This window comes from Malus sylvestris, chromosome 11 (assembly GCF_916048215.2).
Source record: "Malus sylvestris chromosome 11, drMalSylv7.2, whole genome shotgun sequence".
Lineage (NCBI taxonomy): Eukaryota > Viridiplantae > Streptophyta > Magnoliopsida > Rosales > Rosaceae > Malus > Malus sylvestris.
In genome coordinates this window covers 26,306,163-26,450,341 of record NC_062270.1, presented here as the reverse complement: position 1 = coordinate 26,450,341, position 144,179 = coordinate 26,306,163, and the positions used below count along the sequence as shown (strand labels likewise).

The following is a 144,179-nucleotide window of genomic DNA, read 5'->3' as shown; positions in this document are numbered from 1 at the left end:
CTCCCGCACCACATGCTCACCTTGGATCTAAGTTAGGTGTACAGGCTTGTCGTACAGACACTTTAGGTGGTTCTGACTCGTAGGTGACCCGCGATCATTCGCACAGCCTTTACGTGATCGTAGCACTAGAGCATATTTATTTTACACCTAGTCTTGTCATACAAACCACTTTAGGTGGTTTCAACTCGTGTGCAGGATTTGATATGATTGAGATTGGTTATGAGTTGTAGACTCAGCCATGCAGGTCATTGATGCGATAAAGGTTAAGCACTCAAATTAAACCCTCTTGTTGTCAAATTGTAGTATAAATGCAAGTAAGGATCGTTCTAAACCGGGGATTAGGAGGGCTTGCTAAAACCTCTAAACTTACTCAAAGACATAAAAACAAAGTTAAAAACGTTTGAATAGACTCAAATGACTCAAAACAGATTCTAAAGACGCAAAACAACTTAAAAACACTCAAAATTGCCTAAAAACACTTACTAAACTTTGATGCGATGAAAGTTAAGCACTCAAATTAAACCCTCTTGTTGTCAAATTGTTGTATAAATGCAAGTAGGGATCGTTCTAAACCGGGGATTAGGAGGGCTTGCTAAAACCTCTAAACTTACTCAAAGACATAAAAACAAAGTTAAAAATGTTTGAATAGACTCAAATGACTCAAAACAAATTCTAAAGACGCAAAACAACTTAAAAACACTCAAAATTGCCTAAAAACACTTACTGGGCAGATTTGACTCTAACACAACTTTGGACGAAATTTGGGTTTTGACTTGAATCAAAACACTCAAAAACACTAACGAAATAGAAATTTAACACTTTGAAACAACAAAGTAAAAGGGGGATTTTGGTTCTGACGAATTCGAAACAAACAAACAACTTATAAAATTAGACAGATTGTAAGACAAATTTGAGGAATACGATGATGGATGGATTAGTTAGAGGTATGTTCTTCACACATGACACACTTTTACATGAATCGATTTCCAATTGCTTTTCAATAAACTATGATGCTCAACACCCCAGATTAACCGTGATGCACAAATTAACCCTCAGATTTTCCTTTACTCATTGAATTGGATGAATGCATGCGACAACCCAAATCATTCTCTAAAAGTCCCCTATATGAATGCATAATAGAGATACAATCAGAGATCATTACGTTCAATGAAAATCATAAGTGTTGACGAGGCAATTATAACTATGAATGCATGATACAATTGCCAATAATTCAATTAACGCGATTGTGATAAACAACTTTCACTACTCATGAATATAAACTTGTAACGATTAGGTGAAACTCATTTATAATCTAGCATCTAATTCATGCATGAAAACTAAGTATGCATCCTTAATAAACATACAAGAATCAGTTATGAATAAAATAGATAATTGAATTGCAATCACAACTTATCAAATCCCAATTGGAAGATATCAATTCAAATCTCAAGCATGTTCATGGCTTCAAACTTCCCCCTAACTAAATAGGGGTTTAGCCACTCATAATTGCAACAAAATTAGAAAATAACAAAGTAGACATTGAAAGCAAGAATGAAGTACACCTAAAACGCTCCAAAGTTCCAAGCTTGAAACGCCAAGGACCTTTGTTTTCACCACCTTGTTGTAGCACAAGTGTCTAGGATGTGTATGGATATATGGATGGAATGGATTTGCACGGCTAAGAGATGAAAGTGTATGGATTGGTGAGATGTAGTATGGCTAGATGAATGGATGGAGGTCACGGCAAGGAAATTGTGTTTGTGAATGAAGCTCTTTTGATGGATCAAGATTGTTTTTTAGGAAGGGGAATGGTGGATGTATTTATAGGCTAAGGAGAGGACCACTTCAATTCCTTGCATGTGCAGTTTGTATGGGTGTGTGATGTCCATGTTTCCCTTTACATTTGCACACACATGACCTCCATCATTTCAGCCACAAATCAACCCATTTTCTGCCCATGTGTGTGTGTTTCCTTTGCCCATGTGTGTGTGTTTTTCCTTTGCATTTGCACACACATATTCTTCATTATTTCAGCCAACAATCCACCCATTTTATGCCCATGTCAAACTATCCATGCCATGCCTTTCTCTTTGTGTGTGTGTTGTCCATGTTTCTTCCATGTGCCTTGTTCATCTTCTAGCTGTGCATTTCCACTTGCTCCAAAGCCAAATGAGTGCAATCATAACCCCATTTGCTGCTGAGTGTTGATGACAAAGCAAAACACAAAACAAGTGCCTTTACTTTCTCACTTTATTAGCCAAATCTGCTTAGCCCTTTTCTGAACCTTTCAGTGTTACAATGCCCATAACTTCTTCTAGAAAAATGATATTAACAATCCGTAAATGATCCAGAAAATAGACATCCGTAGCTTTCCAAGCATATAAGGCTCATTCTCTCATTCATTCTGAGTTGTTCGTAACATGCTTCCAAAGTCAGCTAATCTGCACAGGCAGTTTTGACGAATTTGTTACTTAATAACTCACTTGTGCTATTGACCAAAAAAAACTCACTTGTGCTACTTTTCTTTTCTTTGCTTGATAAATCACACAAAACACAAAAACATAGTAAATAGCTCAAAAATATATGGAACTAACTAATAAAAGACAAGTGAATTTTATGTAAAATATATATAAATATGAGCTTATCAATCATGTTAGGTGGATCCGACTGATATGATATCTGGCATTGATATATTTGAATTGGATTACTTATATCATTTCATTGAGATACTTTGGCATGGTATATTTTTATGGATTTTCATCCTGAGCAAGATTTCTGATATAGCATATATTAATTTCTGGGAAATTATACAGGTTTTAAAGCGAGGGGTTAGAACTTTTGAGAAATGAAATGATTTTGAAAAGCTTTGTTTTTGCCCACTCACACTTTCTGTTTTGCGCCTTTCCAGGTTTTAGGTAGGAGTGCTTTGGTGGCTCACGGGGATTTCGACAGTGGTTCTGACAAAGCATCACAAATGTAGGATCACCTTTAAGTGTTATATATCTAGTACTTATCCAGTCGGATTGCACTTAGGCTATTTATGATCTGATGGTGTACTTCACACTTAATCTTGCACTAGCACCTTTTCTTAGCTAGTATTGATGGTAGCTTGGTTTTTAGTTATTCGTAATTCCTTATATCATTATTGCTTCCACACTATGCACATGGTTACGCCACTCTCACGTGACGGCCAGCACGCTTTGATTTAGGTCGGGGTGTGTCAATTTGGTATCAGAGCCTAGGTTTGCAGTCCTGCATATCTTGTGAATCTTCTAATTATTTTGATGTCTTCTGTCAGAACTATGCCACCTCGTAGAGATCCACGTCCTTCTGTTGAGCATAGTTTCCCTGATATCGCTCAGTTAGAGGAAGCTATTGCTAATGCTATTCAATCTTCTCTTCGTCCTCCCCAAAGGACACCTCTTGAGACTGTTCATAATTTAAAGTTGAATCATTTCATGGGTAATGAAAGGTCCGAAGGAGCAGAGAAATGGATTAATCATCTTGAGAAGACTTTATGTTTGATGAATAGACAGGGAAATCTTCCAGAGGATAGGTGGGTTGAGACGACTACCTGGTTTTTAGGGGATTAGCCTGCATCCTGGTAGAGATAGGAGTCTTATCAATTGTCACCCAAGGAAGCTGCTAATTGGGAAGTTTTTAAGCAGTTATTTCATAAGAGATTCATTCCTCTAGAGTATATAGATCGTAAGAAACAAGAGTTTACAAATCTGAAACAGGGGAAAATAACAGCTAATGAGTACTACAGGAGGTTTACTGATTTATCTTGCTATCATCCGGAGGTTGCTGCTAATCCAGTTGAGATGCTTCGTCGCTTCAGATTGGGTACTAAAAAGAAGCGGCGTTCTATGGCGACCACAGCTTCATGTGCTACTTATCAAGAGTTTTATGAGGTTCTACTACGAATTGAAGATTCAGAGAATATGCTTAGCAATAGTGAGGAGGAAGAAAATGACAAGAATCAGAGGTGAGATGATAAAGGTAAAGGTCAGTCTTCTTAAGGACCTCGTAAGACTCAGAGCTTTAAGAGGAATGGAACTAGTTCCAGTTCTTCTAGCGGAGGTTTTAGTACCATTGGTTAGAGGATAGGTGGTAGATTTTCAAGGGGTCCTAGATTCCAGAGGTAGGGAGATTCTGAAAAAGGAAATGCTCCGTTATGTCGCAGATGTAATAATAGGCATTTTGGAGAGTGTAGGCGGGGCAGCAGTGGATGTTTTACTTATGGGCAGATGTTTTACAAGTGCCACCACCAACACCGATCCAGCAAGTTCCAGGGTTTGGTGGTTATGGTCAGATGGGTCGAGGTGGTGCTTACCATTATCAGGGTGATGCCGCTCTTTATGCACCAAGATCTGTATTGCCAGAGTGGGTATTCTCAGCATCCTGGATGGTATACACTGTATCCTTCCATTCCAGCTGGTGGATCTCAGTAGTATCAGGGAAGACAGCCCTAGCAAGTAGAAATTACTTCCAATAGTGCTGGATCTTCAAGGCAATCTGATTAGCCAGGGATGAGGTGTGCAAGGGCAAGGTAATCAAGCTAATAGAGGTCGTGGGGGACAACAACAAACCAAGGGATGTATTAACAATATCTCTCTGTAAGATGCTCAGAATCATCCAGACTTAATCATGGGTACGTTAAACATTCTTGGTCACTTTACTAGAGTTTTAATTGATTGTAGTGCTATGCATTCTGTTATTTCTCATACATTTGCTCAAGTGACGCAACCTTATCCTACACCTCTAGGGTATGATTTAGAGTTTGCTATGCCTAGAGGGGAGAGATGTTATGTTGATTGTGTATATCCAGGCTGTCCAGTGGTGGTGGAGGAGGTGGTTATGCCAGCTAATCTTATCCCGTTAGATATTGTCGATTTTGATGTGATTTTAGGCACATATTGGTTGCATTATAATCGTGCCAATATTGATTGCTAAGGGAAAACAATTACTTTCCATCGTCCGGGATTACCTGAAGTTACTTTTATGGGTGATCGTAGTGGGGTGAGGCATGGTGTTATTTCTACTGTAAAAGCAAAAAGGTTGTTATCAAAAGGTTGCTAGGGATATTTAGCTCATGTAGTGTTGAATGATGTTGCTTCTAGTTGTGTGGAGGATGTTCGAGTAGTCAGGCATTTTCCTTACGTATTCCCTAATGATTTACCTGGATTGCTGCCAGATCGAGATGTGGAGTTCACTATTGATTTGCCTCCAGGTATGGATCCCATATCTTTGACTTCATATAGAATGGCTCATGCTGAATTGAGGGAATTCAAAGTCCAGTTGCAGGAATTAATCGATAAAGGTTTTATTCAGCCTAGTACTTCACCTTGGGGAGCTCCAGTTTTATTTGTAAGGAAGAAAGAAGGGACGTTGAGACTGTATTGATTATAGGCAATTGAATCAGGTAACGATTAAAAACCGTTATCCATTGCCGCGTATAGACAATTTGTTTGATCAGCTTCGAGGTGCCTGTGTGTTTTCTAATATTGATTTGAGGTCTGGTTATTACCAGTTGAAGATTAGCAGTGAGGATGTCCCTAAGACTACTTTCAGGACTCGCTATGGTCATTATGAGTTTCTTGTGATGCCATTTGGATTAATGAATGCACCAGCAACTTTCATGGATTTGATGAATCGAGTATTCCAGCCATATATAGACAAGTTTGTCATTAGAAAAATTATCCTACTCATGATCTGAAGTTAGCAGTTATCATCTTTGGTTTGAAGATTTGAAGATATTATCTTTATGGTGAAAAATGTAAGATCTTCACAGATCATAAGAGTCTGCAGTATCTTTTTATTCAGAAAGATCTTAATCTTCGACAATGAAGATGGATTGAGTTGCTTAGTGATTTGATTGCACAATTAAGTATCACCCTGGTCATGCTAATGTAGTGGCTAATGCACTTAGTAGGAAGACAAAAGTTAGACAGAATGCCATTTATGATCACGTTCCTCTTCTTGCGGATTTAAAGTTCATTGGAGTGAAGTTAGGAGTGGAAGTTCTAGAGGAAGCCTTACTTGCAAATTTTCAAGTCAGGCCAATTTTAATTGATCATGTACTTGAAGCCCAGATGGATGATGAAGAGACCCAAGAAATAATTTAAGCAAGGAATCAGGGGAAGAAGAAAGACTTCAAAATTCGAGAAGCTGATAGCATGCTTATACAGGAGAGTAGGATGTATGTGCCGAATAATATGGAATTAAAGAAAGCAATTTTTGATAAAGCACATATTTCAGCTTATGCAGTGCATCCAGGAGGTACTAATATGTATCATACCATTCGACCATTTTATTATTGGCCATGTATGAAAACAGAAATTGCTGAATATGTGAGTGGGTGTGTCATTTGTCAGCAAGTCAAAGCAGAAAGAAATAAGCCTTTTGGATTGATGCAACCACATCCCATTCCACAGTGGAAATGGGAAAATATTACTATGGATTTTGTGTACAAGCTTCTGAAGGGAAAAATTTGTTCTAGCTAAGAACAAGTATGAACATTTGAATACACATGCAAGCTATTAACACTTTAAAGTAGGCATGCATCCAAAAACAATTCATAAAACCCATGACTTTCAAAGCCTAGTATATGGTGAACCAAAATAAACTCTTTAACAACATTAAAGAGAAAGAAGAATTTAGTGATTCTTTACCCTTGAAGCTCATCCTTGATTACACAAGGGATTCACCCAAGTGGAGGGCCTTCAAGTCACCTCCAAGCTCCTTGAATCCTCCTTGTGTTTTCCTCCCTTTAGTGCTCCTTTGATGATTTGAGGAAAAAGGATTTGTTCTCCAAAACACCAAAAGCTTGATGTCTCTAAGTCTCTTCACCAAGGTTGTATCTTGTGAAGATGAATTGGATGACTAAGGGAAGAAGAGATTGCTAGATGTCCCTCCCCTTAGTGGCCGGCCTCCTTAGAAGAAAATGGAGAAAATGTTTCACCCAATTTCAACAAGAAAAACCCTAGTTAGAAAATAGCTATAAAGTTGCTTTTATAACCTTTTCTTTGGTGAGTGGCAAACTTGTAATAAAGCAAACTTTGCCCATTCACCCTAATGGCCGGCCCTCCTTGGTGTTATTGGGCTATTTGCCCATTTTGTTATAGTTGTCATACAACTTGAACATAATGGGCCTTTTGGACCAAAACGCTTTTGGGCCCCGAAACCCAAAACCAACATATAAGCCTAATACGAACCTTTCGTAAAATTAATTAACTAATTAATTAATCTTGACCATTCTTCAATTAAACCATTTAATTGCTTATCCATTTCATATAATTTCTTCACATACATCCTTACTCGGTGTACGATCCATTAGGTTCCAATTAGCGAGGCAGTGGGCGATGTTACTCTTAACTATCGATTTGTGAATTGAAACCACATTTCAATTCTCCCTTTAATGATTAGTGTTACCTAATCATTTTGGCTTCCACAAACCATGAGTGACACCTAGCAGTATGTCATGGTTACCCAAGCTAAGTAGAATTGGTTGGAGAACCTATCCAGTTACAACTACAATGCAATACGGTCCTTCTCTAATACAATACTCTTAATCACATTGTTTAAGTGATAGTTTGTTTCATGTCTACTATCCAATGTGATACTTTCCTATATGATTCCCTTGAATATGATTTGGAACAAACTTCCTAAGTCATATTCATTTTCTTTGGCCAAAGACTTTAGAATCATATCTTAGAGTATTCTCCCTCCACCATGGAAGGTTAGAGATCCCTTGTTGTGCATTCATATGCCTACATGACTAGATAGCTTGACCCCAACAATGCCGTGGACACTCCGATGGAATGCCGTTTGACATGATCAAAGATCAAGGACCTAACCATTAGACATCTATGATGCCTCAGGTCAAAGGACTACTTTGCATATTGTAACTTTAGAGTTCATACATGACATGTATGTTTGAACTCTCTTTTGATCGTAGTTCAGTGTACTCGATTACTCTTTCGAGCACCTATGTGTTTGTCTTAGTGTCCAACACCAAATGACTTGAGACTAGTCATACTCACGCTTGAGTCAACACAACACATACTAACCTTAGCGGATTGTCAATGCCCAATTGGCAATCCTATGGCTAGGAACGTTTTAGGAATGAACATAAGAGAAAGGTCTCGATAATCTAACTCACTTAGATCACTTATCTCTTAGAACAAATACATTCCTTGGATTCTCTTATTGCTTAAACACATGATACAATAAATAGTGATTAACAATAAGATTTGCCCTTAATTAAACATATAAAAGTTTAATACATTAAGTATTCCAAAAAGCTATTACATCAAATGAGTGGCTTTGTGGGCATACTTCCAACAATCTCCCACTTGTACTCAAAGCCATCATCCCATGTATCTAATACCCATCCTTTCCATATGACGGTCAAGCTGGATCTGAGACATTGGCTTTGTCAGTGGATCTGCTACGTTATCGGCTGAAGCAACTTTGAGGATGTTAACTTTCCCCTCGGCAGCATATCTTCTAATGATATTAAAGCGTCTGTCAAAATGCTTGTTCTTTTGATGTGCCCTGGGTTCCTTGGCTTGAGCTATCGCCTCACTATTATCACAGTACAAAGTTACTGGTGATGTAATGGTTGGAACCACCCCAAGTTCAGTGATGAACTTCTTCATCCAGAACGCTTCTTTGCCAGCTTCAGCTGCAGCGACATATTCAGCCTCTGTTGTGGAATCAGCAATTACACTTTGTTTCTTGCTCTTCCAACTGACAGCCCCACCATTCAGAGTGAATACATATCCGGAGTTGGAACTTCTATCATCGACGTCAGATTGGAAATCTGCGTCTGTATAGCCTTCCACTCGCAACTCTGCTGCTCCTCCATATATTAGGAACATGTCCTTAGTTCTTCTTAAGTACTTAAGGACCGTCTTGACAGCTGCCCAGTGTTCTGATCCTGGGTTAGATTGATATCGACTAGTAATGCTCACAGCATATACGATATCAGGCCTTGTGCATATCATGGCATACATGAGGCTTCCTATGGCGGAAGCATAAGGAATACAACTCATTTGCCGTATCTCTTCAGGAGTCTTAGGTTCCATGGCCTTAGAAAGGTGAATTCCATGTCTCACATGAAGAAAACTTTTCTTAGAATGTTCCATTTCGAACCTACTTAGCACCTTATCAATGTACATAGATTGGGATAATCCAATTAATCTTCTGGATCTATCACGATAGAGTTTTATCCCAAGTACATAAGATGCATCTCCTAAATCTTTCATGTGGAAGGTTTTGGACAACCACACTTTTACAGAAGAAAGTATTGCAGTGTTATTCCCGAATAGTAATATGTCATCTACATATAACACTAGGAATACTACTGCTTCCCCAACGACCTTTTGATAAACACAATTGTCGTCTTCGTTTTGAGTAAAACCAAACGTTTTGATTTCAGTGTTGAAACGAATGTTCCAGCTCCTGGAGGCTTGCTTAAGTCCATAAATGGACCTTTGAAGCTTGCATACCTTAGTCTTTTCAGACTTGGACATGAAACCTTCGGGTTGAGTCATATAGAGCTCTTCCTCTAGGTAGCCGTTCAGAAAGGCCGTCTTCATGTCCATTTGCCATATCTCATAATCATAGTACGCAGCTATAGCAAGCAAAATCCGAATGGACTTAATCATGGCTACAGGAGAGAAAGTTTCTTCATAGTCAATCCCTTCTCTTTGCCTGTAACCCTTGGCTACTAGTCTAGCCTTATAAGTCTCCACGTTCCCATCAACGCCTATCTTCCTCTTGAAGACCCATTTGTTTCCAACAGGTACAATACCTTCTGGAGGGTCTACAAGAGTCCAGACCTGATTTTGATACATGGAATCCATCTCGGATTTCATGGCCTCTTGCCATCTCTTTGAATCAATGTCGAACATTGCTTCAGTGTAGTCTCTAGGGTCCTCCTTTGTTTCATTGTCACCTAGAAGGTACAATTCATCAAAGTCATTGTCTAAGCCATACCTCTTAGGTGGCTTACTAACCCGTTCAGATCTACGTTGAGCTAGGGGTTCAGGAACAGGGTTGTCAACTTGTCGAGTGCTTGTTTGTGGTTCATCATTAATCTCATTAATTTCTTTCAATTCTATCTTGCTAGTTCCTTTAAGAACGAATTCATCTTCCATGAATATAGCAGTTCTGGCGACAAAGACTTTCTGGTCGTCAGGGTGATAGAATTCGTATCCATAAGTCTGTTTAGGATACCCCACAAAATAGCATTTAACGGATCTCGCTTCAAGCTTTCCAGCATCTTGTTTCTTAACATATGCTGGACAACCCCAAATCTTAAGATGTTTAAGACTTGGCTTCTTGCCATACCATATCTCATATGGTGTTTGTGGAACAGATTTAGAGGGCACTGCATTTAGCAAATAAGCTGCTGTGTGTAGTGCATATCCCCAGAATGATATTGGTAGATCAGCGGAACTCATCATAGAACGAACCATGTTCATCAAGGTTTGGTTTCTCCTCTCAGAAACTCCGTTATGTTGAGGAGTTCCTGGTGGAGTCCACTGTGATACAATTCCATACTCTTTGAGATAATCTAGGAACTCGTTACTCAGATATTCACCGCCTCGATCCGATCTTAGGGTCTTTATCTGTTTCCCAGTTTGCTTCTCAACTTCATTCTTGAATTCTTTGAACCTTTCAAAGGATTCTGACTTGTACTTCATAAGATACACATAGCCAAACCGAGAGTGATCGTCGGTGAATGTGATATAGTAGGAGAAGCCTCCTCTCGACGTAGTAGACATAGGTCCACAAACGTCAGTGTGGATTAACCCTAGAATTTCAGTGGCACGCTCTCCTTTTCCAGTAAGTGGAGATTTGGTCATCTTCCCTTTTAAGCAACATTCACAAGTACCCATCCGGTCATTACCTAATGGGCGGATATATCCGTCTTTCGACATCTTGCGAATCTTATCAAGGTTCACATGTCCAAGTTTAAGATGCCACATCTTTTCTTGGTTAACTTCTTCTCTAGCCCTTTTGGGTTTTGAGGTATTCCCGCTTTCAATACAGTGCGTCCCACTATTCGTCTCTAGGTGAAAAAGTCCCTCTATCATATTACCATGAGAGATAATACGACCGTTCAAGTATAAAGTGCGACTCATTTTGTCAAACAATACTGAGTGCCCATCTCGTAAAAGCTTAGAGATAGAAATCAAATTCTTTATACATGAAGGAAAATATAAACAATTTTTAAGTTCCAGGACTTCCCCAGAGGGTAGGTTAAGCATGTAGGTGCCTATTGCTTTTGCAGAGATTTTAGTGCCATTCCCAACTCGCACAACCATCTCCCCATTGCGCAGTGACCTGCTCCCTGCTAGTCCCTGCAACGTATTGCAAATATGTTGACTAGCGCCTGAATCAAATATCCAGGAATTGGAGCTCACTGTAAAAGCACTCTCTATAACAGAAATAGTCTCTTCAAAAGTTCGTGTCATAAGGCTCGCAATGCGCACCCTGTATTTCTTTTTCCAACGTTCATCCTTTCCACAATGAAAGCATTTTCCTTTGGATTTCTTTGCCTTCTTCTTATGCAACCTTTTCCTTGTGTTTGCATTCTTACTCCCACTGTCCCTTTTGAAACCTTTTTCAAATTTACAGCACATGTCAATCATCTCTTTCAAAGAATGATCGAATCTATTCACTTTATAGTTTACAATAAACTTAGTGAAATCATCCGAGAGAGATGCAAGGAAAAAGTCTTGGGCCATTTTCCCATCGATGGAAGTTCCTAAACTTTTAAGATCTCTAAATATCTTTTCCACCTTTTGTCCATGTTTATGAACCGATGCCCCCTTTGCCATCTTGGCATTCATTAGACTACAAACATTTGAGAATCGTACATTACTAGTCTCAATGTCATGCATCTTATGCAAACTTTCAACCATGGCACAAGAAGTGTCCATGTGCTTATGTAGCTTCATAAGCTCCTCACTAAGTGAAGTAAGGATTAAGCATTTGGCTTGTAAGTCATCCTCATAGTGTCTAACATAATTTTGACACTCCTCCTTTGAAGCTAGTTTCGTAGGAGGTACATGAGGAGGGGATTGCTTAAGCACATACAATATGTCTTTCACCTTTGAGACATTCTCAATATGGCGATACCAAGCAAGGAAACGTTGGCCCTTAAGGCCACTTTTGTCAAGTATAATGGTGGGTATAATTTTAGGCATGTCGTTCACTACATAACATAACAGAAATCGTATTAGATTGTTTGTTTAAAACTATTTGATTGGGTCTTTGAATCAAATAGTACCACCCACTATTTTTGGCAAATTCCACATCCCTCAATAGAATTCAAGAGTTATATTGAACTCTTAGCGGGTTATGGGAGACTCACCATTACCAAGCCCACCTTAGAATTATATCATGTTGGTTAGCAAAAATAATGATGAGAGAATAACGCATTATTCATTTACAACTCTTGTAATTACCCATCTTGTTTGGCCTCTAGAGAATGATTACCTCAGAATTATATCATGTTGGCACCATTGCACTTAGTTAAGTCATTCCCACCATGCTTAGTTTATGTAGAGGTTCAAGCACAACCTCAGAATTATATCATGTTGGTCATACTCGTTGTCTACACTCACCTCATCATATGTTTATGGGTTCCTCCTGGATGTAAGCACATACTTTGTACTTCCCCATTATAGGGTGAAGCCGGTGCATGAGTCACAAACGATTGGATCCCACCACGGTGGAAGGCCTACGAAGAGATGTTCAAAGCATCTCTCGCTTATCAACTTAATATTCGTTTTGAGGGAGTAGTTTTGGGCTACATCAAAACATTTTAATCATATTAAAAGAACTTGGGCCTATCACAACCATTGGTCCAAGTTAATATGATTTAGTAGTTTATAATACTCCCACTATTTCGAAGAAACTAGCGAGACTATATAGAACTACTAACGAATGCATTGCATCCTCATATGGACTATATAGTCATATTAGGTTTTAGGATGATTATGAACCGATTTATTTGATCCAACACGAGCCTTGTGTTGGACCTTGGGTTTAAGGTAGATAGTTGTTGATTTTAGTTACGCGTTTAATCCAATTAAACCGTTATTTCCTATTGGGCGTTGGCAACTATTCCATTTGCATACATTTAAACAAAAAGGAATACATTAAATAATAAGAAGGGCTTATGCCCTGTTACAACATAAATCAAATGATGGACTTATGTCCATTTACAACAAATTGAATTAATCAAATTACATTCAAATCTACACTACTAAAACCCAAACATTCATAATGTAAAGCGGCCAATCACATAGCTCAATTATCGTGGCCTTTGGTTCATAATCACCCTTTTCTTAATCAATCACATTAACTAAGAAAACAACCTTAAACAATTGGTTTTTGGATCCATAGAATTGATTTAAATGGAACTAAATGAAATGAAAATCCAATTCTCATTAAAGAGACAAAACAATTTTGTTCTCATTTTATTTGGGCCAAAAGGAAACTATGACCACAACAATTGGGCCATAATGCAAATACAAAAACTTTTGGGGTCACTTTGAAAAACACAAAAGTCCACAACTTCATGTAATTTCAACTAGAACCCAAAATTTCATTAATGTAAAAACATCATTAAAGGATCAAAACAATTTGTCCTTTAGAGTTTTTAAGCCTAAACGTAAAAACGTAAACTTTTGGGCCAAAATACAAAAACACAAAATTTTCACAACTTTATGTAATTGCACAAAAGGCCCCAAAAGTACCCCACTTGATGGGGTGGCCGGCCAAGGGGGGTGAGAACAAGTGTGAAAGGGTTTTAGTGCATGCATGTGCAATATGCAAGTTGATTTTGGTGGGTGAGGTAAAGGTGAAGTTGATGGTTTGTAAGAAAATGTTTTGTAAAACATTAATGAGTTTAGACAAACATTAAAGCCAATTTTAATGCTTCACCAATATCCATCACCCATCAAAATTAAACCAAAACTTTATGAAAAACATAAAACTTTTGAATCAAAACTTCAAACCCTTTTGTTCTTGGCAAGAACTTCAAGAACATTTGAAGAACACCATGAAAACTCATAATAGCTCCATGGATGTTTTCATTCACCAAAACTCAATTTTTCACCACTCAAAAGAGGGCTAATATCCTAGGGTACTTAGGGGTTCCAAAAGTCACCTTAAAACCATTTTAACAAGACAAACATGAACCCAAAAAATCACCCTAAGGATTTGGCCGAATTTCCCAAAACACATGGCACCAAATTTTAGTTCCAATATTCATGCTTGAATGAAATACATCTACAACATTTGAGATGCTAAATTTTCTAGCAAAATTCATATATTCAAAACCAAGAACAAAGCTTGTAACATTTACAACATTTAAATCACAAAATATGAACATCACAAAACCCAAAAGGATTCACCATACACTAGGCCTAGGCTCTGATACCACTTGAAGGGAAAAATTTGTCCTAGCTAAGAACAAGTATGAACATTTGAATACACATGCAAGCTATTAACACTTTAAAGTAGGCATGCATCCAAAAACAATTCATAAAACCCATGACTTTCAAAGCCTAGTATATGGTGAACCAAAATAAACTCTTTAACAACATTAAAGAGAAAGAAGAATTTAGTGATTCTTTACCCTTGAAGCTCATCCTTGATTACACAAGGGATTCACCCAAGTGGAGGGCCTTCAAGTCACCTCCAAGCTCCTTGAATCCTCCTTGTGTTTTCCTCCCTTTAGTGCTCCTTTGATGATTTGAGGAAAAAGGATTTGTTCTCCAAAACACCAAAAGCTTGATGTCTCTAAGTCTCTTCACCAAGGTTGTATCTTGTGAAGATGAATTGGATGACTAAGGGAAGAAGAGATTGCTAGATGTCCCTCCCCTTAGTGGCCGGCCTCCTTAGAAGAAAATGGAGAAAATGTTTCACCCAATTTCAACAAGAAAAACCCTAGTTAGAAAATAGCTATAAAGTTGCTTTTATAACCTTTTCTTTGGTGAGTGGCAAACTTGTAATAAAGCAAACTTTGCCCATTCACCCTAATGGCCGGCCCTCCTTGGTGTTATTGGGCTATTTGCCCATTTTGTTATAGTTGTCATACAACTTGAACATAATGGGCCTTTTGGACCAAAACGCTTTTGGGCCCCGAAACCCAAAACCAACATATAAGCCCAATACGAACCTTTCGTAAAATTAATTAACTAATTAATTAATCTTGACCATTCTTCAATTAAACCATTTAATTGCTTATCCATTTCATATAATTTCTTCACATACATCCTTACTCGGTGTACGATCCATTAGGTTCCAATTAGCGAGGCAGTGGGCGATGTTACTCTTAACTATCGATTTGTGAATTGAAACCACATTTCAATTCTCCCTTTAATGATTAGTGTTACCTAATCATTTTGGCTTCCACAAACCATGAGTGACACCTAGCAGTATGTCATGGTTACCCAAGCTAAGTAGAATTGGTTGGAGAACCTATCCAGTTACAACTACAATGCAATACGGTCCTTCTCTAATACAATACTCTTAATCACATTGTTTAAGTGATAGTTTGTTTCATGTCTACTATCCAATGTGATACTTTCCTATATGATTCCCTTGAATATGATTTAGAACAAACTTCCTAAGTCATATTCATTTGCTTTGGCCAAAGACTTTAGAATCATATCTTAGAGTATTCTCCCTCCACCATGGAAGGTTAGAGATCCCTTGTTGTGCATTCATATGCCTACATGACTAGATAGCTTGACCCCAACAATGCCGTGGACACTCCGATGGAATGCCGTTTGACATGATCAAAGATCAAGGACCTAACCATTAGACATCTATGATGCCTCAGGTCAAAGGACTACTTTGCATATTGTAACTTTAGAGTTCATACATGACATGTATGTTTGAACTCTCTTTTGATCGTAGTTCAGTGTACTCGATTACTCTTTCGAGCACCTATGTGTTTGTCTTAGTGTCCAACACCAAATGACTTGAGACTAGTCATACTCACGCTTGAGTCAACACAACACATACTAACCTTAGCGGATTGTCAATGCCCAATTGGCAATCCTATGGCTAGGAACGTTTTAGGAATGAACATAAGAGAAAGGTCTCGATAATCTAACTCACTTAGATCACTTATCTCTTAGAACAAATACATTCCTTGGATTCTCTTATTGCTTAAACACATGATACAATAAATAGTGATTAACAATAAGATTTGCCCTTAATTAAACATATAAAAGTTTAATACATTAAGAATTCCAAAAAGCTATTACATCAAATGAGTGGCTTTGTGGGCATACTTCCAACAGCTTCCTCGTTCACATAATGGCTATGATGAAATTTGGGTGATAGTTGATCGGCTTACTAAGTCAACACATTTTAGTCATGTGAGGGAGAAGTATCCCTTAAGCTGATTAACTGAATTGTTCATATTAAAGATTATGAAGTACCATGGAGTTCTAGTTAGTATTATCTCGGATCGCTGAAGGGAAAACTATGAGATTCTAGCATGGGATTTCATAATGACTATCATGCATATCCAAATCAAATTTAATATACGAAAGCAGCGGAAGCATTTATAACATATTATCAAAGCTATAGTCATGCAAATCCCCTTCAAGGTTCATAGGTTTATATATAATGCATCAAAACAATTTATAGAATCAAGAACAAAGTGAAGGTTAGTCTTATACCTCTTGATCTAGACTTGAGACCAAGGATGGACCACCTCCAAGCCCTTTGCTCCTTGAAATCCTTGAGCCTAGCTTCCCTCCTTGCCTCCTCCACTTTGAAAGAATGAGTGCTCCTAGGTTCTCTTCAAGTTTCCAAATTAGGAAACCTCTAAAGATCCTCACCCACTAGTGTAGTGAGAAGGATGAAGGAATAACCAAAAGGGTGAAAGATTGTTAGCTAAAACACCCTAATGGTGGCCGGCCCTTTGATGTGTTAGAGAGCTTTTTTCTTTTGCCTCTTAGTTGTTTAAACACTTCAAAAAACCCCCTATAACTTTATCACTATAAAGTTCCTTATATAGACAAAAGAAAACCTAGTCAACACTTGACCAAATATCTCTCCTTCCCCACATAATATGGCCGGCCCTATTTGTGTTGTTTGGGCTTTGGGCTTTCATTTATTTCAAGTCATCCAATGCTTGAATAAAAGCCCAATGGGTTTAGGCCCAATGGGCCCAATTAAACCCGAACGTTTCTTTAAGCCCAAAACGATCTTTATCGCTTTTATGATTTCTTTAGACTTTTCTAAATTAATCACAACACATAATTAATCCAATTAATTGTTTCCATCATCCATTAGTTACTCACCCCAATAGTGTTTTGGTGAACAATCTTTTAGGTTCTAATTAGCAAGGCAGTGAGGTGATTGGCATCAATCCAATTGCTTATATTTAATTCAATCACTTAGTAGAAGAACTCACAAGCTATGAGTGAGATCTAACCATATGTCATAGCTACCCAAGCTAATGTAGAAGTTTATTCGAAGAACCTAGTCAGTTGGAATTACAATGTAATTCAATCCTTCTCTAATACAATACTCTCAATCACATCATTAGGGTATGGATATATCGTGTCAAACCCCTAATGTGATTATTCCTTCATATATGATTCATTTGAGTCGTATAGGAACGCTTTCCAATCAATACGCTCGATACTTCGGCCGAAGATTCTCGAATCATATCTTAGAGTATTCTTCCTCTCTTACCGAGGATTAAAGATTCCTTGTTGCGCATACACTTGCCTTCATGACTAAGTGGCTTAACCCCAATTATGCCGTGGACACCCTCGAATGGGGAGACTTTGACATAATCAAAGATTAAGTACTTAACCACAAGACAACGACGATGCCTCAGGTCTAAGGATTACTTACATCTTTCCAACCATTAGAGTTACTTGCTTGACATGTGAGTAGACCTCCATGCAAGTACTCTCGTTCGATTGTGTTCAGTGAACTCATTCCCCTAATGAGCACCTACATACTTGTCTTAGTGTCACAACACGAATGGGATGAGACTTTCCATCCTTCCAATTGAAGCAGACATAGTATGTACCGGTCTACGCATTGTCAGTATCCCTCCGACAATCCAACGACCAGGAACCTTTTGGACATAATGGTTATGTGAAGAAGGTCTCTGTAGTCTAACATCATTAGATTACTTCTTCAATCGATCCATTGTCCATGGATACACTATTTAGGACATATTTCGTTGATTGAGATAGTCCTAATTCGTGTCTTTGCCATTTGATGTATAAGATTCATCCATACATCGATTCATTTGTCCTGAAAGATTTCTTCCAAAGATTGACTTTCAGGGCATATTTCCAACAATCTCCCACTTGCACTAAAGTCAATCACTAGTGTATCTTATACATCTTGTCGAGAGAGTTTATGCTCGTAGGTTAACTTGGTTATGTATTAATCTCTTTTATATTTAAAAGGGATTTACTTATCAAATGTTTCCAAGACATTTGATGATGTCTCTTTAATGTGTTCGAATAATTTGATGAGACCTTGATTCCATGGCTTGAGCTATCGCCCCATTACGTCGTAGTACTCTACTAACGACCTTATGGTTTGGATTCAATCATGGGTTCTAAAAGAACCCCTTTCATTCAAAACACCTTTTGAAGCAGTTTCTAAAACTATATATCTACATATATTTCGTTTGTATACTTTATACAAACTTTGCTCCAAGCTTGAGACCATTGTAGTACAATACTAACAATTCATTCATATGATTAGTACTTCATCCATTATGAAGTTCCATTTGTTAAAATGGCTTATTTTCACTTTGGTTAACAACCTAAGTGAATGCACGCTTCCAGAGTCCCACTCTGATGTTTCTTTCTCAAAGGCAATAATACTCTATCAGTTGCTTTGGTTCTGATCCTGGGATATAGTAATATCTTAAAGTGATAAACTCAGTGGTTTCTTCACCTTTGGATATCTACTTCACAAGTCAATACATGTGTCCCTTTTGTGATTTTATGACACATTCATTATAAGGGTTTTGAAAGTGATTTCCTATCACATAGGAAAATGCTTTCTTAAATCTTCAACATTTGAGATTTAATTCCCATATAACATTATTGAGATAGCCTTGCTATATCAGTAAGTCCAATTTCAAGTCTATACTTCAAAATTGACCGTGTCATGTTTTGTCATTTTCGAGTAACATCTATGTTTCATCAAGTCTATCAAATAGACTTTATTCACATCTTGTTGCTCAAATTATGACATCACTACCACTGGCCTTGTTGTAACTTTAGCATTCATTCAAAATTAACAATTATATTTTCTTGATTTGAATGCATATTGCTCCCACTTAATTTAAATGAATCATGCATAAAAGAATTCCTTCTCAAGCAATTCCATGAAATGTGTGACTTGCTTTATCAAATCTATTCATTTAAATTATATGGTGTCATACACCATATTTCAAGTTTTAGTCATACTAAGACCTTTAATGTAGTCATATAAGAATTATCTAAGTCTTTAGTGGAAGCATGGCTCCTACTAAGGATATAGAAACTCAACCATTCCTTCTAGGTGGTTGATATAATTCTTTATCAAAATTACATAGAGCAATATCGTTACATGAGATGTTGAATTTGGATTGTCTTGTTGTTAAATCATATATTGTGACTCATTTTGAAACTTATTCCCTTTTGTTTCATCAACTTGTCCATATGCTTTGTTATTTAGCATGTTCTCATAAAAGAGAATGATGGACAACTCCCAACATATAACCATTTTATGCTAGGTTGACGAAACCAACATTCAAAGACTATTCTTTAAATGTTACACAACATAGAATTTTAACGTTTAAAGAGCTTGAGTCCTTTTAACAATTAAAATTACAAACTCTTAATGATAGTCAAGTACTATTATTATTTAGACAACTATAAACCAATCACATTTAAGTTTATATCCATTTTCACACCTCCCACTATTTCTCATGACTTTAATGAGAAATCATTTCATACATTCAAAATATATAAAAGTGGATTATATTGGTAGAAGACATTGTGTAGTAGCTTTAAAAACATTTCAAGCTAATTTGTTTCATTCTTCACTAAGTTAATGTCTTGTTATTAAGTGACTAAAGTCTTTAAACCTTTTATAGATTTAGACACTTCTTTCTTGGTTTAATCACTAACACATTTGACATTTTTAAAACAATTTTAAGAATGCCCAATTAATTGTTCAAAACTACTAATTTAATCAAGAGTGATCTTGATCATTGTGTTTCAAGTGATAACCATATAAGAAACGTTTTCTTATTACTTATATCATTATAATGTGATCTTCCTTTTCTTCAAGAAAGGATTCTCTAGACTTTTGTCAATTCATATAGAACTCATAAGTAGACAAATGGAACCAAATCTAAAGATTCATTGTATCCTTTTATGTCCTACATGTGAGATCTATCCATGATTGATAAATCTAAAGTTTGGTTTATCACATTATAATTAAGTGATATAACTCTTGTATCTCATCTAGGATACAACAAGACAATTTTCAATTCATTACACTACTTTAAGGAAATAGTATATTAAAAAGGCATACTTCACATTACATTAATATGATAGTTCAAACATTCATAATGTTTAATACAAAAAGTATTAGCTCTATACATTTAGAGACTAATATAAATACCTTTATACATTTAGGCACTATATAGTGGTCTTCCATCACATGAAGCCACATAATAAGTTCTTATCAAAATAAGAAAGTTTAAAGACAATCTTTAATGCGTAACAAACTTCCTAAGTAGTGAGCAAAAATATAGTGGCTGAACCCTTCACCACGTTTTCCTTGCTTGTTCATCTTCTACTTGGCTTCTCCACCTATATACAATTATACAAGTGATTAGCTCTTTATATCAAATATAAATATTTAGAAGATCTAACATTTAGAATTGAAGATAAGAACATAAACCATACCTTGTGGCTTGTCCTTAAGACTTGCAAGGTATAACCTGCAATTCCTCCTCCAATGCCCCTCCTTTCCACAGTGGTGGCAAGTCCCTTTGGGCTCCTTTGCCTTCTTTTTCCTCACTCCTCCTTTCAGCTTAGGAGTGGGGGACTTATTCTCCTTCCCTTTGCCTTTGCCTTGCGGCACGGCCTTGGAAGAGGATGGCTTATTGTAGGCTACTGCAGCAGTCCCTACAACGTTCTCTTTCTTCATAGTCTTCTCGGCAGTTACTAACATATTTAGTAACTCAGAGAGAGAACTATCCATCTTATTCATATTGTAGTTCATTACGAACTGCGCAAATGAATCAGAAAGAGAAGCCAATACGAAGTCCTGGGCCAATTCCCCGTCAAGTGGAGTACCAAGGTTCTCCAATTGTTCAATGAATCCTATCATCTTCAGTACATGTTGGTGTACTGGAGCCCCCTTGACCATCTTGGTCTTTACAAGCTCACAGACAGTGCTAAAGCGACGGTTGCGCGTCCCTTCGCCATATAACTCCGTAAGATGGAGTATTATGGAAAATGCACTGTCCATGCCCTCGTGCTGTCTCTGTAGCTCCTCATTCATGGAAGCCAACAAATAGCACTTGGCTTGTATATCATCCTCAACGTGCTTGTCATACTTAGCACGTTCATCCTCAGTAGCCTCAGGGCTAAGAGGTATGTGAGGTGGAGCCTTGTCTAGTACGTAAACAATCTTCTCCAATGTTAAGAGAATCTTGACATTACGATACCACGATGGGAAATTGTGCCCCTCAAGGCAATGTTTGTCGAGTATTTTCGCGAGTGTGCTTCCAACCATATCTATATACATAAACAAATAAAATAATTAGATTGATTGTTGATTAAGTCAAACGATTCGGGTCTTTAAACCGAATGACACCACCCACCATTTTTGGCAAATTCCATATCCCTCATGATGGAATCCGGGAGATTTCAAAGAAAGCTCCTAGCGGGTTATGGGAGACTCACTATTACCAAGCCCACCTCACGATTATACGATGTTGGCTAGCAAAAATAATAATGAGAGGGTACGCTTACCCATTCACAACAACCTCTTGTGATTACCCATCCTTTTGGCCTCTAGAGAACAATGCCTCACGATTATACGATGTTGGCACCATTTCTCTTAGTTAAGTTCTTTCCCACCATGCCGGTTTAGATAGGGGTTCAAGCATGACCTCACGATTATACGATGTTGGCCACACTCGTTGCCTACCTTCACCTCATCAAATGTTTTAAATAAACTCCTCCTGAATATAAGCATGCACTTTGTCACTTCCCCATTATAGGGTGAAGGCGGTGTACAAGTCATAAACGCTTGGAGCCTACCACGGTGGAAGGCCACGAAAAAGTGTTCTAAGCATTCTTACGTTTACAACTTAATATGATTGTTGTTTGAGGGATTTTAAGGTCTCATCAATTTATTTATTTAATCACAATCAAATAAATTGTCCTATTATAACTACTAGTCCAAAGTTAATGAAATTAGTAGCATATGATATCCCCACTATTCGTTTTCATAAAACAAATCAATATCAAAACATTTTTCAAAAATATTGGAGATATATATATAACTACTAATTGTATTCATTATTGTTTAGTAGCGTATGATACTCCCACTATTTGTTTTGAGAAAAACAAATCAATATCAAAAACGAATTTTTCAAATATTGGAAGTAACTACTACTACTAAGGTTTTTTGCATTCCTTTGAAATTGGACTTTATAGTTATCTTAGGCTCTTGGATGACCATGGACTTATTAGGTTATTGCAACAACGAGCCATCATTGTTGAATATAAACTCGGGGAGGTTGTGTCGATTTAATTACGTGCTTATCAATCCAATTAAAACCATTTTCATTGAGCCATTAGAAATGAAAGACAATCATTCATTGCTAATTTGGGCATTGGACCCTTTTAATCTTTAATCTCATGTCAAAACCCTCTTTTAGTTATGTCTCCTTTACCAATAGTTAAAGAAACTCTAGTCTAGCACTAGAGGGAATCCACTAACGAATAGAGATTAAGAAGTAATAAGAATTACAAACCGATTTGTACAAATTCCTATAAATTACATATACTAAGAGGGGAGAGAAAGATTAACGTCAAACGTGACAAGGTCCAATTAAACAGTAATTAAAACACATTCCCAAGGTTCAAACAATTTGATTTTAGCGCCTTATCATATAGCTCAATTATCGTTTAAGGCATAAGTCCAAAGTCATCCATTTCATAACTACTTAAACACATTTAAATAATCATAAAGGAATGCAACATAAACATTTAGATTTAGTGCATATGGGCATAATAATATTATGAGTTTAAACAACTAACAAAATTAAAATCAAATATTTTAACTTTCTAGTTAGTAGGGGCCTAAATGTAAATATGAAAAGTTAGGGGTAAAACCGTAAATATTTCAAAGTAAATATCAACTTTTCAAAGATTACAAAATAGCCCCACAAGTGGATAAATCCACTAGGGAGGCCGGCCACTTAATGGGGGATGGGAAGTCTCACCCATCAAGCTTTAATTCAATGCAAAGAAGAAAAATCCAAATTTGCTTGTCACTTGGTTTTGGCATTAAATGGTTTGAATGAAAAAGTGATGGAAATATCCTAGACAAGTCTAGGGTTTTAAAAGGTTTTAATATGGTTATGGATGGTAAGAACATCATCCAAAACCATGAAACCATGCATGAAAACCAACTAAAAACATTTTCACCCAAAACCAAACTATGAACACCAAGAACAAAACCATGAACACTTTTTCAAGGTTTGTGTATTCTTGGTGATTTTTCAAACCCAAAAACAAAAGTGACAAGAACACTTCTTTCAAGCTTTAAAAAAGATGTGTGAGTGGTTTACAATAAAACACAAACACAACCCAAAACCACCCCCAAAACCGTGCCTACCCTTAGCAACAAAACCCCAAATTTTGTTCATGACTTATTCTTCATTCATGCATACAAAACAACTTTTACATGCATATCTTTTTCAACTCTTGATTTATATTTTTCAACCATTGAAAAAACAAAAGACAAACATACTTTTAAATGAAGAAATAATATGTCAAACTAGTTCTAAACTCATTTTTCATTCATGCATACAAAACATCTTTTGCATACATATCTTTCTCAACTTTTGACTAACATTTTTCAACTATTGAAAAACAAAAGATAAACATACTTTGAATGAAACAATAATATGTCATACATAACATTAATACCCATATGCATAAAATCCAAAAGGACACATTATACATAAACCTTTGGCTCTGATACCACTTGAAGGGAAAACTATGAGATTCTAGCATGGGATTTCATAATGACTATCATGCATATCCAAATCAAATTTAATATACGAAAGCAGCGGAAGCATTTATAACATATTATCAAAGCTATAGTCATGCAAATCCCCTTCAAGGTTCATAGGTTTATATATAATGCATCAAAACAATTTATAGAATCAAGAACAAAGTGAAGGTTAGTCTTATACCTCTTGATCTAGACTTGAGACCAAGGATGGACCACCTCCAAGCCCTTTGCTCCTTGAAATCCTTGAGCCTAGCTTCCCTCCTTGCCTCCTCCACTTTGAAAGAATGAGTGCTCCTAGGTTCTCTTCAAGTTTCCAAATTAGGAAACCTCTAAAGATCCTCACCCACTAGTGTAGTGAGAAGGATGAAGGAATAACCAAAAGGGTGAAAGATTGTTAGCTAAAACACCCCAATGGTGGCCGGCCCTTTGATGTGTTAGAGAGCTTTTTTCTTTTGCCTCTTAGTTGTTTAAACACTTCAAAAAACCCCCTATAACTTTATCACTATAAAGTTCCTTATATAGACAAAAGAAAACCTAGTCAACACTTGACCAAATATCTCTCCTTCCCCACATAATATGGCCGGCCCTATTTGTGTTGTTTGGGCTTTGGGCTTTCATTTATTTCAAGTCATCCAATGCTTGAATAAAAGCCCAATGGGTTTAGGCCCAATGGGCCCAATTAAACCCGAACGTTTCTTTAAGCCCAAAACGATCTTTATCGCTTTTATGATTTCTTTAGACTTTTCTAAATTAATCACAACACATAATTAATCCAATTAATTGTTTCCATCATCCATTAGTTACTCACCACAATAGTGTTTTGGTGAACAATCTTTTAGGTTCTAATTAGCAAGGCAGTGAGGTGATTGGCATCAATCCAATTGCTTATATTTAATTCAATCACTTAGTGAATTAAAACTTCATTTTAATTCACCTTTCTTCTTTGACGACTACATTTAATCATCTAGAAGAACTCACAAGCTATGAGTGACATCTAACCATATGTCATAGCTACCCAAGCTAATGTAGAAGTTTATTCGAAGAACCTAGTCAGTTGGAATTACAATGTAATTCAATCCTTCTCTAATACAATACTCTCAATCACATCATTAGGGTATGGATATATCGTGTCAAACCCCTAATGTGATTATTCCTTCATATATGATTCATTTGAGTCGTATAGGAACGCTTTCCAATCAATACGCTCGATACTTCGGCCGAAGATTCTCGAATCATATCTTAGAGTATTCTTCCTCTCTTACCGAGGATTAAAGATTCCATGTTGCGCATACACTTGCCTTCATGACTAAGTGGCTTAACCCCAATTATGTCGTGGACACCCTCGAATGGGGAGACTTTGACATAATCAAAGATTAAGTACTTAACCACAAGACAACGACGATGCCTCAGGTCTAAAGATTACTTACATCTTTCCAACCATTAGAGTTACTTGCTTGACATGTGAGTAGACCTCCATGCAAGTACTCTCGTTCGATTGTGTTCAGTGAACTCATTCCCCTAATGAGCACCTACATACTTGTCTTAGTGTCACAACACGAATGGGATGAGACTTTCCATCCTTCCAATTGAAGCAGACATAGTATGTACCGGTCTACGCATTGTCAGTATCCCTCCGACAATCCAACGACCAGGAACCTTTTGGACATAATGGTTATGTGAAGAAGGTCTCTGTAGTCTAACATCATTAGATTACTTCTTCAATCGATCCATTGTCCATGGATACACTATTTAGGATATATTTCGTTGATTGAGATAGTCCTAATTCGTGTCTTTGCCATTTGATGTATAAGATTCATCCATACATCGATTCATTTGTCCTGAAAGATTTCTTCCAAAGATTGACTTTCAGGGCATATTTCCAACAATCGCGATCCTAGATTTACTGCTAAGTTCTGAATAGCATTCTAGGAAGCTCTTGGTTTGAGATTACTTTATAGTACATCATATCATCCTCAAACAGATGGACAATCAGAGATGACCATTCCGATATTAGAAGATATGCTGAGATCTTCAGTATTGCAGTTTGGTGACGTTTGGCATAAGTGGTTGGATTTAATGGAATTTGCCTACAACAACAACTTTCATTCAAGTATTGGTATGTCACCATTTGAGGCACTCTATGGTAAATCTTGTCGTACACCCTTATATTGGTCGGAGGTTGGTGAAAGAATTTTGGTGGGCCCTGAGATCATGGATGAGACTACGCAGAATGTTCAGGTGATTAAGTCTAACCTGAAAGCGGTCCAGCATCGACAGAAGAGTCTAGCAGATAGACATGCCACTGACCTGGTGTATAATGTAGGTGATTGGGTATTTCTGAAGCTATCACCATGGACAAGTGTAGTACGGTTTGGGAAAAAAGGCAAGCTAAGTCCTAGGTACATCGGACCATACCTGATCACCGAGCGAGTCGGTGAAGTTGCTTACAGGCTTGAATTGCCTCCAAAGTTGTCTAAAGTGCACGATGTTTTTCATGTTTCCATGCTTCGTCATTATGTTTCTGATCAGTCACATGTGATACCTCCTTAACCTTTGGAAATTAATCCAAATTTGACTTATGATGAGGAGTCAGTGACGATATTAGATTGGAAAGATAAGGTGCTGAGGAACAAGACCGTACGTTTAGTGAAAGTTTTATGGAGGAATCGCTCGGTGGAGGAAGCAACTTGGGAGATAGATGACTAGATGAAAGATATGTATCCAAGGTTGTTTTATGATTATTAGTGGATTGTATTTATTGTGTGAATTTCGAGGGTAAAATTCTCTTAAGGGGGGTAGGTTGTGACAGCTCATCCCAAAAGATATTCCTTGATTATGTGAAATGTGTTGAGAGCTCATAAACCTGCACCCCGGTGTTAGTGCTCCCGCTTAGAGTTAAGGCACAGTCATTCATGTGATGTTCACCTCCCGCACCACATGCTCACCTTAGATCCAAGTTAGGTGCACAGGCTTGTCGTACATACCACTTTAAGTGGTTCCGACTCGTATGTGACGACCCGTCCCTAATTTTCCTATGTAATTTCTCTCCGAGTATGTGTTTTGACGACTATGCCTTACTGGCAAGTGACGTGGACTTATTCTTATCGCTTTCCATTTTATTTCTCGCTATCGCATTTAAATTGTACACACTAGTACGAGTAGACGTAGATTTTAAAGTGTAAAAATATCTACTTCGGATAGATTTCGATTTCCTTTTACTGTAGGAAATATAGAAATCTATCCCTTGGATTCCTTTTAAAACCCATCCCGTGCACTCTCTGCATCACTCCACTTTCAGCTATTCCATCCCATCTTTTCTGTATGTTTTGTCCCCCCTCTATCAGAAAAAGCAAAGAAAATTTGAAAACTTATCTCTTCTTTCTCTCTATCCCGTGAGCTCTCTCTCCCTCTGCAACTCCATGAGCAAGCTCCAAAACTCATAGATCGAACAAACAAACTACATCATCATGCTCATCTCAACCCCACGATCACGACCATACCCTTGGTTCGCGTGTTGACCGAGTTTTGAACGTCCAACTCGGAAGGTCCGACTCGGCGAGTTCGATACTACGGTTTTCAAGCCATGCATGGCTAAGGTAAGCCTTAAGAAACCCTTAGAACCTTCATTTCACTTCTATGGGTTGTTATTGATCCTTTGTTTGTGTTTTGAACGTGTGGTTTTACCTAGAAACTCGAGAAGAAGGAGAATCCGAAGTTTTTCGTACAAGAACCGTGGCCATTTAGTCATTTTCAAACCATTTTTCTGGTCAACCTCGACCACAACTGGACTTCTTCTAGGTACAAACTTGTTCTCTACATTCCTAACTTCAAAATGGCTTTTGAATCACTGAGTTTGGTTAAGTAACGAGTTAGAAATCAACTCTGGAAGTTGGGAAGAAAATTTTAGTTTTCTAGAAAATTTCAACCGTGGTCGTTTGGCCACTTTCAGACCAAATTTCTGATCAACATGGACTATATTCGAACTTTCTGTAAATTGGGATCGGTAGATCACATTCCTAGCTTTAATTTGGCTTTTGTAGAAGTGAATTTGATTGAGAATCGAGCTTGTTATGGGCTCTGGAAGTTGACCCAAAAATCTGCAAAACTGCAGATTTTCGCAAAGAAGGCGAGTACAGTGTACTCGCGAGGGCGCGTGGGTGCGCGTGGACCGCCACTTTGGGCGGCGCGTGGGGGCATGCCCGGCCTCCGACCGACGCGTGGTTGGTACGTACGCGTTCGTGTCGTCGAGTAGATCAATTTCATATATTTATACCCTAGCTTTGAGCAAAATATGGGCGTTTTATTTAGGTTTCCGTTATGTGCTTTAATTAATGTTATTTAGTTATTTCACATATAGGGGAAACTTATTCCGAGGATTTTCGAGGCCAAGCTAGACTCGGGGGCTACGACCCAGCGACGTACTTGTGAGTGGGCAGTTGCTTTATACCTATATATATATTTATAGTTTCCATAAATGCATATTTATGTCACTTTTACGCCTACATTGCCTAGTATCATTATTGTGATATAAATTGTGATAAATGCTGCTATATGGTTGTGATATTACTGTCATGGCATGCATACGTGCTTGTGTACATGCTCATCTTGCTGCACCAGGTGTTAGTACTCGCCCCAGGGCCAGGGCCAGTCCTTCACGTGTATGTTCACATCTGCACCGTTCGCTCACCTTGGATCCAAGTTTAGGTGCCATTCTAGTCAGGTAGATTGCATTAGGCGATCCGACTTGTATGTGATGTGCTTTTGCACCAGTTTCACGTGATCGTAGTACTAGGGCATATTGATTACACCCAGTCCTGTTCGTGTCAGAAACCATCTGTTCGAACTTGTGTGTCAGCTTAGATGGATGAGCACTTAGTTATATTGATTATCACATGATTATTATTGTGGCATATGATACATCATTTACTTGGCATATTTCTGGTTATATGACTGATATATTGGATTTTCTTATAAGCATTGTTTTACTGACCCACTCAACTTTGTTTTTCGCCCCTCCAGGACCTAGATAGCTGTACTCTCTGTGGCACTCGAGGAATCATGGCAGTTCTGACATTTCCTTCTGTTTAGACGTATGAACTTATCACTACTATGTAATAAGTGTACTTTGGTTGCCTTGACTACTCTTTCGTAGTCTCACTGTCTATTACGCTCTAAATAATTGCAATGGGTTCAACCCACGAATTGCGCACTCTTTCACTGTTTAGTCCTAATTAGTTTTAGTTTTATTCACTTTTTGCATCACTTACCCTTATGGTTACGTCACCTCACGGTGACAGCCAGCATGCTTCGACCTTTCCAGGTCGGGGTGTGTCACGTAAGTGACCCGCGATCATTCACATAACTTTCACGTGATCGTAGCACTAGAGCATATTTATTTTACACCTAGTCTTGTCATACAGACCACTTTAGGTGGGTCTAACTTGTGTGCAGGATTTGATATAATTGAGATTGGTTATGAGCTGTAGACTTAGCCGTGCAGGTCATGTTAGGTAGATCCGACTGATATGATATCTGGCATTGATATATTTGAATTGGATTACTTATAGCATTTCATTGAGATACTTTACTTTGGCATGATATATTTCTATGGATTTTCATCCTGAGCATGATTTCTGACATAGCATATATTAATTTCTGGGAAATTATACAAGTTTTAAGGCGAGGGGTTAGAACTTTTGAGAAATGAAATGATTTTGAAAAGTATTGTTTTTGCCCACTCACACTTTCTGTTTTACGCCCCTCCTGGCTTTAGGTAGGATTGCTTTGGTGGTTCGCAGGGATTTCGACGGTGGTTCTGACAGAGCATCACAAATGTAGGATCACCGTTGGGTGTTATATATCTTGTACTTGTCTAGTCAGACTGCACTTAGGCTATTTATGCTCTGATGGTGTATTGCACACTTAATCTCGCACTAGCACCTTTTCTTAGCTAGTATTGCTGGTAGCTTGGTTTTTAGTTATTCGTACTTCCTTATATCATTATTGCTTCCGCACTGTGCACATGGTTACGTCACTCTCACGTGATGGGCAACACGCTCTGATTTAGGTCGGGGTGTGTCATGCACAATGAAGTAATTTGTTGCTTTTAATATTATGTAATGAAGTAAATTGTTGTGCAAGGTTTAGAAAAAAAAATTTAGTTTATTTATTTTTAGGCTTAGTCTAAATGCCCCCTCAAACTACCATTGAGTCTCAGTTTGCCCTCTGAAACTAGTTTTGTCTACTTTGCCCCCTGAAAATGACATTTTCAACTTTTTTGTCTCACTTTACCCACTTATGTTAATGGACTGTTAAATTTAAGGCCTAATCGGATAAATGGTCCCTGTGGTGATATGGTATTCGGAAGATAGCCCATGTGGTAAAAAAATTCGGATTTAAACCCCTGTGGTCTAAGTCCGTTAGGATTTATGCCTTTCCGTTCCAATCCGTTAACCCCTTTTCTCACTCTCTCTCTCTCTTCCCTCCCCCAATGGATGCTACTCCATCTCCGTCGTCTACCTCCATCGGAATCGCTCTCAGACCTCTCGAATAAAAGAAATTCAGTCAGATACCTTAATCAAAGTGGCTTTCTTGCTTGATGCATTATCAACTGTAACCCTAAAATTCCCATATCAGCAAGAAAACATATCAGAAAATAGTAAAAAAATGGAGAATTTCAGCTCAAGAAACATTGATATTTCAAGAAAACAAGCAAAAGCCAATTTTTTACAGCAAACAATTCGACCCCGAAAAATCCCAGAAACGAATGGGGGAGTGAATTTACATCGGGGGGTTGATTCTCATGGCAAGCTTCTCGAACTCGTCGTCGACGGCGAGAGAAGGGGACCAACAATCCATTGGGGAGAAGGAACCCCGAACCCGTCACACCAGACCTGATAATACAAGCTAACTCGACGCGCGAAGGAGCCGCCAGATTCAAACAAGGCCTCGGCTTCTCTTCCGCAAACTTCGATTCCAAAAATGCCTCTGAGCGCAGCTCACCGCTGCTGTATTCCACCTCGTCCTCCTTACTCAGTAAGTTTGTTAAGGTGTCCAGATTGAATCCATACAGAACAAGCTCAAGAGGAAGAAGGCCGAATGAGCGGAGGAAAGAGAGAATAGGCAACCGGCTGGGGTTTCGGAGAGAGAGAATAAGCATTCGAGGAAGCAGAGCAGGAGCAGAGAGAGGCATTCGAGGCGGAGAAGTAGGAGCAGAGAGAGGTATAGAGAAAGAGATAGGGATAGGGATAGGGATAGGGATAGAGAGAGGAGGAGGAGCAGGTCTGAGAGCGATTCCGATGGAGGTAGTCGACGGAGATGGAGTAGCATCCATTGGGGGAGGGCAGAGAGAGAGAGTGAGATGAGGGGTTAACGGAACGGAACGGAACGGCATAAATCCTAATATACTTCGACCACAGGGGTTTAAATCCGAATTTTTTTACCATAGGGGTTATCTTCCGAATACCTTATGACCACGGGGACCATTTATCCGATTAGGCCTAAATTTAAAGGGTATTTAGACATTTTAGTTTTTTCACATTTATTTACCTCTAGCATACACACTAAACAAGTCTTAGTTTTATTTTTGACAACTCTAATTCAAACGCATAAAATTTGGGTATTTTGTTAAAATAAATGATTCAATCAATAGAAAAAATTTGAGCAACAAAATCATTGTATCAACCAAAATAATAGTTACATTTGTTTGTAGAGTCATTTCAATTGCAAGACATCTATGTATTGGCTTGAAACTTTGCAATTGAAAAATATTCATATAACAAAATCATTATACCATTAAGCTATCCTACCCAAAATACTTCCCAAACAAAAAAAATATTTGAAACAAATGTGCAGAGTTTGAATGAGCTCATCATGCCTAGTGGAATCAGTGCTCAACAATGTGAAATTTTTTGTTTCAAACTATGCACCTTTGCTGTAAATGATTTTTTAGGTTTGAGAAGTATTTTGGATAGGATTGCTTAATGGTATAATGATTTTGTTGTAACAAATATTTTTCAATTGCAAAGTTTCGACTCTACGAATAAATGTAAACCTTATTTTGGTTGATACAATAATTTTATTGCTAAGAATTTTTCTATTGATTGAATAATTTATTTTTAAAAATGCCCAAAATTTATGCGTTTGAATTAGAGTTGTCAAAAATAAAATTGAAACTTGTTTAATGTGTAGGCTAGAGGTAAATAAATGTGTAAAAACTAAAATGTCTAAAATACCCTTAAATTTAACAGTCCATTAACAGAAGTGTGTAAAGTGAGAAAAATGAATTGAAAATGTCAGTTTCAGGGGGCAAAGTGAGACAAAACCAATTTCTAGAGGTAAACTAAAACTCAATGACAGTTTCCAGGGGCATTTCGACTAATAAGCCTTTTTTTAAAGGGTGGTTTATGGTGGTGCAGAGAGCCAAAGAGTATGAAAATGTAACAAAATTTGGATCGGATTGAAGCACCTGGGCCTCAACCCTTCATCCTATAGCACTCCCTCACAAATCCTCAATGTAAAACCCTGGCTTCCCCAAAAAGGTAGAGTAATTTGGGAAAAACAGTACAAACCCACAACAATGGCGTCAACGCCATTGGATCTGAACAAATTGCGTCTAAGACGTCGATCAGGAGGTCCAGATCGAACACCCAAACCCACCAATGATGCCATATCCTCCCATTCTCACTCTTCCATTCTTTGTCGCTACTCTTTCTGACGTCGGAGCCGGAACCGCTCCTAACAGCGCTATTCTTCCGTCTTCGGTTTCGTTTGTGATGGGGTTTTGGGGTTCAGAGGATTTGATAAGGGTTGGTAAATTTAGTAGGAGGGTGAGGGTGAGGGTGAGGGTGAAGAGGACGAATTTGGAGGTGGGTCTAGACATGGTTTTGGGGGATTTTACAGAGGGAAGTGGTGTTCTTGTGGATCTTGAGTGAGTGAGATGAGATCTATGAGGAAGGAAGAGGAGGATGTGCGGGGGAAGAGGAAGGGAGAAGACAAAAGAATATATTTTTTTAATTGTTTAATATTCACATCGGCCTATATTGACTCGTGTCATCCAATCATTGTCCACATGGGCATCACGTCATAAGTTAACGGCTATTTTAACAGATAACTTAACAAATGTATTATCGCTAAGTGACTTACTTAATAACTTCTCTCACCTGTCACTAAGTATTATCGCTAAGGGTGGTTTGGGTCGGGAACTAGAACCAAAACCTCCAACCTGAGTCTCAAACCAAAATATTTCGGGTCGCGATTTTATATCCTGAAACCGAACCAAACACTTGGGTTCCTAAAATTCAGGATGCTCGAAATTTTTTCAGGATTTCAGGTCACTTCGAGATTGGGCCTTGACCTGCAACCTAAACCCTGAAACCCTCCCAAAGACCTGCAACCTTTAAAACCAACCTGCAACCCTAAACCTAATTCGAAACCCACCCAACCCGAAACCCTATCAAATCCAGAAATCAACATGCAATTTGACTGCAAACGAAAACAACAAAAACCCACCCAAAATCAGAAACCCTTACCTAGATTTTGGGACTCGATTCATGTTGGATTCATGACGGAGAAGGTGTGCTTCTTCTCTATGTTTGTCGGAGAAGGTGTGCTTGCTCTGGTCGGATTTGCGTTGAAGAAGGTGGATGGAGGAGCGGCATTGGGATTTGAGAGAGATAAGGTTAGGCACTTAGGTTTCAGTTTGAATGGAAGATGGATTCAAGAGTGAGAGAGGTATGAAGGAATAGGATTACAATGGACGATTGAGATTGAATCTTAACCATCAACCATCCAAGTAATTTGTAATTATAAAGTAAAAAAAATAAATAAATATATAATATTTGGTTCGGTTTGAGATTACTGAACGATTACATAGATGAGTCCGAATCCCAAACTGAAACTTTCGGGATCAGTTCGATTCTGCGTACATAGATGAGCCCGATTACATAGATGCTCATCCCTTTTAATAGGAGTTTAAATTTTGAAATTTGTGTCTTAAATGAATTAAAGCAAACTAATTCAAACGGAAATCAATGATCACCACCCACGGTTGAACAAAGTGCAAAAACGGAGTGTATTTAGTCGGGGTAACAGAACGCTGTCGTAACAGTTGTTATCCCTGAGTGTTGCTGGGTCCGTCTTTGTTCCCGTTGCCGGCAGAAAAGCAGTGGTTCCAAGTTAGCATAGTTTCAGAAACTAAGAAAAATGATGAGCGCTCAGCTCAGCCGCTGAGTAGTATGATGGCAGCGGCTCGTACGACGTTGTCTCAGGGGTACCAGCATCATAATCAGCCAACTTCAGTGGAAGAGGTCAGAACCCTCTGGATTGGCGATTTACAGTATTGGGTCGATGAAAACTACCTCAATACCTGCTTTGCTCACACCGGAGAGGTCTCTCTCTCTCTCTCTCTCTCTCTCTCTCTCTCTCTTCATTTGTATACTATCTGTTAGGGTTTTACGGGAAATTTTGAGTTTAGTAACAATAATCCACTTGGAATAAAAAGGGTATTTCCCTCTTGATTTTGATTTTTGCTTACTGCATTGTGTCGTTCTGGGTTGCCTGGAATTGCTTTCTTCTAGGGATGAATATTTACGTGTTACAATGAGTCAATGACAGACTGAACTGATGTAGGACAAATCTTTGATTGAAAAATTGTTTGCTTTGGTTATTGATAAAGCATGAATTTTGTGAATACGTATTTCGGGCTAATTTATAGGTATATGGTGGGTAGGGCATTGAGCAGCCTACAAGAAACGGAAATTTATCGTCTTTGGAGCTGAATATTGTTGTTTTGTTAGCCCAAGTGATGAGGGTGGGTGGGACATGGGTTTGGATTAGGCTGGGTGAAGGGTTTGATTCCCTTCCGTTGTAACTCAAACAAGGGGAAAAGAAACTACTGTGTAACTGGACATTTTTTTAGTGAGGATGACGATATGTTGGATGTTGTCACTTTGTAATTGGAGTCCTGTGACCTCTAGAGGATTAATAGTCCATTTTTTGTAAAGGCCAATTGAAATTGCCAGTATGATTTCCACTGTTCTATTCAGTTTACTAGATTATATTTGTGGTTATTTCTAGAAGAGTTAAGAAAGCAAGGCCGCTCTTCTGATATTTAACTTGTTGGCCCGTTGGTGGTTCATTAACTCTCTGGGATATGAAATGGAAGGTAGTCTTCTGCCATTCCATAATCCCTGGTGAATGTGAAATTATATTCCTAATTCATGATACCAAGAGAAATTGCCATCTATGCTAGCTGGCATCTTCTTTATTGTTTACTTTCTGGAACCTAGATCAATCTTTGCTCTGTGTTTGGACTCAATGATATAAGAAACTTTGATTTGAAATACTGTGTGAAATATGTCTTGGACTAGCGAGTGGGAGAAATGCCAATATTCAAATTCATAGACTTCATTTACGTTTACTTGCACTAAACTTCAGTTGGGAAGATATTTCGAATGTTGATTCATCTTTCCAATCTGTGGTTCTTTACTTTATCAGTTATGTATGAATTTTATAATAAAAAATGAGTAAAAATGAATAGGCAACTCATCTACGCCCTTTATCGAGCCCCTTCAAGCAATTTGAAAGGCCAAGGTACCTCCCAAGGTATGGCTGTTCACTTGTGATCTGGTTAAGAGGAATCAGCCTTACTAGTATCTCTTACCACACTGGTGTGTGATCTGCAAAAGTGCTGCTGAGAGCTCCGATCACTTCTTGATTTTTTGTCCTATTGCTTTGATCCTTTGATCTTGTGGATGTTTAGGGAAGCCGGAAGCCCATTCGAGCTGCTTCTTGTACTGTGAGAGGTATAATCTCTCTAGTGTTAGGAGATGCGGGGTCACAGTACTCTTTTGTGTGGTGGGGATGGAGAGGAGTAGAAGGATGTTTGAGTGAGCAAGGGAGGAGAAGGCTGGATCTTCATGGGATAGACTTTGTTGTTGAGCTTCCCCTCGACCGGCGGTCCTCAGGGTTCATAATCTACAGATAGTTATTTTCAGTGCTGTACACTAGTTTTTTTATGTTCGTCTGCTCCTATGCATCTCTATTGTGTAGCTAAGCTTTGCAATTTGACATAATTACTGATTACTGTTCTTGTTTCCTTTCACTTTCTCATTCATTTCTTGGAACATTCATTTAGGAGGAACTTGACATAGAGAGTTTCAAAATTGTCTGATCTACTTGTGGCTTAGTTAATATTTGAATGATCCCAGGATGGACTGAAAATTTTAGCTTATTCATGAATTCTTTCCTTGCACCCTTTTCATTCTTTGTTCCAGTTAATCCCATTCCAGAGCCATATAAATTGATTTTGAAATACTGATGTACCAACTAAAGTACATATTGTTGTGTGGTTTGTAGTCGCCAAATAGACGATGAACTTCTTTAATTTGCACGTTAGTAATGTAGAGAGTGCTGATCATATTTTTTGGCTTACTACCAAGTCTGGATTAGGTTACTGAAAGTACTTGAATGAAGTGGGTTTGGGCAAGAATATTTTTTTGCTGGTTGAGGTTTATTTGAGAGTTGGGACAAATAAGAGGGTGATACCCTTTTGCAGTGTTTCGTTTTTGGATTCTGCTTAAATTTGTTTGGATGAAATAATAGTCTTTGATGATAAGGTGATGGCAGTGGATATTGTTTTTGAAAGATTTAAGTTTTGCAGCTTCTACATTTCATCCATCTTTGGCTGTATTTCTTATTTATATGGTTTAATTTAAGTTTGTGTCCCTGACTCCCATCCACAAAAAAGAAAAAGCAAGCTTGATAGGTGGCTTAAGTAAACTAATTATGCAATTCTATAGCAGTCTGCTGAAAGGAGATGCTATTACTTACTTTTATATGATTACTTTATGCAGGTGATTTCAATAAAGATAATACGTAATAAAATTACTGGCCAGCCGGAGGGTTATGGGTTTGTAGAATTTGTTTCTCATGCCGCAGCGGAAAGGGTGCTGCATGCTTACAATGGGACACAAATGCCTGGAACTGAACAAACTTTTAGGTTAAACTGGGCTTCCTTTGGTATTGGGGAAAGACGTCCTGATGCTGCGCCTGAGCACTCTATTTTCGTAGGCGATTTAGCCCCTGATGTTACAGATTATACGTTGCAAGAAACCTTTCAAACTAATTATCCATCAGTTAGAGGTGCCAAGGTTGTGACTGATCCTAACACTGGACGCTCAAAGGGATATGGGTTTGTCAAGTTTGCTGATGAGACTGAAAGGAACCGAGCTATGTCAGAAATGAATGGTCAATATTGCTCAAGTAGACCAATGCGCATCAGTGCAGCAACACCGAAGAAAACCACCGGTTTTCAGCAACAATATGCTACTGCAAAAGGTAAGGGCATTTCATATATCGATATAGAAATAAATTCAAGTTGTGGACAGAAGGACGTGCTCCTACTTGGCTTCATGTATTAAGTTTATGTAGTATTATTTCTACTGTCTCCACAATGCTCTCTTGAAAATGTCAAGTTAACCTGATCCTATGCACTTACCTGTGGATTTTTCTGGCAGCATACACTACACCAGCAGTTCCAGTACTTCCAACAGCAGATTATGACATAAACAACACTACAGTATGTCTGATGTGCTTAACTGTATTACTTTATTTCGTTTTTGTGTCTAATTTATTATTCTTATGATCTACACGGTTATGTTCAATGCAGATTTTTGTTGGTAACTTGGATCCTAATGTGACGGAGGATGAACTCAAGCAAACTTTTATGCAGTTTGGAGAGATTTTCTATGTCAAGATTCCTGTGGGGAAAGGATGTGGTTTTGTACAGTTTGGGACAAGGTTCGTTTAGCATTTTAGCCTTCACTTGATTGTTCCATTTTCTTTATTTTATTTTTATCAAAAAAATGGTTCGCCATCCATCTTGGTCCCTCCTACCAATTTCCAAATAAATAGCTGATTAGAGTTAGAATGTTGGCTTATTTATGTTAGCCCCTGTCACGTGTCTCCTTTTGCTTGAACGAAGGGCGTTGCATGAAGGAAAGAGGCAAGAAAATGTTTGCAATGTTTTTCTCAGGCCTTTCAACTTCCCCAAGAAAGACAAAATGTTACTTTTGGTTGTTTATTGGTTTCACTTCTGTCCATACAGGGCATCGGCTGAAGAAGCTATCCAAAGGATGCAGGGAAAGATGATTGGTCAACAAGTAGTCCGTATTTCTTGGGGCAGAAGCCCAACAGCGAAACAGGTGATTACTTTTTTGGATGAGAGTGTTGTTCTCTATATATTTCTTCTTTCCTTGATGTACGATGCATGAAAGAGAACTCGAGTTTGTTACATCTTCTCACGGATGCATAAAAAACAATCTATAGTCAAGTATAGCCTGAAAAACTGTCATATCGTAGGATGTACCTGGTAGCTGGGGTCAGCAAGTAGATCCAAACCAATGGGCTGCATATTATGGTTACGGACAAGGCTACAATGCCTATGCTTACGGGGCTACTCCTGATCCATCATTATATGCATACGGTGCATATGCTGGCTATGGCCAATATCCTCAACAGGCAAGTCTATGATTTCAGTTTCACATGTATCCTGATTGTTGCTATTGTTGGGTCAAAGAAGTTTCAACTTTTAGTCTTCCATATTGTTCGGTTAGCTAGCTGGTACTAGAGTACTTCATCTACAACTTGACAAGGAATTGACGTGATAGTTTAACGATTGCAACTTCTTTGCTTTTCTTTGAGTATATTTTTGGATTTTTCTGTTTTCAGGTTGAAGGAGTTCAAGATGTTGCAACTGTGGGAGGTACTATCCTGTCTGTTGAACAGAGAGAAGAGTTGGATGATCCCTTGGTGACACCAGATGTTGATAAGTACATCTTCTCACCTTTTTTGTTAATGCAACATCTTTTAACTGAATTATATTTAGTAAAATTAAAGTTGAACGAGTTAATATATAAACTTATATCTTTTCGGTTTGTATCTTTTAACCATGCGATAAGGTCAATGTATCAACTATCAACCATTGCGGAAATATTCATAAACTGTTAAAAAATGGCCTCACATGACATACATAGTTATGGTTGAAAGCATTGGCATTTTTATTTTGTATTACATTACTCGCATTAATAGTTCTTCCAAGGCAAGATAGAACAGAACAAATACTCCCTATTTTCAAAGATCGTTGTTGTGAGTTGTAATATTAGATTCTCTCGACACCATTGGTGTACGGAGGAAATCATCATACTATGTAGTATAAATAACTGTGTATTGACTTGTTTGCTTCTCTTGGTTGATTGCTAGGTTAAATGCAGCTTACCTCGGCTACCACGAAAGGGCCATTTTGTGCCGGCCCTTGTGGTTGAGAACATCGTCATTTACGCAGCAAGCTTAGTCATGGTTAGCATAGTGTTTATACAGATCGCCCTTATAAACACCGGAGTGAAACTGAGGGCAGGAAGAGTACAGCGGTACACTGCACTTTGATCTAGTTCCGTAGGATCTAATCATAGGCTGTCGATATGAAATTGTGTTGAAGTTTGAGGCCCGGTGGCTATGTCAATACGGGACCCTTTTTTGAGTTAAGTTTGGGACCCTTATTTTTCGCATTAAGATTTTTGAGTTATCAAACATTATTTATTGCATCCATCCTCATGAGCTAGGATGGTTGCTAAGTTTAAAACATTATTAAGACAGTGTTGTTGTTGTTGTTTTTTTGTTTGTTTGTTTGTTTTTTCTTTTTTTTTTTATTTTTTTTATTTTTTTTTATTATTAATTTTTTTTATAGTTTGAGGAAAAGGGATTAGTTTTGAGTGGTTACTTTTTTTATACAAGTATGGAAAATTTGATCCCCAAAATAATAATATGGGGTGGAGGGTGGTTTGAACTCGGATGCAAAGGGCTGACACAACCGCTCTAGTCAACATAACCAGTTCCATGTGAATATAATGAACCTTATGTATCATAGTAAACTGTCGATTTTCCTATCTGAACTTTCATTAAACTTCTGATTCTACCTCTAACTTTTCAATTGGAAAATTAAGGACCTCAACTAAATTTTTTGGTCAATTTCCCCTGCTGCTAGTTTTTTATTCATTTCATCCAAATTTTTGTTAAATGGAAGCATATGTACAACGTCTTAGGGTAGTTTGGTTGCTTTGTTCTTTAAAATAATTGAAAACCCTAGATTTCTAGATTGTCAACCTATGACAATCTATGTGATTCTATAATTTTTTTGTGTCTGAAGTCTAGCGAAGTGACACTTTTGTCCTCAAAGGAGAGTCATAGTATGCACGTGATAAAAGTTAACGTTAATTTGGATGAAATCTATGGAAAATTAACACGCGCGTTTGGGGGGGGGGGGGGAATTGGCCAAAAAAGTTAGATTAAGTCCTTGATTTTCCAATTAAAAAGTTTAGAGGGAAATCAAAGGGGAAAATCGGTAGTTTACTCATTATCAAATAAAAGACCTTTCAAAATTTGAAAGAAAAAACCACTGCCAACACTATTAAAAAATGTTTTATGATATTTGGTCGATGTTGTTTTTAATATTTGATTGCTATATGGCGACACTTAATTAATATATCGTTGATAGTTGGCCAATATGTTGTTGATATTTAATTATGATCTATTAAATAATTTTGATTTTTGATAAATCGATATATTGTCGATATTTGATCATGACCGGCTAAACAATTGAGAATTGATTTTGATCATTTTAGTCGATATATAGCATTGATATTTGATTATGACCAGTTAAACAATTGAGATTTAATTTCTGATCGCGGAGGAGCCACTCAGTACGACGGTCTAGTGATATTCCTCCTCATATTGAAGTAAGAGCTAAAAAAAAACTCTATCACGGAGGAAATGGGCCAAGTAGAAGTAGAGGTAGTTGGGCCATCTGTGAGCAGTCCTATTATCGTATCAGATTTCCCTCCATAGCAATTTTCCCGCCATTTCCCCCCCTAAATTCACTATCTCTGTCCGTCTCGAATGTTTTCTTCACTAATTACATTGCCATCGTTTCTGCACGCTCGGAGTCGGAGCAGCCATGGCAGAGACTCCGAAGAGGGTCCTGCAGTCCCCCCAAGAAATCCAAGCGTTCTAACGCTAAGCCACTGCCGTCTCTCACTCCCGTAACTCCTCTAACCCCGACTCCTCGTCGGTCAGGTCACCAAGCCTCGCTGCAGGCCGGTTCCGCCACTCCCCAGAAACTTTTTGAAGATTCACCGAGGAAAGACGCGACAACTCAACACGAATTGCAAAATGATTCAGGCAAAACACGAACAAAGGGGGGAAATGTGGGAATTTCAAAAACCCCAAAATCTGCTGAGAAGGGCAAGAAGTTGAACGCTAAAGAGGAGGGAGATTTGACTGAGATTAAAAATGCAATCTCTCTGGTGACTCCAGGGCAGTCGAAGACTAAGAAGAGGAAAATGGAGTAGAAAACCACGGTGACTACGCGATCTAGGGCCTCGAAAAATGTCACTTTTGAGGAGAACAAGAGCGTTAAGTCAGTGCCAAAACAACGGGTTAATTACAAGAAGGTTGTGTATGATGGGAGTGAGTTTGAGATGGGCGATAATTATAGAAACTGAAGGCTATACTTTCATTCAATGTAATGAATAATTACAGCAGAGTTTGTTATATATAGTTTTGGGTATTCTAACATATTACACTTGTACCCTTAACCAAACTAACCATTTACAAAACAGTATAACAAATTATAAGCAATTGTTATCAACACTTTGATGACTCAATTTTAGCTTCTTTACACCCTTCAAGCTGAACTTGGAAGCATCAAAAGGATTAAGAGGAAGCTTGGATTGAAAATTTAAGAATCTCTCCCGAGACAGGGACTTTGTATGAATATCGGCCAATTGATCTTGACTACAAACATATTGAATCTTGATAAGTTGAGCAAGAACCAGTTCACGGATGTAATGGTAGTCAATTTCAACATGTTTAGTTCGGGAATGGAATATGAGGTAGGAGGGTTTAGGGTTTAAGGGAAGGTACACCAGAGATGAGGAATCTGAGGTAGGGGAAGTCCAATATCTCGGAAAACTTTACAAATCCATGTTATTTCTACAGAGGTATGAGCTAACGATCGATACTCGGCTTCAGTAGAGAATCGTGCAACCGTGGACTGTTTCTTGGCACTCCAATTAATCAAATTAGAACCAAGGAAGACACAATAGCCACTGGTGGACCTTCTGTCAAAGGTACACCCTGCCCAATCAGCATCAGAATAAGCAGTAAGAGTCAGAGGTCCTGGTTTGAACCATAAGCCATGTGTGAGAGTACCTTTCAAAAATCTGACGATACTTTTTGAAAATGGGAGTCCCGTGGAGCATGCATAAATTGACATACTTGATTAACGGCAAACAATATGTCTGGTCGTGTCCAGGTAAGATATTGCAATGCACCAACTAAGGATCGATACTCTATAGGGTTGGACAAAAGATAACCTATATGATCAAGCTTTGACGTGCCTAAAGGAGTGGAACATGGTTTGGCTCCATCCATCTTAGTTTTCTTAAGAAGATCAAGTATTTACCTTGATGTAAAAAGATACCTTCAGACGACCTGTGCACCTCAAGGCCCAAAAAATAGTGCAAAGAACCTAAATCTTTGACTGGAAATACATTGCTCAGTTTATTGATGAAATGTTGACAGAGAGTAGCATTAGGTCCTGTAACTAGAATACCATCAACATATACAAATGATGATAACCATGGTTGGAGTGTGTAAGACAAAGAGAGAGGCATCTGAAGATGATTGCTGAAAGCCAAAGGATCGCAACACTTGAAATAATTTGTCAAACCAAGCCTTTGGAGCCTGTTTAAGGCCATAGAGAAACTTTTTAAACTTGCACACATGATTAGGAAAAGAGGAATCACTAAACCCAGGAGGCTACTGCATAAAAACATCTTCTTGTAAATCCCCATGCAAGAATGCATTACTAATATCTAACCAGCTTACAAACTAGTGAAACTGAGCAGCAAGAGACAAGAGAATGCGAATTGTGATAGGCTTAGCAACAGGGCTAAAAGTTTCCTTATAGTCAATGCCCTCTTGTTAATGAAACCCTTTGGCAACAAGTCGAGCCTTATATCGATCTATAAAACCATCAGGATGTTTCTTGATCCGAAACACCCATTTACAACCAACAACATTATGATGAGGAGATGAGGGTACAAGAACCCAAGTCCCTGTAGATTGCAGAGCATTAAACTTTTCCTACATGGCTGTTCTCCAGTGAGCATGCTTGGAAGCCTGCAAATAAGTAGAGGGAACAAAGTCGATGGAAGAGGGAAGAGGATGCTTGGTGGCTGAGAAAGCTTTTGGTTTGAATATCCCTGCTTTTGACCGGGTAATCATAGGATGAATATTGTGCACAGTAGAAGAGATATGAGGGATCGAGATGGGAATACTAGTGACATCAACAGAAGTAGCATGTGGAGTAACAGTGGCAGCATGGGTATCAACAGTCTCAGCACGTGAAGAAGTATTGATAATACTTTGGATGGGAGACAGTGAAGACAAGTCAACATTGATATCAGTATATGGGACAAGTGCAGCAGTAAGAGAAGACCTGGAAGAATAGGGAACAGTAAACTGCAAATCGACTGAAGATACTGCAGTAGACCGAGAATCAGTGGAGGACAGTGGTTGAGAGTGATGAAATGGAAAGGTAAATTCATCAAAAACAACATGACGAGATATATATACCCTCTGTGTCATTGGATCTAAGCACCTATATCCCTTATGTTGAAGACTGTAACCCAAGAACACACAGTACTTACTTTTGCTATCCAGTTTGGAAGTTGTATAAGGCTTAAGCCATGGAAAACAACTGCAACCAAATACTTTCAGTCGACTGTAATCAGGTTGAGTATGAAACAATAATTCCCAGGGTGATTGCAATAAACCAGAGATTAGAAGGCGATTAATCAAGTATATAGCAGTGGAAAAAGCCTCTACCCAGAAAACATGAGGCACATTAGAAGCAACCAAGAGGGTTCGAACAGTCTCAACAAGATGGCGATGTTTCCTTTCTGCATAACCATTCTGTTCAGGTGTGTGTGGACAACTAAATTGGTGTATAATACCATGAGTTTTGAGAAAATGTTGGAGCGCAGAGCTAGTAAATTCACCCCTTGAATCAGAACGAAGTACCTTTATTTTATTGCCAAGAAGATTTTCTACATAACTATTGAACTCAACAAATATAGAATACACTTCAGATTTTGTCTGTAAGGGAAAAAACCAACTGTATTTACTATAGTCATCCACAAGCAACATATAGTATCTATAACCACTCACAGACATAACGAACCCTAGAGATCACAATGTACAAGTTCTAAACATAAGAAGAAGTATAACTAACAGGACTAAAAGATTGCTTGTGACTTTTGGCAAGAGCACAGTTGGAACAAAAGAAATCCACTGAAGTTCTGCCTTGAAGAGCAAGCTTATTCTGGGAAAGAACACGCTTGAAAATTGAAGAAGAGGGATGGCCAAGTCGATTGTGCCAAACTAGAACAGGTGCTGTGACACTTATTAAGGCAGTGGTTGAAGCAGCAAAGCTTGTAGGTGACGGAGATGAACATTGCAAGGGATAAAAACCATCCTTAACTGGTCCCCGCAAAAGCGTCTTCCCCGTAAAACTATCATTTACAAAGGATCCATCAAAATTAAATGTCAAAGAACAGTAATTATCCTTGAGAAATTGATATGCAGAGAGTAAATTGTGCTTCATTTGGGGAACATGAAGAACATTTTGCAGTTTAAAAGTAGCAGAGGGAGTATGTAAAAAGGAAGAACCAATGTTGCTAATTGTCAAACCTTTACCATTACCAATGTAGACCTTGTCTTCATCACGATAAGGAGTAGGAGATGAAATGTTAGAAATGTCATTTGTAATATGTGAAATAGCACCCGAATCAATGAGCCAAGAAGGAGAGGGCTTGGATGAAAAATGTGCACACATAGCAGCAGGTTTGGCAGGAGGGACTTTGCCAAAAATATTCGGATTCATTAGATCAAAACAGTCAATAGCCTCATAACTGGTTGATCCACAGATTTGACAATTAAGACCATGAGAGCCTTGAGAGTTGCTACAAAAACCTTGAGAATTGCCATGAAAATTATTGCCTTTGTAATTACCACGATGACCACGAGTAATGCCTCTATAGTTTCCACGATGATTGCTGCGGTAATGTTTACGAGGAGGCTGTGATTGAACAGCAAAGGCTTGGTGCAGTGGTGGTGTAGGCAAGATAGGAGGATGTGATTAAGCAGCAAAGGCATGATAAGGCTCTGTGGTGCTCGATGAGATAGCTTTCTTCCTTCGAGACATTGACAGTTCTTTGGTGAGCAGTAAGCCATGTAATTGATCCAGAGTTGTGGTGGAGATGCGATGAAGAAGTGAGTTAGTAAAGGATTCGAACTCATCAGGTAAGCTATCCAGTGTAGCCACAATTAGGTCACGGTCGGTGACAGGAGCACCAGCCGCCATTAAAGCGTTAGAAATTTCCTTGATCTGTTGAAGATAATTAGAAATTGAATGTGAACCTTTCTGAATTGATTGGAGACAAGAGTGTAACTGATGAATGTGAGCATCAGAGACTCCTCCAAAGCGCTGCTCAAGTTTAAGCCATAAGTCCCGAGATAATAAGACAGCGACTGTGAAAGGAATCACTTATTCAGATAGAGTAGAATTCAACCAAATGAGAAGATTTTGATCTTTCTCATACCAAATCTCAAAAGTAGGATTGAGAGAGCGATCAGGAAGAAAATGCGATGGACAGACTTTAGTACCATCAATGATGTTAGGAAGCTTATACCTGCGCAGAATTGGGGCAAATAAAGCACGCCATGAGAGGTAACTTGATCGTTTAAGTTTGATTGGTACCATACTGCCGATGTTTAGGATTGTAAGAGATGCATACGAATTCGAAGACATCGCAGAATTGGAGAAATTAGGGTTTGGAGCTTGCACCGACTCAATGGGAGAAGACGAATCGGACGGTGACGCCGTGACGAAATGTAGAGAAATACACCAGGCAACTACACAAAAGTTGCAATCGAAGAAGAATAGAGAAGAATCACAGCAGAAATTGAGAAGAAAGATCAGAAATTGGGAGCAAAAGTGAAGAAGATCGGGAGGATCGAGAGAGAAAAAGCCATGAGGCAAGAAGGGCGTGATACCATATAGAAACTGAAGGCTATACTTTCATTCAATGTAATGAATAATTACAGCAGAGTTTGTTATATATAGTATTGGTTATTCTATCAGATTACTCTTATACCCTTAACCAAAGCATAACAAACTAATTGTTATCAACACTTTGATGACTCAATTTTAGCTTCTTTAATAATGTGTATGTGAGGAGAAGAGAAGGATGCGAGTTCAGACGAGGAATTGGTTGAAGTTGAGGAATGTAGGGTTTGTTTTAAGTTTGGGAAGGCTGCGATGATTTCTTCGGTGGGTTTCATTTGAAATGCTTGAAACCTCCACTGAAGGATGTTCCTGAAGGGGATTGGATTTGTGGATTTTGTAAGGCTCGCAAGTTGGGTAAAGCGGTCTAACTTCTGACACCTCCAGAGGGGAAGAAGCTGGTTAGAACATTGAGGGAGAAGCTTCTCTCCAGTGATTTGTGGGCTGCCCACATTGAAAGGTAGATATGTAATTTGATTTAATTTTATGAATGGTGTGATGTTTGCTGTTGGTTTGGTTGTAATGTTTTTGGACTTTGGTACTTTATATTTTTTAAATTGTGCAGCATATGGAAAGAAGTAGATGGCAGCTATTGGTGTCGGGTACATTGGTATATAATCCCAGAAGAGACTGCAGCTGGAAGACAACCTCATAATTTGTGGAGAGAAATTTATCGCACAAATGATTTTGCTGACATTGAGGTGAAAGATACTATCTAACCTTGATTATTCTTTTTAGTAAGAACAATTATTATGAGAAACTAACTAAGCCAGAAAGATTTCATGGCATATGTTTAACTCAAGAGAGAAAAAAAAAAAAGAAGCCAAAATAAATTAGCAAAAGCATATTTAGCCAACACCAATAAACATAAACTAGGATTAATTCTTAGATCAGGAGTTGATTGCAAGGAGTTTATAAGTTGAGTGATATGCACACAGATTTTGACATTAGTTTCCAGTAATTTATTTTCCCTTATGACTATGAAAAAGACTTGCATTTGAAAATTGGGCCAGGTCGTGCTGTTTTGACTACTTTCATTGGCCAGCGTGTTCTATTAGTATCTTTTTAGTTGAACTTTTTCAAAATAGTGTAAAATTGAGTATACCTTCATTTTCCTTATGGAGAAAGTTGCTCCAGTGTAAAGTTTTAACAATCAGACTCAATTTATAATGTTGTGCTGAATGAGTGAAGAAAGTTGAGGTTCCACCATAAAACGAATTGGCAATATGTGAAGTAGCCCAACTACTTAAAAGCACATGCAAGGTCCCTCCTCTCATCAATGTGGGATTCATTCTCAACAATAAGTTTATAGAATTATGCTGATTAAGTTTATAGAGTTGTGCTGATTAAGTTTATAGGATCATGCTAAATAAGTTAAAAAAACTTGTGAAAGAGAAGACGAGTATCATATGGCATTAGTAATAACTTCTCTTGTTTAGATGGTAACTTTTAATTTTGAGTAAGGAGAGATCTTGACATTACTAGGGTCTCAGGGAAAGGATTAACTGTGTGGTCTTGGTAAAATTTAGTGCCTTTTTTTTTGGGAAGTTGATAGGCTCATATACCACCAGTTTTCCTTCCTTTAGGTAGCTCCTAAAGATGTTGAAAGCTGGCAGAACATGCTAAAGGTGGGGTTCTTACCAGATATCAACTCTAAATTATTTTAGGCTTTTCTAAGAGGAAAGGCTAGTCTACAGTCATTTTTATTCTTGTATTGGGAGCTTAGAAAGACATTGGAAAGTTGTAAGGTTAGGAAATAGGAAAAAGTTACAACTTTTAGCAGAGGTCTTAAAATTTACCGAATTGTTGCAATTTAACAACTCAATATGAGAATGAAATGTATGTCCTTAACTGGTAAGTTTTTGGTAAAGTGTCTCTTTCATTTCTGGAAGTCTTCGAGTCTTCTCATTTGTATGCACCTTTAACTGTCTTTGAGTCTTCTCATTTGCATGCATTTTAACTGTCTAACATGGAATCTATTCTTCGACATTTTTTGGTAGCTACTTCATTAACTTAAAACATTTCTACGATGAATTCATATTTTAATAGATGGAATGTATTCTTCGACATTGTTTTGTCATGAGTCCTAAAGAATATGCCAAAGCAAGCAATGAAGGGGATGACGTTTTTTTTATGCAAATATGAATATGATATTCATTGGCACAGCGTCTTTCAGAAATTGATGACGGTGAAAGGGTAAGTGTTTCAGGCAACGAGAACCAAAATTGAACATACTACATAAATCCAAACGGATTGAATGTGAGTTGGAATTTTTGGGTTTTAACAATTTGGTAGGATGATGATGAAGCTGGAAGTGATGAAGATTGGAAAGTTGTCAAAAACTCAGACTTTGATTCAGAAGAAGACATGGACTATGACGAGGAAAGCATAAAAAGTATACTAGCTAAACCATTTCGAGCTCATGAGTTGGCTGTAGTATGGACATTATCTTCTATCTCATACTTGTGGATTTAGTATGTTTTCTCCCCCAAATTAAACTATTCAATTGTGTATCTACAGAATTCACAGAAAGGGCGGTTCTTTGGACTTCAAAAGATAGGAATGAAGAAAATCCCTGAGCATGTAAGATGCCATAAGCAGACTGATCTTGAAATAGCAAAGGCAGCACTTCTGCTGTCATCATTGACTAAATCTTTGCTTTGCAAGGATAAGTATGTGAGAGTCATTCATTACAGGTTTTTTCTTCTTCTTTTATTTGTTACTGTATTGTTTGTAATAATGGAGACCTGCTTGCATGCAGAGAAATGTTGGAAATAACTGCATTTATCAAAGATTCAATCTCTGATGATAAGTGTTTAGGACGTTGCCTGTACATTCATGGTGTTCATGGTACTGGAAAGGTACGATCTGTTAAACTATTTATAGAGAGATAGCTTTTATTTCAAATAGCCTATACATTTCTTTTATGTACTATTGATGCATGAAATGGGTTTCACCTATTCTTTTTTGTATCCTTCTATAACTGCAGACAATGAGTGTACTTGCAATAATGAAGAATCTAAGGTCTGAAGTTGATGCAGGAAGTATAAGACCCTACTGTTTTGTGGAGATAAATGGTCTAAAATTGGTGTCACCAGAGAATATCTACAGGGTAAATTACATATAGATTTGATGCTATACCTTATCATCTGGCATGCCATTGTTGCCTTGTCACACCTGTTTCGTTTTCACAAGTTATATATGAAGCCTTAAGTGGGCACAGAGTTGGTCAGAAAAAGCTCTCCACTTGCTAAATGAGCAGTTCTCTAAAGGAAAGAAAATCGGTAAAGAGGATGACAAGCCTTGTATTCTTCTCATTGATGAAACCAGTCGGTAACCATTTTTTCTCTTTTCAGTTGGCAACTTCTGCATTTTGTGATGAGAATATTTGTTAATAGTATTCCAGTCATGCATTATATATGATATAGATTGTTTTTTGGTTTCAGGTTCGATACAACATTCTTGACTGGCCTACTAAGCCACACTCAAAATTAGTTGTAATAGGTATACTTTATCTCCATTACACATCCTTGTTGAATAATGATTGCATTCTTATCTCACAGTGATCTTTCTTTTCTGGGATTAATGGATTCTCAAATACAAAAAGGAAAATAAGGATGATGACTATGAGATTTTTTATGACTGCAACATTAACCTATTATAAAATACCTGTTCAGGCATAGCAAATACCATGGATCTTCCTGAGAAGTTGGTTCCTCGTATTTCAAGTCGTATGGGAATCCAAAGGCTTTGCTTTGGCCCCTATAATTACCAACAGCTTGAAGAAATAGTTTCGAGCCACCTTAAAGGAATAAATGCATTCAAACGACAAGCTATATAGTTTGCTTCAAGAAAGGCCAGTTTTTTGTTCTGTGTTTCGTCATAAAATTTATAAACTCATTAGTGGATTCTCTACTGGACACTTAGTCTCTGAAATTATTTGAAAAATACATTCAGGTGGTAGCTATTTCAGGGGATGCACGTCGTGCACTGGAGATATGCAGACGTGCGGCAGAAATCACAGACTATAGACTGAAGAAACTAACCTCAACTCCTAATGATGCTTCCGAAGGTATCGAACTTTAATAATTGATTTATTAGACTGGCTTATTCATAAATTGATGGTGCAAGGAAAACAATGAGGGACAACCCCTTTAAAGTAGGAAACTTGAACTGAAAGATCCTTGCTTTGGTATTGTTATGGTAATATGTCCTATACTCTCTGCACTCCCGTCAACTTCTATCACCATGTTTGATTAGCTTCAATTCCTGAAATCATCTAGTAGACAGAAATATCTTAACTTAGTCGTATCAGTCAATGGTCATGCAAATCTTGGAAAAAATGTTCTCTCTCAATCATATTTCACACTTTTGAACTCTCAAGTTATTGCTATCATTTAGTTCAAACTATAATTAATCTCGGCTTTTAGTTTCCTCCACTGATCACATCAACAGAACATAGAGTTGTAAATTTGCCTTGAAATATAAGTATTGTATTTCTATTTCAAGACTTCTTGATTACTAGAAAATGAGAACCAGGAAGTATATCGAATATTCATGCACAAGAGCTGTAAATTTGATTTGAAACTTGGTATGAATGTTTTGATTTGCACCATCTTTAGATCAAGGACACGAAACATTTGATGTTAATTGATGCATTGAAGTGGATAATTTGGTTCTAGAGATATACAATCTCTTTCTCTTCCCTCCAACATGGCCCCAGATTGGGACTTCCTCAGAATATTGTGATGTTGAACAAGTAACCAGGAGACAGAAAGAAATAAGAATAGGCAATACAAATAATACATAAATTAACTTAAATATTCCTAATGCATTATTCTGGATATTGAATAAGCAGCCTTTTAACCAGTAACCTTGAGGTAATTCAACCAAGGAATTGAAGTTATTAACTTTTCTTATGAAGCTTTTTCTTGTAACTTATGGATTTATATATTTTCACTTTGCAAGAAAAACCCTTGTTGGTATGGCAGAAGTTGAAGCAGCCATCCAAGAAATGTTCCAGGCACCTCATATTCAAGTGAGTCACATTGTCGATAAACAATGATTTTACTGTTGAAACTTAATCTGTATAGCGGGTAAATTACTTCTTAGAAAGGGTATCAATGCTCTTGAGTGATGTAGATGATACAATGATGAGTACATTAATGTGCTTTTCCTAATACTTGATGAATGAGGTCTAGATAGCTGGAAATTTTTCGGGTAGATAAAAAAATGAAAATGGAGGCAGTTAAGAATTGATCTTCCTGCATTTTGAAACTGTTGCATTTGGAGTTTGCTAAATCTTATTAGTGCCATTCTTATAAGGAATGCAGCATGGGAAAAAATGGCTTATATGGTGTTGACCCTAAAAACTACCAAGCCTACGTGGCGCGCATGCCGAGTAATCTATGAGCTAACTATGTCCTTCAGTTGAATGCAGGGCGTGCTAACTCGACGGCCGAGTTCGGCCGATGAGTAAAATATGTTGACGTTGCGTTGAACGTGCGGCTGACTTCATCTTGCGATTGCGACTGAGGAAGGAACACGTCTCGGCCTTTTGGGTTCTCGAGCCTGAAGACAAGGCTACTATTCTTACGAAGTTCACAAATCGCCGTCGTTGGATTTGGTCACAGTGATGGTATTTGTCAGAGTAAACTCACGCCGAATCGACACCAAAGTATAAGGGCACAAATACTCAAAGCGGATATAAGTCTTAACAGTAAACGTGGTTCGGCCGTCGGAATGCCAAACTCTAAATCCCACTTGTGAGTATCCAATCATAAAATAACTCGATGTGCAATGTGCCGACCCCAGTAAACTGTAACACCTCACTTCGCCGAGAAGGCTGATGAGATGACCTCGACCAATAAAGATTCGGAAATCTTTCTCGACCGAGACTTGGATAGATAATCAATCGCCTCGACGCAGTGCTGTTTATGCCAACTGAAGATGCTGCGAGATCGACTGATTCTACGGCGACAGTGCTGTTTATGCCAACTGTGCTATTTATCCAAACTGAAGGTATGTCGGTGAAAAGAGAAGAAAAAATCTCAAGGTTGTTGAGAGAATTTGCGCAGGGCAGTTGTGTGTTGAATTGGAGGGCTTGAATGATGCATGACCTCCTCTATTTATAGCATCAGGTCATTTCTGGATCGAGTTAAAACCTTACTTGGATTAGGACTTCTTATTCTAATCAAACACTATCTTGACCAGTCCTATTTTCATTACGACTTTGAACCCAGTCCTTTATCAAGCCGCATTCACTTCCGGGTTATCAATATCTTTATCTTGCCGAAACTCCTTATTGTGCCAGGATTCAATTACTCGTCTCATAGCAAGACTTGGCCAACCTAGGCTAGGAAGCCCATAAACTAGACGATCCACGATAACCTTTTCGTAAGACCTTCCGGGCCGGGAATCAAACTCGGCCCAAACCAACATTTTGGGCCCAAACATTGCCCCCTTGCTTCTGAGGCTTTTTTGGCCTGAAATCTCTGGCCGAGCCCTGACCTTGAAGAAGCGAAACCAGACTTCATCTCCCGAGGTGCATTTATGAAGCACGATTGCACGATCTTGATCTCGTCAGATATCTTGTCAAGTATCCTCTTCTCAGCATGACTTGAAATGTCCTTTCATCATTACCCCCTTGATCCGCGAGATTTTTGGATTTCTCAAGGCGTGCAGACGTCCAGACGTCCACAAATCATTTTACCTGTCGTCGTATACCATCTTGCAATCTTGATTTGTGAATCTTTCAGTACCCTCGAGGTCGTGCAAACACCGAAACGTCGTTTATTCATAAAAGAACGCTGTCACGATATCATCATGAATCCTCAATCTGCGAGTTTTTCGGTTCTTTCTCCTGGGTCTGTTAATACTCTCCGTCACTCCATAATTATTAGCAATCTTCCCGATCACTCTCATCTTAACTTTTTAAAAATACTCGCTTGATCTTCCCTTCCATAAGTCTATAAATACCTCGGACTTCTATTATTAATTCTTTACGTTTTCAAGTTCTCCAAAATCTCTCCTGTTCAGAAAACCGAAGAAAACCCCTTGAATTCTTCCCAGAAAACCTTCAAAACCATTTCCAATGGCCTCCTTCATCTCCAAGCTTTCTAAGGAATGCGACAAATGCGGGACAATCATCGACCAACGCTCAATCAAGACTCTGCGCTTTGAAAGCGACATGAGCACCACCCACCAGATCCTTGGTCCACTTTTTAAGGACGCAGTGCCCCCAGCCATCACCAAACTCTTCAAGGATCACTGCCTAACACCCTTACTGCAAGGGTTTGAATGGTCGAAGTGGGATTCAGCAAAACCTCAAGGCTCCTGGCCCTCGACCACTGCGACCTGGGCAGCCTGGGTTGTACGGATGGAAAAGATTTTCGGCGAGCAATGGAAAGCTCTTGGCATTTACGATGCCATTCACCTTTCGTCTATGGAGCTGGTTGTGGACAAGGAGCTTCTTATGGCAGCCTCAAGCCTCTGGTGCTCAACCACCAACACTATAGTCCTCCCCCTCGGCCCCATTGACCCCACTATCCTTGACATTACCGTGATCCTAGGGACTTCCCCTTTTGGCATCCCAGTTGATGCTACCTTCTCCGGGTACCCGTCGAACATCGACCTCAAGGCGCTTTTCAACTATCGGGTCATCAAAACGCTGAGCGGAGAAGGTTAAGAACCCTCAAAGGAAGAAGTTCATAAACTTTATAAGAACTTCCTTAACTACAACACCCTTTACCTCCACTTTGCTGGCCGAGGGGAGGAGAACCTACAGCGGGGGGAACACGAAGCCTTCCTCTTTTACTGGTATAACAAATTCATTTGTTGTACCAAGTCCAATAAATGCTTGGTCAAAAACATGCCGGTGGCCGAAGCCCTGGTTAGCGGTCACACCCTGGCGCTTAGTCTAGCCATTCTTGCTCATCTCCTGCACTGTTTGGCCGAGATGACCCTCCACAAGATCGATCCACACCAGAGTGGCCCCCTTTGGATATTCCAACTCTTGGCTGCAAGTTTATTTCGTCACTCTTCGGCCAGAACTCGCCAGCTTCTCGCCTACTGAAGCGCTTGGCCTTCAGCTGGCTTCCCGACCAGCACCTCCTCACCAGGCTGAAGATGTGTTTAGATACTTCTTCGGTCTTGATGTACTTTTCAACGACGAATTCTTGATCTGCCGTCGTCGAGAGTATCCTTTGTCAATCAAACTCCCCACATCAGCATGGAGTGCAGATGATGATGCTGATCTATGTCAATCCTGGGGATTGTTTGTGCTTACCCATGACCTTCCTCTTGGGTGTGACGCTCACCGAGCAAGTTGGGAGGTATATCACCCTCACTTCATTGCTCGACAACTCGGCTATCTTCAGGGTTGCCCGGTGCCTTTTCTTACCTCTCGCTCTACGCTAAGCCGAGGACGCCTATCAACTGCTTATTGTGCCAGGATTCAATTACTCGTCTCGCAGCAAGACTTGGCCGACCTAGGCTAGGAAGCCCGTGAACTAGACGATCCACGATAACCTTTTCATAAGACCTTCCGGGCCGGGAATCAAACTCAGCCCAAACCAACATTTTGGGCCCAAACATATGGCCACAAATTATCAAGTGTGGGATTTAAGATTTTTTTTACGTTTATTTATTTTTTTGTGAATTTCTGCAACAGTAACAATTAACTCGGTACTCGTTTAGCTGCTGTATACTATTACTGGGTTGACAGGAAGTTTTCTTTACTTATGTTTTAACTTGTAAAAGGAAAATAATTTCTTTACTTTTGTGAGAGAGAAATTAATGTTTAACTCTTGTCTTTGTTTTTCTCCTTGCAGGTGATGAAATTTTTTTCCAAACTGAGTAAAATATTTCTGACTGCTATGGTATATGAGCTCTATATATAAAACAGGAATGAAGGAAACTACTTTTGAAAAGGTGAAGTAAAATACTTAATTGTTCTTGCTTGACTGCTGTATTGCAGCTCAAGTAGACACCTTTTTGTTTTGGTTTACCAGTCTCATTGATGTCTACACTGTAGACTTTAGCAGCGGTGGTTTAGGATTGATTTGTATGTAATAGTGTTTTCATTGTAATTATGTTTTGCGTTGCAGTTGGCATTGACAGTCTCATGTCTCTGTACCAGCAATGGAGAAGCATTTTCTGGACATGACACACTATTAAAAATAGGGTAAGACATGTTATGATGTTAATTTTTCTCTACATACATGCGTACGTAGGGACATAATTGTCTATTGATCTCCTCCACTCCTTATTGTCTTGTCAAGTGGGAGTGTGTCCAACTGCACCAGTTTTGGCTTTTGACTCCAAAAACATTGAGAGTTCAAGGAGCCTTTTAGTCCAATCCAAGCTTATTTGTAGTCGTAGGCCTTTCATTTGAAAGAATGGTCAAAATATAATCCGTTTGGTGGCAGTTATGATGAGTGTTTTCAGTTCTTTGTGTATTTTGGACGTATTTTACGACAGACATCGTATTGCATGTTTAAATGACTTTACTTTCATGATGAGGCCCTTTATTTTCGACTGATATTTGCAAAGCATATAATTTGTATCTGCAAGTGTCATTTGAAAGAGTAGCATTGAGATGGAACGATTAGAGGATACTTTCTGGAGTAGATACCAACTGAAGTTTTTACACATGGATTATGTGATATATCTCATTAGTATTGTTTGGCAGTTGTAAGCTCAGCGAATGCAGAATTATTCTATGTGAATCAGGAGCAAAGCACAGGTTGCAGAAGTTGCAGCTCAATTTCCCAAGGTCAGTACTTGTCCATCCAGTCATTGCATTGCAACAACCGATTAGACTCTGGTTGTCCGTGATCTTTGTAGTTATATTATCGTCCCTCTCCTAAAATAGCAGCGGCTTTCCAATGAATTGTGTGTATTAGCTAGCTCCTTAACCCAAAGTTGCAAGTTGAACTTTCATGTAAATGCATTACTTAACATCTGATAACCGTTTCAACGAGCATTCTGTTGTGTGAGCTGCTGATATGATTTTGAAATGGCTGCATTTCAGCGACGATGTGGCGTTTGCACTCAAGGACAACAAGGAGCCACCTTGGTTGGCCAAGTATCTCTGATTCCAGATTCAATCATTTTCAGAATGAACACACATTTTTGACCCTCCTCTCATTCTTCTCAATTCTCATCATTTTATTTTAAATTTAATTTGGCACATTACATACATTCTTGTCATAATTATGACGTCACTTCCCTTTGGGAAACTGATACTGCTAAGTCTGATGTCATCTTTATTAATATTTCCCAAATCACATTGTTTTAATTATTTAGTATTTTTCATATTTGAGTGAGACTGCGCGAAATTTAAACAGAAGGAACATATTTTTGCAGCTTTTTTTTTGTTTTTATTTATATTCATATTTTTTATGAATGGCCCTCCCTTTCCCAAAAAAAACTCTTTAAAATCAAGGATTAAATTCAGGAATGGGGCTGAACAACACGAGGTTGGCATGAACGCGATGATGAATGCGAGCGAGCTCCTGGTAACAGTTGAAGACGGAATGCAACAGATAACCGCTGACTGTTGTGCCTGTTGCAAAACTTTCCCATGCAATCTGCAACATCAATTACCTCTGTTACAAATAACCTTCAATTCCACCAAGGCTAGGCTACTGGAGAACAAGCAAGACGATAACCAGAGAGTCACGTGGTCTGCTTATAGACCGACCAGTTTGTCATAAGTTTTCTATCGTAACCCTTCCGTTTGAAAAACCTCCCCACGCCATTTTCAGACAGTGAGGACTAGGCCAGGTTTGCAGGGTCAGCAGCCAAACCATGTCTTGGAAATAATATTGGCATTACCTTGAAATTGTAATGACCTTGATGATCAGTGCGAATGCAGTATTGTTTGTTGGCATGTTTTCTTGGCCTTAAATCCGTGCAAGCAAAACCGTCAAGTTTCGCCCTTCCATTGAATTAACAGGACAGGACAGGACTGGAGAAGCAACAAGACTCCGGCTTGGCTCTGGCTTTCTTCACATATCGGATGCTTGTATTAGGCTCCAGACGGAATCTGATGGTCATAATTTTACAGCCTGGAGGTAGATATGCTCTATTTCCTTTCACCTTAAGACCCGTGGGTTCAGAGATTAGGAAGCAGTTGTTGAGACTCGAGAGCGCTTGAAAGCTTGACGAGCAAGCGAAAAGCTCCCTTGCTCAAGCAGAGGCTCTTGTTACAATTCCAACTTCCAAGATGCATCAGCACTTGCTAAAGTGAAGGAAAGCAGTTCTTTGGCTCGGGTTATTGCAACCCTTGGAAGCCATAAATTACATTGATGTTTAAATGTTTAGACAGTTTAGAAGGCGGGATCAGGAGGAGACAAGATTTGTTATTTACATTGATTTCAAATTACAATTCAACGGCCTAACAAGTTCTAAGCCATCAAAATTTGGTTACATACATGATATTACAGTCCTTTTCCGTAAGACGGGTTCATTGCATCGAAAATTCTTCCTACTCCCCAAGTCTCAAGCATGAATTGGAGAAAGTTTTAAATCAACCACATTGCAAGTTTACCTTCAGCATATGATATTAACTAGTTTCACCCGTGCACAAAGCTTTCCGAAAACAAATGCCTTGCCGGTTATGTGATGATACTGTATATATTCCATACGCTTTATGTAGCCAACTCCAATTTTCTCTCACGTGGCACAAGATTTGCTTGCGCTCTCGTTGCAGCTCTGCCTGCAAACGTATGAAATTTATGTAGGCATGCATGCATGAAAAATGTATGTGTGAGCATTATAACAGGCTAGAGTAAACTGACCTTCCTCTTTTTCTGTTTTCCTCCTGTTAGACCATAGAAGCCGAATTGGAGTGCCCAAAAACCCTGCATCTGAACGCAGTTGCTTCTCCATATAACGCCGGTATGTCTCAGGGAAAAGTTTTGCATCATTGACAAAGAAGACAAATGTTGGTGGCCTTATAGCTGCCTGTAAATTATCCAAAGTAAATACCAATGATTTTCCATGTTCATAAGAAAATACTGGATACGCAGTTTACGACATGCAAGTTCAAAAGAACAGATACTACCCTGCAGATAGGCATGCATGGAAAATAGTCCGTAGAGTGGATATGTAGCACTGAATCATCTAAAATCTTCTCATCTAAAATCTTCTAGTAGTTACGGCCGTACGCCTTCAGGTATTAACAGATAATAATTTATGTTTATTACAAGAATTTCTCGTAATTTTGTGGACGTTAGCATCCAAAGTTCACAAAGACAAGGATGTCACTTGCAAAGATTTATAAACAACAGGAATTAAAGAGACATATAATCACCAAAAAGGGAGAAAAATGAATCTTGCATAAAACAAGTACCTGAGTGCAGTAATAAATGCGGCCTCTTTTGCCACCTCGTGTCCTCGGTGGTGATTTAAAAGCTAGTGCTTCCTGGACCACTTGGTTTACTACAGAAGTACTAAGCCTTCTTGATCTTTCTTTCTCGACTGTGCTAGCAGCATCGATAATCCTAAAACCAAACAAGACAAATGAAACCCACAAGCCAAAATATCAGCAATATGAAACAAATTTTTGGGGTTTACAAGAGGTTTCAGACCATGACTTGTCATTTCAAATTGCTTGCACATCAGAGTAATGCATTTTGTCAGATATATAACATATCGATATAATTGGAACAATCTGGCACATTTTTTAAGTTGTAATGGACCTTCGGCCTCCTAAAAAGCAAAGTAGTTGTCAAGGGTGCATTATGAAGTTCCTAGAACACTTCGAACTATTCTGATAGTGAATGTAGAAAATTATGCATAGGATTATTGGGAAACTCCATCCATAACCTGCATAGCTTTCATTGGTCCCTATATAAAAAGTAAAATGCATATAACTCATAAACTAAAACCCATATTACAAAATGGTTTAATCCTAAACTACGCTGAAACCTTAAAAGAACCATCTGCATTTCGCATCATGCAACTTCTTTCTATAGGGGCAAGAATAGCTTATATACACAACTGTACAGCAGACATCATCAGGGCTGACCTATCTTAACAAGAATCTAAAGCTCCAGACACATTTATTAGAAGATGCAGCACATCAAGCTACTTAAAAATAGACCCACATCTCAATCAATATAACAACGACAAACAATTAAAACTTCTTCCAGTTAGAGGTGTGCATTTTATAAATAAATATATATATATATATATATATGTATATGTGTGTGTGTGTGTGTATTATGGTGTCAATGGAGAATATGGATTTCTTGACATACATGAAGTTAGCTAAAGAATGCAACTATGATGCAAGTTAAGTTATAAAAGAGATGATGTTAAACACAGAACATACTTATCGACACTCTGACCAGCTATTGCAGTTGAATATACAATAGGTGCCCAACCAAGAATACGAAGCTTCTCCCTAACATCCTCCTCATAATATGTTGCAGTTTGCTGGTTTTTATTCGGTATGGTATCCCATTTGTTTACAACAATCAGGCAGCCTTTGCCTTCTCTTTCTATCCGTTCAGCAATCTTGCAATCCTAGAAGACAATACAGAAGGAAACATAGTTAAGAGAAATCTACTCGTGAAAAGTAAATGTGATCAATGTATAGGAAACATAAATGTCTTACATATAAAGACATAAAACTGTCGGCATGTTCTTCAGATCTTTAAATGATAACTCAAAAAGAATGGACAAAGTACCTGTTCTGTGATACAAGCCAGGGCCTCAATGACAAGTGCCACAACATCGGAACGACGAATGGCACGAAATGCTCGATTTACCGATAAAGCCTCCGTCATGCTACCTGATGAAGCGACAACTGCTCTTCTTCTGATTCCAGCAGTATCAATTAGCCGGAACTTCTGCAAGATAAAACAAACCAAAAAAAATGTTGCAATTATATGTATCCAAGTAATTTTGAATATCAACAAGTTATCTTCACATCAAGAGGGAATCAGAAAGAAAGAAAGAAAAATGGAATAATATAAAAGATAACTGATCAGACAGTTTTCCACTAATATTTCAAGCAAGTGAACCAGAAATAGCTTTAGGATCCTACTTAGGACTGCATATAAGTTGACCCCCCGAACCAAGCTATTGCTTGTTTGAGCTCGGCTTGGTAGTAGATAACATAGCTCTACCTATACTCGAGCTTGCCTAAACAGGCTCAAAATTGGCCTTGAGGCAACTCCTATGATCAAGATGCAGAAGCAAAAGAAAGAAGGAGAAGATGGATAGAAAGAAAAATAAGAAGAAAAGAAATAAAGGCGGCAAATAGGATTTGGACATAACTAAGTGTATCAGCAAAGAGTTCAATTCTAGACCACCTTTCTTCAAAAATTATAAGAAGAATGTCCATGTGTCTTTCTCAAGAAAAAAAAAATGAAAATCCAGAATAGAAGAACACATCAACAGACAGAGAAAATAAATGAACAAGCTTGAGCTATCTGAGCTTGAACAATTTGTAAGTGGCAAGGATCTTTTGTAAACCAAATTTCATGATTCAGTCAACAAAATCAGTACTTGAATTCAGTAAAAGATGAATAACGGAAAGTAAGAATAGCTTAAAGTAAATGAACAGCTGAGGCTAGAAATCATGGTTCAGTCTCAACATACAAGTGTGCAGTCAAAGTTTTTCAGACATTCCTACACAGAATTCCACGAATGAGGGGATAAATAATGTTATTAAAGATACCTAATCTAAAGTGTTATTTACATTCAAACTTAGAAATCCACAAATGAGGCTAGGCATCATTGATTTCAGTTTCGGACTAATCATGTTACACGTAATAGATTTGTGTAATAACCGTCAACAATAGGCGGTATAGTATGATGTATAACTGTGAACCAATCAAACCTGTCCATCAGGTCCAGTAAACTCCATATCAATAGCATCACGGGTCGTTCCACTGACTGGGCTAACAATTGTCCTGTCCTCTCCAACCAATGCATTCAAAATGCTACTCTTACCAACATTTGGTCGGCCCACAATTGCAATTGCAGGAACATAGTCTTCCTGTTCAGCAAATTCCTCCGGGTCCTATATAAAAGCATAATAAACCAAATCATAAAGAAATGAAAATATTCATAAAACATGGCAAGAACATGCCCTTTTGGGCTTAGTAAATGACGAAAAGCACCAAAAAAATTCTACTATTGAAACTGAAAAGTTCACTAACAAGCTCAAAATAAGCAGCTTTGAAAATTGAGTAATATAAGGTAACGTTAAGCTAAAGCCAATTGCCAATTGAAATTCAATATTCAACAAAAGACAGTCAAACTTGAATACTGATATACCAACAATAAAATTTCTGTGATTACAAACCTCATTCTTTTTCAGCCCTGAACACACAAGATCAAGAAGCTCTCCGGTTCCAGTTCCAGATATAGCAGATATAGGAAGTGGTGAAAACCTGGTCAACCAAACAAAAATCGTACCTTTCAGAAATTAATATTAGTATACCATTCTGTATCCACCAGAAACTTGAAATGCATCTCAGTTTTCTTTATTGGAACAATAAAATTTACCTAGCATTAGTTCTTGTTTTTTCTTATCAAGACAGTTCAATATTCGCAAGCCTAAAAGGTCGTACCCAGTGCACAAGGCTCCCGCTTTACGCAGGGTCTGGGAGAGGTGAATGTCGGCTAGCCTTACCCCCATTTTATGGAGAGGCTGCTCCCAAGTCTCGAACCCGAGACCTACCGCTCATGGGCGAAGGCACTTGCCATCGCACCAAGTGCGACCTCTCAATATTCGCAAGCCTAATTAGAAAAATAAACACACTAGTACGGCTTGAAATTCGTGACATACGTTGAAATTTCTTTTTGATTATCAGATTATTTACCCTTTTGCTAGTGTCTTTAGTGTCTTGTCCAAGTTGGTAATAAAGCAGAGCTAAATTGAAACATTTACCAGACTATAATGGTGAAAAGTGTATCAACATAACAAAAAGAGTGTATTTACCCCTAGGATAATGCTATCATGCATCACCTTAGCACTACAACCCTACACCTATAATCCTCACAACAGGTGTAACAAGACTATAAGAGAGAAATAAATATATTTACCATCCAATACTAGGTATATTATGTATCTAAAAAAACCAAGGTACCCTGAATGTATAAATTCATTAGGCTAACAGATACACATTACTATTGATCAGTTTTTACAAGAAAATAAAAACATTTACCAGAACCATTTTCTCAAAATTTAGTAAGGTAACATACGTGAACAAAATGGACAAGAGTTTAGCTCACCCCAATGACCAAAATTCTGATGCTTGTATGATCCCTTTACGTGGAGATTCACACTTGTTAACTGCAAGAATGATGTACTTATCTGAGAAGTTTTTACGTAGCCAATCTGAAATTTCCTCATCTGCTGCAGTTAGACCTGCCTGTTTAGCATTGTCAATACTATATAAAGTTATAAACCCAGGCTCTATTCAAGTTCACAGTCTTCACCAAACTATGTTTTAGTTTAAAAACCTTCAAAAGTTCAATTCAAATACATAGTTGTATAAACTCAATCATTTGTAAAAAAATGGTTATCAATGGAAAACAGAGTTTTTATAACCTTCGGAATCATATTACTCAACCTCATGGACTTTTTTTGACAAATTCAAGTATTACTGGGAATATTCAATATTTATTTTGTAAGAAACACGAACTTTTTTCTTTTTTTTTTCCATCAAAAAATTGAATAACAGTATAAGTAGCACGTACGGGAAAATCTATCACAATCAGATCGACATAACTCTAGCAAAAACACATTGCATTCAAATCAAAAGTCCCACCAATCAAAATTGCTTTAAAAGAATATTTTTGAAAGTCTTTGACAAAGATTCCTAAAACCAAGCTGTAAATTTAATGATTTCCAAAAGTAAATTCACTTCCTCCACCTTATTATTGTAAACCTGTATGCAGATATTTTATACTATTTTACAATTTCTATGATCAATTTTGTTTAGTATTTCCAATATTAATCATAGTTGTTGACTTTGAAAGTTTTCTGAATACCAGCATCATATCCCAATGCTTGAATATGACTATCGTTAGAGGATTAAAAGAGTTTAAGCTCATACTCTTCTATAACACAAAGAAGCCGAAAGCTGGAAAACAAAGGCACATTGCAGTGGTCCTGCATGTATTTACCAAAAGCTGTACCTGGCCATCAACGAGGAATATAATGACAGATGATTCTTCAACAGCTGCAGTAGCTTGTTTCTCTATCATTGAGGGCATCCTAGCAACAGCTGCCTCCCGGGAGGCAAGTGGGATTCCATCCATACCAATGGTCGTTGAAATAGCTAATTCTTCCATGACATTTGCCTGGGACTTTGAAACTGTAAGAACACCACCAGTATCCACCACCATAAACTCATGGTCACCCCAAAAGGATCTACCATACAGGCGATCCCTAGTAACCCCAGGCTCATCCACTACAATTGCCTTGTTCCCCTGAAATACATAACATATATAGAAACAGGAAAAGGAAAGCAAAAAGGAAGTTGATTTACGAAGTAAAAACTCATATATGTTTACATCTGGAAGCCTGAAAATGTACTCCACAGTATTAGAAGTATTGATGGTAAATAGAAAACAAAAGGCCTCATTCTTGTTACATACCGAGACAAGACGATTAAATAATGCTGATTTACCAACATTCGGCCTTCCAACAATTGCAACCCTTTGTAGAAGATGGTCAGGGATCTGCAATTGAAATATGAATGGTTTAGAGACTGAATTTTATTCATTTCAACACAAAGAATCCCCAACTTACATCATTGGACATAATAGTCTGATATGCATCATAGAGAAAATATAATAAAAGTTTTCCAGAAGCATAAGATACACAAAAATGGGGGCATATGCAAAGTCTACACTCCAAAAAACTGTTCATGATACCTAGTTGTGGAAACCGATTTAATCAAAACTATGGCTGAAGTAATTTTGAGAAGACCCACCAATCTAGGGTCCTAGTTATAATCTTTCAACTACAGTGTATCCATTTTCAATTCCTAAGATAGCCTAAGGTCCTAAGTGGAAATTATAATGATAACCACCGTAATGAGAAGACGTTGAACTCATTTACAATAGCTTGGATATGCACCGGAGACCTTGGGACCAAACATGAACTCTCAGTAGTTTCATATAAATAGATAATATGCCATGATAAGATACTCACAGTTTTAACTGTACTTGTCAGCCTCCTTTGCTTTCGACTAACTTTTTCTTGGTCATCATTGTCATCTTCGTTGATGCAAGACACAGTAGAAACTTAGCCATCAATAATCCCAAAACAAAATGGGAAAATTCCACCAAACACAAAGTTAATTATTTTAACAAACATTTAAAGGAGTAAAAACCTGAAGGAAAATCTTTTCAAAATTTTTTTTGACACCCATTGAAAAGAAAGAGAAAGTTAATGCAGCCTCATTTTTCCCTGCATTTTTTTACCTTTCGGAAAATTCAGCAGCTTTTAGAATAATTTGATCAAATTACGAATTGGGTTTTGCAATTACAATCAAATTATGAACTGGGTTTCCCGTTGACAAGAAGGAACACACCGATTCTGAGTTGGGTGGACAAAGAGGAAGAGAACTCTTCAACTACATAACGAGCGTCTTCTTCGAGGTCATCGACGTCGGACTCATCCACGAGCTCCCCCTCTTCTTCTCCGTCGTCTTCTTCTTGTAGTTGGTCATCTGCTATGGAGGATATATTGAATTCATTGGCGGAGAGGCGGCAAACGAAGCGAGGAAGGGAGTGAAGAGAAGCGTGGAGGGAAAGGGAATGAGTGCGGAGAATCGGAGAGAGAGATTTGGGGATTGCGAAAGGGGAAGAGAGGAGAGAGAGAGTTTTGGAGAGAGAGGGAGAAGAACTGGTAGTTCCTCTGTAGCACATGAGCTCCAGTGGAGCTGCCATTTTTTTTGTGAGTTTTCGGGGTTTGGCGGGTGAGGGGTTTATCCAGTTCCTCCATCTTGTTCGGGGGTTAATGCGTCTTTTAAAAAAGGGAATTTAAGGAAAAATTCCGAGGATTGTTCATTTAACGAAAAATCATATTTTTATGCTAAAATATTAATCATGGTACTATTTATTTTACTCTTTATTTTATCTTTATCGTTAAAACTCACAGTTTTCAAGTTCTTTTCATTAGTTTTCCTTTTAAAAAATGGTTAATCAAAATCATTTGAATTAAGAGTAATATACACTTTACTACCATCAAGTTTGGCATAAATCACACTTTACTATGCTTAGTGTTTTTCGTTCACCTTCACACCTAAATTTTATTTTTTTTGTCACTTTGATGATACTTTCATTAGTCTAACCGTTATCTTTTCTGTTAAATGATGACGTGATAAAATCTTAACTCACTAATTCATGCCACATAAGCTCACAAATTGAATAAAAAGAAACTAATAAAAAGGATTTCAAAACTTTGAATTTAAAAAAAAAATCATCTAATAACTTTGTATAATAATAAGAACAAAAGAAAAACAAAACACAAAAAAAACCTAACTAAGGGCGCGTGGAAGGAACTTCGGGCCAGGAAGACTTCTTCCACACTGCTGCTTAGTTTTGTTCTTGCTGGCATCTTCATATGGGAAATTGGATATTTGCCTTCTCTGATTTGTTGGCAGGTTGAGAGGACTTTGGAGTTCTCTTCATTAATAACAATACCACAAGCCAACTGGGAGGACTTCTGGACTTTTTATGGATATTTTTGTATTCAATTTGCATTATTCTTTTTATTTTGCAGATGGAGAAGGTGAGATTGTAGGTGGAGGAGAAGAGGAAGCCGTAGATGGGCGGATAATGGAAGAAAATTAAGTAATTGGTGTAGAAAACTAAGAGATTGAAGAGATTCAGAAAGATAAAAAGAAGAAAAGGTGATGAGAATTGAAGAAAATTAAACGAAGAAAAGGTGCTTGGAAGGTGAGAAGGTGTCAAGAAAATTCAAAAAGAGAAGAGAGAAGAATGGTCGTTAGACTTCTTGAAAATAAATAATTGATTTGTAATATTTATTTATTTTGTCAATATACATGGTATATTGGGAAAGGTGAAAACTATGACACGTCATCAGTTAACAAAGGAGTTAACTAAAAGACTAACAAAAGAATGAAAGTGAGATTTTGACGAAACTTAAGGGTAATAATGTAAGAATCACCCTAAAATTAAATACCAAGGCAGAAAATGTATATGAACAGAGGCCCAATTACAAGTGAACCACATAACAAAACTATGGACCTCCAAAGCAGTACAAACAAAGAGCCCAACACGAGGTTTGGAGCCCAAAACAATAAAACACAAAGCGAAAAACCCTAGCATCTAACTGTTTCTGCTGCCATCGGAGAACACTTCGCTGGCATTCCTATGGCCCATCGTATATGGTGATCTCACACAAAAACCTCTTCTTGAATGGGGACGACCTTGCTGACTTGTGATCAATTTACACGCAGTACAAAGAATCTGATACTCCTTGTACAGCGATTTGATATGAAAAAAGACCTGTTAATGGATCAAATTTTGACTCATATCTGATCCAAAAAATTAATAGGATATGGATTGTGACTTCCAACCCGATTATCCGAAAAAGAGCTGAATTCGATAGTCCAATTGTAAATGGATCTGGATATGGATTGAGGATAATTTGATCCGATAATTATTTGACCTGACTTTGTATAACATATTATTTGTACTTTTGTTTAATGATAATTCAAGGCAGAAAAATATGATTAAAAATGAGATTACTAATGATATTTCGACATATCAGATTTGATAATTGGGAACAGCTACCGAATTTGTTAATCCGATTATAAATGGATCTGGATAGATCAAGGATGATCTAGTCTGAATCCAAACTCGTTTAGAGGTCTAGTTCCAAAGCTGATAAAGTACCAATAAAACGTCTTCAATAATTGACGTGACAAATTGCCTTCTCATTTTGTCGTGTAAAAATCACTCTTGTGGAATAGACCAATTAAGTAGGTAAAATTCTATTTTATTATTGGGTAAATTACATTTTCATACCTCATGTTTGTGGTCTATTTCAATTTCTTACAACATCTTCAAAACATTTCACTTTCATACCTTAAGTACTATTTTATTTCAAAATAATACATCCGTTACATTTTCCATCAATGGTTCCGTTAAGTGTTGACGTGGCTGCCACATATATGCGACGTGCCTGCCAAATATGTGTCACATGGCAAAAAAAGTAATTTTTTAATTTTTTTTTTTAAAACCTGAATTTTCTCAAAAAATAAATAAATAAATAAAACCCCCAATGACCCACTTTCCTGAAGAACCTAAGAACCTACAACAACAACAAGGAGAAGAAGAGGAAGCGGAAGAGGGAGGGAAAAAAAACCCAAATCTAGTTCCCCACCTGCAAGAAGAAGAAGAAGAAGAAGAAGAAGAGGAGAGAAAAAAAAAACTGCAACCCATTGTTCCCCACCTACAAGAAGAAGAAGAAGACGAAGAGGGAGGAAAAAAAACCCAAACCCATTTCCCCACCTGCAAGAAGAAGAAGAGGAAAAAAAAAAACAAACTGCAACCCCCCCCCCCCCCAGTTCCCCACCTGCAACAACAACAACAACAAGAAGAGGAAGAGGAAGAAAAAAAAGAACTGCAACCCAGATCGTCCTCCACACCCCCCCCCCCACGGGGACCCCGCAACCCACCTCCCTTACACAAAGACCCCGAATCACACCTAATCTCGGGTGGTTTGTGGTAGATTCATCTTGGGGATTTTGAGTTTGAGATGATTTTTGGACTGGTCTTGTGGTAGATCCACCTAATCTTAGGTGGGATTTTTGAGGGTGGGTGATGGGGGATTTTTGGGAAGGGTGATGGGGGATGGGAGGGAGGCGTGGCTCGGGTGGGATTTTGGGGTGGGTGATAATGGATAGGAGAAGGGGGTGGGTTGGGGATGGGTTTATTTATTTATTTTTTAATTTTCTTTTAAATTCAGGTTTTTAAAAAAAATTAAAAAAAATTTTTTTGCCACGTGGCATATATGTGGCAGCCACGTCAGCATTTAACAGATTCATGGATGGAAAATGTAACGGATGTATTATTTTGAAATAAAATAGTACATAAGGTATGAAAGTGAAAAATTTTGAAGATGTTGTAAGGAATTAAAATAGGCCCCAAACCTGAAGTATGAAAATGTAATTTACCCTTTATTATTTTCTTTCACCTTTGATATTTTCTTTTATCTTATTATGTTTCTCCAAGCTATTCACGTATTTGATAACTCACGTAATTCCTTTCTCCAAACTTTGCCAAATTGTTCTCCTCAGGAATGCTTACCTTGTGAGGTCCTATTTCATTTAAACCCTTAAATTAATCTGACAGTGAAATAATCAATAATCTGATATTATCCTTGTTACATCATAACAAAATAATAATTTTGATAAAAAAAAGGGCGTGAATGTCTATATCCCCTTCATCCCTTCTATTCTCCTAGACTCCTACCCCAGGGGCAGCGAGTGTCTCCTTCAGCCAAGCGCAGCACCTAGGCGATGCCTCCTTTCGTTGAGTTCCCAACTCTCTGCAACTACCGTCATCATGCCCAAGAAGAAGACATAAACCACCTCCGTCGATTTGAACATTGTCGACGTGCTCAAGCCCAGCCTCGCGGAGCAGCCCATGTGCCTTATGAGAGTGATCGGCAAGGAACAAACAGAGATGGGTCTTCAAAGGTAGACGAGATAGTTGATTGCAGCATCGCAAAGAAATCAATGAAGGGTAATGGGTTTGAAAGTAGGGTTTTTTTATATGTACTGTATGAGGACGAAGATTTGGCGGCGACGGTGTTGGGACTTTTGATTGGGATTCGATATGGGAATGCTGCTGATAGAATTGAAAGAGGAAGCCAGATGCGGCTGATTCACGTCCCCAATGTTTCTTACAGTGTAACAGTTAGACCAAGTCACAGTCTCTCCGAGTCTTCAGCAGTTTGTGATAGACTACAAGAGTTATCCATGCAGAGTTAAATTAGTTTCAAACTCTTTCAAATATTTGTTTACTGTATATTCAAAGTTGGGTTAAACTATGTTTACTACCCTCATGTTTCGTGGTTTTCAACATTTGGTACATCAAGTTTTTTTTCGTTCCAGAATCATACCTAAAGTGTAAATTTTGGGACAATGTCATACATCCGTTAGTCAAACAGTTAAGTTTTCCGTTAACTGATGATGTGATGCTCACGTGGACAATGACTGAGTACCACGTGTCATTAAAAATATTAAAAAAAAACCTTCTTCTTCCCTGCAACCCACACCCTCCCTAGCTTTTTTTTCCCTTTCTCTTTTTCTTCTTCCCAGATTCGATTTTTTTTTCTTTTCTTTCGGGTTTCCTTCTTCCCATATTCAGTTTTTTCTTCTTCTTCTTCTTCTTCTTCTTCTTCTTCCCAGATTCGGGTTTTTTTTCCTTCTTCTTCTTCCTCATTTTTCTTCTTCTTCTTCTTCATCTTCTTCCCAGATTCGTTTTTTTTTTTTCTTTTCTTCTTCTTCTTCCAGGTTTCCTTCTTCCCAAATTCGGTTTTTTTTCTTCTTCTTCTTCTTCCCAGAGTTGGGTTTTTTTTCTTCTTCTTCTTCTTCTTCTTCTTCTTCTTTCGGGTTTCCTTCTTCCCATATTCATTTTTTTTCTTCTTCTTCTTCTTCTTCTTCTTCCCAGATTCGGGTTTTTTTTCCTTCTTCTTCTTCCTCATTTTTCTTCTTCTTCTTCTTCATCTTCTTCCCAGATTCGTTTTTATTTTCCTTTCTTCTTCTTCTTCCAGGTTTCCTTCTTCCCGGATTCGGTTTTTTTTCTTCTTCCTCCTCCTTCTTCTTATTCTTCTTCCCAAATTTGGGCTTTTTCTTCTTCTTCTTCTCAGATTCATGTTTGTTTTTTTTTTCTTCTTCTTCTTCTTCCTAGATTCAGGTTTGTTTTTTTTTCTTTTTCTTTTTCTTCTTCTTCTTCTTCTTCTTCTTCCCAGATTCGGGGGTTTTTTATTTTCCTTCTTCTTCTTCTTCTTCATCTTCTTCCAAGATTCGGTTTTTTTTTCTCTCTCTTCTTCTTCATCTTCTTCCCATATTTGGTTTTTTTTTTCTTCTTCTTCTTCTTGTCGGGGGGGGGGGGAGTGGGTTTTTTTTATATTAATATTTTTAATGACACTTGGTGCCCAGTCATTGTCCACGTGGGCACCACGTCATCAGTTAACAGAAAACTTAATAGTTTGACTAACGGATATATGAGACTGTCCCAAAATTTACACTTTAGGTAAGACTCTGGGATGAAACAAACTTGATGTATTAAATGTTGAAAACCACGAAACATGAGGGTAGTAAATAGTCTTTTACCCTTCAAAGTTTAAATCTTTTATGTTGTAGTTTTGAATTTTGAATACCCTTGTAAATAGGGATTTCAATTCCCTGATGTAATCTGGAATGTAATATAAATACATGCAGCCCATCATTGAAGGGGCAATGCAATTGAAGAAAACCTTGAGTATACTTCAATTTTACATGGTATAAGAGCCCTAGCAGTCTAACGACACATATCCTGAATTTTTTTTTTCTATGGCTGATTCTAGCAACGGCTCTGCAACCACAACAACAACCAACTCTATTCCCACCATGAACCCTTTCTCCTCCATGACTACAGTCGTCAACATTAAGCTAGATTGACCCAACTACCCTCTGTGGTTGGCTCAGATTCTACCAATCCTCAAGAGTTGTGACCTGATGGGTTATGTCGATGGGTCCATTGCTTGCCCTCCCAAACAGCTTACTAGAAGTACAAACACCAATCCTGCATACACAATATGGATGCAGCATGATCAAATGATACTAAGCTGGATTAATGGCTTTCTCACACCATATGTGCTCTCGGTCGTGGCCAACAAGAGGACTTTGCACGCTACCTGGGAGGGTCTCGAGCAACGCTATGCCTCTATGTCCCAAAATCTCATCTTGTTTCTTCGTAATGAACTTTTGCAAACCAAGAAATGTGATTTGTCGATTGCTGATTATTTAGATCATATGAATGCTATTTCTGATAACCTTGCCCTAGCTGGCAAACCTATGGATGATGATGAACTTGTCCAGATTATCCTGAACAATCTGGGTCCTGCTTATGAGATGACAGTGAACGCTGCTCAGGCATGTGATACTCCAATCACATACCCCACACTTGAGGCACTCTTACTGACAACAGAAAGGAGAATGACTAAGCAAGCTGCTCCACTCGTGGAGGCTGCGCCTGTGACTGCTTTTGTCACTACAAGAGGTTATGGTGGACGACTTTGTGGAAATGGACGAGGAATAAATCCGTCCGCTCGTGGAGGTGCTTCTGGAAACCAGAAAGCTTTCAATCCCTGCAACAACAACTACAACAACAATGTCAATAACAATGTTAGACCCAACTTTGCTTGTAATGATGAGAGGTTTAATGACTTTGGTGAAAGGCTTACGTGCCAAATTTGTGAAAAACAAGGCCATCATGCCCTAGATTGCTACCAAAGGATGAATTATGGGTATGAATGAAGGATTCCAGCCAAGAGGCTCACTAACATGGCCACGTCTCCAATCATACTAAACCGTCAGTCCAGATATTCAAAATTTGCTTAATCCAAATGAGTATAACGGTAATGAGAATGTTGGTGGTGTAGGTAATGATTCTGGAATTCCTATATCTCATCATGGTTCAAATAAAATACGAACTAACTCTTGTTCATTTGATTTAAAAGATATCCTAAGATGCCCCACTACCTCTAATAACATTATCTCAGCCATGGTTTGAAATGCCGGTATTATCGGCGATATTTCCCCGATAATATCAATTTTGTGAGAGAGTGATATTTTCACACTTATCCACTGAATTTTCGTCAAAATATCGTGATATTATTGATAATATCATGATATTTTAGGCTGGTGCGAATCGGAGAAGAACGCCGGAGCTTCTTATTTCTCTTATTAGAGTATGTGTTTCTTTGAACAACATATTATTTGAATCCTCGATACCAATACAGACCCGGTGTTGGAGATGATGGTACCCTTATACGTGTTGTACATAATGTATACTCTAAATTAAACCCTACATCACCAGAAGTTGGCCAATTTGGAAATGAGGTACACAATTACTTAAATTATAATAATTACATTGTTGGATTAAACTAACACTATTTATTGAATTCAGTTAACATGGTTTAAAGATGCAAGAAGAACCTTTGGAGAACCAACATCAGTTGCTGCTCGAACAAAAATGTCTCCTAGTGAGTGTACGCATATTTTACTATCAGTTTATAATAGAATTTGTTGGAGTTATTAGGCTTATCAACATTGTTTTTCATTATAGCTGAATGGTGGATCATGTATGGAACTGATGCACCAACTGTGAGAAAGTTAGCAATCAAAGTATTCTCACAAACAGTTTCCTCATCTACTTGTGAAAGAAATTGGAGTACATTTGCAGTCATACACACAAAGCAAAGAAATAGGTTGGCTCATATTAGGTTGGAAATATTAGTTTATTGCTACCACAACATGAAGCTTCAAATTCAAGATAAGGAAGCAGAAATAGATCATGTCGACCGTGGTGACCCACTAGATGTGTTTGATATTGTTGCTGAAGATGATGATACAGAGGGTAACCAACTTTATCAATGGATTAGACCTCTTCATTTAGATGATGATGAAGGCAACCCAGCTCCCAGAGTTGCTGAAGAAGCACGTGATGAAGGGATAAATGTAGAAAGAGTATTAGATGAGGTGGGATCTAGCAGCACTGACTCTTTGGAAGAACTTTTGCGCCCAAGACCAAAAAAAACACTAGAATTCCACCTTCTTCCAATCCTACACAACCACAAGATCATGCTGATACTAATGATAGATCTAGTACAAGATCATGAGACTCACCTACCACCGGAGGTGGGAATGATGAAAGATATAGTGTAGCTGGAGGTAGTGGTGGATATGGAAACTATGTTGGACCACCTCCGGGATTTATGAGCCCCTTCATTGGTGAGGCAAACTTCACGCATGCAACACAGGATGAGGACCATGGCAGTAGGCGGGTAGGACCAGGAATTGGTGCCATAGGGAAGGACTATACTAGTAGAGAAAGAGGTAAGGGGACTTTGTCAAGTCAAGAAGATGACTCGTTATCTATAACTTCGGACTCTGTTGAAGTGGGAAGTAGTAACTATGGTTATACTCATAACCAACCATTTCCCTACCCTTCACATCCCATTCCTGTTGGGATGGAATCGAGCGACTCATGGAAAGAATCTGAGACTCAATCTTCAAATGATTTTGCTTATGGACAACGTCAACCAATCTCGGATCCATATGGGTGGAATGTTAACAATTACATGCAAAACTATTTTGGAGATTTATCATTTGATGACTACTCTTCACAATACACTTACTCTACACATAGAGATGATGAAGATAGTGAAAAATTTGAACCTCATAGGAACTCTATGTGGTACTAAGTCACTCATGTATCTTACCATGCAATGTATAAAGTGTAAAATATTGTACTAATTCATTATATATAAATGATTATGGTGTGTTTAAACTTCTTTCATTAATTACTACATATTTTATATACTCACAATGTTTGCCAGCTCGCTATATAATCAACTTAAATCAGTTAAATCCATCATGCAATGCATTTCCTACCAATTTTTTTGTGATAAACTAATAGATAATTGACTAAATAAACATCCTGCAAAGTTTCAATAAAAATTTCCAAGTTTTTCTTACAATTTTTGTGGTTTTTATTCAATTTTTATCGATATCGATAATATCCCGATATTTCCATCGAAATTTCCTTGTTTTTGGACTACCGATATTTCCAATATCATCGATATTTTATACCTTGATCTCAGCGCATAGGTTCACCTTAGACAACCATTGTTATATACTTATCTTTCCTTATTTTCTTGTCAAGGACCTCAAAACCTGGAAGACACTTTTCCACAGGAGATATGAGAATGGCTTATACCCATTTTCAGGTGGTGGTGGACAGTTCAATTACCCTATTTCAATGTGTGTAGGCATTCGAGTCTCGGCCCAGAAATGGCATTCACGCCTTGGTCATCCATCCTCTTTTATTGTCAAGTTTTTAATTTCAAATAAGAGAGTACCAACTCTTGGTGCTTCAAATGTAACGTTTTGTCAGTCATGTCCACTAGGAAAGAGTACTAAATTACCATTTAGTATCTCAGAGTTAGTCTCTTAATTTCCTTTGCAAATTTTGCATTTAGATGTTTGGTGGTCTCCAGTTAATTCAATTGAAGGTTTTCGTTATTACGTGTTGTTTGTGGATGATTATTCTAGATATTCTTGGATTTTTCCAATGAAAAACAAATTTGAAGTATTTGAAATATTTGTGAAATTCAAGGCACAAGTTGAAAATATGTTTAACAGTTCAATCAAAACTCTTCAATGTGATGAAGGAGGTGAGTATAAGAGTCATGTTTTTCAAAACTACCTTAAAACTCAGGATATTTCCCAAAGATTTTCATGCCCAAAACACCCTGAATAAAATGGTATTGAGGAAAGAAAACATCGTCACATTGTTGAGACTAGTATTGTCATGCTTTCTCATGCAAATATTCTAAATAAATACTGGGTTAATGCGTGCTTAACAACAACCTACTTAATCAATAGGTTGCCAAGTCATATTTTGTCTCATAAGTCACCATATGAAAAGTTGTTTGATAAAATTCCAAAATATGAGACTCAAAAAGTGTTTGGTTGCAAATGTTATCCTTGGTTAATGCCTTATGCACAACATAAACTCCAACAAAAGTCCAAACCATGTGTGTTTTTAGGTTACTCACTGAATCATCAAGGGTATAAATGCCTGGACTTGTCCATGAGATGAATCTACTTGTCTCGCCATGTCCTATTCGATGAAGACACTTTTCCATTTAAGGCACTCACAACTTCACTGGACAACGTTGAACACATAGGCCTCGTTTGGCACGCCGTATAAAGGACCGGATAGTATTAGTAGTACGATATCAGCCGTTTGGTGTTCCAACGTATAATTAAGCACCGGATAAACAAAACCGGTCCCACCACTTTAATCCCCCTCACACCCGCTAATTTATACACTCCAATACCTCATATAATTTAGTCGGGTCTTTCTTTCTCCAACCTCTCTATTCCTGCGCATCACCAAATCCTCATCCAAGTTTCCTTCTCTCCCTTTCTCCCTCCCCACCTCCGATCAACATCAAGCACATATAAACAGAAAATCAGAGGTGGCGTATTAAACCCAGGCCATGGCGTCCCTATTCAGACATCCATGATGGCAGATCGAATTAGAATCGAAGAGATGTTATCTGGGTTTTTTGGCCTGATGGAGGAGGTTGAATTCCAAAAAAAATCACCTCATATCTCTGTGTTTCAGATTTGAAATTTAACCGAAAGATAGAGCTGTTGAAGGTGATTATGGTGGTGACGAATCAATGCACCGCGATGAGCAATTTATTTTTTCAAATTAGGTTGTGCTCTAATTTGAGACTTTTTCATTTGATTCTTATCGTGAAGATGAGATTTGAAAAGCATGTGGATTAGGTTTTGCTCTAATTTGGGGCTTTTTCATTTGCTTCTTATCGTGAAGATAGGATTTAAAATCATGGATTTCTAGATAATTACATTGAATTTATATAATTAGGTTTCTAATATATAATCTGTATCTATAAAATTGGATAGAAGGATCAATTTCATCTTTATACTCATCAATTGCCATCCTTACTTATAATCAGTGGTTTTTTTTTTTTTTTTAATCCAGCTCAGTACCAAACAGAGTATAAATAATACAGTCATTAGTCCGATATTCACCAAACGCCCGACTAATTTAGTCAGTACTATCTGGTGACTATTTATCCTATCCGACTGAAATAGTCAGTACAGTCCGAACTACCAAACGAGGCCATAGGTAGTACTACTTCACCTGCATTATTATTTACTTTTCCAATATTATCTCTATCTCATCATGCTAATACGCTACCTATTAGCCAGCCACTAGAGTCCCTAACCCAACCAAATTCTATCTCACCCAATATTCCTAATCTCACTTCAAATCATCAAACCACAGACACCACCTTACATGTTTCTTCAAACACGCCAGCCATCGTGCCTTTAGGTATTGTTTGGTACGTGGGATGAGACGGAACAAAGTGGGATGAGGTGTTTTGTCCCACGTTTGGTGCGCCTAAAATGAGTGGAACGCGCTGTTCCACGGGACGAATTTTCGTTCCGCCTCACCCCCTGGAATGACTCGTTCCACATTCGTGGAATACAAAATTATATCCTCTCCGTCTCCTTCTTCTTCCTCCTTTTTTCCATCTGAGGGCATCTTTGCTCCATCTCCGTTCCGTCTCGTCCTGTCCCGTCGCGTCTTATCCCATTCTGTTCTGTCCCGTCCTGTCTGCATACCATACGATACCTCTTAGGTCAACCCCTCCTTCAAATGAGCAAGAGGCAGTACCATATGTTGATAATACCGATGTTCCTTCCTCACACCAACAGTCAGTGCAACCACAAAGAATGACCACTCACTCTCAGTTCGGCATTCAAAAACGTAACCCTAAATATGTTGTGCATGTTAACGTTGATCATTTTCCAGTTGAACCAATATGTTTTAGTCAAGCAATCAAGCAACAGGAGTGGAGACATGCCATGGTTCAAGAGTTCAACGCATTGCAGCGCTGTGGTATGTGGATATTTGTTCTGTATCATCCACGTATGAATTTGTTACCAAACAAATGGGTGTTCAAGATTAAAAAAATGAGCAGATGGCTCGGTTGAAAGGCATAAGGCGAGGCTCGTTGCAAATGGGTTCCATCAGAAGCCTAGAATTGATTATACTGAAACATTCAGCCATATGGTGAAGCATAGCACCATCAGACTTGTTCTTAGCCTCGCTGTTTCGAAAAAATGGCACATCAGACAACTAGATGTACAAAATGCAGTTTTGCATGGAAAATATAGTTCCAGAGCTAGTAAAGTACCAATAAAACATCTTCAATGGTGTAAGCAAACGATATCGACAAACTTGTACAGTAATAGTTGATGTGACAAATTACCTACTCAATTATCTTGTGAAAAAAATTTCTCTGATGGAATAAACAAACCAAACAGGTAAAATTTTATTTTTATTGTTTTCCTTCACCTTTGATATTTGCTTTTATCATCTTAAAGAAAACTAATGAAAATAGCTTCAAAATTTTGAATTTTAACCAAAAGTCATGTACTAACTTTATTTAATGGTTAGAACAAAACCTAATACCAAACCAGCCTAATAAAATTGGCCCAAGCAAAATAAAATTATCGATCTTCCGAATTTACCCCTAACGTCAAGTCTTGGCCCGTTTATTTGGTCTATTTCCTTTATATCTTCTTCTCTGTCAAACTCTGAAATTGGCGGAACAATATCTTCTTCTCCGTCCAAATACCAAATCCTACCTCAATCATCCTTCAACCAACCAGAGCCACCTCAAGATGCTCAAACCGCAAACAAACCTTCACCAAATTTGCAACCCCAAAACTTAAGCTGGAGCATCTCCATCCCTTTCTCCGATATCGCAAAGGTAAGCATCTTCCATCCTTCATCTTTGTTCTAAGAATTGGAAGTTGCTGTGTAGGACCTTGATTTTAGGCCATGGCTTCAGATTGGATGAACAAACAAACGACGGTGATCTCGAGGTTTGCAAATTCATGAATGATAAGGTAAACAGAAAAACTTCATCCCTTCCTTCCTTTGTCTGTGCTGTAGCTTCGGATTCACTTTTGACTCTGTCATGTAATCTCTGTGATGTTTGTGGCTGAGAGAATAAATGCAAAATTATCCATGCTTCTAATGAATTGTTTGTGGTCTCTGTGTATTTGTGCATCCATCTATTTTTATTTTATTTTTGGATAAATGGGGGATTGTATTTTATTTATTTATTTGTTTTTTATGAATTGGGAGTGCATGATTTCTCTTTTCTTCTTACGATGATTTTTTTTATGGTGTGAAGGCTTGATGGGTCTACCAAATCCAATCAAAACTTGAGGGATGATTTTCAAAAACAATAAATAAAAAATACAATACTCTCTATGATTTCTTTTTACAAATTTTGGTGAGATGTGGGTTTTTATCTCAAGTTTCAATCCATTGAAGTTGAAATTGATTGCGAAGTTGTCAAATGCATATTTCAGGCCGTTCGACTCCAACATGCTCATCAACAACATCACGACGGTGATATGCTTGGATGATTACCATTCCCTAGACAGGGCAGGGAGGAAGAAGAAAGGAGTGACGATGTCAGATCCAAGAGCTAACGACTTCGATCTTACACTAGACCCAATAGCCTACCTGTTTTCAGTTTCATAAATAGTCAATTTTTGCGTACCCGTTTTCAGTTTCATAAATGGTTAGTTTCAGAAATAGCGTACCTGTTTTTAGGTTCATAAATAGTGTACTCATGTTGAGTTTCATAAATAGTCAGTTTCATAAATAGTGTACCCGTGTTGAGTTTCATAAATAGTATACCCGTGTTGTCAGTTTCGTAAATAGTGTACCCATGTTGTCAGTTTCGTAAATAGTTAGTTCCAGAAATAGTTTAGTACTTGTGTTTAGCTAACTAGATTAAAGCATTTGTGATTTTTGCATGCCTTTTTTCTTCTTCGGCATTCATTATTTTCTTTCTCTTTTACTTTAGGGAGCTTTAATGAAAAGCACTCGGTACTGTTCACTTTAACGAAAAATCCCATTTGTACACTACAAAGTCAATCATAGTACTATTCACTTTACTCTTTATTTTGTCCTTATCGTTAAAACTCAAAATTTTCAAGTCATTTTCATTAGTTTTCCTTTTACTTTTGTTTATACCATATTTAGGGCCTTGTATTTAGATCTCGTATAAATACTCGGAGGACTCAAATGTAACCATGTAATAAATGAGGAGCTCTTATTCTATAAAAGAATTCATCACCCTCACAATTAGGGGAGGCCAACTCTTAGGCCTGAAACCCTCTCACATCCCCTCTCATATTACAGAGGCTCTCTCCCTCACTTCTCAGAGAAATACAATATATCAGTGTGGACGTAGCCCAAACATTGGGATGAACCACGATACATCTTGTGTTTATTACTTTCTTGCAAATTCACGGTCGGATTTACGTTGTTCCAAGACCTCCGATTTTGTGCATCAACATTTGGCGCCGTTTGTGGGAAACGACATGAAAAGCTATGTCGGTTCTCTTTTATTTTTTCATCTCACCACCGTGAGATCTCACCATACTCCACCGTGAATCTGCAAATTAAATTTTTTCAATCTAAAAATTAAATTTTTTTCTCTAGCATTCAATACTTTCATTCTTTTTAAATTTATTCAATCTAAAAGTTAGAAATAAAACCGCAAAAGTCGTTTTCTGATTAAAATAGAGAAAACCAAACCATTTTCTGCTCCATATAAACGTGACTGTTACAAGTGTGCATTTGTCATGTCACACTCATTCACAAAAAAAAATATCGAGCTAGAATGCCACACCAACAATCAACTAGCATTGCTTACCATTCCCTGTCAAAGCACCTAACCTTTCTCTCTCCTCTCTTTCTAGGTGAGTATGAGGACAGACAGGAATAGAGCGGCAGCAGATCTTTGGAAGCTCCACCCTTATTTTTTTAATTATAATTTCAAATGTTGTTAAACAATTGCACCACACCCACTGCACAGTTGCATCGCGGACACACTCGGCAAAACGGCCTGCCTTTCTTTCAAGTGGAAGCGGGAATGTGAGAACGGAGAGCTTGATTGCGGGAGATCCATAACATACTGCAAACTCAAATCCTTCACTCTTGCCATCCATCCCTCCAGAGGGTCCCAATTTCCATTCCGTGTAGTTTACTTTCATCCTCATCTGAAATCTTCCAGTCCCAATTTTCATACCCTTTATTTTACATTCCTCCGAATAGGATGAGCATGAAATCGAAACAGATTCGAAATTTCCTTTATTTCCATTCCATACGCTTCATCTGAAACTGCCCAGCTCTCCTGCATGACACCTCTTGGTCTTGGGTTTGAAAGTTGGTGTGCTTCTGCTGCTCTGTTGTTGCCCTTGAATGTCATTAACAAAACCATTACAAACTTATAACGGAATTGGCTGACGGAACGGGATTACAATTTAAAGATTACAAGTTTCAATTCAGAAAATTCAAGCAGCTTTGATCAAGTAATCAGGATTCAATATATAAACACGAAAGAAAACGAAGATGCCACCCTTGGCAAAGGACTCACATTAGAGACTGCTTGAAAATAATTGCTGCACCAGGGGCCAAAACTCCTTATGACCGATGCAAACTCTGCTAAACAAATTTTACCACTAATACTCCTAATATATGAACAGAGGATCATCGCAAGACCGAAGCACTACATTGAACAGTCATTTATAAAAATGCTAGAATATGTGCAACTACTTCTCTATAAGTTCCGCAGCCAATTTACAAGGAATCAGGTTTTTGCTTCTCATTGAGATACCTACATTGGTTGTTTAGTAGCAGCAATTCCAGGATTTTTCAGTCCTCCACAAAGTTCCACGCCATCTACCTCACCAGACTCTGTTAAAAGATTCTCTGGCTTTACTTTTATCTTAACTGGTTTACCGAGAAGTGATTTATCTTCCATTCTTGCATTTTCATGGGCTCTTGCACACACTGGAAAACCTTGATCATCCCAAGACTCCAAAATTACACCGGAGCCCAAGCAGGTTCTTCCTTGGTAAAAGGCCGCAAACTGCCCAGCTGCCAGGCCTTGATCATCTTGAGATAAGTGGACAACTGCGACATCTTCATGACCATCTTCACCAGGTTCCATTATAAAGCTGCACTTACAAAAGGCAGGCCCATGCCTAACCTGAAAGGTTTAAAACATTTCAGCTTCTTCTGACTTGGATTCTAAACAGTAAACATTAACTACAAACCATACAACACGATTCAAAGCTTTCCTTGTGAGACTTGTCGACATCCAAAAACACACATAACAATTGGTCTACATCTAACTAACACAACTTGATTTAAGACTTTATGTGATGGATGGTGGTACAATAAGTTGTAAGCGCTTCCAGGTGCAAGTTCTGACTTTGATACGGAGTACAAGACAGAGAAAACAACTAAAACTAGTGGTAAGTTTTCTATGCCACAGTCAAGAGTCATTACTTATGAGACTGCCACTAACATAAAACTGTCTTGTTTTCAAAACTCAAAAGAAAAGACAAGATCAACTAAAAAGCAAAGAACAAAAACAAAATGAAACAAAACAAAATCGTGTAAAAATTTTAGGCTAGAAACATCTACTTGATACATTCATTTGTACAGATAATTTTTTCCCCTTTTGTTTTGAATCATGCTGCATGGTTTGTAGTTAGTGTTTACATTCATTTGTACAGATAATTTCTTGTTGTAGTAGCAGTGGACCCACAACGTGGCCACTATGCATGTTGTGCATTAATTGATAATATTGAGAGTATGAGTTCAAGATTTATAAGGAAATTATGGATAAAAGTCATTTTAGAGTTAGACCAATATTTACTCAATAAACAGTCGTCGGGAAAACAATAGCATTGCATTCTGAAAACTAATATAAGGAAAAACCTATAACATCCTTGTACCTTGCACTCTAGCTGACTGATCTGGTTTGGGGACAAACCATTTAGCCATTTCAAGGAGCCTACACGAAACAGGCGCCTTCTTTTGTCAACTGAAAAGTAATTTCTTGACACAAAAACGACATTGTTTTTTATATCCTTCTCGACAACATACCTACAAAAGAAGATACAGCAGACAGTAAAGCTGAAACCCCGTTTGAAGTGGTACAAGGAGACCCAAACATAAGCTCATACACTGATTCTCAATAAACAGGGATACAGATAATGTGCACATATGTCTCAACCTTTCCTTACATGGTTGAGTTTCTACAGTTGAAAAATGTAAGGAAAAATATTTTGTATCAGACAAACATGCTTCAATATCATAATGTAGTCTCATGTTTTCAACCAAAAATTGCAAACCTTTGCTTGCAATGAATTTTACCTTTCAAAAGTATTCATGCTACAAAGGCACAATCACATTTTGTAGGAATATCCGACATGATTTTAGTAGCTACTAGCTACGTCAAGGGAAATAATGATATAGAAGTCATTATCATCCTATATATCATACACAGTGGAATACTGATGTTCAATTTAGAACCATATAGCAATTTAAAACTATTGGGTAATATAACAAAGTTAAGTCTGTTAAACACTGTAATATTGCAATTATAGATTCCCAAATGATCAGTTTTAGGATTAAAACGATAACAACACAGGTACCACCAGAAAACCTTAGAAGTGGTCCAACAATTACTACAAGACAGCATACCAGGGTCCTCCAGGGAGGTGTAGACCTTGTCGTTGACCAATTGTGTAGAACCAAAACCCCCGATGATTTCCTAGGAAATCTCCTGACTCAGCTTCCAATATGACACCTTCCTTCTCCCCTATGTGTCTCGCTATAAATTCACTGAACTTGATCTATTATTAAAAAAAAAAAAAGAAAAGGCTGAGTGAACGATGTTAGGAATTTTAAAATGTCCACTCTACCATACAAATTTTGGCGTCTACATAGGTAGTTGTGCCATTCAAAGGGTGAAATTATTTTCTGCAAACGGGTAGGAATGTTGGGAGCTCCACAAAACATACCTTCCCTAGAAAGCATATTCCTTGTGAATCCTTTCTGTCTTTGTTAGGCAGATCAAACTTTGTTGCAAGTTTGCGAACTTCATCCTATAGAAATATTCATAGAAAAGGAATCGACATAAAGAATTACATGCAAGAGTGAAGACTGAAGAGTCTACAGAGTGGAAAGAAGTAACAAAAAAAGAATTAAAAGGATTACAAACATAAAGAAAGAATACAATGAAGGAAAGACTACAAATTACAAAATAAAAGATTACATATTTTCACAAATTCACAACAATAATGCTATTTTTGTAGCAATGAGAAACTGTGGAAAAGTTTGTTATGGACAAGTTAACAATTCACTTCATTTCAACATGTATTATATAAGATTATTAGAGAATTTAATACAGTAACGGTGAGCCTTTTCAAATTTTTGTAGACAATACATGATTTACTCCCCAGCTGAAATTTGTGATTCAAGAAATATTATGTGCACATTTTAGAATTAGCTAAGAGAAGTATCCAATGAAGTATTGCATAGCATTCAAACTATAGCACCCACCCACTGACCTTTGACAGACAACCAAGTGGGAATATTAATCTCCTAAGCTGGGCCTGAGAAAGATTTGAAAGGAAGTATGTTTGATCCTTCACCTACAAATTCAGAAGTTTGATATTATTTAGAAGGAAAAATCAGCATAAAAAAAATATAGCAGGAAATGAGATGCAATCCCGTGATGTTTCAAGGCTTATCATAACAGAGAGACATATAAATGATGATGTATGATGACAGCAAAACTTACATATAGGTCTACATAGCAAAAAACCCTATTTGAATCAAATGAAATAATCTCAAACTTAACAAGTTTAACAAGCCAATATTGATAATCCAAAATGACAAAAAGATGAAAATATAAGTTGTCAATGGTGTATCATATATAGGTACCATATCTTGTGAGAGTTCTAGAACAGAATCTTTGTCCGTTTGACTTGCAGGTGGGTGGACAACATTCGCGTAATGCCCAGATGCCACATAGTCAAACTTCATACTGCTGATGGCGTCCATGAATGCACCTGAAAAGTAACATAAACTTGAACAAACAAAAAACCTAAAAGTCGGATTCTGCATCACAAGAGTCAGAACTAAATCTTAAATTCAACTCATTGCATACCAAACTTTATTCTTGTATTGCAAAGAATATCGGGGTTAGGAGTTCTGCCACATTGATACTCTTCAATAATGTAGGAAACCTGAAACATGATGGGAAGAAAAACTTCAAAAGTTTCTTCCGGTTACCCAATGAGAAGGCAGCTGATAATGAAGACTGGCCAGAAAAATAATTATCCATTTAAAGCTTTTTTGTTGTTTTTGTGACATGGCAATAATCTAAACTACAGGAGGGTAAATCAAACTTGGGTGCAAGGGTTGAGAACACTCTGCTGACCAACTGGCCTAACCCACATATGCTATTATAAAGTTTTAAAACTGACATTGATAATAGAATATTAAACAGTTGTGAGATATAATCATCAAGGATATAACTACTAAAAGGCTACATACAGATGTGACTACAATTGGAACATAACCTACAATTGAAGCACAGGGAAAGTAATGAATACCACATTCTTCCAATATTCATCCGTCAAATGCACAACTTCTAGTGGGACATCAACCTGTAAACAGATGTCATTAGTTTCAGTTGTTAAGAGCCACCGCTTGCATAGCCTATACCAAGAAAACCATGATAAACTTCTTCTATCACAAACAATAGCAAGAGGTTTCTGCCAAAAACGTGTACATATGGGATTTTTTATTGATAAATGTAAGGCAGATGGATGAAAAATGAGGATAGAGAAATGTAAAGATCAAATGTGAACACTCATGTCTGTGTTTATAACTCATAGCACCCCACAAAATGTGAACACTCAGCGTGAAGCCTCATTTGGAAACATAAGATTAAAGATCAAACCACTTTCGCCCCACTATATGTTGATAGTTTAGAAAAAAAAAGAAGATTGCAAGTGAAATAAAGTGACCTGATTGCAGACAGCTTTTGCATACTTCAAGTCTTCTTCCCATGGGCATTCTGACCAAAAGTTCTCAAAGTCTTCCTACACAAAACCACACATCAGAAGCAGCTCAGCTTTTTTTTTTTTTTTTTTATAATTTTTTTTATTTATATTCTCAAAATAATCAAAATTTTAACAAAGTAGCAGATTCAGCTGAATCAGAACACCCGAAATACGAAATGAATCCAATCAATAACCCAACAAGTTCACATTTTATCTGTTGCTACACTACCCAATAGAAAATATTTCCCAATTCTTCTAAAACTGTCAAAATGGGATTCATTCAAACATACTTGGAACCAAATTTTGAGGTAGAAGGCGGTGCAGGAGTGACCGGCGGCATGGAGGAGGCGGAGGGCGACACTGCTATCGACGCCACCGCTAAGCAAGACGGCGACTTTAAGGCTCTGATGGGGCATAGAACAGGACAAGTAAGGGCCTACATCTCCATTGAAGCTGTTTGGAGAGCGCGGAGTTTGGGGGACCGAGAAGCAGTTGACGGAGCGGGCGGAGAGAGAGAAGGGTCTGAGGAAGAGGAGAGTTGTCGGGGTTGGAGAGCGAGGAAAAGGCCAGATATAGGGTTTGAGAGCGAGAGTGTGGGAGGTGATGTGGGGGAATAGAGAGGCTGCCATGGCCATTGGTATTAATCTCGCCATTGGTTTCGTAGCATACACATTATACAGTAAACGACAGCGTTTCGGAAGGTGGAGGTTGGGGGAAAAGTGCTGATTTGAAATTGGGGTTTTTGGTTTTGGAGGGGAGGAGGAAATGGCGGTAACAGTGGATGACGAGGAGGAGCTTCCAGATAAGACGGTGCGAAGCAATTGCCGTACAGCCATAGCAGCTGCGTTTCTCATTTCTTCTGTTATTGATGGGCTTAAAGACGATTTCTGAGTTTATTGGGCCAAGGTTAGGAACATTTGGGCTGTATACTAGCGTTTGTTGTACTAGATTATTTCGGATTGGATTAGCTTTAAAGACTAACATGGACTAGTTTAGATTAGACTAAGTTAGACTGGCTTATTGAAGCACTTGGTATAGTGTCAGACTAAGAAACAAGATAATGAAAATATTATTGTCACCAGTTTGATGTTTGCTTGGACTGAGATTAAATTATTGTTCTATTTTAAATTCTTTTTTATTAAAGATATTATCAAAATTAATAATATTGGATGAAAGTGAGACTCAATCAAAAATACAAAAACCAAATTTCTTGCCAACGAAAGAAACATACATGTTTCAAGAGTAGCTTTTGTGGATCCAAATTTCCGCCGTTTTCTACTTTGACGAAAATGCACCTGTAAAATAATAATACCTAAGATTTAGGCCAAATGCCTCACGCACCCATAATGAATGGGTGGGGCTTTGGCTGAAGAATCTTTGATGCCAAAGTTAGAATTCTGAAAAGAATGTGTTTAGAAGTTTGTGGGTAGCCAGTGACTTAGCTTTTTAGTGGGATAATGGGATATTTATAGGGGAGTGGCCGACCCTATTTGGGGAATAGTGGCCGGCCATATATGGAGAAATTGTGTGAGTAATTGTAAGATATTATGTGAAATAATATCTTGCAATTAACATGGTAATTAATCCTAAATTAAATAGGAAATTTGAGAGTTCCTTTTTAAATAGGATTTGATGAGGAGTGATGAGAGGGATTTGAATAAATACCATTTTGATAACCTTTGAATCTTCTTTGATTGAGCCGTTATTGTCCGTTGCATGTGTGTGGGAATCCCGATGTGCCTTGAGGGCAATTTTGTAATTTCAATCCAAAAGTCCACGTGTCACCTCTGTAATTTTCTTAATTATTTTTTGCTCCGCAAATGCCCCACACCTATTGGGCTACTTGTAGGAAAGGGCACCAGGTCTAGATATCTTCCCTTGCTTTAGAACATAAGATTGTTTCCTATTTTGGTGTAGATTCTCACATTAATTGGAAATTAAATCCTTCTAGGAAAGGGAAATAAATCACTTCCAAAGTCTATTTAAGTCTACCTTAAGTAGATGATTAAATCAACTTCAAAGAGCAATTTATTCTACCCCACAAGAGAGAAAAAGCTAGAGGATATTTGTTCCCCCTTCCCTAGCAATCTTCTACACTTGCCCGTGCAAAGGACCGTTTTTCATTGCTTTCTTTGTCTTCACGCCGCACCAAGGTAAGAAAAAAATTAATTTTCCTTGTCTTCTTAATTTTTGGGAGCCTTAGGGCTTGAAATTTGGCTCGACGAGGGTCGAGGATGTGTGAAAAAATGGCAGGGGAGGCCACGACATGGCTGCTGCCATAGGTGGCTGCTGTCGGCTTGGTGCAGCGGTGACTCAACGCTGGCCGAGGTCTGGGTGCAGCGGTGTGGGTTGCGGAGACAAATTGGGGCTCAGCTTGGATTCAGCTGGCATGCGCCATGGTTATTGCCTTTAGGTTGTGAGGCCTGCTGCACTTTTTATATATTTTTTTATTTTTTTGTGTTTGCAGCCATTTAACAATTCTTCATTGTGTCTTTGTAGAATTTCTTCGAGCATGTCTTCTTCAAGCCACAAGAGTGATGATGGTGTGCTGCTGTTGTATCGTTAAGGCGGGTTTTTTAGTAAACTAGGCTACTTCAAGGCTGCTCACTTCAAAATTTATTCCGATGACTCATTTAGAGATTTCCTTGAAGTATATAGGCATGTCGTTCCATCTGGGATGCATGTGTAGTGTGTCAAGGAGGGTAACAGCCGTGAGCCATGTAGTGGGGCTCAAAGAGCTATCAAGTTTCACCCCTACTACTTTGTGTTGGGATTTATTTTTCTTATGCTATGTTTCTTCCAAGAAGTGCTTTGCTTTATGAAGTGTGCCCCCGCTCAATGTTCTCCAAATGCGATTCATGTGTTGGTGGGATTCCTCAATCTAAGCCAATTCTTTGACTTGGATCTAACCGTCAACGAATTATGGTACTTATTTGACATAGGTCATATTGATGGAGTTGGGCAGTTGCAATCCTGCCATAAGCTCTTCGATCATTCGAGCAAGAGACAAGTGAGGCAATAAGTCTTTGGAGACAAGTGGAAAGTAGGAATCTGATTCTTCCCCTAAGTTGTGTGTTTCAACGATTTTTGTCACCATTAAGTAGACTGTTTGGTCTTTAGGCTGCTTTGTGCTTTTGCTGAGCTGCCTATTAATTTGTTGATTATCCTCCTTTATCTATATAAATTCAGAATTTGGCTTCACTCCCCAGACTTCTCCAGATATAAAGAAGGTGCACGCTGCTTTAGGTATCCTCACTGAGTATCGTGAATGGTGTTGGCTGCTTAATCCTCTTCACCGGGAGAAAGGTGGGCTGCACTCGAGAGAGAAGATCTTCCCTGCTTGCTCAAGAGATGCCAGTTGAGAAAAGACCAAAGGCTTCTTCCGCTGCTCGTGAGGGTCCACCCACTGCCAAGAGGCTTGTGATCGACTTGACTTTTTCCAAGAGGAAGAAAGATGAGGCTGCTAGTGAAGGAAATTTTTTATCCTAGCTAAGAACATGTGAGAACATTTGAACACATATGCAAACTAATAACACTTTAAAGTAGGCATGCATTAAAAAACAATTCTAAAAACCCATGACTTTCAAAGCCTAATGAATGGTGAACCACTAACAACATTAAAGAGAAGAAAGGATTTTGAGATTCATTACCCTTGAAGCTCATCTTTGTTTACACAAGGGAGTCACCCAACTGGAGGGCCTTCAAGTCACCTCCTAGCTCCTTAGATCTTCCTTGTGATTTTCTTCCTTTTGATACTCCTTTGCTCCTTGAGGATGTGAGGAAAGGATCTCCAAGAACACCAAAGGTTTGGTGTCTCTAAGTCTCCACACCAAGGATGAGATGTGAAGATGAATGGATGACTTAAAGGAAGAAAAATTGCTAGCTATCCCTCCCCTAAGTGGCCGGCCTCTATGGAGAAAAAGAGAGAAAAAGTTTCTCTTCTTTTCCTCAAGAAAACCCTTAGTGAGATAATGGCTATAAAGTTGCCTTTATATCACCTCACATGTGAGTGGCAAACTTGCAATTAAGCGAAGTTTGCATCCACTTACCCTAGGCCGGTTTTGACTTTATTTTTGGGTTAATTTCCATTTAGTTTTAGTTGTCACACAACCTAAACTCAATGGGCCTTGTGGACCAAAAACCCTTTTGGGCCCTGAAACCCAAAACCAACTAAAAGCCCAATACGAATCTTTCGTAAGATTAATTAACTAATTAATTAATCTTGACCATTCTCAATTAAACTATTTAATTGCTTACCCATCTCATATATATTTTTTCACTTACATCCTTACTTGGTGAACGATCCATTAGGTTTCAATTAGAGAGGCAGTGGGTGATTGTTACTCTTAACAATCGATTGTGAATTAAAACTACATTTCAATTCTCCCTTTGATGAAGATTAGTGTTTACTAATCCTCAGGGCTTCCACAAACCATGAGTGACACCTAACAGTATGTCATGGCTACCCAAGCTAAGTAAAAGTGCTTGGAGAACCTATCTAGTTACAATTACAATGCAATACGGTCATTCTCTAACTTTTAATCACATTGTTTGAGTGATAGTTTGTTTCATGTCTACTATCCAATGTGATACTTCTCTATATGATTCAATTAAATATGATTTGGACCAAACTTCCTAAGTCATATTCGTATGCTTTAGCCAAAGACTCCCGAATCATATCTCAGAGTATTATCCTTCCACCATGAAAGGTTAGAGATCCCCTGTTGTGCATTCATATGCCTATATGACTAGATAGCTTGACCCCAACAATGCCGTGGACACTCTCAATGGAATGCCTTTAACATGATCAAAGATCAAGGATCCAACCATTAGATATCTACGATGCCTCAGGTCAATGTACTACTTTGCATATTGTAACTTAAGAGTTCTTACATGACATGTATGTTCGAACTCCCTTTTGATCGTTGTTCAGTGTACTCAATTACCTTTTGAGCACCTATGTGTTTGTCCCAATGTCCAACACTGAATGACTTGAGACTTGTCATACTTACGCTTGAGTTAACATAACACATACTAACCTTAACAGATTGTCAATGCCCAATTGGCAATCCTATGGCTAGGAACGTTTTAAGAATGAACATAAGAGAAGGATCTCATTAATCTAACTTACTTATATCATTTCTCTCTTAGATTAAATACATTCTTTGGATTCCTTTATTGCTTAAATGCATAATACATTAAATAGTGATTAACAATAAGATTTTCCCTTCATTAAACATATAATAGTTCAACACAATAAGTATTCCAAAAGCTATTACATCAAATGAGTGGCTTTGTGGGCATTCTTCTAACAGTTAGATCTGAGTTGGTAACGCCTGTTATGCCGAAAATAGCTAGTACGATTACTGATAGGGTTGCTCAACATAGAGGTTCCATCATGCCCCCAAAGCCGAAGTCTGTGCCAAGGCGTCCGTTTGAAAAGTGAGAAGGTAGACCCTACTAATAAAGTGGCGCCAAGGCCTACTCCTTTTGTTATTGAGACTAGTTCGCATGCTGAGAAATAAGAGACTGCTCGTGTGGGCAGTTGTGAGAAATCCACCAAGCCTGTTTTTGGAAAGGCTGCTGAGGTTTGTATGTTTTTCAAGCCAGATCTGCTTGAAGATATGGACGTGTGTGCCAATCTTGTTGATGGCGTTAAAGGGGTTGTTTGCCCAGGTTCCTTTGCGAAGCATACAACTCAATATAGAAGGAGTGTTCTGCTTGCCATGATGTAGAAAATGACGATTTTGGTAGTCGAGTCTATGCTCATTGACCAAGAGGATACCAAGGTTAGTAAGGAGATAGCAACGACTATGGCAGCTGAGGCTTATTCTTATGCCGAGAAGATCAAGAATTTAGAGTCTGAGCTCGTTGCTTTGAAGGGGTCCAATATCTCTGCAGCTTGAGACTGCTCGCCAGGAGATCGTTGACTTGAAGACTGGGCTTAATGCGATCCAAGTTAAGTATGAAAGTGCAGAGAAGAAGATTGGTTGTTACATAACTCAGATTCAAGATCTTGAGTGTGCTATTTCTGAGCTTTGTTCTGCTGTTTACGCAAAGGATGAAAAGTTTATTGCTACTTATAATCAAGTGATCCACTTTAAGAAGATCGTCGATAGGCTGAACCCTAAATGTTGGAACTCCAATTGCACTGAAGATCAACAAAAATATGAAAAAGGAAGTGGATGAACTCCAGCGCGTCCGTGTTGGTCTGCTTGAGGAGAACGAGCAGCTAAAAGGTGAGAAGGCGGGGCTCGAGGCTTCGCTTGTTTAGAGTTAGGCCGATGTCTACAAGCTAAGTTATGTAAATCATCTCTTTGGTAGGCCATCTGACTTTGGGTTTGTTGGGAAAGACTTTGAGACGTTTTCTATTTCTCTGGAAGACTTGTTTGTCTTTACTTTTGAGGCTTCCATTGGTGAAGTAGTTGGAGAAGTTGGTGCCCAGGCTGGGGTAGCCGGGGGTGAAGTGTTGGATGATGCTGCTGCTGAGAGTGTCACGATTGTTGAAAGTGTGGTGACCAAGTAGTTGTAGGATGTCTAAGCTACTAAAGAGTAGTCTTTTAAGTAGCCTTTAGGATTTTCTTTCTTTTCCTTGTTCCTTTTTTGCTTTGCTTGAACTCCATCGCCTTTGACTTGTTTATCAATTTTGTTAGAAAATTTAATAAACTTGTTGCCTTCATTTTTCTTCATTTTTGCTTTTTTTGTTTACACCCAACCTTTGACTTTTAGACCAGTGCAGACGTGTTGCTTTTCTATTAGCAGATAGGCCTACGTAGCTATGCAGCTGTATGTGTCAGTGTAGAACTTTTGCAAAGTTGTTAGTCATAAGGTCTGCAGCCGGACGCCTTACTTACAGAAGCAGATGAGTCCATGTGACCACTTGGCTATTAACTTTGGCTTTCTTCAATCCTTTGAGCTATGTGGCTTGCATCACAACATACTAAAAATGTATGGGTCATGAAATTCGCTAACCTTTCGTATCAAAAGTACGTGGTTGTATGGAATTTCGTAAGCAAGGGTCTGAGAGAACTCTTTGCTCTTTATGTAACCAACTCCATCGGTTGTGTAGCAAGTATCACAACACTTTAGGAATTAGTGTAGAACTAAACGATCATCCCGCGCTTGGCAGAGGTGAAGCTTATCGACTGCATAGCATATAGACAGTGGATAGAGCTTCGTATATACATGCTAATTGTTTAACTCTCACAAAAATGTGCGGTTGTATAAGTTTAGCACAACTTACTACTCGAAGGGCAAGTAGCTTTAGGGTTCTAAGGCAGCTGTCCATAGGGCGTACTGCGTAATGTGCCTCCTCCGTCTTTGAGGCCCAGTCCCCCGCGTATTAGGCCAAGAGACCAAAAATCCTTTAGTTAGTTAAGCCTTGAAAGAGACCATTATGGCTACTTCTAGGAATCCCGACGCAAGCCATTATGCATCTAGTTACATTAGGGCAGCCCGACTCATCCACATCTGGATATTCGGAGTGTATACTTTATCCTCTCGCATCGAAGAGCAAACCCATATGGGTGTCAGGGAATTAATTTACCCTGGAGAGCATGGTTTGTCCCCAAGGAGGTGCAATTTCTGCGATAAGTCCCTAAAAAGGGCACAATTTTCTTTTGAATTGCATGAGTTATCAGTTGTTGTAAGCATGCAGCTGAGCCAAGTTGTAAATTACTTATGAGTTCCTTATTGAAAAACAAGTGAAACGAATGAAAACTTAGTTGTAAGGTAGGAACTAAATAACAACTAGATAGTCTTCGGCTTGCGAGGTTATTCCCGTCGAGCTGTTTGAGTCTTTGGGCTTTGATGTAGCGAGATGTCACACATGGTCATAGTGGCGAGGGTGTTGCTATCCTTGCCGTATACTCTGCTGATCTTGTATGGACCTTCCCAGATAAGATCCATCTTTTGGAGCCTTATCTGGAAGCCCTGATGAAGGATTTTCTTAGGACTAAATCTCCAAGCTGGAATTGCTAGATCTTAGCCCTTTTGTTTTAGCTAGAGAGAAGCTACTACTGGTAGGTTGTGATACGGGTGATAACCTTATCGCATTCCTCCTCTGCCAGATCTAGGTTTATGGCCATCCCTTTTCTGTTATGCTCAATGCTTGGCAATAAAGTACTGATACTTGGCACGATGACATTGGGAGGAATGATTGCTTCTGAACCAAATGCCAAGGTGAAAAGAGTCTCACCGGCTGTTTGTCGGTTGGTTGTGCGATACACCCATAGACATCCAAGAAGTTCGTTTGGCCATTTTCCCTTCTTGTCGGAGAGGGATTTCTTGAGGTAGTTAAGAATCGTCTTGTTGGATGCTTCAACTTGCCCATTGCTTTAAGGATACGTTGGTGTGGACATTTGATGCTTGATGCCATATTTTTGGAAGAAATTTGCCAAATCTTTGCCTACGAATTATGGGCCGTTGTCGGTGAAGATGGATTGAGGGATGCCAAATTGGCAGATGATGTTTCTTCATATGAAACGCTCTATGTCTGTCTGAGTTGTGGTCATTTTGGACTCTGCTTCCACCCATTTGGTGAAGTAGTCAGTTGCCATGATCACCTTGCCTATGCCCCTAGTAACGCGCAACATTAGCCCTACCAGGTCGATTGCCCACTACATTAATGGCTAAGAACTCGTATGTGGGTGTAGTTTGTTGGCAGGTAGTGCTGGTATTGGCTTGTAGCGTTGGCAGCGATCGTACTTTTGTACTAACTCCTTAGCGTCTTGATGCATAGTAGGCCAATAGTAACCTACGTTAAAAGCCTTTTATGCTGAGGATCGGCCTTCAAAATGTTTTTCATAAACGCCTTCATGGATTGAATTAGAACCTTTAGGTCGTCAAGATGCGTTAGACAGCAGAGATGTGGTCTAATGTAGGATCTTCGGATGAGAATGTCGTTCCACATGTAGTAACGTGCTGCCTTTGTTTATAGCTTTTTAAACTCCAATATTTCCGTGGGAAGTGTGCCACTGACTAGGTAGTCTATAATGGAATCTTGCTAGTTTGGAATTGTACTAACCTGTGACATCTTGGCTGCTGGCTCAGCCTCTATGCTTAGTTTTTCCAGATACTTTACCAAAATATAGCATTTGAGTTGATGGTTAAGGGGGAAGCCTAGGCCGACTAGCGTGTTAGCGTAGATATTGTCTGCTCGTGAAACTTGAGTGAGGGTGTAAGTCTGAAATGCCTCAAGCTGTTTTCATATGTTCTTTAGGTATTGCGTCATCTTCGGATGCTTTGCCGTGTACTCCTCTGTAGTCTGGTTGGTGATCAGTGGTGTGGCGAGAGGCTACAGAGCTTGAGTCGGTGTGACGATGAGCCACGAAGTATGACTCTTCATGGTCGGGAGTCGTGATGCAAGATAAGCGTAGTAAGGAGCCGTAGAGCTAGGGCCATGTTACATTGTAAACATGGGAATTCCTGCGATGAATGAGACAAGAACACGTGTACAAAATAATATTTGTATTAATGATTTAAGGGTTACAATCTCTTCTACAAATTTAGCCTCTGATTCTATCGTTGTAATTGGTAGATTTGATATTGTTGATCCAAAGAGCCATCGGGGCTTGATCTTTAGGATGAACGGATGATGAATGATGAACACTTTTTTCAAGGGCCGTCGGGGCTTGATCTTGAATGAGTGAAAATTTCTTCAAGGGCCGTTGAGGCTTGATCTTGAAGGAGGATTTTGATGAAGAACGAATAAGGCTTTCTTGATTCTTCGGGATTTGCTTGAGAGCTTTAGAGTTTCAAGGCTTCAAGGCTTTGGTGTGATGTGAATTTTCTTCCAATTTGGGAGTAGAGAGAATGTTTGTAAAATCCTCTTTTTCTATTGCTTGATGGAGAAGCCTATTTATAGGCTTTAAGAATGAATCACCACCATCCATTTGTTTGGTGAAGTAAGTGGATGTTGTAAGTAGGATGAGTGTATGATGTATGTGAAGTAAGTGTATGATGTATGTGAAGTGAGTGTACGATGTAGGTGAAATGAATGGGGGTTTTAATACAATTGTCAATACTTATTTCACAGAAATTTCAATGTCTACAAATGCCCCAACTTCAAGGCGCGTTGTTTACATGTGCTTGTCACATGTAAAAGATGTGTTTTGAAGTCCCTTAATGTAGATGTCGATCCTAGGGCCGTTGAGGCTTGATCTTGAATTGGGCTGGGATTTTCTTCAAGGGCCATCAGGGCTTGATCTTGAATTTTGATTGAAATTTCTTCAAGTGCCGTTGAGGCTTGATCTTGGATGAAATTGGGACCATAAGGAGCTTCATGTGGTAGATGATCTTTGGCTTTGGTAATGGATGAATCGGCATGTATTTTGTTGCGCTTGTTGACTTTCCACAACTTTTGATCTTGAACTAGGTTGGAGGGTTTTCTGGTTTCCTCCAAAGGACTTTCCACAGACTTAATCTTGAACTGGATTTGATTCAATGGCGGTGGACACTTGATATTGAATCGGACTTGTGATTTCTTCAAGGGCCGTTGAGGCTTGATCTTGAACTTAAACATGACCATGAGCGGTTTCAGGATTTGGACAAATGGCAAGTAGGCATGAGATGAAGGTGATGGCCTGTTTCTTTGTTCAATCTTTCCCATTCATATTGAAGAAGGTTAGGGGATAAGGTCAAATGCTGCAAAGAATTTTCTTTGAAAGATCAAGGAAGTTCGCAGCATTTTTCATATGAACCCTGAGCAGTTTGGTGAACATTATGATCTTCAAGGGTTGTCGAGACTTTGCTCTTCGGCGACAGTGCCATCGGAAGGTTGTTGAAGCTTCTCGAGCTCTTTGATTATAGCAACGATGACGGGCTTGGATTTAACTTAGACTCATTTGTCTGGATTATGCAGTTCTGCCAAGAAGGGTGTCCTGCTATAATGATTTGTTCCAGCTCATCGTGCTGCATTCTTCTCTGCTTGTTTCTTTCGCCTAGCAGAAGTGGTGCGCAACCTTTTGCCTTTCAATGGTCCTTCAAAGCATCACCTTTCAGCGACTTAACCATGTTTGGCAGCTTCAGTGTAAAGAGCCAACATCATATCAACTGTCATGAAGTATTCGCTGAGGAAATTCGAGACCCGTCGACAGTTAAAGATGAGTACTCGAGAGCAATGCTAGGGAAGCAACCAGACAAAGGTTCCGGGCAATCAGTTCCTGATCAGACATTTAATTTCAGGTTCCAACTGATTGCTTCATTTCTCCTTGTTCTACAGGCAAGAGTAAGGGCAAAGGAAATAATAGGGGAAAAGCATGATATGAGATACTTTTTCTTTTGAAGAAATAGCGGATGATCAACACATGTATTTGTTGCCTTTGTCTCCACATGCTTCGATGCATCATTTTCACTTGCCTCTTCTATTCTCTAGGCAGGTGTGGTATCTTCTCTGAAAGCATAAGATGTTGAAACAATGTGTACTTCGAGAGCAGTGCTAGGTGAACAATCAGGGAAAGGGTTCCAGGCAGTCGGTTCCAAATTGGAAGGTTGATTCCAAGTGCCGGCTGATTGCTCTTTTTCTCCTTACCCTGCAAAGAAGAACGAGGACAAAGAAAAGGATAGGGAGAAAACATGCTATGAGATACTCTTGCTTTCAACCCTAGTGATATGAGATACCTTTGCTCTGGTGTGACTTGGTTGAAGAGGTGTTTCTAGGGAGGAAGAAAACTGAGTATGTTGAGAGGTTTAGTCCCCCATTTTCTGGTTTTGCTTCTTGCTTCGATGCTTCCAGGCAACTTCCAGTTCCAGCACAAGGCTGCAACATGTAGTCCCTCTTGCTCATGGGATGCCATCTGGGTAAAGACTTAGATTAAAGCCCAAAATTTTCTTTTTTCAATTTGTGAATATGGCATGCCATTGTCTATTGGCCCATTGCCAAATGGGCTAGAATGACCAGACAGTCAAACACACATGGGTAGTTTGGACACAGCCCAGAGTGAAGTAGTCTTGCAGACAGCTCAAATTAAAAAAAATTTAAATTTTTTTTCTTTCAGTTTTATCAAAATTTTCAACTTGGTTTTTCTTTTTACAAATTAGTTTTAATCTTATAAATTAGTATTAAAAATTAGTTGTAATTTTGTATCAAGATTGTAAATCTGCAAAAGCAACAACTGCAACAATCTATGTCGTATCGAGACTACAAAAACATCAAAGTTTGACACTTTGAGTGCTACTGGTGAATAGGTAATTTTTATAATATATACTAAAATTTTAATTGATATGTTGTCAGTTACTAATTTTTGAATCATACAAATTTGTGATAAAATACGGTAATGATTTATTAAGCGGAGTATGCCTTAAGCTTCCAAGTGGTTCAGAATGGATAATAGAACTCAGAAAGCAGGACAATGTGGTTTTGTTTGACGAGGGTTGGCCAGAGTTCTCAAAGTTTTACTCCCTACACTTTGGTCACTGGCTATCTTTTGGATATGAAGGGGATTCCATATTCCATATTCCATATTCCAGTTTTGCATATTTGATAGAAGCGCCACCGAGATCAACTATCCATTAACTATGCCCCAGATGAAAAAAAAAATTAATTTAGATGATGATTTTGACCATGATTCCAAATCCTCATTGTCATTTCCTCAGCCTCACAAGAAAAACAGAACAATTGCAAAGGGTAAGTTAAGCACAAACCAACAGTCAAATTCATGAAATAATGTTTGAGAAATCAACGAAAAATATAGGTTCACATTGTTCTAGTTTGTTACCTTGTTGTGCCTTCTGTCATTAGGGTTTTACTTGTAATAAGTTATTTATTGCAATCTTTTATAGGAAAAAATGATTTTCCAGCTAAACAAGGTGGTGTATTTGATAGCGATTCTAGTAACGATTCTAGTAATGATGCTCATGGTTCAACTTATAGGTGCCACATAAAAACAAAGGAGAAATCTTCATTATCTTGTCCAATGCCTCACAGGAAAAACAGAACGAGTTCAAGTGGTAAAGTCAAAATCAACCTCAACTCACACAATGTGGTTCCGCATCTTAATTAAACCATGGAACACTCAACTTTTGTTAAATTATATTTGAGAAGTTATTGAAAAAATAAAGATTCATATTTTCTGAATCAGAAATGGAATGGCAAAATATATGTTATTGTTGTGGCCTATATTTACTGAGGGGTGCGGTATAGAGAGAAAAGAGAGTGGAGAATAGGATTAAGGAATTGTGTGTTAATTCCTCAGTCCTTGTGCCTTTATTTATAATAATAAGGAGGAGAGAAATGTTCTCCAAGTACTTCAAAGTCTATTAGGAAAGATCTTCTAGATCCCAAAGGATTTCTAATTTATCTCTACTTAGGATTTACAAAATCACAATATTGATAAGAGCATGTCACAACGCTCCCCCTTGAGTGTGCAAATACTCAAGTAGATGGCGCATCAAATCTTCAGGCAAATGGAGAAGCAGTTGATGAAGTCGTCTCGTCTAGTTGGCACAAGTAGCGAATGCGAGTCTCAAAACAAACAGAAGAATGCATGTGTAGTAAAACTCACAAAACCTCACTATGGCAAAACCTAAGGTGGGACAAAAACCAATAGTCAAAGGAGAAAAGTGAGAAGTTGCATTAAGTCAAAACTATACGTCTTCGGGATGTAAGTAGAACGTACACAAGGGTATGACCAGCCCAGGATGGGTGCCTCGTCAAAACCTATTCAGGTAGCAAAAACCCAGTGGGAAAAATGCTTCTAATCGTAGGGAAAATGAGTACATTAAGGTCAAGTAAGTATGCTTCTGGATACTCCCCTTGAGTTTGACAAAACTTTCAAATGAAACTACAAGCATCACAAATGAGAAAGTTACGCATACCAATTCCTTAAACAAGCTTCTAATAGGTAGATTTCGGCAGTAACGTCATGTAGAGGTCGACAAGGTTGTCTGGGCTCAGACTGCTTGACTTCAATCTTCTGATGCTCATGCTGATGTAGACACAATATGCTTGGTGTTGACTTGTTAGATGTATCATGATTTGGTCTTTACATACAGCGTTGTCTTCATGGATCGTTGTTGGGACTCAACGATGGATGAAAATCACAAGGATTTTGAATATGCTCAACAAGAGTTCTCGACTATATCTTTCACATGATGAGATACAGTGAGTCTTGGAATGATTTAAAGGTTTCGCAACAAAGGTCTATCTCATGAACCTCCAAGATATTGCGGTGTTCTTTAACGGTAAAGACATAACCATGCAGAAACGTACCTTATGCGATCAGATAGATGGTCTGATTCAGCAAATCCCACAAGGTATGCATCATTCCGAAGAACAATAGGGTGTGATCTATTCTGAGATGCATATGGATAGATAAGCCTAAATCCATAGTAACGGAAAAAACATCTTTAACACCAAATTTGGTGGTGGCGTGTAGGCGCAGTGCCGCTTTTTGCCAAAAGATTATCAGCACATAAGATGTCCGATTTTAGTGCATTGAGCTAAGTACAACAAACGCCAATGGTACTTAGATATGGTTGCCTCACGTTCCAATAAGGACCCTTATGCTCTATACCCTATGTAAATGTCTAGCATACAGACGATCAGGGTATACTCATACTTAACACCTTATGGGTTTAGTTCAAGTGGTAGACTAGAATATCATTAGAACAAGCTCGAAACTTCAGGTCGAGGTAATGTTGAGTTTTCCCAAGATCATTCATCTTAAGTCCGACTTTATGTGAGAGTTAGTATTCTCAACTCTAGCAATTTCAGATTTTGTACACGTAGGGGCATATATCCCTAACTGATCAAATATTCACTTAGACGGGTATACCACATCTGTCGGGATATTCTGCATCCGCAAAGTGAAGGCCTCTTAAGAACCAAGATGGTGTTCTTGTGGTCTAGAACTATTTGAATCAGTACATGTAAGTCCTTTGAAAATTCCATGTTGTTTTCCTACCAGGATCCGATCATATGGCATATGAGAGAAGCCTTACGCCACAAGGTGTCATATCGCACTATTTAATTCATATCATTTGTCATCAGTTGATTCTTCTAGTTGGCCAATCAGTTCTATGTTGATATTAATCAACGAAACGTAGTTGCCAATTGTTTGGCTAACTTCGATGTGGATCATTCTGGGAGCTTATATTGGGACTCTTGTCCTCCTTGTGCACTTTCTGCTTACATTCATAACCTTTCTTCACAACCTAATTTTAGGTTTTGCTAGTTTGGTCCTTGATGGCTACAAAAATATTAACTTTCATTGAGGTGGTTCGTGTTGGATTTTGCACCTGCCACCATGCTCGTGACTTCAAGTTTCATCTTGTTGTTTGTTTTCGTTGATGTTTCTTTATTTTTCCCTTAGCGGGTTTTGGCTCTGTCCCCCCGCTTGTGTTTACTTGTCTTTATTTAATAATAAATTCAGAGTTAGGGACCGGGGGGGGGTCATTTTATCAAGGTGTTAGCCCTTTCTCATCGCTTTGAGCGAGAAGAAAGTAGCCTACTTGTAGTTGACGGCTAATCTTGGGGTTTGGTTCTTTCTTTCTGCATTATGCGGGTTTAGAGAGTAAGGTTTCTACTATTGTAGTCCGATGACCAAGCCTTATGCGTAGCTCGACTCGCCTAATCCTTTATCATCCTTATTAAAAAAAAGTCAACAAAACGCGATTCGTTATCCTCACTTTTCATTTATATCGGTAATTACCATATAAATGAAACATCATCTATGATAATCTCATTCCAATTCCATATCTCATCCAAACTAATATATTGGACTAAGAACTTCAAGTCTCGGGAGTAATCCGGATTTAATCTCATGAGATGAAAAGGATTAAGACAGTGATTGAGGGGCGGATTTGTTTGTGACACATTCCTCCACTTTTGGGTGAAGTGAATCCTTGAACCAAGTGATCTGCCATGCTTCTGGTATAGGATAGATTGATTGGCTAGCCGCCAATGTACGAGGGTTGGACATAGTAGTGGTGTTCCTTCTTTCGAGACGAAGGTCCGTTGTACGTTTGGTACACATCTTTGCAGACACATTTGCAGCTGGTATATGTGATCTTATCACTTTTGCTAGATCAGAAGAAGTTTCTAGTTATACTCTGATGATCTAGATTATGATTGAGATGAGACATAGTGGGGACGTCCACCATAATTCGCGTCGTTCTTTTAGAAACGTCGACACTCTTATCTCCCCCCTAACAACTCTAAGAATGTCTCATAAAAGTGATAATCTGCAAAACGAGCGATAAAGAGATCGCCTGTTAAAGGTTCTAAGTAACGAATATTAGAAGGAAAATCATAACTGACATAGATTTCCATTCTTCCCTAATGACCCTTTTTTTCTTATATAGAGCGTACAACCAAAGATGTGCATATTCGATATGTCGAGTTCGGATCTGGTAACCAACTGACATGTGCTTTATAATGTTGGGTCGTGACGGGCCTCAGGCAGACCAACATGGTTGCTTGCAATATTACATGGCCCCAAGCAGAGATCGGGAATTTGGTACGTATGACCAATCGATCACGCAATCATTTGAAGGCGTTTAATGAATGCTTTTGCTGGATCGTTCTGGGTATGAACATAGGATTGGATGTTCAACTTCAAAACCCAATCGACATGCAATATCCATCGAAAGTTTTCGATGTAAATTCTCTAAATTATCTTATCAAATAAATTTGATAAGATGATCAAGGGTGGTGAGCCCTGAGCTTGTTAATTTGAGCCATTAGTGTGGAGAATGCAGCTTGTGGACAACAGCCACACGTGTGACAAATGTGTTAAAGCATCAACCAATACTATAAAGTATCTAAATAATCCCTAGGGTGGCTGAATCAGTCCACAAAGGTCCCATTTGAATCCTTTGTAGAAAAGATGGAGGGTGTTAAGGTATAATACGCGTCCAGGTATGATGTCCTTACTTCTAGTATGCCCAAAAAGCCACATCACAAATCATCCTAGATATCCCAAACATACATCCATAGCGAAAATTCCTTTGGAATCATAGGCTTCTGGCCAGCCACATAGTGGGTCTGAATAGGTGTAATCCACTCGGTAAACGTTCCATCTTCTTTAGAATACGCTTTTGGCTATATTCGTAGGAAGTGCAATATGGTAATATGCCAAGGAGTTTTACTCCATTTTCTATATTGGAGTGAGTATAAGGCTTCCCTTTATGGTAAAATTAGTACCATTTGACCCATAATTAGGTTGGATAAGCCTGAAAGGTTGTCAAGGGATGATTAGGTGTGAAGTGAGCATAGAACCAGATAGTTAACTTCCCCACAAAACATACCTAAGCATGAGTTAATTGTAGTCACATGTGGTAATTTTCGTTAATTAACTCTTTATTCAAGAATAATAGTGACATCCAAACATCAATCTTAAATCCGAGAACAAAATAAATTATTCACAAAGTAAACCAAATATACAGGGGATTCGGCCAATATGGCCTTCCATGTCAAATTTAGCTCTTTCAAATGTGTTAGGTGGAGCAAAATTAGTCTCACATATTGCCTACTGGAATGGTACTCCTCAACAATATTGGTAGAAGCACAAAAAGTGCATAACCAATGATCTATTCCATCAAAATGGAGTTAGATTCTGCAGGGTTGAGGTTCGAGAATACAATCCCTTATTTTTAAAGTTTTTAGGTGCCAGGGATCATGCTTCTGGCGTGATTCCACCTCTTGGCAAGCCTGAGTCTCTACCAAATATTGTAAAACAAACTCGAAATGGGATTGTGAGAGAAAGACAGACCTAGACTCGGGTTCGATAGGCTCTAACCGAAACTAGAGGGGGTTTATTCGGTAGCCTTTGCCGAAACAGAGCAATACTATTTGGTACACCTCTCCTGAAGCAGAGCCTGCCCTTCAGTGCACCTCTGTCGAAGCAGAACATGCATTTCTATGTATCTCTGCTGAAGTAGGGCACCATCATTCGGTAAACTCCAGCCAAAATTAGGTCTATATCATTCGGTAGCTCCCAGCTGAATTGTTGGGGTACCTTTCTCTCATGGGTGTGGTAGTAATCAGATCCGAGAATTTGGTAAACTTTGGCTCTCTATACTACTACTTTTGATTGAATATAAACTTGAAAGTTATGTCTATTCATGGACGTAAAGGTATCAATCATGTTTTGCTTCAGGAAAGAATTCATCTTTGCATGATTTGAAACGGTCCATAGTGAGTCAAAGAGCCATAGAGTCCTTGGCATTGAGGTACTTCCATTTGATATGCTTCAGGCATAAATCTTCTAATGAAGATCATGGCGGAGGCTTATTCAGCTCTTCCACACCATAACTGACTACAATGATTTCGCAACTAGTCGTAGTTAAGCAAAGTGTCATGTGTTGTATCCACATAAAGTAGTTTCTTATTCAAAACTTCCAAATCAATGAAATCGAACTTGTTACGGTTCGACAATACATTGAATAGCGGAAACAAGAATGTGATTGGTGTTTTAGGAAATAAAATTTCCATAAACATCAAAGTTATAACATTCAGGTTCTAAGACATGGTTTGGTTTAAATGAATTTAAGCATGGAGAACGTCGGATCTCAACATGAGTGTTGCGCGTTAAGAAACTATAGGCTTCTATGGTACTTTTCTGAAACTTCGGGTTCAGAAGTATGAACTTCAAGTTTATAATACTTGCAAACAAATGCAAAATATACAAAATTATGCAACAAGAAAATATGCAAATATGTATAGAATTTATAATTTAATTATTTGGACTTCTGGCCAAAATAAAAAAGTGAGGCGAAAAAATTTAAAACCCATAAGGTCTAAAAAAATAGGCAATATAATTGGTGGCCCAAGGCACTGGGCCAAAAGCTGGAGTGGGATCCAAGTCCAAAAATATGGGCTGGAATGGTCATAGCCGAAGAAGGGTCAAGAAGCAGGCCCATAATTGGGCAAGATCCAGCAGCCTAATGGGGGCAGCGATCGTGTGCTTCGCAGGCACATATGCACCAGAGTGTGGATCTGGTGTGGCGCATTGTAATGGAGAACTACAACCATACAAGGTTGTGATCATGTACTTCACTTAGACACCAAAGGCCCACAAGCAATGTTATGCGAGCCAAGCCAAAGTAATGGGTTGTTGCAGGTGAGCCAAAAGGAAGGAAAAAACTTTTTTTTTTTTTTTTTTTTTTTTTTTTTTTTTTTTTCTGGTCAAGAAGAAACCAAGGCCCAATTAGGCTTGGATTTCAGCCTAAGAACACCCTAGCTTCGCTGGGTATGGTCACCGAGGAAGAAGGTTGGCGCTGCCGCTTTAGGCGGCTGTGTTCTGGTCAAGGGCTTGACATGGAACTTGATGGTGTGACAAAGAAAAAAAAAAGGAAATTTTAACATCCAAAAACGAAAACCCTCGTATTGAAATTTTTGGGGTTTTCAAATCCATAGAGATTTTTTTTACAAATCTCGGCCAAAATCGTAGTCGAGGACGACTGCAGGTCATTGAGGATAACAAGGCATGGTTGCAAGCCGTGTGTGGGACATCGTGAAGGGTGTCAAATTTTGGTAGATGGACAACGTTGAAATGATGTCGTGGGTCTGGGTTCCAAAAAGGCATGGAGCTTCTGGCTCTGATGTAGGCTCGGGTCATGGGTTCGAAGAACCCAGATTGTGTTTTCAATTTTTTTGTTTCTTTTTTCAATTAATTAAAGGCATATTCAAATAATTTATAGTAATATCACATAATTCAATAGGATTATGATTATAATGCATACACAATTTATGTAGAATCTAAAATTCGAAAAACATAAAGTTGGGTCATGCATTATGGTGAATGTTCATGCTATCAAGGCTGCAAAAATATTGAGATAAAAACCATTGTTTTGGAAGAACCTAATTGCGTGATGATATTGATGAACTGGTTTGATGCAGAAAATTATTTCTTCAATTTCAGCTTTCCTCTCCAAAGTTTGTATCATGTTCAACATAAGAAAAAAAATTGAATCAATAAAAGTATATGAATTCAATAAAATCAAAATTTAATCAATTAAAATAATTGAAACGTAATACTCCCCTGATTGAAGACGAATAAATTCTCTTTGGCATAGCATAAAGAGCGTGCTAATAACGTGTTGTGGCCTATATTTAATGAGGGGTGCGGCATAGAGAGAAAAGAGAGTGGAGAATAGGCTTGAGGAATTGTGTGTTAATTCCCCAATCCTTGTGCCTTTATTTATAGTAATAAGGAGGAGAGAAACTTGCTCTCCAAGTAATACAAAGTCTATTAGGAAAGATCTTCTAGATCCCAAAGGATTCCTAATCTATCTCTACTTAGAATTTACACAATCACAATATTAAGAAGAACATATGTCACAACAGTTATCCTACTTTAATACCTGTTATTCTGTTTTCTACCATTAGGACATGTCTGCAGCCCAAGGCTTAGATATTTTTTTTTTCTGCTGGAATGTTGGTTAGGGTTTTGTGTGTAGTATCCTATTGTAATCTACTAATCTTTTATAGGAAGAGATGATTTTACCTCTAAAACATGTGGTGAAGACACATATAACACACGAAGATTTGTAGAACAAAGACCTGAGGCTTGTGAGAGAGCTGAGGCTTTCAAAGCTCAAAATCCTTCTTCTTTCCTTGTTGCCATGACGCACGGTTATGTGAACCAATCATATTTGGTGAGCTTTCTATTGACTACCATGCTTGCTGGTTGGGCCATAATAATACTTAAATCAATTAAACAAAATGTCAATAGTTTCTTATTGTATTTTTCTTGTTTTCCTGTTTCTTTGCTTTTTTCAGTGGTTGCCATCTGAGGTTCACAAGCTACATATTACTACGGATTCTGGATAGGTTACCCTTCAAGTCTCAAAGAGAACTTGGGATGTTAACATGAAATATTGTAAAGGAAGAGCCAAATTTGAGTGTGGTTGGATGGGGTTTGTGCGTGACAATAATTTGAAAGCTAGGGATGTGTGTGTTTTTGTGTTCATTAACAACAACATTAAACCTTTAATTGATGTTGTCTATTTCTGCACCACGGAAGCTGAAGATTGCACCACTGATGGGGAGCAAACAAAGCCCGAGACGAAAGAAACTGATGAAGATGATGATTCTAATTCTGGTTAGGATCCTAGTGATGAATCAAATGAGGATTCTAGTCATGATCCTAGTGATGATACTTTTAGTCCTTCTGAAGACTTCGATGATGATTCTGATGATGATTCTTCTGAAACCTCATAGTCTTTTACATCCTACCAAAGAAAAACAAAGGAGAAATCTTCGTTGACAAGTCCTCAGCCTCACAAGGAAAAAGGAACAATTTTCAGTGGTAAAGCAGAAACCGACATCAACTACATAATGTGGTTCCACGTCTTAATTACACAATATGCATTTTCTATATTCTACCTTATTGCAATTTCCTGTAACTCTTCTCTCTAACATGTATGTTATTATATTCCTAAGCAAGCAAAGTTGATTTCAAATCCGAACACCCATTTTTTGTGGTTACCACGTGGGAAACATATATCCATTCAGGTTAATTGGTAAGGTTTCTTATAGAGCCATTACAACACTTACTAATACTAACTTCTATCCTTACATGTCAGCATGAAAAGAATTATATAAACTAGAATGTAGTTTAATAGCAGATTATCTCATGAATTTTTGTCCATAGTCTGATTTATGTCTTTTCGGTTTTTTACCTCTCATTTGTTTTTCCAGGATGTGCCAAACAAGTTTTATAAGAAACATCTTAAGCAGCTGACTCATGATCGCTTCATCCATTGAGTTTCGAAGGGGAGAACTTGGGTCGTCAAATTAAAACCATGTGGCAAAGGAAGAGCTAGATTCTACAGTAGTTGGAAGAATTTTGTGGAAGAGAATAGCCTGGAAATCGATGATGCATGCATCTTTGTTTTGATTATAAGCTTCAAACCTTCTTTTGATATTGTCTTTCACTGCACCGCACATAAAGTAGGAAAGAGCACCTTCAATAATTGAAAGAGAAGCAAAGCTAATAGATGAAGTAACTGAATTTGATCAACCTATATTGCACCAAGAGTCTGAATTTTCAACTTATGATCAACTTAGGAAGCCCTCAATTTAAGTTGGATATATATATTTGTCCAATGTTGTTCTGAACTTTTATAACTTTAGAAAGGCTTCAATATCTAAGGATTTATATTGTTTTGAATTCCCATTGTCCATCTTCAATTGTCCTTTTGAAAAGGCATCAATCTAGGAGAGGTTTTCTTTACTTTTTCTAATGATCTCAGTCATCTTCATTGGACAGTAATGCAATGTGGTGATTGATTCATTTGCTCTTGTTAGGGTTAATCTTCTGCCAACATTTTAATCCTCTCTATTATCTAAGTTTTATTGTTGTTTGGGTTAATATTCGAACATTGGGCTACAAATGTGTGGGAGCCCAGAGATACCAATTAAAGGGAGACTTGCCCAAGGTCCAAGCATCAAGCCCAAAGACAAATTAGTGCATTCCCATTAATGCATAGGCCATGTGCCTATGATTTAAATACCAAGTGATAAGGACTAACTCAAAATCAGCCAAAAAGCAGTTTTCAGTGGCAATACAAATAAAAAGCTGGTGACTCACTACCTTCCAAGTGCTTTCGGGCAATTGCGAAATCACTATAGTCGGGCTAATCTGCCTATAAAAGGAGGAAGAGGCCCCATAGACAAAGACACTCAACCAATCAAACAAACAAACATACAAACTCTGCTTTCAAGCCAGATTTGCATCTAAAAGCTGTAATCATCCTAGATCTCAATCCTTTTCAGGATATTTCCCTCACAAAAACTATCTTTTGTTTTGTTTAGAAGCTGGCGTAGTATCGATTCCCTTGTGTAAAATGGTTTACCATCCATCCCTTGTTAGCATAGAAATCTCTATAAACTTGTTAGCATATAATGCTACCAAAGGACAATTGTTTGCAGAAAGACCAAAGAAACACTCAAAAGGTGTTGAATGGTCTCGGATTGGGTTATGAAAAAATTAATGCTTACAAAAACAATTGTGTATTGTTCTATAAGGAGAATAAGCATTGGATAAATGTCCCGTATGCAATGAGTTGAGGTTCAAAATGACATGTCAAAATAAATCAACGAAGATCCCACAAAAAGTCGTGCGTTATTTGCCTTTGAAGCCTAGGTTGCATCAATTGTATATGTCAATGCATATTACCATGGACATGAGATGACATGAGGAAAAACAGGTTGATGATGATGTCCTGAGGTATCCTACAGATGGAGAGGCATGGAAAGAGTTCGATCGAACGTTCCCTGATTTTGCTGCTGATTCTCGGAACGTTAGATTGGGACTTGCCACTGACAGATTTAATCCGTTTGGGATTTTAAGCTAACACCGCAGTACTTGGCTGATTTTTGTATTTCCGTATAATTTTCCGCCATGGAAATATATGAAAAAAGAATACATGATGATGACTCTATTGATACTTGAGGATCTTGGTAGGTTAATCGATGTATACGATAAGTGTACTACCAAGATGTTCACTTTGCGGGCTATAGTGATTTGGACTGTAAATGATTTCCTCGCATATGCAATGGTTTCTTGGTGAAGCACTAAAGGTTATATGGTATGCCCTGTAAGCAAGGAAGACGTAACATCTAGTTGGCATGCTAGAAACGTTTGTTACCTTGGTCATCGGAGATGGTTACCTTGGGACCACGAGTGGTGAGAGAAGGATAAAGAGTTTGACGGGGAGAGAGAGCATCGCCTCAAATCCAAAGAATGGTCCAGTGATCAGATTTTAGAACAGCTTAACCATTTGGATTTTGCTCCTTTTGGGACCAATGTCAATAGGACCAGACCTTTTACACATATGAACTGGACGTACAAGTCTATGTTTTTTGAGCTCTCGTATTAGTCGAAACTAAAATTGAGACACAACGTCGATGTTTTGCATGTTGAGAAAAATGTATTTGACACATTGGTCGGCACAATTCTAGATATTGAGGGCAAGACAAAGGACATGATCAAAGCTTGTCTTGATTTGGAACGAATGGGAATACGACGAGGTTTATGGATGAATAGGGACAATGATAAAGCCAGAAGGGATTTTGCATTTTTTTTCAATGAAACCGAATGACAAAAAAGAATTTTTAAAGTTTTCATAGTGTGTAAAGTTTCCTAATAAGTATGCTTCAAATATCGCGTGTTATGTGAACGTTGATGGGGGTAAATTAGCTGGCCTAAAGAATCATGGCTGCCATGTGGTTCTATAAGGCCTACTTCTTGTGGGTATTTGACATCTCTTGCCAACCGATGTAGTGAAACCAATCATGTTGTTGTCCAGTTTTTTTTTTTTGCAATTGACGTCAAGAACGTTACGAAAAATGGACGTTAATTAGTTGCGTCATGATATTGTGCAAGTTCTATGCAAGTTTGAGATCATATTTCCTCAAGCTTTCTTCACAAGTATGATCCACGTGATGGTTCACTTACCAGAGGAGGCATTGCTTGTTGGACTAGTCAACTTTTGATGGATGTATCCGAAAGAAGGTATATATTCCTCGTCATTTTTATTAATCAATATTATATATCTTACAATTAGTAAAATTTGTATCATATCGTTTTATTTTGGCATGCTTCTTGGAGACTTGAAGAAAAGTGTATGAAACAAAGCAAAGCCCGAATGATCCATTATACAAGCTTGGGTGGCATATAATGTATTTAAAGGATGTTGAGACAACCTTCCATCATCCTCCTCGCAATAATGACGGGGGTGTGAGAAAGGAGAAACTTTCAGTTTTTGCCCAAATTGCTCGACCATATAGAGATCCGATATGAGGCAAGTCGTTTTTCAAGATGGACATGGAGGTAGCACATTGGTTCATACTCAACAATTGTGATGAGACACTATCATACCTAGACGAGCATGAAAATATGATGAAGCAGGCACATCTTTCACATTTGTATGCCAAGAAACACCGTGAATTGTTTCCGTAGTGGTTTCTCGAATATGTAAGTTTGAAGTGTTTTGTATTGGACATATATATTGTACCAATTAATTTTCTCAAACTAACAAATTTAAATGTTTGTCTAATATTAAGTGAATCAGTTGAAAGCATTGAATTCCCCGACGTACAGTGAAGAGTTATATAACTTGGCGTTTGGACCGATTCGCATTGAATTGTACTCGAGTTGCCATGTCAACGGCGTCAAGTTCTTAGCGGTGCATGAGATGACAAGTTATGTATGCAAAACAGCGGTGTTCATGTCCTAGGGGGAGGCGAAAGTATAGACATTGAATTCTATAACTAACAAGTGTCATGCAATTGCTTTACAAAAACCAATGCTAAGTGATCGTATTTAAGTGTCGATGGTTTGATACAAACCCAAATAGGCAAAGAAGTGTGAAAAGTGATCATGGATTACTATCAGTGAACATTACCAAAACTTGGTACAATGATGACCCTTACATCTTAGCAACCATGGCAAAACAAATTGAGTATCTAGATGACCATAAGGCTGGGAGGAGTTGGAAAGTTGTTTAGAAGATGGATTATAGGAACGTGTATGCTATACCAGAACAAGACCCTACTGACGACAACATTGACAATGTTGTTGACCAACATCTAGAATCTTCGATGAAAAGTGGTGTGGAAACACTCCGAGATACTAATCTTATCCAAGAACCATTTTAGATAGAAGGAGTATCTTCAATCGAAATATAGATTCAGTTGATCACAATTGAACTCGGTAATTTTCCATGATCTGATGATCCAGTGAGCACAAACGATGATGGTGACGTACCTATCGATGATAAGGAATAAGACACTGAAAATGATGATAGCAACGAAAGTGAAAGTTATTATAGTTGGGATGAAGATTAAGGCAATTTATATATAACTTTTTTTGTAAAACACATGAAATGGTTAATGCATTATATAGAGTGATGGAAAAAAAATGGTATGAATGATTCCCATTTTATACGTGAATTACTTTGTAAATAAATTTGTTTTATTTGTATTTTATAATAAATTGTAATCAAAATAAAAAAAAAATACAAAAACCATTTTAAAACATAATTGCGCAACGCATAACAACTTTTGGTCGCGCAAGCATTTTAATTTTACCCCGGAAGATCGAATTTTCAGCACTTGCGCGACGAAATATATGTATTCATCGCGCAAGTGTCTGAAAATTCAATTAAGGTGCTTTTTTTTGCGACAAAGCCTCTATCGTGCAAGATTCTATATTTTTGACCCTGTGTGTCTCATTCCTCCCTCACTTCCCAATTCTTCCTTTTTCCCCGTTCGATACCCACTCTTTCCTTCCTCTGTAACTCCATCTATCTCTCCTTCACTCACCTCGTCTCTCCGTCCCTCTCTGCTTGTCACCTCTTTGTCTTCAAGAGGTAATCCTCTTCAGTTTTTATTTTCAATTTTGTTTATTGACTGGGGATTAGAATTAGGTTTTTTTTTTCTTTTTTTTTTTCAAATTGGGGGTGGTGGGGTTAGATTTTGGGTTCGTAAATTGGGGGTTACATTTAGGTTCTTAAATTATAGTTTTGAGGGTTCTTAATTGGGGAACGATTTTGGGTAGTGAGGTTGGATTTGGTTTTCTTAAATTGGGGGTTAGATTTAGGGTGCTTCACTGGGGGTTAGATTAGGGTTCTTAAATTAGGAGTTTTTTAATTTCAAGGAAAGGGTTCGAATTAAGGCCGTGGGGTTAGATTTAGGACATTGTCTCGCTCTTGATTGAATGTAAATAGAAAATAGAGTAATTTGTTTTTACTGATTATTCTGTATTGGTAATATTTTTGTTTCCATGGAGATATAGCTAGATTATCTGTATAGAATATTGATAACTAGGTTCACAGTTTCACACTTGCGGGTCTCATTTTCCCTGTTTGATATTCCCATTGTTTCTTAGGAACCAAACAAAGCTTTAACTTACAACTTGTTTCAATCGAAATTTTTGCTCCAAGTGTTGTTTCTGTGTAATTTTCACTGCAATCATCATGTAATTTTGACTGCTACTGTTTCTGTGTAACTAGACCAGAATACAGATGAAATTATTTGTGAAATTTTAAGAATTGCATGTTGACTGCGTTTTCAAATCGTTAAGGTGCAGATGGCTTCGATGTCAAAGCATCAAGCAAGAGATAATTGTAGGATTAGTGCATTGCCAGATGCACTTGTTTGTCACATACTTTCCTTCCAACATTGTATGCAAAGTGATTCAGTGTGTTGAGAAATAATGGAAATCAAATAAGAAATCAAACACATGAAGACATAAATAATGATGTAGCTTAATTAGTTAGTCATACAATTGGACAAAGATAGTTATAGAATTAGGGCCGGGTTTTTTTTTTTTAATTTGAAGAACAGAAATAGCTTAATTAGCCTATTAATGCTTCTTTCTCGAAAGTCTTAACTCCTAAATAGATAGAAAGCATTATTTGCTGCTACTCACTCATTTCTAAATATATTGCATTGTAAATTATTCCAGTTAGCAAGCTCTATTTATATCCAATAGTTATAGGATTTTTATATGTAATGTGGATGTTTAAAGAGACTAAGAATCACTTTATATGATCCCTTTTCTTATTACTACCTGTGAAACTATTAAGTAATTATGGTGGAAACTGTTTATATTTATGTTGCTTAGTACATACACACACAACTTGCAAACACCAACACACACACACACACGCGCGCTCGCACGCACACACAGAGTACATGGAAAATTAGCATACATCAACACACGCACACACACACACACACACCCAAAGTCAGTATACATGACACACACAAACATAGTACATACACACACCCACACACATATAACACGTACATACATACATACAGACACATACACTCATAGACTATGATTTTGCCTCCAACTACTCCTTTATGCTAGTTTCTCCTTATAAGTTATAATTGATGGGTCTATATCTATCTGAATTGGTTAGTTTGTGTATAGTAGGTCAATTTTAAGTTTTGTTTCTGTCAAACTTGAATTCGGTTTAGAATTAAGGTTTTTAAATTTTGTTTTAAATTTAAGTTGAAATTATTATGCATGTGTACGGTAAGTTAAATCTTTATGTACGAAACAAATTTATTTTCAATTTTGTAGATGTCATAGCTCATTTGAACCAGGAGGGCGATGACTTCAACACTTAGTCTAACGACTACACCTACTACTGCCACCACTGCTCCAACAGAGATGGACGATAGGCTGGTGAATCTGATTGACCTAGTTGGTCCTCTAGTCCTACAAGTGCCTGCATCATTGACTTCTTCGGTGGCACTACCTGTTGGCACTCGACATGCTCATCGGCGCCCCCGCACTCCGGACCAGATGTCGCCATTGGGATCCACAACCGATGCCTCGGGTACATGGTCAGGTATACAATCCTAATTTACTACCTCATTCCCATGTTAACTGATTTTTGTTATTTTAGGTTCAATTTTCTTAAGTTATGTCATGTAAGGATTAAAAAGTTGTCATCGTTCTGAACCTTTTATTAAATTGTTGTGATTATTGTGTTGGATACGTATATTATTTATGTTATTTTCAGGGTTTTGAGAAATGTTTTAATTATAAGGGAGGTTATGCCGAAATTTTAGTAGGATTTGTTATTAGTTTTGGGTTAATGGTTTTTTTTTTTCATTTCTTTGCAACGAAGAAAAACACCCGGGGACCTTGTCAGCAATTGAAGATTGCGAAGGTCACCCGGGTGACCAACGGTCGTATCACAATCAGATACAATGAGCGACATCGGGTAGCACCAACGACAGAGCAGAATAGTGCATTAGGCCACAACATTGGGCATGTTGTGCGGACCTTTTGCCCCATGCGGACTTTTGCCCTATGCGGTGGAAGTCTTGAAAGGTGATGCCGGAGGAGATGAAGAACACGGTGCGCAATCATTTGTTGGTAAGTAGTGTCACCTTTTTAATACTTTTCATGTAAAATTTATATATTTATATTTATTACTATCTTTTATTACTAATACTTTCATAATATTTGTTACATTGCAAACAAATTAACTACAATTTGGAGGACATGTTGGCGTACCTCAATCGTTTCTTCTTCGAACACTACAAGCAGTGGAAGAGTGACTAGCACCAATATTTCGAGCAGTTTGATGATCCGCAGGTCTCTCTCGAAGATGGTTGCCTGAAGGAGTTTGATGACCGACAAGATAGTTGGGTTTGGCTCTGCGGTCATTTTCAGGAGCTGGGCTATGTGGTGCTTTTTTAATTACGACTTCTTTCATTTTACTTTTTTTTTTTACTAATGTTTATTATTATTATTATTTTTTATTTTCTTTAAGTATTACAACTAATACGTTTATTTTTTGTATAGCAGAAGAAGGCGAAGGCGAACAAGATCAATCGGGAGAAGAAGACTCTTCTCCACCATTCGGGTTCGAGGCCTTTCTCCTATAGGATGGAGGTGCGACAGAAGGTATATATTACAACTTTCATTTCTAATTTTAAAATGTCGCTAATAATTTTTTTATTTTTTTTGTACTAACATTTTCCTTATCTTTTTCTATTTCAGAAGGGTTCAAAATTTCCGGAGATCGACGTCTTTGCTGATGTTTATGTTTGAACTAGGGATGAGTTGACCAAGTCCCTTTAAGTAAGTAATTTCTTATGCATTAAAGATTTATACTAATTATTTCAAATTGTTTTCTATTAATAATCCATGTTTTTTTTTCACAGGCGACTATGGTGGAGAAGGGTCAGTCGGTGCTTCGGGAGTCCGCCTCCCAGCTTACCTCAAACACGTCGATTGAGTCTGTGGATCCCCCTAAGGATGCGGGGTTTCACATCCTGACAAAGACGTTGGACTAGACTTTCGCTCAAAAGCCAGGGGCATATTGTTGGGGGATGGGAAATGCTAGGCGGCAGGAGAGTCGAGCCTCGTCATCCTAGTAGTTAAAAGGCCAAGTTACGGCCTTGACGTAGGAAGTTGTTGGCCTGAGGAGTGAGCTGGCATCGTACAAGTCTCAAATGGCAATGCTTGTACAAGCCCTTAGTTCCTCCCGAATACGTCTCCCCGATTTTTCTGCACCACTGGCCTCAGAGCCCTTCCACACCAAGCATGCACAGCAATCAGGCCCATCAACCTCCGACCCCGTCCCCAACCACACCCCCTACTAGCAGCAAGATTACCAAGCTCCTCCGAACGACTTGCCTATAGATTATTCTGCTTTTTTTTTCATAGTTTTGTTCCCGCTTTCTTTTAAAATTTTGTATTTTTAAGTACATTTTTATTCATTAATTTGCTTTTTTTTGTCATTTGTATGAAATATTTTTTTTTATAATTTTTTTATTCTATTTATTATTTTTTATTAAAAATTACACTTGCGCGACGTTGACTGGTCGTTGCGCAAAATTACGCCCATCTTATATATTTCGTTGCTCCAAACAATGCACGTCTTACTTGCTTCGTCGCGCATTACCACGTGCGTCTTCCATGTTTTGTCGCTCAAAACCACGCGCCTCTTACATGTGTCATTACACAAATTTTTTCAAGACAAATTGTTGAGGGCCCCAGAAATTTCTCGTCATAAAGCACACTTGTACGCTTTTATATCGTACAACGAAAGCCTTGGTCCGTATAACTTTCGCGTGACGAGTACTAAAGTGTCGCACAATTGTTTAGATGCGCGACGAAATTGCACTTATTCGTCGCACAAGGTCATTTTTCACAACCTTTGTGCAACAGATTCTGCACAACGATTTGTGCGTCGCCATAGTTTTTGTGTGACCCAAAAATGCTTTGCGTAACAAAGTCCCCCTCGTCGGGCAAACTGTTTAATTTAGTAGTGCGAGTAAGGAGGTAAGCTTATCCTCTATTTCATCAATTTCTTTAGATCCATGCCTAGTATTTTGACGGGCCCTCTTAGCCGAATTCAATCTTGTTTCTTTGATTTTCTCTCTAACCTGGAACATAGGAACACCCTCGACCACTTTAGCCCATCCTTGTTTTATTGCTTCCCGACACCCATTCTGTGAAGTCCACTGTTCTTCATAATGAAATTGTATCTGATATTTCAACGGTCTCCATCCACCCTAGGTGAGAAATAGTGGTGTGTGATCTGACAAAGACTTCTTCAAATGAGTACCTTGTAAATTAGAAATAGTTCCAGCCATGCATGATTGGCCAAAGCTCTATTGAGTCGCACCTTTATTCCTCCATCCCTTGTTGTAAACCATGTGAACTTATTACCACTATAGCCCAGGTCATTAAGTCGACATCTCAATTGCATTCCGGAACCCCTCCATTTGCCTATCTCGATGCAGATTACCACCTTTTTGTTCATCAGCTTTAAGAATTTCGTTGAAATCACCAATACACACCCAGGCCCGTCAGAGTTGTCATGAAGATGATCTAGTAGCTGCCATGATTTAGCCCTATCGCTGACACGAGGATAGCCATAAAAGAAAGTGACTCTCCAATAGGACTCATCTCCCGCGCCATCCACATCCGTATCTATATGATTCGAGGAGTATGACAATAAACTCAAATCTTTATGCTCTTTCCACATCTCACTTAATCCCCCTGATTGTCCTCTACTGGCAACCGAGAAAAGAAAATCAAACTGCAATTGTACTTTTGACTAGGCTTGGCAATTCCTGACACGACTCGATATTTCGACACGACATAACACGAAATTAATAGGTGTTCGGGTAGACACGATAACGAATAGGGTCGTTATCGGGTAACCTGATAAGCACTTGTTAAGATAACGGGTTGGTTCGGGTATACACGTGGGTAACACGATACACGATATGCAAAATATTAATTTTATAATTTTATAACCCTAAAAAAATACTATAATAATTATATATATTAATTTAACAATTTTATACCCCAAAAAACTATAATAATTATATATATATATATATATATATATTAAATTAAATTTAAAAAATTGGTGACCATTGGATCGGCTGAGATTTAATCTCAGCCGTCCATTGTGCATTAGGTTGGAGGTTAATATATTTTTATATGGTATACTACTAATGTTTTATTTCTTTTCATAATTATTTTGGTAAACTTCTCATAATTTGAATGGTTTTTAATGTTTAGTTTTTCTATACTTAGTTTATGCGGAAGAGAGTTCTGACGTGGAAAACCTTACTAAAAACATCATCAACATAACTCTCGAAGGCAACAGATCAAGCCAAAGTTCCAATACAATTTTCTCATCATGATCAATGAAAATTGAGGATTTTGTAAAAGGAATAACATGCAAGCTTTGAGTTCCATTGGCAAGGTTTAAATTTTTGAGAAAGGCTTCACAACCTTGAAAACAAAAATTCATTCATTTTGCATATCCTTGCACATTTAATATTTTGTAATAGACTAGTAGTGTATGGATGTTTTTTTATTAGGCTCTTATTTTCGAGTGTAGATGTAGTACTTAAACGACAAATATGTTTTCACGTTTTGAAGTAATATTTATGTGGCAATGTGTGGTATGTGCAAATTTAAGAAAAAATATATATATTTTTCTTAACGGATCATACGGGTCGGGTCACTTTACCCCGACCTGTTAAGGACCTGTTAAGATAACATGTGTGACACGACAAGACCCGTTAAGATAGCATATGTTACACGAAAACGACATGAACATAACAGACTCGACCCGTTTGCAGGTCTACTTTTGAGTCTTTCCATGTGAGCATGCTACTCTTGGTCTCACAAAGAAAGACAACGTTGGGATCTTAATTAGATATCAACCTTTTGAGTGTATGTACTGCTCGGGGTTCCCAAGCCCTCATCAGTTCCAACTGATACAACTCATTACGAGCAGCGGGGCTTAGCTTCGTCAGCTGCCGATAAATCGAAAGACCTCCATTCAAATCAAGTCTACGTCTTGAAACACAGGTGGGAAAACCGAATTTTTCCTCACGATTTGCACGCTTACCCAACTCAAGGAGAGGTTCACGAGCACGTGCATGAGAGCTGGCCAAACCCCCCAAAGAGAATTCCCAATGGCCCAAAGGGCTTGTATTACTTTCTTGGACCATCAGCCTCTACAAACTAAAGGATGTTGATGACCCCACACTCAGAACACGTTGGCTCATTCCACTATTGCTATAAGGGACATCTGCCACCTTATCATGAATCCGTGTCTCCAAGCATGGAGATGTTGAGGGGCTGGTTTTTAATATTGACGCCAAATAAGGTTAATTCCTGCTGAGTAATAGTGAATTTGTCATTATGATTCATTGACCCATCATCAATCAACATGGAAGGAATCTCAAGATGATTGTCATTAGATCCCATGGGAATAGGGCTAACTGGATCGCCAGGATAAGGAATTATAGTCACATAATCAAAGGAAAACTAATGAAAATGGCTTGAAAACTTTGAGTTTTAACGAAAATGACAAAAATGTGTTGTAAGTGAATAGTACCAGGATTGACTTTTTAGAGTAAAAATGTGGTTTTTCGTTAAAATGAACAATACCAGGAGTTTTTCGTTAAAGTTCCCTATAATCAAATCCCATATCCTCCTCGGACGCAGCCGCATTTAAATCTGGCAGATTTGGACGAGGTTGACTTTCCTGATTCGCATTTAACATATTATTCATTTCCCTTCCATCCCCCGCCCCATTAACTTTGTGGTCAACTGTCTGGTCACCATCGTTTCAACAACTCTCTGGTTAACCTTCTGACATCTCCTCATCATCATGGAGTGGCGCTGCCATCTTCCAGCCTGGGGATGAATCTAACCCGAACAGTCTCCCTTGAGGTTTGCAATAATCCAAACTAATCACATCATTCTAGAACCAACGACCGTATGGTTTCGCTAGATCATCATCGTCCCACAAATAAAGCATGTTAAGGGTAATTTCTCAAAACGTACCGCAACCTCAATTTGTTTACCCTCTATTTGAATTAGTATACTGCGATGAATAGGCTTCGAAATATCTACCACACCGTTCAAATACGAAGAACTATTGAATGATGCTGCATAGGATTGATTATGCAATTCCAGAAATCATGGGTGCAGCATGGGCTGCACGGCACCTTCTATGTTTCCTGACAGATTATGTGTAAATCTCTTCTTAGTCTTGTAGTTGGTTTCCTTCAATTAAGAAGTAAGGCTGATATCTAGTGTTTGGTGTAATCTCCTTCAATTGAGGAGTATAACTGGTCTCTAAGGTTTAGCTTAAGGACTGTTGGATGTAACTAGTTCTTCTCTTCTTCTCTTTTCTTTTATTTATGTGTATCCTTGTACATTCACATTATCAGAAATACAAGAAAACTTAAACCAAAACTTCAACATGGTATTAGAGGAGTGTCATCCTTGACCTGTCTCTGCCCAATTTTTTTCCGCTGTTGTTCATCTTCAAGCTCCAGTAATGGCTGAAGAAAGCTCAGTGAATCTTGAAGGAGAAAACTCACAAGTTTCTCCCACTTTTGTTCCAGACATTGAGATAAATACAAATCAGCGTTTATGCTCAGTTTTGTTGAATGAATTCAACTACCTCTCATGGTCTAGAGCAGTGACTCTTGCTCTCGGTGGAAGAGGAAAGCTAGGGTTTATCAATGAAGGAGTTGAAGCACTTGAGCCTTCCACTCAAGCACATGAAGCATGGTTATGTAGGGACCAACTGGTCATGTCTTTTTTACTCAACAACATGGAGAAACATGTGGCTGAGATCTTTAGCTACGCTGAATCCTCACAAGATCTATGGAAGTTTGTGAAGGACATGTATGGGAACTAGAATAATTATGCTCGTGTGTTCCAGTTGAAGAAAGATATTGCATGTATTCAACAAGAAGGAAGGACCTTTGTTCAACATCTTGGTGTCCTTAAAACCATATGGAATGAGCTGGATGTGTATCTTCCTTATACCACTGATCCATCTATTCTTCTCAAACGTGTTGCGGAAGATAAGATATATCAGTTGCTAGAAAGCTTAAGCTCTGAGTATGAAGATCTCAGAAGTCACATTTTAATGAGCATAGAGCTTCCGTCATTTCAAAATGTTTGTGCTACTGTGCAACGTGAAGAAGCAAGAAGAAGAGTGATGAACCAAGAGTCAAGCCACAAACTACCTGAGGCTCGAAGGTATGCTACAAACTACAAGCAAACTGACAACAAAGTGTAGAAGGGGAGGAATCAATACTTATACTGCAAATACTGCAATGCTACAGGACATGTGGAAAAAAGGTGCTGAGAATTACATCCAGAGTTGAAACCTAAGTTCAATAAGAATATTAGGTCAATCACTCCCAAAGCATCACAAATAACCTTCTACAAAGCACAACATGTTGCAAATCATGCCTCGAGCTCGCTCAACCATGGCTTAGTTGACTTCACTGCCCTTATCTCTTATCAACGAGTTTGCAGCCTATCTCCAAAGCAAAGGGCATGTAGAGATTGTACCAACTCCTAAGGTGGATAATGACAACCACACTGCACTTTTTGGCCAGTTTGCTGGGTTCCTTGCTAACCATGACCATGTTCATCCTAATAAAGCTTCAGGTATCTTCAATGCTTTCTCCACTGCACTTCAAACTAGTGTTGAACTTGATTGTTGGATAATCAACTCAGGTGCCACTGATGACATGACAAATAAAGTTTCAAACTTGCATGACTTTCATCCTTTTTCAAAACCTTCTCAAGTGTCCATTGCAAATGGAAAAAAATGTTTCGGTGATGGGCAGAGGAAAATGAAATTTGATGTAAAAAAACATCGAGTCTATTGCTCTATATGTTCCATTGTTTCCCTTTAAATTACTCTCAATAGGGCAACTCACCTCTAATTTAAAATGCACTTCCATTTTCTCACCAACTAATGTGGTCTTTCAGGATTGTATCACCAAGAAAATGATTGGTGAAGGTTTCTTTATAAATGGCCTGTATTATTTTTGCAAGAAGTCCCATCTTCCTAACGCTCTTCAAGCAAACTTAAGTAAACCCCAGGATCAACAACTTTGGCATCAAAGACTAGGTCATCCATCCAAAGTTGTTTTGTCAAAACTATTTCCCATGTTTTGTCACCCATCTTTTAAGTGTGATACATGTCATTTTTCCAAATCTGCTAGGCTACCTTTTGGTTCTTCAATGTCCAAGTCTAGTACACCATTTGAAATGGTACACACTGATGTATGGGGTCTTACTTTTGAATCAATAGAGGGTTATAAGTATTTTGTTATATTTGTGGATGATTACACTCGAATCACTTTCCTTTATCTCATGAAATCTAAAAGTGAAGTTCTAACTATTTTTAAAGATTTTCATAAGTTGGTTGTAACACAATTTCACTCAACTATTAAAACTTTGAGATCAGACAATGGCACTGAGTTCTTATCCAAAATCATGACTCAATACTTAAGTTCACAAAGAATTATTCACTAAACAAGCTATGTGGGAACCCCACAACAAAATGGGATAGCCAAGAGGAAGAATAGAGATCTACTTGAAAAGAATCGGGCACTCATGTTGCATATGAATATACCCAAAAAGTTTTGGTCATATGCAATCCTACAACCACCTATTTGATCAATAAGCTTCCTAGTTGTGTTCTAGGTTTCAGATCACCATATAAAACCCTTAAAGACAGACTAATAAACCTATCACACTTGAAAGTTTTCGGTTGCACTTGTTTTGTACATGTGCAAACTCAGCATCTTGACAAATTGGATGCTAGGGTAGTCAAATAGGTGTTTATAGGGGTACTCTTCCACCCAAAAAGGATATAAATGTTTTAATCCTATCACTAACAAGTATGTTGTATCCTGAGCTGTGCTTGTATCTTGAGCTGTGCGCTTTGAGGAATAGACTCTATTCTTTAAAAAGGGTTCTACTTCATGTAAGGGGGAGCTTTTGTGTTACTTCTTTCCATTGCCTATACACACTAAGTTTTTGCATCATGATGATTCCTTAAAAGGCAATGGCAGTCAGGAGCAAGAAGTCATGTTGGAAATGACAACTTCAACAGTTTCTCAACCCAACTCACAGGGAAATGGTGATCTTGAGGCTACACCTCAACCCTTCACTCACCAACCTTCCCAAGATGTTAGGAGGAATCCACCTCGGGAAACGAAGGCTCCTGCCAAGTTTGTAGACTACGTATCTCATCTCTGAAGCAATAAGTAATCATAGTTTTCAAAATCTCATGTGGCATTTCTTAATCCAATCTCAAATCTTGTATAGCCTAACACTTTTCAAGAGGCCAATCTCATCCCTCACTGGAAGAAAGCCATGTCTAAAGAACTCAAGCTTTGCAGGAAAATTGTACTTGGAATATCATTCAATTACCTCCAGGAAAGAAGGCAGTTGAGAGTCGTTGGGTTTACAAAACTCAACTCAAGGCTGATGGCTCAATAGAATGACACAAAGCTCGGCTTGTTGCTCGTGGTTTCACCCAAAACTTTGGGATTGATTACAAATAAACCTTTGCTCCAGTGGCAAAAATGAACACAGTGCATGTGCTACTTTTAGTTGCCGTCAATTATGATTAGTCTTTATACCAGATGGATGTTAAAAATGTTTTCCTTCATAGAGAGCTTCAGGAGGAAGTTTACATGCAAATTTCGCCAGGTTACTCTCTAGCAAAGGATGACATGGTGTGCAAACTGCACAAGGCTATCTATGGTTTGAAGCAATCACCAAGAGCTTGGTATGCCAAGCTTAGTTAAGTGTTGGAAAATGAAGGTTTTCTCAGAAGTAATGTCGATTCTTCCTTGATTATACGGAATGGAACCCATGGGAAGTTGGTGGTCCTTATTTATGTAGATGATATTATTATCACAGGTGACAATGCATATGAAATTGGAGCCTTGAAAGCCTCCTTACATTAAACCCTTACCATCAAGGATCTTGGAAAGTTGAAGTATTTTCTTGGCATTGAGATGGCAACCTCTCAACAGGGCTTGTTTCTCAACCAATGCAAGTATGTCATGGATTTACTCGAGGAAGCTAAGTTCATCGATTGCAAGCCAGTTGCCACCCCAATTGACAGTAAACTTAAGCTTACCACTGATGGCGAGGCACTCAAGAATGTCACCTATTATTAAAGATTGGTTGGCAAGCTTATCTATCTTACTATCACATGTCCAGACATTACCTTTGATGTGAGCTTAGACAGTCAATTCATGCATGCACCCATGGTAGAACATCTAAATATTGTTAAAAGGATTCTACGCTATCTCAAAGGGTCCATCGATAAGGGTATCCTCATGCATAATAACCATTCCACTGAGATTCATGTATACACTGATGCTGATTGGGCAGGCAGTGCAATCAACTGAAAATCCACCAATAGTTATTGCACAATTGTTAGAGGCAACATTGTTACTCAGTAGAGCATGAAACAATAAGTCATTGCTCGCTCTAGTGCTGAAGCTGAATATCAACCAATAGCTGCCATTGCATGTGAATTGGTTTGGCTTAAAAGTCTTTTATTTGACCTAAGGTTCTCGAGTACAACTCATATGTCTCTCATATGTGATAATCAAGCAGCCATGCACATTGCTGCAAACCCAATTTTTCATGGAAAAACCAAGCATATTGAAGTTGACTATCACTTCATCCGAGCTCAAGTTCAGTTACAACTCATCCAAATGGTCTTCACTCGCAGTTATGATCAATTGGCATACATGTTCACTAAGGTTCTCTCGTCTGCATATTTTCAACGTCTTCTCGGCAAGGTTGGATCGAGTATACTTCTTAATCCAGTTGAGGGGGAGTATTGACTGATGCTGCATAGGACTAATTATGCAATTCTAGAAATCATGGATGCAGCATAGGTTGCACGGCACCTTCTATGTTTCCTGACATATTATGTGTAAATCTCTTCTTAGTCTTGTAGTTGGTTTCCTTTAATTAAGGAGTATGGCTGATATCTAGTGTTTGGTGTAATCTCCTTCAATTAAGGAGTATAGCTGGTCTCGGGTTTAGCCTAAAGACCGTTGGATGTAACTAGTTCTTCTCTTCTTCTCTTTTCTTTTATATATGTGTATCCTTGTACATTCACATTATCAGAAATACAAGAAAACTTAAAGCAAAACTTCAACAAGAACGTTTCCATTCACATCATATCTTTTGCTTTGGTCCGTCACTACATACGTACCTAGGTGGTTCCCTAGAAATTGGCCCATTTGTCGGGTTATATAAGCCAATGGTAGTCCTTTGACCTGGACCTAGAATTCTTGTATTTTCAACGGAATCCTATAGGGATGAGTAAGATCATCCGCTGCAGCTAAAGCCAGGAGTACCCTCTCGAACAACCACGGTCTGCCCCTTATCATTGTGCTTCTTTCACGGTCGTTATTAAAACCAAAGAAGAAATGATCATTCACTAACTCCACAATCGTAACTCTAGCCTTTGGCCTCCAAAGATATACATCTGTTTTTTGAATCTCTCCCGATGACAAGTTTCCTCGTCAAATCCTTGCCCACTATGAAAGCCTTTGAATCCTTAAGCAAAAACCTTATTTCTTGTCCACCATAATCACTTGTTGTTCCTCGCTCGTGAGGGCTAGTTGAGAAGAGAAAAGAGTAGTAATATCCTCCATAACTTCCATTAAAATTCGACCGAGTTTCCTACAAATTGAAGTCCTAACAGCCATATCAATCCCCCAAATCCTATTAAACATTCAAAGTCTTGACACTCCGCTTCTTCGAACCAACTAATTAGAACTAGAGTTTGCAATTTGTACTCAGTAATCCAAACTTGACTCAACGCCCAACGCCACTGAAAATAACTCTCCCCTAGAGAACCCTAGAGAGACCTCAAATTGATAATAATAGCAACCATAATTTTTAGGAAGTAAAATGATTTTGTGTATTGAAATACCCCAAAAATTCCAACAATTAGTAGTGTCATTATAGTCGATGCAAATTTCTGCCATTTTCAATCTTGACAAAAATGCACCTGCAAAACAATCAACACCTTTGATCAAAGACCTAAGCCTCACGTGCCCATGAGATTTGGGTGGGGGGTTAGGTCAACGGATCTCCGATTCCTAAGTTAGTTTCTCTGAGAGAGTAAAGTGTTTAGGGCTTTTTTAGGGTTGCAAAATCTCTGAAAATTTGGTAGAATATGGGGTATTTATAAGGATAGGGCAGGCCAAAGTGTTTAATGGAGAGATATTCTCTAAATATTCCCAAGATATTAAATAGGAAATAATATCTTGAGATAATGGTGTAATTATCCCTAATTTATTTAAATTAGGAGTACTTACTTAATTGGAGTCAATCTTCAAATGGGAATGTATTAAAGATAGGATTTGGGTAATTAATCCTTATCTTTAATTCCTTATCAAGGGCAGGTGAGCTGTGGGCAATCGTATTCAGCTACTAAGACCTTTAGGGATGCGAGCTGAGGGCAATCTTTCCTTTCTTGAATAAAAGTCCATGTGTGGCCTCTAGAATTTTTGGGATTATTTTAGGCTCCATAAATGCCCCCACACCTACTATGCTACATGCAGGAAAATGATAGTAGGTGTAGGAATCCCAGGCTGCTTGGGCTTATAGCATTATTTCCCAATTTGAATTTGATCTTCTTTCTTGATTTGGAGACAGACTTCTTCCAGGAAAAGGAAAATAATTGCCCCAATACCTATTTAATTCTGCCTTAAGCAGGGGATTAAATAAGTTTGGAGAACAATCATTATTCTAACAAGGAAAAGAAGCCAAAGGAAATTTTTATTCCCCTACCTCTAGCATTCTTCGTTTCTTGCCCTTGCAAACAGTCATCTCTCGTTGTTGTTCTTCTTCTCTGTGCCGCACCAAGGTAAGAAAAAATTGAATTTTTTTCTTCTTGAATTTTTCTTGGGAGTTTTGAGACTTGATAAATTGGCTCGGCGGGTGCCAAGGAGGTATGAGTGGCGTGCCAAGGATGCCACAGGGCTACAGGTGGTGCGGCAAAAAGGTCAGCTCAGCTTGGCCGAGGTGTTAGCGACGTTAGGGTGCTGAAAGGTCAGCTCGGGTCGAACCTTGAGGGCTGCTGGGCAGGGGCCTGTGCAGGTGGATGGCGATAGTGTGATAGAGAGATAAAACGGATAAAGGATGAGGCATTTGGCTTGCCCAATCGTTGCTGTAGAGCCTGTTGCCAATGAGGGAGGAAAGAATAAGTTTTCCTCACCTGCTTGTCACATGGGTGGTTGAGTAATTAGTTTACCCTCTCGCACTGGAGAGCTTACCAGATAGGTGTCGAGGGATTGGTTTACCCTCTCACGCTGGAGAGCTTACGCCATGTTTGCAGGGCATAGGGCGTCTTCTATTTGTCATAGGGTTGGTCAGTTTGTTTATGCATTGGGCCTAAGCTTGTAAATAATTCCTTCAATCTTCATTGAAAATAGAGGCTTTTATTAACTTTGCTTGTAAGCAATAATGGCATAACAACTGATAATTCTCGGCATGCGAAGTTTTGTTTGTCGAGCTGCTTGAGTCTTCAAAATTTTTTTTATCTTGAACGAGGTCCAAGGAATGGTGAGAGGTCACACGTAGTACTTTTTCAAGTTGTAGGCATTCCACTGCTTGTAGATTTCTTTGTCGCTCATAGTGGTGAGGATGTAGCTGCCCCTTCCGCCTATTCGACTGATTTTGTATGGACCTTCCCAGATGGAAGCCATCTTTTTAGAACCTTCCTGTCAGGCAGTGATGAAGGTTTTTCTAAGGACTAAGTCTCTTAGCTGGAACTGCCTGATTTTTGCCCTCTTGTTGTAGTTGGAGGGGGGCTGCTACTAATAGGCTGCAATGCAGGTGATAACCTTCTCGCGCCCTTCCTCTGACAAGTCTAAGTTTACCACCACCTCCTTCTCATTTTGCTCTAAATTTGGCAGTACGGTGCTAATGCTTAACACAATGACGTTAGGAAGAATGATTGTCTCGGAACCATACGCTAGGGAGAATGGAGTTTTGCCAGTTGCTCATCTTTTGGTGGTGCAATATGCCCATAAAACACCAGAGTGCTCGTCTGGCCATTGACCCTTCTTGTTTGAGAATGTTTTCTTAAGGCAGTCACGATGATCTTGTTGGACGCTTCGACTTGTTGTTGCCCTACGGATACCGGGGTGTGGACATGTGTTGTTTGATGCCATATTTTTCGAAGAACTTCGCCAAGTCTTTGCCCACAAACTGTGGACCATTGTCGATGACGATGGAATATGGGATGCCGAAATGGCAGATGATGTTCTTCCATGTGAAGTGTTCTATGTCTTTCTGGGTAGTTATAGTCATGGGTTTGGCTTCGACCCATTTTGTGAAGTAGTCGGCCGCTACGATCATCATGCCTTTGCCCCAGTAGCAGGTGGCATTGGTCCTACCAGGTCAATCGCAAACTGCATGAATGGCCAAGGGCTCATCTGTGGGTGGAGTTCGCTGGCAAGTAGTGCTGGCACGGGCTTGAAGCGCTAGCAGTTGTCATACATTTGTACATATTCCTTGGTGTCTTGAAGTATGGCTAGCCAGTAATAGCCAGCGTTGAAAGCTTTTTGCTCCATGGAGCGGCCTCTAGAGTGGTTTACATAAACGCCTTCATGGATTGAGCTAAGAATCTTCATATCGTCTAGAGGCGATAAATAATGAAGATGTGGTCCTAAGAAGGATCTACAAATGAGTATGTTGTTCCACATGTAATAGTGTGTTGCCTTCATCTGGAGCTTCCTCAACTCCAGTCTATCTGCGGGGAGTGCTTTATTAACTATGTAGTCAATGATGAGATCTTGCCAACTCGAGGGGTTGTGCTAACATGCGCCACCTCGATTACTGGTCCCTCATCTATGCTTGGCTTTTCCATGTACTCGACTAAGATGGAGCGCCTAAGCTAATGGTCTAGCGCGGAGCCTAAGCTTGCTAGTGCATCTACGTGGTCATTTTCTGCTCATGGAACCTAAGTGGGTGTGTATGCCTAGAACGTCGCTAGCTGCTGTCGTACTTTCTCGAGGTATCTGGCCATCCTTGGATGTTTTGCTGTATACTACCTTGAGGTTTGGTTGGTGATCAGCTAGGAATCGAAATAGATCGCGAGCTTTCTCACCACTAGGTTTTTCGCCAATCGGAGACCTACTAGTAGGGATTCATACTCTGCTTCATTGTTTGATGCTTAGAAACTTAGAGTGATTGCCTGCTCGAGCATTGAACCATCCAGGGTAGTGAAAACTAGGCCTGCTCCCGATCCCTGGTAGTTGGATGATACGTCGACATGTAAACGTCGAAATGTTCTGTAGGTGGGGCTGGTGCGGCTACAATGTGCTTGGCTACCTCCGGGGTGTTTATGGGCTGAGTTGCTGCGCTCGTCGGAATGTCCGCCAGTTTTTGCACCTTTAACGTCGTGCGTCTGGGCTGTGCGGAATATCACATCATGACGATGACTGTGTATGTCTAAAGGTATGGCTTGAGCTTTCAAGTTGCAATAACTAGCGTCAAAATCAAATTTTTGATTTTTGGGTATTTGGTTTCCGCATCGAGGAGATCTTTTGAATTGTAGAATACAGGTGATCGGGCCCTCAGCTCTTCTTGTATGAGGGTAGAGTTAATTGTTGATTCAGATATTGCCATATAGATGCATAGATCCTTCCCTGCCTCTGGCTAAGATAATAGAGGTGGTGATGTCAGATGCTTCTTCAAGTTCTGAAATGCTTTCTCGCACTTATCGTCCCACTTGTCCTTCTGCGCCTTTTTTATTTCCTTGAAAAAGGGTTTGAATCAGTCGGTGGATCGTGAGAGGAGACGATTGAGTGCGGCTGCTCGTCAAGTCAGACGTTGGATCTCGTTCAGAATGGTAAGGGGCTTCGTATATAGGATTGCTCATATCTTATTTGGAAGTGCATTTTGCATGGTCTAACTGCTGTTTAGGGTCAAGGGAGATGTGCTCGGCGTTTTCTTCGAGTTTCCATCCTGATTCATCTGCAAGGGCATTGTCGACCTTGATGCCATCTTTTTGACCCGTCTACTCTGATTGCTATTTGGTAGAGGTAGAATCGTCTTTCTGCACTTCAGTTGCTACTATTGGGGTAAAAGACTTATTCTTCGACTCCTTGAGAACTTGTACAGTGCATCGCCTGGACTTGGCATGGTCGCCTTTGATCTCTCTAACTACTCTTCTTGGGATGTGAAATCAAATTTTCTAATACTCGATCGAGGTCACAACTCCAATCTTCACTAGCTAGGGTCGGCCCAATATCCCATTATGAGGAGATGGGTCGTTGACAATCATGAAGGTCTGCGATGAGACAATCGGCGGGCTGGTTACGTTAAGTGCGATAGTGCCAATGGTAGTTGATATGAGTCCGTTGAATCCGATCAAGACCTCTGCTTTGCGTTGGATAGTGTTTTTCAGGCCCATGTTTTGGATGACTAACAGTTGTAGGATGTTGACTGAGTTACTGTTGTCCACCATAATTCTGTTAACGATGGCGTGGACCAGTTGTACAGAAATCACTAGGGCGTTGTCATGGGGAAAGTCTACTCCCTCAGTGTCCTGCTTGGTGAAGCTGACGATTAGTCCATGTACAACATTTAAAGCTTGAACCTAATAGACCGATCTCGCATGCTAGATCTTCCTTTTCTTGGAGTTATTAGTGGCCCCCAAATGCTCGGATTCGGTAAATATGTTGTTGATTCTGATTGTCTTGGTTGAGGGTTCGGTATTGGCATCTGCTTCTTGCCTCGGCCGGGCAGCTGGTCTGTCGATATACTGGTCGCACTTGCCTTCTTTCACGAGCTGCTCAAGGTACCTCCTTCATGTGGTGTAGTCATTGGTTGTGTATCCAGGGCCTCTTTGGAATGCACAATACTTGGTCTGGTCCATCTTAGAGGTGTGGCCCCTTATGGGTGGCACTAGCTTGAACCATGGCTTGTCCTTGAGGTCGCGAAGGATCTGGTTGATCGAGGCTGAGAACTTGGTGTACTTTTTGGGCATTGTGCCTCATTTTGCTAGGGATCGGTCTCTGCGTCTGTCTCTTGGCTTGCTTTTGTTGTTGAGCAGTTTATTGCTCACCTTCTTTTGAGTTGGTTCCTCATCTTCGTGTGGCTGCTCAGGTGGCTTATGGGAGTGCTTTTCCTCATCCTAGAGGGGGTGCTTTTCTGCAAATGCATAAGAGTTTGCCAGGGATAGGTTCTCGCCCATAATCAATTTTCTGAAAATGGGTGATCTACTGAGAGCTCATTTCGGAAAGCTGAGCATGCGATGCGGTCATCACATTCGACAATCTTCATCTTCTCAGCCTTGAATCTTTTAACGTAAGTACGAAGTGACCCATTCGGGTCCTTCTTCATGTTAAAGAAGTGGTCAGACTTCTTTTTTATTGAGCAATAGGATGAATATTCCTTAGTGAAAACCAAGGAAAGTTCTCTAAAGTTCTGGATTAAATGTGGTGGCAGGGTGTGGAACCATTCAGTAGTGCATCAAATGTCTATTCGGATCTTCATCTCTTTTGAACAAGGTGAAATGCCGAGGGCTAAACTTCTGCAGTGCTTCCGTCTGCTTCGTTTTGTCAGTAAAGGGTGACCTGCTTAGGTTGACCACATCTCTCCAAATGGCATCGCCGGTAGTTTCCTAGTGGAGCAGCGGAGCCTATAGCTGCCCCCGGTGTTGACTTGCTGGTCCAGGTTACTCTTCGGCATGCCTTACTCATCTGTACCGCTATCGCAGTGCACATGGTTCAATTTGTGCTGCTCGCTGTCCCTCTGGGCATGGGCTGCTAGTGGAACTTAAGCTAGACTGCTCACGTGCTCTTCTCTGGGTGTCATGTGGCTACCTACTTCATTGTCTCATAGGAGGATCTTCTTGTGGGCCTAGCCTCGTGTGGACCCTTCTCCCGGAATGTCCTAAGTACTCATCGGAGAGTGGACCCAACATTGAATGCACACCGACTCGTGAGCCGAGTCGAGAATGCATGCTTCTCTGCACATCTAGGCGGGAGAAGACGTTTCCCTAAAGGTCTAAACAAAAGTGCACACAACCCAAATGCACGATTCACGGTGGGCTGAACGGCTCTTTGCCGGGACGTCGTTGGAATAGGTCACGTTCTTCTGTCATTGTCCTACTTTCAGACACCTCGTCTAGGGCGCGCTGTATCTTAATGTGCTTAAGGAATTGGTTCACCAAGGTGGTCTGCTGTGCGAGGGCGTTCGTCAAATTGGCGACAAGCTAGGGTAGGTGGTGCTTGCCATTTTGATTGGAAGAGTCTGGATAATGGGCGTCCCCATGCATGGTGGAAGTATAGTGGATTGCAGGTATAAAACTTAAACCCAAAGTTGGCATTTCAGAGGAAAAGTGGGGTGAAAGTAACCCTGAATCGATCGCAGAACTTGTGGTCGGTATCTAGATCGCTGGAGGTGGAGGTGGGCTTGGAATGGATTATACCGCTCACTGGGTCATCAGAGTGGGTCGCGGGGCGCATTGGATCGGAAGTTGCTTACCTTAGGCCTGCATGGGCGTAGGACCTTCTGGCGTTGAGCTGCCACATCATAGCCTGATGGCTGGGTGGCTTGGGCTTGGGCCCGTTGAGCTTTTTGGCTGGCAGCAACTACCGTGTTTTGGGCTCGGGTTTGGGCCTGCTGTGCAGTTAGGCTTGCTACTGCAGTGGGTTGGACCTCCTACCCTAGGCCTGTTGTGGCAGTTGCCAAGTTTTTGGTTTTCTGCTCATGGGCTTGGAAATAGACTTGGGCCTTCTGCCTAGGGTTTGTGTGGGTGCGGCGCTGCAAGGGTAGCGATGGTGGAAATGGTGCCATAGCCTAGTGGCCCTGCCATGGCTGCTGGGTCACGGTGGTGGTGGTAGTGGCGCGGCTTCATGGAGGTGGGGCTCTTCCTACCAAGCCTTGAGGACCTCCGTCGTGGGGCTATGTCCTCGTCTCTATAGTCCAAATCCTTGCATGTACATGGTTCCGTTTGTCGTAGTTTCTGAATTTCCTACCATTGTATCCTTTCTCCAAAGATTGATCAAGAAACTTTCCTAGGAAAAATTAATTGATACGATGTGTGAGAAATTCAACGTAATAGAAAATTCAAGAAACAAATGTGAGAGGCTTCTTCGAGTGTCTTGAATTAGCTTTCAATGAAAGCACCAATTTGTCGATGCAAATTTTTGCCATCTTCAATCATGACGTAAATGCACTTGCAAAACAATCGACACCTTTGATCAAAGACCTAAGCCTCATGCGTCCACGAGGTGGGGGGGGTTAGGTCAACGGATTTCCGATGCCTAAGATAGTTTCTGTGATAGTGTAAAGTGTTTAGGGCTTTTTTAGGGTTGCAAAAGCTCAGAAAATTTGGTAGAATATGGGGTATTTATAGGGATAGGGCCGGCCGTAGTGTTTAATGGAGAGATATTCTCTAAATATTCCCAAGATATTAAATAGGAAATAATGTCTTGAGATAATGGTGTAATTATCCCTAATTTATTTAAATTAGAATTACTTACTTGATTGGAGTCAATCTTCAATTGGGAATGTATTAAAGATAGGATTTGGGTAATTAATCCTTATCTTTAATTCCTTACTAAGGGCAGGTGAGCTGTGGGCAGTCGTATTCAGCTGTTGAGACCTTCAAGGATGCGAGCTGCGAATTTTTGGAATTATTTTAGGCTCCACAATTATTACTGTCTTAGCATTTGCTCCACAGTTATGGCTTTATTTTGGTACAACATTCTTGCGTCTTTTGGGAAGAACATATTGAGGGGATATAAAGTAAAGTAGTGATTTGTCTATAATGGTAAACCTCTGAGGGGCATTGTATCCAGTTCTCTACGTATACTACTCCTATTGCAACATATATACATATCCCGTATAGACATTTGTTGGATGAAGATGTTCGTAGGGACACTTAAAAGAAAAAGCCCTAAAGGACTCTCAATCATTTCCTATGCCCCTATAGGAGTCGGGAACCTCTTCTATTCCACTACTGTAATGTCAATGTGCCTTAAAAAGATACTAATTAGTAATTAGACAGAGTCAATGTTCATATATTGAAAGGGAATTTTTACTTGGGTTTAGGGAAAGGGATTTCTTGTTGGATCCGATCATGAATGTTGTAATATTTCTTTTGACTTACTTCACGCATGCCAACATTCATGTTGTAGTTTGACACATTGATGAAAGAGCAATGCTAGAGAGACGGACGAGGAACGATTCTTCATAATTACATGTGACAATCAAATATTTTTGTAGCTGCTAATATTTTCATTGGCTTGTTTAAGAGATGCTGGTAGCTTCTGAAGTAAAAGAAAAACGATAACCACACATATTTTCTCTTCTTACACACAACTCTTTATCGTTGCCCAATTCAAACAAAGAGAATATACATATTTAAACAAGTTGAAGATATGCTGATCCAAATCCAATGATGGATGCACATTCCTTTACTTGGTAAAAAATGGAAGGGCATTCTGAGTTGGGCCAGTCTCATCAACCAAAAGATATTTTTGTTTGAGTAATGCTAGGTAGATTAAATTTGTAAAATTAATAATGTGTCAGCAATAAAAAATAAGCACATTAATAAACACTTGAGTAATAATTCAATCATTAACTTTCATATCATTTAGTTTACAAAATTTAGTTACAAATTTGGTCTCCCTAGCATTACCTTTTTTCTTATTGTGATGGTAATCAAAGTCGGCAGGAGCTGCAGAGCTTAGTAGTGGAGACTTGTAATTAAGTAGAGCATTGAAGTCATTGATGATGGTAGAGCCTGTGCTAGGTTTGTAAAAGTGTTTGAAATCTGTTCATAAACCATTTTTTATTGGGTGTGAGGTTGTATTAAACACGTCCAATACTTCTCGAGTCAGTAAAACACCCCACTCCACCCCATAGGAACTACGAGATCACCCCAAGGATGCCTTCGGCATCCAGGGGTCGCAAACCGACCAAAGAACCTTGTTCACTCTTTAGGGGTACTCTCCTGGTGGATATCAAACCAACAAAGTCGGCAGGGGCTAAGCTTTGGCAACAAAACAGTAAAGATAAAGCATTGAAAAAGTTGGAGCCTTTGGAGTACTTCCAATGTTTTCCCCTGGAAGGCTACACCTTTTCCCGTTTCTCTTACATGTTGTTTATATTTTTAGACCCTTCACATGTCTTAGGCTTCCCCGCTAATTAAAGAGAAAAAGCATATCTTCCACCCCCCGGGTGATTAGCTACTAGAATTATGATGTTCTTCCCTTTTATTATGCATGTTGAAATTTACGATTCAATTGCATATAAGGATGGCAAGTTGGCAACGGAGCGAGGTGGGGTTGTGTTATCTTTCTTTTTGAGTGCCTTTACGTGTGCGAGGTGGGCTCTCATTGTTTTTTGACATGCTTATATATTTGGAATGCGGTACGTATTGAAATATTCTAATTAATGATTTCTCTTGTATATATATTCGAATTGTCTTTTGTTCACTTGTTTAATTTTGATTACTGTCCAAAGTAAGTAAATATGTCATAAATTATTTACAAGTATCTCACTACTGAAATGTCTGGAAGTGGTGGATAACCGTAACTTGCCACTATGTGTCATCATTTTGAAAAAAAATAATAATGATTGTAGACAAGGATCAAAACGAGTAATTTAAGTGTTTAGAATTAGGGCTCATTCACTAATGAAGAAAACACTTGAAAAGTGCTTCTATATAAAATTTGTTGTCATTTACTTGATTTTATTAAAAAAAACATTTTTCATGTGCTTCTTGAATAAATTACTTGAATAATTTTAAAAATAATGACCTTTCTTGCGGTTCTTATTAAAAAAAACATTTTTCATGTGCTTCTTGAATAAATTACTTGAATAATTTTAAAAATAATGACCTTTCTTGCGGTTCTTATATAAAATAATTTTAGCTCTCCCAAAATTCTTTCAAGCAGGCAGTGAAAATACGTGCGCTTAAAGGTTGCAAACCCTCAAAATTAATTAAGTTTTCGGTATCGGTGTTACTTTCCCATAAAATATAATATATTGCGGTCAATGTTTTTATTCTGAATTTTGAAATAATTCTGATTATTATTTATTCAAGAATTAAAAAAGAAAGATTTTAAGTTTTAAACCGTGTAAATGATGAATTTGATAATCAATTAATATATCGTTGTATTTAAAAATAATATGTACAATCAAAGGATGTGAAACCTCTAATTTGTTTTTGTTAAAAAGCTGTCAACTTTTATTGAGTTGTTCTGCTGCCGACACGGTTTATTATAAACTAATTCTTAACTAACAATTTCAAGGTCAGCTCAACTTTGCTTTATCTCCGAAATACTGCAATCAATCATACGATTTGACTTCAATGTAAAGTCTAAAGTGGCATTCAAGCACCTTCCATTAGGAAAACATGAAACACTGATTTGCATTTAAACTTCAGGTCTGATTTTTCTTTTTGAAATATATTATTACACACACATATATATATATTTTTTTGGTTTAATTCGATAGTGGTTAACAAATTGTAGATTGCCACCCACAAATATGGTATTGATGAGTTCGAAATGTGATATGTAGAATTGGAACTTTTAGTCCCCTCCTTTTAGCTTTACGGGGCATCTTGTGTCTGTACACAGGAGGTACTAAAGATTTTGCACAATGAAAAAAGAATATGATCGAAAAGGTACCATACTAGAAATCGCTGGATTTGCCTTATCTTATAGGCATTGTTTATGCACTACATTTGCACATCACAAGCGTATGCAAACATGAATCAACAACACTTAAGTAGCATATAAGATCAAACTTAATTGGTAGCATTTAAAAGTTTTTCTTGTTCCAAGTTAATGTAACATACTCCTTTCGAAGTGAGTAAATTTATCTATCGAAACTATACTTGCGCTATGCCTATATACACTATGGTACTGAATTGGCTTTGTCATAATATTAGCTGATCAAATCATGCACATCTCAACAGATTTAAGGCCACAAGTTTTCTTTGTGGCAGGCTGTGGCGTCCAATTTTTGCACCCCATGGCTTTGTTGCGAAACCATGGCTTTACTAGGTCAAATATTATTTATTTAGATTTTTGTCATTTTTGAATAATTTTGATTGTTTTTTGTTTTAATTTCATTTTGGATTTGAGGGTTGGGTAGGAGTATATATATACACACAACTTTCCAAAAGGTTTGCAGTCCAATAATTTAGAGTTTTCCAGTATGTAGTGGATTGCAGATTGTGTTCTAGCTAGGATGTAAAGCTTGTTAGCCCTTATTTTGTTACTTTTGGTGCGTTATCTCGCCACCTTAACTAATAAAAATGAATTATTTTGTTAAGATAGCTAAGCTTAGCTATTTGAGAAGGACTAACTAATGAGGTTCCTAACCAAAACCTCCGAGAACTATCCACAGTGATAATTAATAAGAGAGGTTGTGCTATAGGGTTTAGGGTTTACACTTTTGGTAATTCTCATTATTTATTCGCTGAAAATATCTTAAAATAGTTCTTACGATGAATCGTTCTGACTCGGCCTTAGCTACAATTATCAATCCATACAGCACCTCAATCATCTGAGGCGGTCGCGCTCAAATTCTTTGTTTTTTTTTCCACTAAGAAGTATGGATACAGATACAAATACAATGATGCGATACAATACAACACGGCGATATTGAAATTTCTAAAAACTAGAATATGATAGGGCATGTGTACAACAAATAAAAATATATATAGTGATAAAAATATATAATTTAAAACGTAATTCATCGTTCACATTCAAGTTCATATGATTTCTTGGAGAAGAAAGGTTAGAAATTGAATACTCTTTATATACAGTAAGAAAGAGTGTGAGAGTCGTAATCATGATTTTAAACAGAGACAAACCCTTTCTATTCATCAACTTTCAATATAGCTCTTCCCAATTACTTTATCTTCATTATCTTTTTTGAAGTGTAAATGTATCTTACGAGGAGTATCCGAGACTAAGAGGCAAATATCGTATCCAATCAAGTATATCAAGTTGAATATCAGAGTGCGCAACGAACGAGATTAACAAAAAATAAGAATATTATTAAACAACCGAGAATGCCGGAACGGCTACAAAACCTTAAGAGACTACATTGTGAATAACTTGATCCTCAAACTAAATTACAAGCTCTATTTATAGAGCAATAAACCTAAGAAACCCTAATGCTTAAATGCCAAAAATACCCAACTACAAAATCAAATCAAATCTCTAATTAATTTCCTAAATAAACCAAATAAATTTCAACACCCCCCGTCAAACTCATGGCGGTATACGTCATGAGGTTGCCAACAAGCAGATGCAAATGCAAGACTCCAAATTCCAGTGCTAGTGCCAGTGCCAATGCCAATACCAATGCCAATACCAATTCTAATGCCAATACCAATACCAATGCCGATGTTGATGCCAATTTCCGATGCCAATTTTGATACGAAATTCCATCGGTGCAAGTACAAGATTCCAATGCCAGTGCCAGTGCAAGATTCCAATGCTAATGCCAATTGCGAACTCCATAACAAACCTGAACAAGCAAGCAAAAAACCCAACTTTCGCAACGTTACTCGAGTAGTCACCAGTCCAAACACTCGAGCAATCGTCACGGAAGGCAACACCAAACCTCCCAATACAAGCGGCCTTAAAAACAACCAAACCACTGAAAAACAAACGACCACTATTTTCCCGATCCAACCTCAAACTTCACAACCTGAAAAGGACACATTGAAACCCACAAAAAATTCAAGATCCAGAGAACAACCTAGAGAGAGAAGAAACAAAACGACCCTAATATTTCTTTCATCCCCGTGTGGGCCTCCAAAAAAAACAATCAAGCCTTTTTTTTTTCTTTTCAGACTACTACGACTATCAATACCGAATTTCCAAAGACAAAAACAGGAACATAAACAGAGTGACCAAGAAGAACAAATGACACAGACCGAAGCGGAAGCGAAAGCGTAATTGAGACCAAAACTAAACCAAAAGAACAAAAACTGACAAAACAAACTGATACCATACAAGAGCAAATTGGATCCAAAGGATCGAACCCACTTTGATACCAAGTTGAATATCAGAGTGCGCAACGAACAAGATTAACAAAAAATAAGAATATTATTAAACAACCAAGAATGCCGGAACGGCTACAAAACCTTAAGAGACTACATTGTGAATAACTTGATCCTCAAACTAAATTACAAGCTCTATTTATAGAGCAATAAACCTAAGAAATCCTAATGCTTAAATGCCAAAAATACCCAACTACAAAATCAAATCAAATTTCTAATTAATTTCCTAAATAAACCAAATAAATTTCAACATATCGATACAAAATACGCGATCAAACTACAGTATCCGTGCTTCATAGCATCCGCATATATAACTCATCTTTTTCAAATCGACACAGAACTTTGACATGGAGTAACATTATTAGTACACAACTAATTGTGTGTTTATCTGAAAAAAAAAGAAAAAAAAAAAACTAATTGTGTGTTTCGAAGTAAAGTGCAGATAGTTAATGTTTCACAATACAAGACTCTAAAATGTAGGATTCTCTCTAGATTCACCGCCACCTCATTTTTTTGACACAATTCTAATGCCAACATTATAAAATAATGTGTAAAAAATATGAGGTGGTGAAGAATCCATAAAAAATTCCACTTTTGATACAATTAGTAGTCTAACTACTTAATTATAAGCACATGCAAAGTCGTGAAATGGCACTAACGAAGTCGACTGAATGAAGAAAAGTTGAATTCTATTGGCTAGTATAAAAACCTTTGATTTGCTTATGCGTGAGGAAAAAAAACCTAATATAGTGGTTCCACTTGTGAACCTTTTTTTTGGGTCAATTATCCAATCATGAACCATTTCATGTAGGTTTTCATCTTTTGCCAATGAATTTTTGAGAACATGAGGATTCTCTTTGGATTCTCTTTGTGAGGATACTGTAAATCCTCAAATCGTGATCGTTTATCGTATATCGTACGATCAGTTTTTATCAGGTATTATTTGTATTTAATTTTAAATAAAAGTATTTAAAATGATTTATGGCACACAACATACAATGAACGGATACGATTTGAGAATCTCCAGAATGCTCACAAAGAGGATCCAGAGAGGATCCGCATTCTTTTTTAGAAGTGTTTAGACTGCCCCATCACCGCGCTCTTAATTAACTACCGGAGAGCCCTGTTAGACAAATAATTAGTGCTAACTCAATTGCAGTTCCAGACCTTCTAGAAGGTGATACTGTGCCCTCTTCAAGTCTACATAGCCTGGCATTTAATTTATAAATAATCTGCAATTTTGGTTTCTAAAATATTTTACCCCAATAATAATGTAATTGATCTTTTATTTTAAAATGATGCTAGTAATTTTAAGTTTTAACACCAAGGGGTTGGTTTAATGAAAAGGAGTAAAAGTCTGGATTCTCAATGGACTCATTATTTTTACCGACTCTACTTTGACATAATGTTTGACTCGGGACCAAAATTACACTATTGCATTCATGTGGTACTGGGGGCTGTGTGGTGAGATGCCTCCTATAAAAAAAAATGATGCTATTGTACGTACCAAATCTACTGACCACCATGTTGATCATCTCTTTATTTATTACAAACTAATGATATTTCTCTCTACTTATAAATGGTGGTGGTGATGTGTGGATGAATGGGGTGTCTTAAGTTTGACTTCACGAATTGCAAGTTCAATAAATTGTTACAAGTCCATTATGTAACTTAGACTCATAGTGTTGTATATTCATAATATATTATATGTTACACACACACACGCATATATATATATATATATATATATATATATATATATATATTAAATCTGCATGCCCAGAAGCAATATATTGTTTGCTAAGAGAAAAATTAGTAAAGAAATGTATATGCAATATTATGTTACTTTATATATATTAAATCTGCATGCCCAGAAGGTATATATTGTTTGCTAAGAGAAAAAATAGTAAAGAAATGTATATGCAATATTATGTTGCTTCTAAAATATGTTATTATATGTCAAATGATCTGTTACAACATTAATTTCTTCCTCTATTTCATTTATCACATGATTCTTCTTTTCTTGACGATACACTGAAAATATATATCAAATCAAAACTGCCAATTTAAGCCAAGGCATAAGAGACTGGCTTTGCTTGAGTTATAATCCATTTGAATCTTTATGCTGAACCTTTAAGTTATTGTAGCTTTAGAATATAATGAAGAGAGTTTTAATGAAAAGTCCGTATTACTGTTCACTTTAACGAAAAACCACATTTTTACACTAAAAAGTCAAACCTGGTACTATTCATTTTACCCTTTATTTTGTCATTATCATTAAAACTCAAAGTTTTCAAGCTATTTTCATTAGTTTTTCTTATAATGAAACTAGAGAAATGGCATCCACGCATGCAACACGTGAGACACATATATTGGTCTCACCAGAGCAGTGACTCAAACTAACTAATAAAATACTGAAAGAAAAATATCAAGGCTTGTGGAGTGGGTACAAATAATTGGTTATTCAAGATTTGGATAGATTGCGAATGAACATGTAGAAAACTAATTTAAGGTGAGAAAATATTTCTGAAAGCATTGATTTTCATTGCTTCATTCCTCTGTATAAATAGTTACATAAGATTGATGTACAAGAGTCCTTGGATTTCAAGTCTCCATCTATGTCAGATACAAGAGATAAGAATATTATCATCAAAAGTCAGAATACAATAGTAAGTTTAACATATGTTGGACTCTTGTTTAACATCCCTCACAAACTTGGGGTCGAAGGATGAACAAGTTTGGACTGAAGAAGAAGATGACGTGGCTTGTGAAGGCCCTTGGTGGGTAAGTTTGCAGGCTGGTCGACAGAAGGCAGAAAACGGAGATGACTGCCCAAAGCAACACATTCACGAACAAAGTGGTAATCTAACTCAATGTGGGGAGTCCGATCATGGAACACTGGGCTTGCAGCCATGTAAGTGGTGCTGAGATTGTCATAGTAGAGGTGAATAGGAAATTGAGCAGCAATACCTAACTCATGGAACAGATAGGAAAGCCACGTAGTTTCTGCACACGCATGAGATAAAGCACGGTACTCGGACTCAGTGCTGGACTTTGAGACCATTGGTTGCTTTTTAGAACACCATGACACCAGATTATTGCCATGGTAAATTAAATACGCCGTTGTTGAGTGACGAGTATCAACACAACCAGCCTAGTCGGCATCCGAATAAGCAAAAATGTGAGAGGGAACAGGTTGCGGACGAAGCAACAACCCATGAGTTAGCGAGCCTATGATGTACCGTAGAATACGTTTAACGGCCAGGAGGTGTGGCTGGCGAGGAGATGCCATAAATTGGGCACGTAATAGTGCCACGCTTTATTAGTAACGCAATACTATAGTGTTAAAATCCAACACTATAGCACTACATTCCTAATAGAACATAAGGCTATTTGAGGGGAATAAAATAATTTATTTTTAAGTAGTACAGAAGCGGAAATCATTTTGGTAAAACGAAGAGTAAAAAGGAAACTGAATTTGGATAAAATTTTTACATAGGAAAAGAACTTCACAATCTACAACAAAACCAAAGAGTTTAACGTAAGTAAACATACTAAATCAACTCTTTAGTACGATTTGGAAAGTACAAAGCACTAAGTTTGGCTACACAAGATTCCTTCAAGACAGTGAGGCAATGAACGACAGAGAAGTAGACAAGGAACAACGCTTGTCTCAACTTTAGTCCAAATCGTCTATTTGTAGGTGCACCGGTCCTGTAATAAAACAACATGCATATCATGATATCAAACAAAACCATTTTTCCTCATGGTTTTATCACAGCAAAATATATGCAGCTTTCATAGGCATTTGTATATTTACATATACGTACATTCACAAAATGCCATAACTAGGGTAAGTGAGGATCCCCTTACCCGGTCTCCAAGCCAAGCAAGCAATATTCCTCACCAATACCTCGATTAAATGCAAGCACCGCGAGTAATTGGAGTCCTAGGTTCAACAATTACAATATTTCACTATATGTCCATATATATATCGTAGTTCAATCCCTGCTATGAAACCAGTAGCTTTGAAGTTTGTTTTCCTAGAAATTCAACATATCTTTCAAGCCAAAACACAATCCATCAATCGTACAACTCATATGTTCCATACAAACATCCTTAAAAGTCCAAATTCGTAGTATTTCGAATCAAACATCGTATTCCTCTAGATCTTGTTCATATGTAACTTGTATAAAATCCCAGCAATCTGATCATGTATAAATCTTTACCTTAATGTCTCAGAAATCATTCTCCAGTCATCAAACAAGATTCAAAGCCCTCAAATCATGCAAGAACAAGCTTGATATTGAATATTTGGGTCTAATTAGTCACAAATCGCAATCTGAACGAATTATTCAAACTTAAGTAATAATTCACAAAATTTACCTTCGAACGTTGGGTTTGATTCACTGAGCAAGTAGGTGAAAACCGTTCCTCAATCGGATTCCAGGATTAAAAGTTGTGAATTTCAAAAAATTGAAGGGAAATTGGTCCTCTCTGCTCACTGTGCTTCAGGTGGTATTAAGAAGAAGAAACTGACCTTCTTCTGATGTATATATAGGTGCAAATGCACCGTTTCCTTTATTTAGGGTCCAATGGCAACTTGCCAAGTGTCAAATTAAGAAGGAAGATTAAATCTCTTTCTTCTATTTTTATATTCCTTTTTCTTTGGGTCCAATCCCAATCCCCATGTAATAAAATGGTGAATTTAGATGACAACCAGTGTCCCATTTGCTGGAACTGGTGGCAGCTGCCATGTATCAAGGCTAGCCACTCTTTGGTTACCACATGGCATTTTCCCAATCCTTCAGATTTAAAGTCTCATTGTAAGTTCGTTCGAGCTTTGAAAATTAAATCAAAAGATGTCACAAACTCGTAATCTGATCCACTTTCATCTTTTTACCTCAAAATAATCTTTGAACTTAAGTAAAATTATCACCTACTTAAAATGAATCATGAATTGTAAAATTCAAAGACACTTCAAAATTCACAACAACAATTTCTAAGTACTTTAAAAATTTAGGGTCTGTTTAAGGCCATAGAGGGATTTCAAGAGTCGACAAACATGGTGAGGATACTGAGGATGGATAAAGGCAGGTGGCTGATTCATGTAAACTTTCTCTTGAAGACAGTGCGAATAGTTGCAGGTTTTACCACCAAACTAAACGTTTCGTCAAAATCAATCTAGGTTGTTGATGAAAGCCCTTGGCCACCAAACGGGCTTTATAACTTTCAATGGTGCCATCAGCATTGCGCTTGATGCAATAAACCCATTTGCAACCAATCTTGTGTTGAGCAGGAGAAGGAGGAACAATAACCCATGTGTTATTTTTTAGTAGGGTATTGATCTCTTCTATCATGGCTGCATGCCATTTCGAGTGATGATTTTCCTGAGAAAAAAAGTTGGTTTATTAGTAGATAAGGACATAGTCAATACGTGGGGAATGAGGTAAAAAATGGACCCACCAGTCCATGTTTTGGGTTTCCATGTTCCATCTCTGGAGCGAGTAACGATAGGGTGCGATAGGGCAGGCTAAAATGGTAGGGTTGCAGCTGGAACCGGTGGAGGAGATGGCATAAATGGAGGAGGTGGACACGGAGGATCTAATGCTGGGGAAGATGGCATGGCCCGTGGGTTGACAGGCTGAAGAGATAAAGCTGGGCTGTGGGCAAGTGACGTTGGGCTTGAAGCAATGAGACAAATGGAAAGCTCCACATATGATGATGGCACTGGACCCGTGGGCTTGTGAAAAGGGAACTCAGCTTCATTAAAGACGACATGGCGGGAAATGTAAACCCGGCTCGTGGTGGGATCGAGGCACCTGTAACTCTTATGTGAAGAACTGTAGCCCATAAAAACACACTAAATGGAGAAATGGGTTAGTTTGTTTTTAACATAATTGCCCAAAGGTACGTAGGTGAGTATAGGACGGAGGAAAGCCAAATAATAGAGTGTGTAGGGTCGACCAAGAGAAGGTAGGAATGGGAAGTAA

General features: G+C 38.4%; 4 protein-coding genes, 3 long non-coding RNA genes, 1 other non-coding gene and 1 pseudogene across 11 annotated transcripts; 6 read left to right on the top strand and 3 right to left on the bottom strand.

Moving 5' to 3' along the window:
* Window positions 1–30,720: 30,720 nt before the first annotated feature.
* On the bottom strand, window positions 30,721–31,744 carry LOC126590855 (uncharacterized). Its single transcript, XM_050256369.1, has 2 exons — window positions 31,127–31,744; window positions 30,721–30,960 (listed from the first exon to the last, which is right to left on the bottom strand). Exons 1-2 carry the CDS (start codon window positions 31,733–31,735, stop codon window positions 30,949–30,951), a joined length of 621 nt encoding a protein of 206 aa, XP_050112326.1. The 5' UTR covers window positions 31,736–31,744; the 3' UTR covers window positions 30,721–30,948.
* A 2,727-nt stretch (window positions 31,745–34,471) lies between these two features.
* Window positions 34,472–39,995, top strand: LOC126591517 (polyadenylate-binding protein RBP47B'-like). Its single transcript, XM_050257218.1, has 8 exons — window positions 34,472–34,730; window positions 37,197–37,680; window positions 37,860–37,921; window positions 38,012–38,142; window positions 38,450–38,546; window positions 38,704–38,862; window positions 39,073–39,173; window positions 39,604–39,995. The coding sequence occupies exons 1-8, from the start codon at window positions 34,578–34,580 to the stop codon at window positions 39,692–39,694; spliced, it is 1,278 nt and encodes a 425-aa protein (XP_050113175.1). The 5' UTR covers window positions 34,472–34,577; the 3' UTR covers window positions 39,695–39,995.
* A 1,358-nt stretch (window positions 39,996–41,353) lies between these two features.
* Window positions 41,354–56,625, top strand: LOC126591492 (origin of replication complex subunit 1A-like; annotated as a pseudogene).
* LOC126591682 (small nucleolar RNA snoR28) lies at window positions 48,638–48,709 on the top strand. The gene has a single exon (XR_007612490.1). It is a non-coding gene; the product is annotated as a small nucleolar RNA snoR28 (small nucleolar RNA).
* A 1,249-nt stretch (window positions 56,626–57,874) lies between the features above and the next one.
* LOC126591319 (uncharacterized) lies at window positions 57,875–65,511 on the bottom strand. Its single transcript, XM_050256970.1, has 12 exons — window positions 65,098–65,511; window positions 64,716–64,780; window positions 64,157–64,240; window positions 63,695–63,988; window positions 62,786–62,925; window positions 61,854–61,941; window positions 61,386–61,568; window positions 60,229–60,390; window positions 59,871–60,064; window positions 58,887–59,037; window positions 58,333–58,498; window positions 57,875–58,250 (listed from the first exon to the last, which is right to left on the bottom strand). The coding sequence occupies exons 1-12, from the start codon at window positions 65,453–65,455 to the stop codon at window positions 58,183–58,185; spliced, it is 1,953 nt and encodes a 650-aa protein (XP_050112927.1). The 5' UTR covers window positions 65,456–65,511; the 3' UTR covers window positions 57,875–58,182.
* A 12,202-nt stretch (window positions 65,512–77,713) lies between these two features.
* On the top strand, window positions 77,714–79,093 carry LOC126590857 (uncharacterized). The gene is made up of 2 exons (XR_007612176.1): window positions 77,714–78,267; window positions 78,739–79,093. It is a non-coding gene; the product is annotated as an uncharacterized LOC126590857 (long non-coding RNA).
* An 839-nt stretch (window positions 79,094–79,932) lies between these two features.
* Window positions 79,933–86,173, bottom strand: LOC126590856 (uncharacterized). 2 transcript variants are annotated; one of them, XM_050256371.1, is made up of 11 exons: window positions 85,602–86,173; window positions 85,276–85,350; window positions 84,859–84,912; window positions 84,411–84,489; window positions 84,185–84,312; window positions 83,809–83,892; window positions 83,260–83,343; window positions 82,940–83,091; window positions 82,189–82,339; window positions 81,064–81,434; window positions 79,933–80,639 (listed from the first exon to the last, which is right to left on the bottom strand). In XM_050256371.1, the coding sequence occupies exons 1-11, from the start codon at window positions 86,163–86,165 to the stop codon at window positions 80,534–80,536; spliced, it is 1,848 nt and encodes a 615-aa protein (XP_050112328.1). In that variant the 5' UTR covers window positions 86,166–86,173; the 3' UTR covers window positions 79,933–80,533. The 2 variants fall into 2 exon arrangements, with proteins under 2 accessions (XP_050112328.1, XP_050112327.1); XM_050256370.1 differs by having other exon boundaries at window positions 79,933–80,628.
* A 23,199-nt stretch (window positions 86,174–109,372) lies between these two features.
* Window positions 109,373–111,133, top strand: LOC126590904 (uncharacterized). The gene is made up of 3 exons (XR_007612191.1): window positions 109,373–109,772; window positions 109,869–110,234; window positions 110,324–111,133. It is a non-coding gene; the product is annotated as an uncharacterized LOC126590904 (long non-coding RNA).
* A 287-nt stretch (window positions 111,134–111,420) lies between these two features.
* On the top strand, window positions 111,421–115,553 carry LOC126590876 (uncharacterized). 3 transcript variants are annotated; one of them, XR_007612182.1, is made up of 7 exons: window positions 111,422–111,630; window positions 113,355–113,625; window positions 113,908–114,158; window positions 114,285–114,473; window positions 114,594–114,692; window positions 114,789–114,869; window positions 114,953–115,553. It is a non-coding gene; the product is annotated as an uncharacterized LOC126590876 (long non-coding RNA). The 3 variants fall into 3 exon arrangements; XR_007612181.1 differs by having other exon boundaries at window positions 111,421–111,630; window positions 113,908–114,473; window positions 114,792–114,869; XR_007612180.1 differs by having other exon boundaries at window positions 111,421–111,630; window positions 113,908–114,473.
* Window positions 115,554–144,179: the final 28,626 nt, after the last annotated feature.

Excerpts from the sequence above, each read along its gene's own strand:
- LOC126590855 (XM_050256369.1), bottom strand. The coding sequence starts at position 31,735 with ATGCCGTTCCGTTCCGTTCCGTTAACCCCTCATCTCACTCTCTCTCTC.
- LOC126591517 (XM_050257218.1), top strand. The coding sequence starts at position 34,578 with ATGATGGCAGCGGCTCGTACGACGTTGTCTCAGGGGTACCAGCATCAT. Across the intron at positions 34,731-37,196 it reads GCTTTGCTCACACCGGAGAG|GTGATTTCAATAAAGATAAT; the intron begins GTCTCTCTCTCT and ends TACTTTATGCAG. Across the intron at positions 37,922-38,011 it reads ATGACATAAACAACACTACA|ATTTTTGTTGGTAACTTGGA; the intron begins GTATGTCTGATG and ends TGTTCAATGCAG.
- LOC126591319 (XM_050256970.1), bottom strand. The coding sequence starts at position 65,455 with ATGGCAGCTCCACTGGAGCTCATGTGCTACAGAGGAACTACCAGTTCT. Across the intron at positions 64,781-65,097 it reads GTCCACCCAACTCAGAATCG|ATGACAATGATGACCAAGAA; the intron begins GTGTGTTCCTTC and ends GCATCAACGAAG. Across the intron at positions 61,569-61,853 it reads CAGGGCTGAAAAAGAATGAG|GACCCGGAGGAATTTGCTGA; the intron begins GTTTGTAATCAC and ends GCTTTTATATAG.
- LOC126590856 (XM_050256370.1), bottom strand. The coding sequence starts at position 86,165 with ATGAGAAACGCAGCTGCTATGGCTGTACGGCAATTGCTTCGCACCGTC. Across the intron at positions 83,092-83,259 it reads GAATATGCTTTCTAGGGAAG|ATCAAGTTCAGTGAATTTAT; the intron begins GTATGTTTTGTG and ends TTTTAATAATAG. Across the intron at positions 81,435-82,188 it reads TCAGTCAGCTAGAGTGCAAG|GTTAGGCATGGGCCTGCCTT; the intron begins GTACAAGGATGT and ends TAAACCTTTCAG.